The 144,179-nt window shown below is 40.1% G+C and overlaps 2 protein-coding genes across 14 annotated transcripts; both read left to right on the forward strand.

The window, feature by feature from the left end:
• Window positions 1-371: 371 nt before the first annotated feature.
• Window positions 372-113,448, forward strand: ABCC9 (ATP binding cassette subfamily C member 9). Of its 12 annotated transcripts, XR_009244318.1 has the most exons (41): window positions 3,129-3,196; window positions 4,440-4,601; window positions 7,748-7,889; window positions 14,942-15,063; window positions 16,105-16,271; window positions 16,974-17,216; window positions 20,156-20,350; window positions 22,897-23,049; window positions 23,512-23,667; window positions 25,458-25,592; window positions 27,405-27,567; window positions 30,970-31,010; window positions 31,893-32,035; window positions 38,636-38,744; window positions 43,095-43,202; window positions 47,306-47,378; window positions 49,890-49,995; window positions 58,369-58,407; window positions 59,934-60,035; window positions 63,757-63,841; window positions 65,427-65,507; window positions 71,303-71,440; window positions 71,805-71,930; window positions 75,321-75,417; window positions 77,553-77,773; window positions 78,289-78,437; window positions 78,619-78,688; window positions 80,609-80,766; window positions 84,477-84,569; window positions 92,286-92,388; window positions 99,768-99,869; window positions 100,593-100,713; window positions 101,772-101,902; window positions 102,575-102,653; window positions 104,905-105,013; window positions 106,121-106,224; window positions 107,447-107,580; window positions 110,040-110,102; window positions 110,747-110,922; window positions 111,752-111,804; window positions 113,215-113,295. XR_009244318.1 is itself a non-coding variant. In XM_058655949.1 (40 exons), exons 2-39 carry the CDS (start codon window positions 4,460-4,462, stop codon window positions 110,882-110,884), a joined length of 4,641 nt encoding a protein of 1,546 aa, XP_058511932.1. In that variant the 5' UTR covers window positions 3,129-3,196; window positions 4,440-4,459; the 3' UTR covers window positions 110,885-110,922; window positions 113,215-113,335. The 12 variants fall into 12 exon arrangements, 10 of the variants coding, with proteins under 10 accessions (XP_058511931.1, XP_058511930.1, XP_058511932.1 ...); XR_009244319.1 differs by lacking the exon at window positions 58,369-58,407; XM_058655949.1 differs by lacking the exon at window positions 111,752-111,804 and having other exon boundaries at window positions 113,215-113,335.
• A 15,380-nt stretch (window positions 113,449-128,828) lies between these two features.
• Window positions 128,829-135,038, forward strand: KCNJ8 (potassium inwardly rectifying channel subfamily J member 8). 2 transcript variants are annotated; one of them, XM_004592613.3, is made up of 3 exons: window positions 128,829-129,189; window positions 129,962-130,405; window positions 133,983-135,038. In XM_004592613.3, exons 2-3 carry the CDS (start codon window positions 130,032-130,034, stop codon window positions 134,881-134,883), a joined length of 1,275 nt encoding a protein of 424 aa, XP_004592670.1. In that variant the 5' UTR covers window positions 128,829-129,189; window positions 129,962-130,031; the 3' UTR covers window positions 134,884-135,038. The 2 variants fall into 2 exon arrangements, with proteins under 2 accessions (XP_004592670.1, XP_058511775.1); XM_058655792.1 differs by lacking the exon at window positions 128,829-129,189 and adding an exon at window positions 129,478-129,889.
• The last annotated feature ends 9,141 nt before the right edge of the window (window positions 135,039-144,179 follow it).

Genomic DNA, 144,179 nt, shown 5'->3' on the forward strand with positions numbered 1-144,179 from the left:
GCAGAGTGGGGGCCGTGGGGGGTGTTGCGAGAAAGGGGTTCTGCCTGTGCTGCCCCTGGAAGGGAGGAGCTGCTTTGGGGGAGCTGGGGCAAGGGTGGCGCTGCCCCGCTGGCCAAAAGTGACGGAGAGTTTTCTGAGTTTTCTGGCAAGAGCTGCCCTGCCACTCTCCAATTCGCGGCCAGCCCTGGGGGACAGCAGCGAACCCCCAAGTAGGCTTCCTTCTGTGGCCAATACAGGGGTGCTTATAGAACTTGGAGAAGGGAAAGAGAAAGAATCCTTGTGTGTTTTGATGTTTGCGGGGACCACTAACTTTGTGCCCTGCAGCTCTCAGGGCCTCAGCGAGTGCTGGGGTCCCTGCGGTCCTTAGGGTTTGTTGCATGTTGGAGGCTCTGGTGCAGGAAACCAGGAGGGTCCCGTGTCCCAGACGCAGAGCACGCAGGGCTCCAGCCTGGTTTCCTGCCTCAGGAGTCCTGGTGTCCGCCCCAACCCAGAGAGCAGTTTGTGCAATTTGGAAACTCGATAGGAGGCAGCAGCTGATCTCCCACCACCCTAAAAATAATCTGCTCCCGCGCCCTGCATGCTCCGGCAGCTAGCAGAGGAAAACGCTGTCATCCAAGTGCGTGAGTCCGCGTCTTTTACATAAATATCACTAAAAAGGTTGAAGGATAGCTGTAAACTGTGGGTTTTAGGCTTTGCTGAGCCGGGGCGCTGGCAGGCTGTCCTAGCGGCTCCTCTCCGGTGCTATTTCTAGGGTGTTAGCACCAGGGCTGGGAGGAGACAGGGGGGTGGAATCAGGTTTCCATTAAAAAAAAAAAAAAAAAAAAAAGCTTTCACAACTCAACCGGCTCCTGCTCTAAGACTTCTGGAGACTCACAGAGGTGTTCCGATGATTCCCCCCGCCCCCCCCCCCCTCGTGTGACATTTGTGTGTGTGTGTGTGTGTGTGGTGTCCACGAAGTGGGTTTCTGTGTGCTGAACTTGCATGACTCTTGGCTTTGGTAGGCGTCCTGCGTCCTGCTTTGAAACTGACAACTTGAGCCAAGGCAGGAGTTCTGTGTGTGGAAAGCCGCGCAAGTGCATCGTAGGGGCTGGAGGCGTCTTCGAGGTGTTGCCCCAGGTATTTATAAAGTTCTTGCTTTGGTTGGTCAGTTTAGGGGCTTCAACGGGAAGTTTCGTCGCAGCGTCTGTGGATGTTAAGGTTTCTCATCTGTTGAGTACTTAACACATTTGTTTCGCTCGGTATGCGTAGAGTTTTATAACCCGTGAAGAGACAATGGATGGATTTGTTTCAGGCTCTAGATCAAAAATCAGTGGGCATATTTGCTAGTGAATTTCCTACTAGGTTTTGTCCTGGCTAACCAGCTAGCTAGACATTGCCTTTTTTTTTTTTTTTAAGCCAACCAGAGGCTGAGTAACTTCAAAGTCTGACTTTGTGTGAAATGTGATGTCTCTCAGCCATAGCCTAATGGAGCGAGTCGCTCAATGTAAGAGGTGTGTGTGTGTGTGTGTGTGTGTGTGTGTGTGTGTATGCATGAACAATGTTGAGTGGATTCAGGTGTGGAAACTCGCCAAGTTCTCTGGGAATACTTTTCCATCGGAAATGATGTTTTCAGCGGAGTAAACAGGACCAGGGGCAGATTTCACTTAGCTCGAAGAGCAGGACTGGCACAACGGTGTACCTGCCATGCCTTTAGGCATTCCTGTCTTTCTAGAATTAAATCAGCCCATGATGATTTCTTACAGAGGAATCAGTAGGACTGCCTGGGCAATTACCACATTCAGGAGCCATTTCTGAAGTTCCTAAGTCCTAGGGCGTGTGGAGCCTTGTAGAATGCACCTGTAAGGAAACAGGTCCTCATGGTGTGCTCCTCATGAGACCACAGCTCAGACCAAGAAAGGTTTTCATTTTCTGCTTCCTGTTCTACGGACCATCGCTATAATCCGAGTTTCACTTTCTATCTTTGATATTTATTCAGTTTTATTTTCTGCTTCTGACTGTCATCTACACTGGAGCTTTTCTCAGTGGGGTTACACTGAGAGGGGTCAACAAGAGGACCCTCCTGGGGTCTGGGACCTGTTTCAGTGCTTGGTTGAACCTGGACAACTCCATAAGGGGCTGGGCTGAAGAAGGTCATGTGACAGAAATCATCCAATTACAGTAGTAGTTTATATAATTCCCAATCAGAGATTCTGAGTCTTCCAGTTGTTCAGGCTTGAGGAAAGGAACTGGAGAGCTGTAAACACAGATGAAGAAATGGAAAGACCAGTTATCTGGTTTGATTGGTTTACCCTGTGTAGAATTGATATATTGCATTGGTCCCCTTTAAAAGATACTGTGGGGTGTGTTAATGAAACAATTGTAAAATTCTTTTTTAAGAATGAGTGGGCTCAAAGTTGCCTTTTATTTTTCACAAATAAGGAAGTAGTCCTTAACATTCTGTTACTGTGTCTATGGTTTTATTAATGAGGGAGAGAGAAATAGACATGAAGTTCTTCACCTGCTAGTTCACTCTCCAGATGCCTGCAATGTCCAGGGGTTGGCCAGAGTCAGGAGTGGGGCACTGTAAGTGCCTGATGTGGCTTGCTGGAACCCAGTTACCTGAGCTACCACCCTGCGTTCTAGGGTCTGCACTAAGCTGCAGGTCAAGAGCCCAAGTCAGGGCTCACGTTCCAGTGCCCCAGTGTGGGATGTGAGTGAAGCACACACCTCAAGTTGGTGCTTGATTTATTCAGTTTTTTAAGAAATACATCTTACATACAATTTGGAGACTCCCATTGGACTGTAATTCTGAAATCGCAAGTTATTTTAAATGACTTCACCTAACTCAGAATCTTTAGAATAGTTGAGAAAGGATATACCAAGAATATAATTTTGAGTCTTTCGAAAGATGTAACTTTTATTTTTGAAAATGATAATATTTCAACCAGAGATAAGATACCTTACCTAAAAAGGATTTACCAGAAGTGATGCCTAGGGTGGATTGCTGATAATCACTTCAGCATTTCAGACCATAGATTGTCTAGCTTGCTGTTCATATAATGATCTGTAACACCTTTGCTTGAAATTTTATTCTGCAATAATTTAGCCAAGTATAGTCAATGGTTTCTAATACTCCTTTTTTTTTTGTTTCCTAGGAAAAATTTGCTTGTGTCCATTGCTTAATTATCAATGAAAAGAAAAAGACAGAAGGTACTATGTGAGTTGATCAAATTTTTGCCACCTTTTAAATAAGCTAACTCTGAATTCAAGGTGAACATAACTATGGGAAAAAAGTCTATTGAGGTTGAATTCTAACCCTGCTGGTCACTTGAATAGAAAAGATATTTCTTTAAAAAGCATCTTGGAAGTTGCCTGATACGATGGGATACAGTGGGATACGGTGGTTCAGTTTGAGACACACGAGCATGGCTGCCACCTTCTCTATTGGTTTGCAGATTACTGCCTTGCTCTGAGTCCCTGCATTCTCTGCTTTGAAATGCAGATAACACTACTGCTTCTGTGGATTTTCTGAGGACAAAAGATAATGTATACAGTATGCTAAGCATTTAGTTGGGGCTACATAAATAGTAGGCACTATTATGGTTTCCTGAAGGCTAAAGCTCTTGCTGCCATTTCCGGGTAGTACTTGGTGGACGGACCTTGCTGCTCCACCGTATGTTTCTGCATAGCAATGAGAGGGATCCTTTCCCAATGTAAGTCAAACCTCATAACCCCGTGCTCACCTCACCACTGGAACTGCATTCCACTCAAACTGGGGTCCCAATTCTGATTTACAAAGCAAGGTGTAATCTTGTCTGTTGTTTCCTCTCTAATCTCCTCTGCTGCTATTCTAACATAATACAGATGCCCAGTGCAAAGACAATGTCCTTCAACACTCAAGTGACATCATTTAAAAAGATTTTTGTGAGACCTTGATAGTTTCCTTAACTTCTCTTGAGTTATGTTTGAGACAGCCTTCTTCAGAGGAAGTAAAATCGTGTTGGTCCCTGTGTTATTGCTTTTCTTTTGCAATTAATGGAACATTTCAGTAAACTGTGTTCATCTAAAACTACTTGGTATTGGTTTCTCAGCAAGGGAACACAGGAAAAATTTATTATTGTTTACTGTCATTGTTTTTTCAGCCATTGTTTTTATGCCATCTTTGTATGTCTCTGTTTCTGTTCTTTGATATCATTGAAGTCAGACTTTGATTTGAAGTACCATTCTAGAGAGATAATAGTTTACATATATTTTCCCAATTGAAATAATTTCCTTAAAAAATAATTTCCTTAAGAAATTTTCCTTAAAAAAGGAAACCAAGTTGCTTGGGCAGTTTTCTGTGTTTTCATGACAACCTTCACGGTTATTGATTTCATTCCATAACTCCCTATTTAAGGTACTATGAAAGAGGTTTTAATAACATGGTGATCTCTTGCTTTTCTTTTTTCTCTCCCTTCTAGAATAAGCCATATAAGAAGAAATGAGCCTTTCATTTTGTGGTAATAACATTTCTTCATATGATATCTACGATGGTGTCTTACAAAATCCCTGCTTTGTGGATGCACTCAACTTGGTCCCACATGTCTTCCTGTTGTTCATCACTTTTCCAATATTGTTTATTGGTAAGGTGTTGTGTTTTATTACCTAATCCTTATGCACCTTGTTAGTGATGGAATTGCAGAACAGCGCAGCTCCTCCAGTAAGAAAGCTAATGTGTAAGAAAACAGCAAACAAGCATTCTACATTTTCCGATGGTATGTTTTTGGCATCTGATCTTTCACAAAGAGGGTTCACATACCTGCCTTCTTAGGAATGGCCCTCAGTGGCTTTGTTTTAAAGAGGAAATGAAACAGTTCTGTGAAATAGACCTAAAGCATTTGTTGAGTTTCTGTGCTCATTAGAGGGTGTAGAATTTGGATAAAATGGAGCATTTGTTTTCAGGGACTAGTGCAGTGGAACAGCTGTGTCAAGGTCAAAAGGAATGACAGTGTCACCTGGTTAGCTCATTTGCAGGGATAGGGACAAATTACTTTGATTCTTCATCCCATAGGAAAATAAATTTCAGAGCTGGTGTGGAAGATTGCAGCAGGAGTGGCATGATTGGGAACTTGAAAGTTGTAGGATGTAGATACAGAAGCACAAGGCTATGCGTTTGATAGAATCTATGTGCAAACCTAAAAAGGAGCTCACCATCTAATCATCCCTGTTATTTTACAGTTTATCTGGGGGCAAATGTATAAAAATCTCTTGTAAGAAATAACATGTAAATGTCTGAGAGTTCTAGAATTTTTGATAAGTTAAATTTTAGAGGTTAACATATTAAACATATTGAAGCTTCTATGCATCTGAAAGATTGTAACAGTAAGAATAAAAGTGATCGTTTGTGTAATTCCCTAGTTCCATTACTGTGTCTACATTCATCTTTCCAAGAGGGAACAACTATTTTGAATTATTTGTTGTTTAATTAATTTGTTGATTTTGCCTATAAAAAGAAGACTAGTATAATTTACCAACCTGTTTGCCAAAAGGATTGAGAGTAATTTGTCTGCTTTTATTTATCCATTTAACAAATTAGGGAGCGAGGACACCACCATATGTTTACTATTAATCTGACAGAGATCAAAGGGTTTTGTAGGGTATCTGCAGAGGCTGACATAATGCTTGATATATAATAATTTATGTTAAACAAATGTGTAGACACTGAAGATAAGGACCAGGGTGACTGTTTGCAGAAACACTATCCTGTATTTTATTTCTAAGGCTTTATTTTGGTACTACTAGACCAATATTAGAAAATAATTTGTTAAAAATTCTAGTTCTACAATTACTCACTTTTAACTGAAATTCTCAATGGATCATTCATTTTTGACATCTGATGAACTTCTTGAGGTTAAGGCTTGTGGCATTCCTTTTTGGGTTCCTGTCATCAAATACAGAGCTTGGCAACCAGGGCAATTGAAAAGAGTGGTGTTGGAGTGAACAGTGATGTAGGGAAGTGGAGAAACTGATGAAAACTTTCATGGGAAATATTGCCTCATTGAGTTACACAGATCATAAGTAAATATCAAGGAAATATCACGTACTAGGAAAATTGCAAGTTGGCAAAAAAGACCGCATCTTTGGCATAAATTCTGGTACTATACTGAATGTAGTAAACCTTCCAGTGTTAGAAGTACGTTTGGAAACAACTAAAACCTGAATCAATTTTCTTCTCAGGGAATACTTCAGGGTTCTCTACAGTCCATATGGAAATTCTTTTTTGCAATATTTCAAAAACTAACTACCATTTATTCTTGAGCCATGTGAGTCTTTCTTATAGTGGGAGAAAGGAGAGAAGAATCAAGAGACAAAAATGGGGTTCTTTCTTAACATACTATATACAAGCTAATGTAGTTTTGAAAAGAAACCATCAAAACAGCACTAAAAATAATCCTCCGTTGTTTCTACAATGATGAGCTAAAAGTGAGCTCATACCACTCTATAAAAAATATTTATTTGAAAGGCAGACTTGCAGAGGAAGAGGGAGAGACATTCTGTTGGATGGGTCACTCCATCAATAATCACAATGGCTGAAGCTAGGAGCCTGGAACTCCATACAGGTCTCCTGCGTCGGTGCCAGGTGTGTAAGCGCTGGCTCATCTGCTTCCCTCGCAGATGCAGGAGCTGGATTGGAAGCAGAACAGCCAGGACTAGAAGTGGTGCTCCTATAGGATGCCAGTGCTAACTCTGGCAGTTTAGTCCACTGAGCTACGCTGCTAACTTCTATGATTTTGAGCAAGTTCAGTACTTTAATCATGGAAGAGAATGTTAGCTTGCTTTGGGAATGATGTCAGCACCTCTGACTGTAGGTAAGCATTTTTCTCCCATGATACACAGATGAGTCAGATTTCATTCAACTGATGACTCTCGTGTTTTCGAATCGCAAAAAAATTCAGACATCAGATTTCTTCTATTATAATTACGAACTTATTTCATTTTGAGTGAATCGACTATCAGCATCAAGTTCTGATTAGCATGGGGTAAAGCCATGTGGTTCACAGAGGCATGATACATGTGTAAGTGGTGACAAATGCTAATCATCTTGATTTCATCATTGTTCATTGTATACACTTACCAATTTATCACACAGTATTCCTAAAATATGCACAAATATTATGTCAAAGAAATAAGGCCCAGTACAATGGCCCAATGGCTAAATGCTTGTCTTCAACATGTTAGGACCCCATATAGTCACTGGTTTGTGTACTGGCTTCTGCACTTCCCATCCAGCTTCCTGCTTATGGCCTGGGAAAGCAGCCAAGAATGGCCCAAAGCTCTGGGACCCTCCACCTGCGTGGGAGACCCGCATGAAGCTCCTGACTCCTGGCTTCGGATTGGCTAAGCATTGACGATTGGAGTCAACCAGTGGGTGGAAGATCCTTCTCTCTGTCTCTCCTTATCTCTGTAAATCTTTCTGCTTTTACAATTAAAAAAAAAATAAAACTTTTTAAAAGAGAGTAAAGTTAACACCATGTTGAGAAACAAAACAAACACAGAGTTGATGTTTCTGAACAATACAACAAATACTGATGTGTTAGCTTGGGGAGTCTTGTAAAAATTAAGTTTAATTAAAAAAATAATAATAATGTACCAGAGTCTCTGTTGCTACCACAGAAAATGTGAAAGTTTCCAAAACTCCAGGAAAGCTCATCAGTCATTAAAATTATTTCCAGTATGAGGATCGACCCTTTGTTTAGCTCCTTTTAATTTCTCTGTTTTGTTTTTCCAGGCTGGGGAAGCCAAAGTTCCAAAGTGCAAATCCATCACAACACGTGGCTGCACTTCCCTGGCCATAACCTGAGATGGATCCTCACATTTGCTCTCCTGTTTGTACACGTATGTGAGATAGCGGAAGGCATCGTTTCAGACTCGTAAGTGACGTGGCCTGCCTGATGGATGATAGCAAAGATACAAAGTTAGAGCTAGGAGCATAACGCAGAAATCAGAGCTAGCAGTCGTTGTGTCTGGTTATCATGTGATGTGTCTCTATTTTTGTGTTGCTACATAATTGCCCTGATAACTCTGAACTCTTTTGTGTAACATGTGTTTAATTCCTGTTCCATGGAGCCCTCTTAAGAAGTTCTTCCTCTTTTCTTAAATAGCTGAACCTTTATTTGTGAAAACAATTACCTATATCAGTATATAGTTCTAATACTAGTAGCTGTTTATCAGTGTGCTAATTCTGATTTCATTTGTTTTATTTATGTATGCTTCCATTTATTAAGTGGACAAAATGAGGTAGACATTAGGAAAGATTGAAAATTAAGGTAATAAGAATGTAGCCACAAACTGAAGATGAAATTACTTTAACATCAGGATTTGATGTAAACCCTGATTTCTAAAATGATTTATTTATTTACTTTAAAAGCAGATTTACAACGAGGAGGACAGACAGAGAGGTAGCGAGATTTTCCATATGCTGTTTCTCTCCCCAGTGGTTACTGGACAGAGCTGAGCTAATCTGAAAGCAGAAGCTTCTTTTTGGTCTCCCATATGGATGCAGGGGCCAAAGGACTGGAGCAGTTATCTGCTGCTACCCCCTGCAATAAACAGAGAGCTGGATGGGAAGTGGAGCAGCCAGGACTCGAACAGTGCCCATATGAGATGCCAGAGCCTCAGAGGGTGAGCCTGATGTGCCACCGGGACAACTCCTCCCCCCACCCCACCAAATCCATGTTTTTTAAAGGAATCTTGACATTGTTTTAAATGAACACAATTTGTATTAGCAGATTATATTGAATTCTTAAACATTACCTGGGGAAAATTCTTTATTGAAGATTTAGAGAAAATTGAGTCAAGTAGTGGGGAAATTCTTATTACCAGATTATGTTAAATAGTACACCTTTCATTGCAGAATTAATAGGAGAAAGCCTGTAACATGTTTAAAGGGAAAGATCCAAAATAATATTCCTCTTATCTAATAGAACCTCCCCAACATCTCTTTATGTTTTTCTGTTGCAATTAACAAGGAATGAAACTTGTAAGCTATTGTCATGGAGCCAACTTTTTGTCATGTTTTCCAGCAGCTCTTTGCTGATATGGACATGTCTTAATTTCTAGTAAAAAGAGCTGCTACATTTTTTTTTTATCCCTCCAAGCATTTAGAAACTTAATTGGCTGTTTTCTTACTGATAATTTTTGAAAACCTCATGGTGTGTTTGTGTTAATCTAAGCCAATTGTAGTGTCCATTATTTTACAATCCTTCTAGGATGGCTCTATATCTAATTGTTTTTCTGTGTGTGGGCCAAGTGGAAGATAGATTGGCATGGTGATTTCTACCAACCTGACGTGACATGAGCAGGAGGATTCTTCCAACCTCGTGGTTGATGGATAGATCCAGAGACGGCGCTTAGGACCTGAGCTAATGATGATAGAGTAACTTGCTAATGGCAGACTTGTTTGTAGTGGTGGTTACACGAGAGCCCTCCCCCAGCCCCAGAAGATAATCCTGAACCTGTGCCATTCCTCTCACTTTCTAGCTGTAGAATTCTTCCTCTTTTTTTACCCGGGCTTCTCAAAAATTCATCTTTGAACTGCTTCTAAACCCAAACATACAGTATTCCTTTGTCTGTCTGTGGAAACCCAATGAATATTAATAGGATCTGATGAATATTAATGACACCTTTGAGGATACCTTTTTACACTTGATCTTAGCCAAAAGGCCGAGAAGCGATGAGGATACCTTTTTGACTTTAGCGTTGTGACCCTGGAGACCATCCTTCCATCTTTTAGAACAGGTCTTTTATGAGTTATTCTTTTCTGAAAACACAACAAATGTGCATTATAATTGGTGTAATAACACAGAAGTGTTTCTACTTCACCATTTGTGCTTTTTAACAGCACAGTGTTTAAACCTATTGTGTTTTTGTTTTGCACTGATCTGTGTCCCCTGGGTGCTTCTGCTCCAGACCCTTGTGTTTGCAGACGCATTTTCACTATATGCTTTCATCAGTCTGTGAGAGAACCTAGCTCGCAAACTTACTGCTTTTGATAATTTCACTTAGTATGCACTGGAAAATTATAGATAAGTCTATCAATAATATATACATTGTGACAAATTTTAGTGAGTTCATTGGTCAGATTACCAAAGTCCTATGTGTTGATTTTTCGAATACCCTTTAATATATTACATTGAAAAGCATGTGTTAAGATCTTCACTATTGCTGCATTTTATTTAGGTTATTTTTATTTTCTCTTTAGTAAAATACTCTTTTGTCCTTTGAGGCTCTTAGCATTTTCTTTCTGACTTTTTGGCTAAAGATATCTATTGTGATAGGATTTGCAAGGGTTCTTTAAAAAAATGCATGAAGCAGAAGGTATTTGGTATAGTAGTTCAGATGCCTCACCTTCTTTATTTTAAAAGGTTTGTTTTACTTTTATTTGAAAGACAATGTTAGAGAAAGAGTGACACAAAGATCTTCCATCTGCTGGTTCACTCCCCACTTGACCACAATGGCCGAGTTGGGCTGTTCCGAAGCCAGGAGTTTCTTCAGGTCTCTGCCATTTGTACTGGAGCTCAAGGACTTGAGTCGTGCTCCACTATTTTCTCAGGTCTAAGCAGAGACCTGGATCAGAAATGGAGCAGCTGGGACTCAGTCTAGTGCCCATAGGGGCTCCTGGTGCCATAGATGGGGGCTTAGCCTGTTACATGGGTTCCCCATCTTTATTGAGTACCGCAGTTCAACTGCCAGCTCTCATTCCAGAATCCAGCATCGGTTGATGCAAACTCTGGGAGGCAACAGTAATAGTTCAAGTAATTGTGTTCCTGCTACCCACTGGGGACTTGGATTGGATTTGTGGCTTCCAGCTTCAACCTGGCCCCATTCTAAACATTGTGAACAACATATGTTGCCTTTGTATCCCAAATAAACATGGAGATAGGTTATTTTAAAGTTTGTGGGAAATATAACTTAAAAGATATGCTTGTTTTTGTACAAAAAAATTGAAGATCCTGCCATAATTTTTCCATAATGTGCTTTCTCCATGACCCTTTTCAAGATCCCTTGTATGTGTTTCTCCCAAACCACTGAGGCCTGCGAATCCTACTCCAGAAATAACATGGCGTAAGGAAACATGGAATATTGCAAAGTACTAACCAGTAAAATAGTAATAGCCTCAATGGTATGATTGTGATCACATTTTATAAACTTGGATAGGTAATCATTTTTAAATCTCCGGTTTAGCAAGTGACTTAAATTCTTTTTCATTCACTCATTGGAAAGTGTTAGAACCATGTCCTAATTTCCTCTTTAAACATGAGCTGTTTTCATTGTATTTGAAAGGCAGGAGGAGGAAGCAAGTTTAGAGGTGTAGGGAGAAACAGATTTCCCATCCGCTGGGTCTCTCTCCAAACACCCAGAATAGCGTGAGTTTGGCCAGCTCAAAGTCAGGAAGTGAGACATCTTAGTCGACCTCTGAGCACTGGAACCACCGCCTGCCTCCCAGGGTGCCTGTTCACAGGAAGCTCATTTGGCAGTGATGAGGTCAGAGCTTGAATCAGGTACTCTGGGATTCCAGCATCCCACATGCCCAGATGTGTGCCTGTGCATGCCTCCTGTTTCCTAATAGGAGCAATCCTGATTTGTGCTTTCTTTTTGACTTTTCTGATCTGTTTCTGGTGAGTTGTGGGTGACTTTCAGGCACTATTGCAGTAGGTTCCCATTTTCGTGGCTGTTGATGTGTTTGAAGAATTTCAAATGACACTAATGATCCTATGACAAATGTCTTCCTCAGTTTATCTGTTAGTCCTGTCTGCATGATTATTAGTCACCTTCACAAATCACATACAGCAGGTGAAACTTACTAGCTTTCCATCTTCTCCAGCCTTCTGGTACCCTTACATACATTGTTTGTTCATGTAACTGTTGACGAAGATACCCAAGGAATTACTTTATTTCCTACCTCTCCTTTGCTGTCACTTTCACACCCTTACAGAATTAAAGTCCTGCCAATTTAAACAACAAAAATGTATCACTTCCTCCATATTATTCCTGTCAAAACTTAGTCACACTTTAATTATCTGTCACATGACTTATAGCCACAGTTTCCTAATTTCTTTTTCTGCTTGCATTTCCCCTCTATTACAAATCCCTACATTAAAAAAAAACTCGATTATCCACTTGGGTACCAGAATATGTATTCTCTTGAATACATAGATCAACTCTATCCTTTACTTGTTATAAAGTATTGTAATGCTTTGCAATGTGAGATGCCAACCCCTTACTTGGGCAAACCAATCCTTTTATGATATGAATCCATTTTCGATTATTTTAACAAAATACCTGAGGTTAGCTAACTTAGGAAAGAGGTATATTTAGCTCACAGTTTTGCTTTGCATGCATAGTGCTGGCATTGATGAACCAGTAGCGAATGGGTCATAATGATGGAAGTGTAGATCACAGGGAGTTTGGATGACAAGAGGAAGGGCCAGGATCACAACTTCCCGCCAGGTTGCACCTTTTTTTTTTTTTTTTTAATTTACTTATTTTCATTGGAAAGGCAGTTTACAGGGAGAAGGGGAAAAGGAGAGACATAAATAAATCCCATTTGCTGGTTCAGTGCCCAAATGGCCAGAGCTGAGCTGATCCAAAGCCAGGAGCCTTGTCCCTCTTCCAGGTCTCCCACGCAGGTGCGCAGCTCTGGGCCATCCACCGCTGCTTTCCCAGGCCACAAGCAGAGAGCTGGATGAGAAGTGCAGCACTTAAAACTCGCTGGGTGGGACACAAAGATCAGTTGCTCCTCTCTGGGGTAATAAAGATTTCTCTGCACACCCCTCCCAAAAACGTTCACCTAAACTGTTGACATATGTCCTGTTAAAGTTATAGAGTTAGACTACCCGAAAAACAACCAGGTTCAGCAAAATCATGCTTCAATGCTGTAAAATGCTAAATACTAACATTAAAATAGACAAGAGACAGCTGAATAGCAATCTATAGCCATTTTAAGGTATATAGAACATGGTTGAATATAAACCAAAATTGAAATGTCTATGAGGAAGTCACAGGTTGTGGTTGAGAACCTGCATTTCCCTAGTAACATATTGGTTAATCAATACCATGTCAATTAATGCCATAATGTTGTAAATGGTTGTAAATATTATGTTGGGGTTTTTACTTGATTGGAATGATACTCTGCTGGTTCCACCTTCAGACCAGAGATGGTCTCACCAAGAAGCCATTGAACTTACCAGGACAATAAGATGCTGGACTTTATGCTTGTTCAAAACCTCCAATGAAAAAATCTCAACTGAATTTGAACTATGGAAATGCAACAAGGTGGAGCAATCCACCGTGGTGGGGGGAGTGTTTGGGTAGGGGCGGGGGGAATCCCAGTGCATAAAAAAATGTGTCAATAATGCAATGAAATTAATAAAAAATAATATTCAAACCATAAAAAAACAAAACAAAAAAAACCAAAAAAACAAAAGAGAAGTGCAGCAGCTGGGACATGAACCAGCATCCACATGGGATCCCAGTGCCCACAGCTTAAGGAGTTAGCCACTGAGCCACTGTGCCAGGCCCCAGGCATCTTTTAAATGCCACCTTTTAATGCTCTCCTAGCTCTTAGGGTTGCCACACATGGGACCAAGCTTTTAATATTTGAGCCTACAACCCATCCCGAGGATAGCATTTCCTACTTTGAACTTTCTTCAAGAATACTGAAGTACTTGGAATGTTGAGCGTATTAAACTATTTCATGCTTCTCTGTGGTTTTACACTCTTTTTTTTACAAAGTGCTTGTCTTAGCTAAATGGATTCCTTTTTATTTCTCACCCCCCACTATCAACCATGTCCTTTCTGAAATGACTTTTAAAGATGTTTACTTTCCCCCTGTTACTCTTTGATTAGTCATCCTGTTCTCTGTATATGTATTGATGTTTAAGTAATTTGATAAAATTTGGATGTTTTACTCTGTGATATTCATGCAGATGGAATTTGGGGCTGTCTATGCTAAGTGTCTGATCCCACTGCAGGTCTAATGTGCATAGAAGGGTCTCCTGCCCCAGCATGAAGCCGGCTCTTCTTGTACTTGTACTGAAGGAAGTGCCTTTGATAACCTCGAATGGGTCTGGAAACCCCAGCCTGAACCATCTTCCTCCCTTGCTCTGTGCAGTATTTGTCATTCTTAAGGTCTTGGGTTTAAAAGTGACTTCATTCCCAACATTTTCTCTCACACACATAAGTGCTGTTTCTCTCACTGTCCCCTCGCTGGTTCTATGTCCCTTTTCTACCTGTCCTTTTCTACCCAAAGACTGTGTGTCCACATATACTGTGTCTTCTTTTGTCCACCGTTACATGCAGAACATAATAAGGTGTCTAAGCCCAGTAGATGAAATAATTGCTTTGGGTGTTCAGCTTAGTAGTTAAGATGTCCACCTCCCACATTGGGTTCCATTTCCAACTCCAGCTCCTGATTCCAGGGAGGCAGCCATGATGGCTAAAGTCATTTACTTATTGTCTGGCCTTCAGGGGCCACTGTAGTCCAGCCCAGCCATTGTAGGCCTTTGGAGACTAAACCAGTGAATGGCAGTTTTCTCCCTGCCTCTCTGTCATCACCAAGGACCACAAAATTTAGGAAAGTGGAATAGACATACTTTTTAATGCACTGAAGTATACATTCACTTATTTTCACTTGATTTAATTATGAATCATTCAGCATTTTGCCCTGCTAAAATAATTGATACTGTGTTGATATGACAGTTGTGTATTTGTTGTGAGCATTTTAAGATATTACTTAGCAATGTTTATCCATACCTCTAAGTTGGGATAAATTGTTTGAAGCAAAATAATTGTCCAACACATTTTCCCTTTATGTATTGTTTTAGCAAAGTGTTGCCTTCTGTGTTGTACATATCTTCCTGCTAAGGGAGAGAAAAGTCTGAAACCTCTGGCTTTCCGCACTAACCTTGTCTTACTTTTCCAGCCGGCGTGAGTCTAGGCATCTCCACCTCTTCATGCCAGCTGTGATGGGATTTGTTGCCACGACAACCTCAATTGTATACTATCATAATATTGAAACGTCAAATTTTCCTAAATTACTTTTAGGTGAGTATGATTTATTCAGTCCCTTCTCCCCGCTAAAAAAAGCTGTTGGATTTTTAGCTGTGGAGTCATCCTTCTGGAGAGTGTTGGTAGCAGGAAGCACAGAAGAACTGGAGTGACTTTTCTGCTGTTGCCCAGCTCACGTGGAGCCAGGGGTATGGTGAGTTGCTCCAATCTGCTGCCTGAGGACATCAGCCTCAGAGACGCTCCTTGTGAGGTGTCCATGTGTGGCAGAAAGCAGGTGAAAGGAATGGCCTGGCTTGGGGCTTACAGACATGCAGTCCTCAGAAATTGGAGTTCTTCTGGGGAGCTGCTGCACCATCTGTCTTGGGGAGCAGCTCACTGCAGTTATAACCCCTCTTGCCCACTTCAGGCTAGCATTCTTTCGGGACCTTTTCTTGCCTTCCCGTCCAGTACATTCAAAGACTGCCTAGGATGCTTCCAGTCTTACTTTCGTCTTAGGCTAAAACAGCATCCCTCATCACAATCAGTTATAGCGTGACCCATCCTTGGATCCCATGGTATAAACATTTTTATCAAGAGAGCTGCAATTTAAGTCTTAGATATGGCTCATGGCTGGCCTTCAAAGGCCTGTGGACATGCTGATGGTGTAGGCAGAATCATGTGTTTGCGTGAATGCCTACGTAAAACATTCTAAAGTTAAAATTTGATTTGGTTGTTCTAAATTTTTTTATATTCACGTATCTGAAAGGCTGAGAGTAGATGACAGTCAGGCAGACAAAGATCTTCCATCTGCTGGTTCACTCTCCAAATGCCCACTCGAGTGAGGCTGGGCCAGGCTAAAGCTGGAATACCAGAAGGCGATCCTTCTCACCCGAGTGTCAGGGACCCACATATTAGAACTATGACCTGCTGCCTTCCAGCATGTGTGTTGAGGAAATGAGTTGCCAGAGAAGCCAGGACTGAAACTGAGGCACTCTGACATGAGATGCAGGCAATCTAAGAAGCATGATTTACTTAGTAAAGTTTTGAAGATAACAAGTAGTGATTGATCGTTTCTCTTATTTTTTTTTCTTTTATCAGCTTTATTTCTGTATTGGGTGATGGCATTTATTACTAAGACAATAAAGTTGGTCAAGTACTGGCAGTCTGGTTTGTGGATGTCGGACTTGCGTTTCTGCATCACGGGCATGATGGTCATCTTGAATGGGCTCCTGATGGCTGTGGAGGTCAATGTCATCCGCGTCAGGGTAGGTATCTAAGGTGCTTGGGTTGAATTGCTTGGATTCAGGAGCCCAAGGTTGGATCACAGTCAGCCAAAAGTCATTGGCATTTTTGAGAGTGAGTAAATATGTAGAATCTATTTGTGGAAAAATATATATAAAGTTGAACTAATTCAGTTTCAGGACACAAATCTCAAAAGTCTCCATACCCTAAAATCATAACTGTAGTTGTATGCAGTAGTTGTAAAATAGCCACTGCAGTGAATGGTGAATGCAGAGAACAGATGACATCAATGAACACCGCACACGAGTAACTCAGCAATGAACGTGAAATATTAAATTCTAGTTTTTTAAATTCAAAATCTGATTTTTTATTAATTATTTTGCATTATGTGACAGTTTCATAGGCTCTGGGAATCCAAAATCTGATATTTTAAAATTGAATTTATGTATGTCTTCGTTCTCGGTAATAACCAGTTTTGAAGAGTCAGTTGATTTTTTTTTGTTGTTAGCTTTTGGCCTCATATATCTTAAATGAGAATCTAGCATCCAACTAGTTTAGTCAACTAGTCATAAAAAATGGGGCTCTTAAATTTATTCAGAAAGGGTTGGAAAGAGGCATGAAAAATTATATTTTAATTGTCTGGGTTGAAATTAGCAAAGGTTGAAGCTTTGTGTTTAACATGTGAGGCGAGAGTTGGACTGACTGAGCGACCTTTTCTGCCATAGAGGTACGTGTTCTTCATGAACCCCCAGAAAGTGAAGCCACCTGAAGACCTGCAGGATCTGGGCGTGAGATTTCTTCAGCCATTCGTGAATTTACTGTCCAAAGCCACATACTGGTGGATGAACACACTCATTATATCTGCTCATAAAAAGCCCATTGATCTGAAGGCAATTGGGAAATTGCCAATAGCCATGAGGGCAGTCACGAATTACGTTTGCCTGAAAGATGCCTATGAAGAACAAAAGGTAATTTAGTGTATGTCTTCCTTTGGAGACGTGTAACAGAACAAAGCATAAATATATTTTATCATGAAACAGCAGCCAGTTTTGCCTGTCTTACTAGTATTTGAGACTACCATTCACAGGGCCCCTGGGGAACAAGTTGAAGAGCCCATGAAGTAGTTATGGTATTAAAATAGTCATGTTAAGCATTGCTATGTCTAAAATAGTCATCCATCAATACAGGAAGGAAATACAATGCTTTTGTGTAAATAATCCATGTTGACATGTGATATCACTAATACACGAAACCCTTAACTATTTTCTGATGCATTATATGAGTAGTCATATGTAGGTTAAAAAAGAAATGCTCACTTAAAAAAAAAACTTTCCTCTGTGAGGAGGGTGGAAGGGGGAACCCCTGAGTGTGTGGAACTGTATCATGAGAAATAAAAGTTTTATTAAAAATTCAAATAAGCAAATACTATGTAAGCTAATATTGCTAATTACTGTATAAAATTATACATGAAAAAAGAAAGTTTTCAACCTGAAATGTAGGAAAGAGGGAGAGAGAGAGAGGACAGGATGGACGGAGTGAGAAAGTTAAGCATGGATGAATGGAGACAGCGTTTACATCTGTCCACTCCGCAAAGGTGAGGACTGAGTTGAGCCAAAGTCTGGATCATGAAACTCCCTTCAGGTCCTCCATGTGGATGACAGGGCCCCAGACTTGGACCATCTTGTGCTGCCTTCCCTTAGCAAGGATTTGAATCAGATGTGAAGTAACTGGAACTTGAATCAGTGCTTATAGAGGATTCTGGTGTCACAGACCATGGCTTAACCCACTACACCATCACACTGGACCCTGATATCACCTTTAAAAAATTCTTCCTTACTGACAAAAAAAAAATGGATATTAGAGTTGAAATATGGAGTCTAAATTTAAAACATGACACCTGCCAGCTCCATGTAGAATCAACATCTGTGTCTCCTCTAAAATTGGTTTCCTATGGATTCTTCTTTGAGTATTAATAACTGCCTTAGAAGTTTTAAAGGTAAAAATTTTGAAATTTTCAGCTTGTTATTATTCTAAGAAGTTATTTATGTTATTCACAGCATTAAATGTGTTAGATATTGCAATTATCTTCAAATCCCAGGCTATTTAAAAACTTTAGTATTCACTACCACACTGGGAAAAAAAAATAGGATATGGCAAATCAGTGAAATGTTTCTGGCTGTTTTAAGTCAAGAACAACAGGCATTTTCTTGTAAATGATGACACGGACTTGTGTTTCTGGGCCAGAAATTAATATTATGAAATGAAACTTGCAGGAAATGGTTACTGCAGATGAACCTGAGTCCTTTCTGTGGCTTAACCTCTGGGAATAGCATTGCATAATGTTTGAAAAACTTCTCTGCTGAAGTAAAGACTTGCAGAAGAGTGTCAACATAGCTTACATTTGTCTAAGTGCTCTTTTCAACATAGAACAGGTTGAACTTGGTACATAAGTGTCTTAAATCAGTACACTTGAGAAAAGAAGTCCAATAGGGAATTAAGTGTGAAATACAACTGAGTTCCATTACACACACACACACACACACACACACACAATTTATCCACCTCCTTCACAAGTTTTAATGATGATAATTCAGCAGGTATTCTGATCTTTATAATGCATATATGTACAGATAGAAAGCCATGAGCTGGCTGAAGCATTCTAGGTATTCTTTTTATATTCCTTGAAAGAATACCTAGAAGACACGAACTGTGGTTTTCAAAAGAGGTGACTGCCATTCGCCTGGATGGAGTAACTTGTACATGTATTTGGAGGTTTGGATGATTCAATTTGTGTCACTTACAATAATTAGGTAGATAAATCTCTTGGAATATAATAACGATAGAAATCAGAAATCCTGACCAGTCCCTCCGTTGCTTACAAAACTTTACTGTTCTGTATTCCACATATTCTTATTTGATGTTTATGACAGATACAAATTTTCCAAATCAAAAGAAACTAAAACTGTATATATCGAATAAGAATTTCACATCATCCTTTGATAACTAAAAATAATAGAATCTCAAACACTGAATGCTTTTGTTCTGTTGAGTTCAGTAAAACATTTAAACACCATAGTTTACTTACAGTGAAAGAATATATAATTGTGCATATCATACTGGAAAGGACTAACTTACAATTTATCTTTAATCTTTTTTTAGGTTCTCATTTTACTTGTGTATATAAGTGTTCATTTATTGGAAAGCCAAGAGAGGGAGCCAGGAAGAGAGATTCTCTACCCACGGGTGTATTCCTCAGACCTCAAATGCCAGTAACAGAGTTAGGCCAGGCGAAAGTGGAGTCAAGAACTTGTAGGTCTCTCAGAGGGTGGCAGTAACCGTGATCCAGGACAGACTTCTTCCTAGGATGTGTACTGTCAGGAAACTAGATAGGAAGTGGGGCAGGGATGCAAACTCAAAATGCTGGAGTCTTCACCACTGACTGAAACACCTGCCTCTCTAAATTTTTAAAATATTTTCAAAGATGGGCCCGGCAGCGTGGTCTAGCGGCTAAAGTCCTCGCCTTGAAAGCCCTGGGATCCCATATGGGCGCCGGTTCTAATCCCGGCAGCTCCACTTCCCATCCAGCTCCCTGCTTGTGGCCTGGGAAAGCAGTTGAGGACGGCCCAATGCATTGGGACACTGCACCAGCGTGGGAGACCCGGAAGAGGTTCCTGGTTCCCGGCTTCAGATCGGCGCGCATCGGCCCGTTGCGGCTCACTTGGGGAGTGAAACATCGGATGGAAGATCTTCCTCTCTGTCTCTCCTCCTCTGTGTATATCTGGCTGTAATAAAAATGAATAAATCTTTAAAAAAAATATTTTCAAAGAGCATTATAAGGAATTTTTGTAGTTCTGAATTGCTGCCATACATTTTTTTTTAACTTTGGTTTATCTTGTTTTACTTTCAGAAAAAAGTAGCTGATCGTCCAAACCGGACTCCGTCTATATGGCTGGCCATGTACAGAGCCTTTGGGCGGCCGATTCTACTTAGCAGCACATTTCGTTATTTGGCTGATTTACTAGGTTTTGCCGGACCACTCTGTATTTCTGGAATAGTTCAGCGTGTGAATGAAACCCAGACTGGGACAAATAACACAACGGGAGTAAGTACATGCTACTTTCCAGGGAAAACATACCACTGGCAGATTTTGTTGTAATTCTTGCTTTTCATTAATGCTTTCTCTTTTTTGTTTGTTTTATTAATTACATTGCACTAAGTGACAGTTTCATAGGCTCTGGGATTCCCCCTGCCCCTCCCCTTGCCCTCCCCACCATAATGGATTCCTCCACCTTGTTGTAGTATTACAATTCAAATTAAGTCAAGATTCTTTCGTTGCAAACATATACCAAGCATAGAGTCCAGCATCTTATTGTCCAGATAAATTCAATGGTTTCTTGGGGAGACCATCTCTGGTCTGAAGGTAGAGCTGCATTCTTACATAGTTTAAATGGGTTACTGACACAATAGGACAAAAATAATTGTTTTCTTGTAGAAAGTCACCTGCGTATATTTTCATTGAAGCTACCTGGCCGACAAAATTATTTTGCAGATTCAAAGGCTATAAATACTTAATGAACACCTGTGTGCCAGAAAGTGTGTGTAGAAATTTTGAATTATTTCATTTGATTTTTATAGTAATCCTTTAAAGAATGACATACATACAGGATGGTTGAGGCACATATTTGCAAGTTCATGGCCAATGATGTTAATGTGATTTCTATCATTGTACATTTAGTTTTTCATATAATATCCATCAATCTGTCTCAATGAATACAGATAATATTCTATCATGCATATATTATTTTGAGGATATATATGTATATAGCTCCGTATATTCATAGATTTAGAAAATATTTGTAATAATTCAAACAAATTTTATAAATATGGAATCTCTTGTTTTCTGTTCTTAAGGTCTTTGTTATGAATTGTGTAGATTCTTTAAGATAAAAATTAGTTTTCTGGGCCCAGCGCAATAGCCTAGTGGCTAAAGTCCTCGCCTTGAATGCCCTGGGATCCCATATGGGCGCCGGTTCTAATCCCGGCAGCTCCACTTGCCATCCAGCTTCCCTGCTTTTGGCCTGGGAAAGCAGTTGAGGACGGCCCAATGCTTTGGGTCCCTGCACCTGTGTGGGAGACCTGGAGGAAGTTCCTGGCTCCGGGCTTTGGATCAAAACAGTACTGGCCATTGCGGCTCATCTGGGGAGTGACTCATCGGACGAAGATCTTCCTCTCTGTATCTCCTCTCTGTATATCTGACTTTGTAATAAAAAATAAATAAATCTTTAAAAAAATTAGTTTCCTTAGTTTTACAGACAAACTATAGTTCAGGTAGGCTGTCACTTTTGTATTCCTTCAATCTGATTTCCCTTCTCACCTCTGCGTCTGTTTAAATTCTGTGCATTAGCAAAACCTATGTTAAATGCTGCCTCATCAGTGGAATTTTACTCTCCTTGATACTTCCATAATGTTTCATTTACTTCATGTTGGCAGTTTCAAACTATTCTGCAAAATAAAGTGTGATGCTTACTGATCGCTTTATCTTTTGGGGTTTGGAGTACTTTCAACAGAATATTTGAGCTGTTCATATTTGTACCCACCTTAGTTTGGAATTGCCATTGAAGTGAACCAGTTTGTTTCACCACTGAATACACTTGTTCAGCGTTTTGACCCTGCCATCCTAACTAACTAGATAAATTCTGCAGAATGCTTTTACCACCCTTGGTGCTTACACCTATTAGCTGTGTTTTTTTCTCAGAATAGGACTTATGTCTTTTTAAACCCCAGTGGCAGAAGAGGAAACATGACTACCAGCCAATTTTATGGGATTTTCTTTGTGGAAAATGAGGAATATCCGGATGGCATGAAGCGTTTAGTTGATTGCTATCTTTTCTGTTCTTCTAAGAGGCACACTTCCATATCACTGTCGTAAAGCAAAAATCAGTGGATTTTGCATATCCTAGTGGTTAATTTGTGATATTCCTACTAAGGAAACTTTTTAAATTTGTGTTAGGTTACTGGAAGAGTTGCATGTACACAGATTTTTACTTTATAATTTATTTTATTAATATACATTAAGATATGGAAGAATTAGAAAAGGTCAACTTGTAGAATTATTCTAAGCTAGTGAGGTTCTAGAATTTGTATTGAATGTCCATCAGATCGAATGAAGAGATATCCATTTTGTGATTCCAATTTCTACATTACAGTTCAGTTTGTTTTATTACTTCCTATTTAGCATAGGTAGAGTATGAAGATTGTTCAAAAACCTGATGGAAAATGTACTATTAAAATCCATGCCCAGATTTCAAAGTGTTGCAGAAAAATGGACATTTTTTTGAATTCTGTTTCCATGAATTTTTCAATTACCTTTCTTTGTGGGAAATTCATTCAAAATTTTTAAGTATAAATTTATCATTTTTAAGGCATTATAGCCAATGTTAAGCAGTTGAGCACTGTGTTCATGTATTCTGTGGGTTTGTGTACGTTATGAAGTGAAGCCAAAATTGCCTGTTGTGACCCTTTCCACTGACATTTTGAAGACAGAGTATCCATACGTCAGTGTCACTTATCCTTAATGACATGAACTGTTGACTTCGTGTGTGAAAAGACTTGTTCAATTTTGTCTATTTTTTTTCTTTTGGGGACAAGATTTCAGAAACGCTCTCATCCAAGGAATTTCTTGAAAATGCGTATGTTCTCGCAGTTCTTCTCTTCTTGGCTCTTATTCTACAGAGGACATTCCTGCAGGCGTCCTACTATGTAACCATAGAGACGGGCATTAACCTCCGTGGAGCACTGCTGGTAGGGGCTGACTTTGATGGGTCGTTGTTTCTCAAAAAATCCATATCCATCCAGGAATAGGAATAATAGTAGCTTCAGTTGTGTGATTCCATTTCACTTGGTGCTTTGATGTTACAGCAACACCTTTCCAGGATCTACATAAAGAAAGAAATATAGTGCTAACTAGTAAGCCTATTAGAAATGACTTCAGAAATCCTAAAGTCAGAAAAATTCTTTTAATTCATGCATTGCCTAATCCCTAATTCTATTTGTTAGTGAGCTTATGTTTGAGGTTTAATAATCTATTTTGCTCGTAGTACTAGAAAATGGTTAAGGGCTAACAGGATACTCAAATGAATAATAGTGACAGACTGAAGATGGGTGTACAGCACTTTTTTCAAAAAGCCTAAAATGTTATATTTTCAATGAAAATGGGTGTTGATGCAAAGTTTTAAAGTGTACCTTTTTTTTTTTTTCTTACAGGCCATGATATACAATAAGATATTGAGGCTGTCCACTTCTAACTTATCTATGGGGGAGATGACCCTGGGACAGATCAACAACTTGGTTGCCATTGAAACCAACCAACTCATGTGGTTCTTGTTCCTGTGTCCCAATCTATGGGCTATGCCTGTTCAGGTAGATCATCATAAGTAAAATTCTGATTGCAGAGGGGATAAAAGGAACATCACGATATTTAGCTCATTACTGGTATACACTGTCCATGTGCTTGTGTTGCTATTTTTGGTTTACAGATAAATAAGCTAACAAGCAGGGTTTGGAATTACACTGTGTTCAAATATCTGCTCTACTGTTCTTTGGTCAAGTACTTAGCCACCCAAACATTTATTTCCCTAAGTATAAAACAATTGTAGTATCTACTTTGTGGAGTTGTAGACATGGTCGAGATATAATACTTTGACCACACAAAAGGCATTTACCAACAGTACCTAATATTTGGTGCAGTTATTAGTAGTTAATATGATTTTGTAAGTCCTTGCAAGTTAGCCATGATTTGTCCCCTTTCATTTTGGTAAACTCTTACCACTTTCATGAATTGCTTTAATTTGTTTCATAGTATTAATAGCTGGTACGCCACAAAATATCAAACTCTATCAGATGTTAGGAACTTGTCAAACTAGGAGACCACTTAGCTTTGTCCTGTGTAGAACAGTATTTTAGTAAAGGCATGTGGTTATCCTCTCCCCTGCCCACAAGCACTGCTGGTAAGTGCAGACTTTGGGAATAAGTGATTTCCATTTCTTCTGCCTATCTGAAGTTTTGTATCCTGCAGATAGCACTTACATTGTAGGTGTCTGACATAATCTGTCACTTATATCCCGGAGTGCTTATTTTATTAACAATGAATAAAATAATAAAGGAGATGTGCTAGCTTCTAAATTTCTCGTTTCATGTGTTAATAGAAAGCAGAGCCAAGTAAAAGTGTAGATAGTGTGTACAGGGTAGATGAAGATACAGTTTCTTGTCTGGAATATACTGACGTAGACCAATTAGAGAGCTGCTTATCTTGTATAAATTAAAGTGCACCAAGAAACACACACTACACTGAATGATTACTTTTGTGGGTACTTTGTCAAATCGCTGGTCTGATCAGAATTCCCAGTGAACCTAAGTGACTTGATTGACTAGTTGGTGTATCAGCCACACCATATGGATGGTACTCTCATTCTGTAGGCACAGAATGCGTGGTTAAAATGTATGGCCACATCTCTTGAATTGGTTTTGAGCCATAGTAATTCTGAGGTCCTAGGGAAAATATTTTCAAGGTCACAGAATTAAATCTTAAAATTTTTAATGGAATAAGGAAGTGGGAATCTGAAGGAGGCCATCATATATGGCTCAGATATGGGTTTTAATAAATACATTTAAAAAGGAAAATGAAGTAATGAAATATGCCAACTTTATGTTCCCAAAAGTTTCAGTTAGGCCTTGCCTTCTTGGCATGACATGATGAATAGGGCCCTTCAAATTTCATCAATGAACAAACAGCCACACCGGACTCTCCTATGATGCCACCTTCCATAATTCCACCCTGTAAAAGTTAGGACAATTCTAAGAGAATATGGAATGTGAAGTTTATGATAGTTGACACCATTTTCAGGAAACAAAAAACTTTGTCTTTTAAAAGATTGTAAGTCAGCTTTAGAAAGCAGGAGCACTGTGGACCCACTCTGCAACTTTACAGGAATTGATGAGACACCAGTTGCGCAGCTCACCTTACTAAAAATAAGTTACTAACACTTATCATTCCACAAATAAATCATGGGTAGAACACACCTGTTGCAGTGCAGTTGACATCCAAATAAATTTAATGCAACAAGCAAGAAATCCTGCATTTCCATTTTAAATATGTCCTTTCATATAGTGGCTTCACAGTCTCATCCATCCCCATGTGATTTCCTTCATAGATCATAATGGGAGTGATTCTGCTCTATAACTTACTTGGCTCCAGCGCCTTGGTTGGCGCAGCTGTCATTGTGCTCCTTGCGCCCATGCAGTACTTCATTGCCACAAAGTTGGCAGAAGCTCAGAAGAGCACTCTGGTAAGTAGCATCTCTTGGAAACCTTATTAGGAAAACCCATTAATGCTGGTTGACATGTATCGTATAGGAGGTTCACGCATACCATTATGGATGATTTCATGTTGAGCCTTAGGCAGCATATGCGTGCTTTCTGTGTTATGAAAACAAGTTTTAGAAGTGGATTGAAGACTTGCCAGTGTAAGGATTAAGATGCCAGAGTCGCAGTGCCTAATGTTTTTGAATACAGTTAAGTGGTGAGATGGCTGATCTTCCATTGCTGGTGGACAGAACACTGTGAAGCATACTTGGAGGCCTTGGGATGTCAGTTAGTGACATGGAAAAAAGGATCCAGAGACAAATGAAGGGGCAGAGATGGTGCTTCTGCAATGGAATTTCCCCATGACTGACTTAAACCATGTGATGATCTGTGGAATTACATGGAAATGTGTCCGCGTCAGTTGTTCTGATTCAGTGCATTCATGGTCAGCTTGGCAAGCCAGGAATAGCCAAGGTATTGACCCTTTCTGGCTTCCATTTGCCATGAAATCATTTTATCTGAACAAGAATTGCAGATAACAAATTATCGACAGCATGTTGAGAAATAAAGTTTGATGAAATATGAAAACGGATGTATATAAATTGGGCGTAAAATGTAGAAATGTTGCTACTAAAATAGCTGTCTCTCTAGCTGGGACTTTCACTGTGACAGTGACTTGTTTGTCACATGGGGGATCTTTGTCGCTTTTTCCCCTGCTGCTTCTAATGAGGTTACTCGTTGTTTCTGACTGAGGCAGCTGTGCTTTTTGTTGCACCAACACCAGAAGGTGTGGTGGATAAACGAAGATGCCAAGGTCCTTAGGCATCTGTCTTTTATTTAGCACTATCCATTCACTCATCCTGCAGGACTCGATAGATGCTTAAGACCTTGGAAGACAAAAAAAGGAAGTAAAAAAAGATAAACAAGGCATTTGCTACTTCTTTTCCACATATACTTTTGGCCCCTCTGCTGTCCCTGTGATAGTAAATAGGTAATAAGGTTATATTGTACCTTGCTAGTAATTGTAATATGTCACTTGTTAGTGAAAAAAAAAACCTAGCTGATTAAATCGAGGCATTTATCTGTTACAAATCTCTAATTTTAGTCCAAGTTGTTACTGTTACTTGCTGTTGTGTCTAATTTACAACTTAACAACTTACACAGGAACTTGCGAATAAATACATAAAGTCTCTTAATGTCCCAAGTAATAGTCTTAATTTCATTAACTGTATCGTCAAGCAACAATGTGACTGTACTCAAAACTTGACCCTCATGTTCCCAATTCAGAAGTGAAAGAACAATTTTGTTTTTGTTCTCCTAAGTAGGATGAATAGTGCTGAGGAGATAGTAAAAGGATTTAGATTTTGGGAGCCATTATAAGTTCTAAATCATTTCCATGTTTCTCTATATTACCTGTAAATATTATTCAAAGAAATCATGTGAAACTAAAGAATTTTCATATAAACCAAAGCAACAGGTATACTTAAGCTGTGAGGTGAAAATAAACTTTGAGACCATCTCATCAAAGTCTTAATTTTAATTTACTTGTTTTTATTTTAACTGTAGAGAGAGGGATGATTTAAGTAGGTGGAGGAGAGAGGAGGTAGAGAGGAGGAGGTGAACAGGAAGGAAGGGAGGGAAGGAGGGAGGGAGGGAGGGGTGGAGAAAGGGAGGGAATTTTGCTGTCATTGTTAATTGAGCTGATCAGCAGTCAAGATCTGAATTGAGTCCATGAAATACTTCTGCCTTTCTGATTGTCTTGGGTGCTGTTTGTACTTTTTTCCCTCGTTGTATAGGATTACTCCACAGAAAGACTCAAGAAAACCAATGAAATACTGAAAGGCATCAAGCTTCTCAAGTTGTATGCCTGGGAGCACATTTTCTGCAAAAGTGTGGAAGAAACAAGAGTGAAAGAACTGTCCAGTCTCAAAGCGTTTGCCCTGTATACCTCACTGTCCAGTAAGTTCTGCTGCTCTCAGGAAAGGAAATGGGAACAGTATCCAGCAAATGCACTGTTTACTCTGTTTCAGTTGTGATGTGTGAGATGCTGTAGCTACCAAAGGGAGAATGTATTTTCTATCCATGCATAATCCAATAGTCATTAACCACATGAGGTAAGAGTCTAATGAGCAGGAAAAGCACCGGTTCAAAATCAAGTAGACAGTAATTCGGTTCCTTTCAAAGTATATGTCCTTGGTCATGTGACTTTGAAAACAGAAGTCCTTGGTTTCTTCATATATAAGATATTAATGGTGATAATTTTAATATCTGTAATTGAAACATCAGTCACAATTAGATTAGGTAGCTGGTTTCACTAACATTTTCTGTTTTAAAATTGGATATAATTTTTTTAATTGAATGTAATTTTTTATACTTTGTTAATATGAAGGGAACAGATTTCATGTATTTCATATGTGTATAGTTCTAATACACATACTTTCCTCTCTTCCCTCTCCTTCCCTGAGTCCCTCTCTATCCCTCCTTTCTTCTCATTAATTTTTGCAAAGATCATTTTAACGACTCTATTATCACAGGCCCAACTCACCACTAAGCATAGTATTGAATAGGTAAGAATAAGAAGACCACATTTCCACAGGATCATAACCCAGGACTAAAAGAGTCAACCATATTACAGGATATTCATATCATTTGCATATATTGTTTTTTATTCCATAGTAACTACCACATATAACACAAAACATATTTGTCTTTTGGAACTGGCTTATTTTACCAAGCATAGTGGTCTCCAGTTTCATGCGTTTTATTGCCAAAGATGGAGAGTCATTCTTTTCTATGACTGAGTACTATTCCTCCATGTAGATGCTCCACATTTCCTTTATCCAGTCACCAGTCAATGGGTTGATTCCATATCTCAGATGCTGTGAATTTAGCTGCTGTAAGTATGGGGACAAAATTTACACTTTCATATGTTAATTTCATTTTGTTTAGGAAAGGTCACAGGAATTGGAAGGCTGAATGCTACAGTAGACACATTTTCACATTTCTGAGGAATCTGAATACTGTCTTCCATAATGGTTGTCCCGGTTTATATTCCCACCAATGGTATATTATGGTATCGTTTCCCCTACATCCTCACCATCATTGATTGTTTTTTCATCTTTGTATGATGGCTATTCTGATTCAAGTGAAGTGGAACATTGTGATTTTTATTTGCATATCCATGAGGGTTAGTGAACCTAAATATTAAATGTATCTGTTGGTCATTTAAAATTCATCTTTTTAAAAATAGCTGTATCTTTTGCCCATTAGTTAAATGGATATAGATAAAGATTGTTGATCCATTTGGGGTTGATTTTGTAGGGATGTAAGGTGGATCTAGTCTCCTTCCTACTTAAGCATTTCAGATCCGGTTTTTCCAGTACCACTTGTTGAAGAGACTGTACTTTCTCCAGCGACTGATATGAACTCTTTTGTCAAAGATTTATTCCTTTGGCTGCATGAGTTAAATTTGGGGTTTCTATTCTGTTTTACTGGTACACATCTCTCTCTCTGTAACAGTACCAGGGTGTTTTGATTATAACTACCTTGTAGAGTCTTAAGCTTTTTGTTGCTTTTGTTTTAAGATTGTTTTGGCTATTTGTGGTCTCTTGTATTTCCCTATGCTTCTTGGCATTACTTTTCTAGATCTGAGAAGAATATCCATGGTATTTTGATTGAGATCATGCTGAATCTAAAGATTCCTTTGGTTGTATGGATGCTTTGATGATACTAATTCTCACAATCCACAAACACAGAAGATTCTTTTCCTTTTTTTCGTCTTCTGTTTTCATTACTTTTTTCTCATGATACAGTTCCTGAGGCTTAGAGATTTCCCCTCCCACCCTTTCCTCCACTTCACTGTTTTCCCTGGATTATAACAATAGTACAGCCCTTCAGTAACAATCCAAAGTCCATAATTTTATTTAATTGTATCATGACATTGTAGGTACAGACAATGGTAGAAGGTCCAGTATTCTGTGGTCAAGATATATTTAACAGTTTCATTGGGAGTCCATCTGTCATTCAGAGCTAGAGATCCATTCTGCAACTTATCACTCCATGGTATTATACTTGAGTCTTTGGCATAAAATTTCAATTGGATCACTTCAAGTATGACAATGTATACTTGTATTAAATACAGTGTTCCATACAGTGTTCTTGGTGGTTGAGCACATCAACCATGGGAATTGAATAGAACTGGCTGCAAACCCCACTTTGATAACGGAATTGTGTTTGGACCTACAGGGTCTCATTTTGTTCTGTTTGCTGAGGTAAGGGCAATGTAAGAGGCAGAATGAGTTTTAAATGTTGGCCTTATGGTGTCCAGAAACCAAATGCTCACCCTGCCACAGCTGGACTAGGCTACCTACAATCCATTTGATCTGTAGAACGCTTGAGTCCAAAACCTATTTGATTTGTGAGTAACAGAGCAAGGCATTGTTTTAATTTTTACTATAACTCCCAAATGTTAGTAGTTTAGCCTAAAACATGAATTTATCCTTTTTCCAACTTCATACATGATCATCAAATGAATAAAAATATTTTCTTAAAACAATATTTAAGCAGGAAGTTGTAGGGTATTATGTTCTAAACTGAAAGGTTTATAAGTGAAAATGTCATTGCTGGCAAGAGCACTTGAGGTGATGTCAAATTCCTTAGTTACTGAATTTATTTGTATTGGAAAGGTAGGTTTATAGCGAGAAGGAAAGACAGAAGAAAATCTTCCTTCTACTGGTTCACTCTCTAAATGTCTGCAATGGCTAGAGCTGTATGGATCTGAAGACGGGAGCCAGGAACCCTCTTTGGGTCTCCCATATGGTTGTAGGGTTCCAGGACTTTGGGATTTCCTCTGCTGCTTCTCAGGCAACAAGCAAGGAGCTGGATGGAAAGTAGGGTAGCTGAGACACAAACCGGTGCCCATTTGGGATCCCAGCACTTGCAAGGAGTAGATCAGACAGTAAAGCTATTGTGTCTGGTCCAGTGATGTCAAATTCTTATTCTTCTGTATGTAATAACCCACTTTTCGTATATTTTACAACAAAACGATAGACATTCATTCTAATAATATTACATCATAAAAGGATTATTTTATCTGCATATTATAATTCATAACATTCAACAAGGAAAGCTGATTTTTCAGTAAAAATAATTTTTTAGGTAAGATTAATCTGTACATGAACCTGTTTATACAACTGCAGAAGAGATGGAAGTGGAAAACATTGGTAGACTCCAGACAAAATATAATTTAATCCACTATATACTTTTGTCCTCAGGGAAAGTTAAGGCAATATTAGATGATTAAAGTTTCTGAAAATGTTTCCATGATTCCATGATATTAATGTGTTTGATTTCTTTCCACAGTCTTCATGAATGCAGCCATCCCCATAGCAGCTGTTCTTGCTGTAAGAGACCTTTTCTTGATTTTCATAACAGAACCAAGTCACTGTCTGTAAATGACTTTGTATCTCCTCATGGCTTCCACCTCCCTCTGTGGTCACCATGAGGATAGATCTAATCCAGGTTCCTTTGTGGGGAAATTCTGCAGGTTGTCATTCAGATTTTTAAACTATAGATGGCTGTTTTCAGTTTTAGAATGTGTAGCAGTTTCCTTGCCTTCCCCCTATCAAAGTCAGCAGCACCTCTAGTCCGTGTCAAAACATTCCCAGATACTGCCGGATAGTCTGTGTGTGAATGGGGTGCAGAGAGGAGGGCGAAGAGAAGAATTCAAAGTGTCCTAACGTCAATGACCTTGTTCCTAGACATTTTGCTAACAGGAGAGTGCTGGATCAGACTAAACATGCTAAGTAGTTACACAGCATTTCACACTAAAGTGACAAGCCTGTCAGTTTATACTTAGAAATATGATTATGTCTTTCCTGGACACCAATGCATGCAGTTACAGTAATGATCCATGTCAGATACAATGGTGCCTGTTCTCAGAGAACGGTAAATATTGGGCAGCAAGAGTCTGGCTGGTTGTTAAGAACTTGGGTTTCCCTATAGTTATTATTCCATCTATGCAGTAATTCAACCAAAGTCTATTTCCTAGCTTGTTCATGAAATCTGTCCTGACTCGGGGATCTCATGGTGACCTGGTGTGAAAGCCATTAAGTGCTCACCAAGAACAAATATTGTTTGATTTAGGATGTCTTGGATGCAATAACTATTTTTGTGGTTGCAGTGGATGTACTGGCATAGAGAAATATGACAGGTGTATAAAGTTGAATATAAGGCTGCATGTCACTTTCTCCAGCTTTCTCTAAAGAGATTGCTTCTTTGTCCAGACGTTTGTGACCCACGCCTATGCCAGCGGGAACAACCTGAAGCCAGCAGAAGCCTTTGCTTCGCTGTCTCTCTTCCACATCTTGATCACCCCACTCTTCCTGCTGTCCACCGTGGTGAGGTTTGCAGTCAAAGCCATCATCAGGTAAGCACCGAACCGTCTGGAGCTGCCAGGGGTTAGTTATAGAAAGAATGCCTTGGCATGCTAATAAACGGAATCAACTATAGAAAACAGCATTAAAATCACTTTCCAGAGGTAACTATTACTCAGATTTTGGTATACAACCTCTTTTACATATTCCACTTAAAAATAAGAAGTTTGAAATCACGTAGCTTTTGACACCTTAAAATCTTCCAAAGAGATGATGTATACTGGCTACTGTGATAGACCATTTTTATCAGTATCCTAATGTTCCATGGACTATCTTTCTGTACATTCAGAATATTTCTGTTTTATCCCTAACAGAATTAGCATTCAAGTAATAAACCACTTTGTTTATCTTCAGACTTTTCTCTGATTTTTTTTAGATTTTGTTTCAAGAACTGAGGGTACTTGTTTCAGCAGTATGATGCACATCTTTAAGGTCCTTTATGGGTATGGTTATGCTGCCCTCCCCAATAGAGTGGCCAGTCAAGCAATATAGATATTTTAAAGATTTTTTTTCTGAGCATAGCCGTAATGTTTCCCACTGAAATAGTACCCATTTAAGTTTTCACCAACCATGAAAGAAACATTCACATCAATGTACACTTAATGCTTTTAGTTTTAGTATGGCCAAAAAAAAAAAAAAATCCAGCTTCATAGTCTCTGTAAATGGAAACTTTTGCAAGAAGAAATAATATTTTGTTTATTTAAATATATATGCTTCTATAGTTTTTCCAACCAGTTTAGATTTTATCTCAAGTTTCCCATAACAAATAACTATTAAAAATAGAAACAAATTCATTATTTGGCACAGTAGTTAAGATGTCAGTTAGGGCCTGTGTTTGACTCCTGGCTCCAGTCCCAGCTCCAGCTTCCTGCTAATGCAGATCCTGGGAGGCAGCAGTGAGGGGTCATTGGATTCCTGACCTCCCCCTGCTGAGAAACATGGATTGCCCTGTCCATAGCTGGCTGGCCTCTGTGCTTTGAAAGACCATTTGAGAACTCTCCTCCCTCCCTCCCTTCCCTTCTCTTTCCGTCTCTGTCTCTCAAGCAAGTGGATATGAATATTGAAAAATAGATAATACGTCATCATAATAATAACCATCTTCTTGCACATTTAGTTATACCATGGTACTTTAAACAGTTTGTGGGGAAAATAGAACTAAAAAAGTTTATTTATTCAACTAACTCCAAATATCAAATATTTTAAAATCCATGCACATGTGTGCATGTTATGAGAAAATGTCATGGACTTCAAAATATTTTTGCGCCCAAATAAACTTACCTCTTAATTCATAAACTTTTTATGAACTTTTTGAAGTGCCCTTGTATCATAAAACAAGTGTTTTAACAAACCACATTATGTTACACGGTGTGTACCATAGTCTGCCATGTCCTAGACTGTCTTATAAACAAGCCTGTCTTAATTAGTACTTTTTACTATACAATCTGTATAAACTTTATAAAATCTGAGTGTTGTTTCATAGACCCCCATCATCACACTCATATCTGACCTTTGCAGGAAATGAGGAAACATTAAGACAAAAAATATATTAGGTGTTGAGATTACAGCAACATAAGGTCTGTTACAACAAGGTAGTTTCCTCAATGTCTAGATATTAGAGAGAACTAGTATTTCATATTTCAGTTTTAGGGAACAGTTCACATTGGCTTACTAATGGATTAAAAGATTACATTAAAATGTATGTAAATTATTTTACGTTATAATCTATCCTCTCAGAACTTGCTAACAGAATTTCAATCCTATTCCTTTAACATATGTCCTTACTGACCAATCCATGATCTATTAGAGGTCCAAGCTGAGCCCATGGTCTCATGGTCACTCTCTTTCTTTTCTTATTGTCCTGCCTTCTGCAACTGTTCAAATCACTGCCTTTGGAAGCCCAACTTCCAAATTAGGCAGCAGCCTGGAAGGGAAGTGACTTTAAACAGTAAAGTTGATGAATGACTGGAGTCTGCTATTTTGGTCTTATTTTCATTTTCTCCACTTAACAACTGCCCCTTTTGTGGTAGCATTTTTCATTGGAATCTGACTTTGTGCTCTCAGTAGAGACAAAACTTAATTGATAAGTTAGAACAGATAACTTCTCTGGAAGCGTAAGGTGAGCAAACATCAAAAAGACATTAAGTGTGAATTTGAGACAAGCAATCAAGCATCTAAGAGTGGTCCCCAAATCTACAGTGTATAGTTGTGCTATGACAGACCCTTGTACAGGTGAGTATATAAAATATGCCCTCCACATGTCTTCACACGACTCTTGAAAATGTATTTGCTAGTTTAACAACCTGTCTGACTTCAAGCTCAGTTCCAGATTTCCCAAGCTGCAGACCAAATAGAAACCGCTTAACAAAACTGTTGTCTGTAAAAATGAGTTTTAGAAGTGGATTTCAGGTTTCTATTGAGATGGCTGGTCAACAGAGGAAGCCAGTGCCTTTTTCATTGTTCTGGTTCTGGGAACCCACGTGAGTGTTTTCCTCTGTGTCTGGGGAGCCATGACCAGGCTGTGATGGCAGTTGGCCCACAGTGAGTTGAACAGGCTGTTTATGACCAGAGACTTTGGTTGGCTGATATTTTTCCCCTTCTCTTCAACACTGTGCAAATTATAAATCTTCCCAGTACTCTTTATTTTTCCTTTCTTTTAACCATACCTCTTTTTTACTCAAAAAGTGGAGAGACAAATAGAGATCTGTGGTCTATGTGTTCATTTTTGTAACAGTCAGGGCTGGGCTAGGCCAAAGCTCCACCCAGGTTTACCATGTGGGTGACTGGGATTCAAGTAACCTGAAATTTAACCTGCTGCCTCCTGGATTGCACATTGACAAGAAGTTTGATTGGAAGCAGAGAAGCCAGGATTCAAACAAGGCCATAAAAATGGGCTGTAGGTGCCCCATATAACATCTTAACTGCTGTACCAAATACTTACTCTTCCCTGCACTCTTCAATACATTGATTCATTTAGAGGATTAAAATGGACTAGCACACACTCTTGAACTTTTATCTCACATGCACGTGAGAGCCTTGAATACTTCTTTACTGGAGGAAATTTTCATGTCATGTAAAAATCTGTCAGGACAAAGGCTCTTCATAAGGCTTGACTTATTATCTGATGTTGCCTTCTTGACATTCAAAGAGTTGGACCACTTGGATTCATTTAGTGAAATGTAAGGGAGACAGATTGTCTCCTCTTAACACAGGGCAAAATAGAGAAACTGAAGAAAGGTCATTATTACTGAAAATTGCTTGAATAGGAGGAATTTTTTTCTGGTATTTTATCTCACATCTCCACTTTGGTTTATTCATAAGGAAATAATTTATGTGTTTTTCTTTTCTGGAAGAGTATGTTGAATTCTTTATGAGGAATTTAAATTTACATTGTTGATGCTTGATGTATAATGTGGTATCTATGTCCAGGGAATTTACTTGCCAAGAAAAAAAGTGTGTGCAACAAATCCCTCATGCTGTCAGGAAACCTCTCTGTGTCCTCTCTTAGTTCTCCCAGGGGAAGGTGTGCTTGGCTAGAGTTACTGCATTAGCTTCAGGAAAATAAAATGTCCCTGATATCTATTACCATGCATGCTCATTCTTGGGCGTGGTCTCTGTATTTCAGTTCACAAAATGTCAGCATGCTTACCAAACACACATGTCATTTCCAGCAACACAATCCATTATTTCCAATTAATACACACCTGTCCAAGTTATCCAGCTTTCTTGCCAAAGTGACATTTGGGAGTGAAAAAAAATAACATGTGAAACAAAAACTTTAAAACTTTAATGAGCAATTGAAATAAATGGGATACTTGCAAGATACTGATCTAACAGAAAATGGATGGTTATCAAAAGTATCTTTTAACCCCAGCCATGGAATATTTATTGTTCAACTTTCAATGTATTATTTCAAGTCAGTTTAGCTCAGCTTCTGTATTAAATGAACACAAATAATAGCATCTGGTTATGGGTAAGACAACTGAAGGAGACGATTCATAAAACTGGATAGTGTATTGCCTAAATCTGCCATTTCCAATTGTTCATTTTATTTATTTATCTTGATTTTGTTCCTCTTTGCTCCATGTCTTATAGTACCTCCTGTGGAACTGTATTATTTGTTTTTGAGAACAAAATTCTCATGTGAATGAATAGGCATTTAAAATAACATGGCAGCCTAGTGGAAATTATTGAACTGTTGGTCAGAATTTTCACTTTTTCTGTAGTTATTTGGGTTGTATGATATCTGAAAGGACTTTGCATTGGTTTGTATTACCCATTCATTCATTCATTCACCAAACCTTTTTTGAAGAACTACATTTTGGACATTGGGCTAGATTCTGAAGCCGAAAATCTGTGCATTTAAAGAGTGCACAGTCTAATGGGAGAAATATACCTGTGTTGAACAATAACAAAACAAGCTCAGGGCAGTTTAGGAGACCTGAGCCAGAAAGCTGAGGGAAGGACTGGGGGTATGGAAAGGGAAAGACAGGAGGGCTCAGAGGAAGCTCAGTCCTGGATTAATGATTGTTTATTGCAAATTGAGTTCCAGTGTTGGATTTCATGAAGAAAGTTCTGCCTTCCCCTGAGATGAACTTGAGGATCCTTGTTTTCTGATGTTCCACAGCAGAGAGCTGATTTTTTTTTTCTATAAAAGCTTGGATATGACTTACACCAGAAAAGTGAAATGGAGAACTGAATCAGTGTACTCTGTGTAAATGTCTGGAGCACTGGAGTATTAGTTCTTTGATTCATTCAACAGCTCTTCATTGAGTAACAGGTGCCTTGGGCTGCTGGACTTGAGACTCCAAAGGCAAATGGCCTCGTCTCACCCTTTGCTTTATGTGAATACAGTAAGTTTAGATTGTTTAGGAAATGTTCATTGAATTGACAAAACTGTACTCCCTAAAATCAAATCTTTTCAAAACATAACAGCCACAGTCTATAAAAGAAAACAGGGAATAACTGTCCTTAGAGATGAATAAAATGCCATTTTATAAGTTATTTCTGCTGCAATGTCTTTTAAGTCTGAGTGATCAGACTTGGCTAGCAAAGCTTTAAAGAGTATGAAAGCCAAAACTTTTAAGTGCCTCTCTTCATTGTTAGTCCAATTTGGAGGCTAATAGAAGAACCTAACAGATACTATCTACTGTTATGTTTGTCTCGCATGCAAAGGAAGGCCTTGAAGATTATGGGCAACAGAATTAAATTTGCTTTTCTTTATTACATTAGCATATCACCAAAACAAACTTGTCAGACCTGTCTGGAGGTACTGAACTTGACTACAAGCTCAAATAAAATGAGGAAAGAAAATTTCATGATAAGTAGGTGTTGCCTGGTTTCCCATCAGGAGTGACACTTCCTGTCACAGATGGTGCCTGTATTCAAGTGTGTTTCCTTCCATACCCTTAGTGTCAAAAAGGAGCATTTCTTGGCCTTTGCAGCATGGTGGGATTGTCTTTAATGGACTAATGGACTAATCATGTGGCTTTGTATGTTTTTATTTACTTACTTCTCCTAATCTTACGGTATCGATTTGAGATGACTAGAATGTGAAAGACGGGAGAGCCTCTGGCAGCCACAAATGTGGACAATCCATATGCTGAGGAAAAACCTTTGCATATGCTGAGGAAAAACCTTGGCGTACTATTAAAACACATATTTTGATTCATATTTTAGTGTAGGACCCGAGACAGTTCCCTGGAAGTCCCCAGGTGACTGTGTGCAATTGGATCTTGAGCAACTCTTTGAATACCAAGTGTCTAGATTTGTCCTCTAATTGATTCAGATCATATTTGTAGAGTCAGATGGCACAGTGGTTCCAGATGAGTAGTCTGGCTGAGTTATTTTAGGCAGGTTCCTTAATTTCTGCAAACTTCCTTTCTCTTAATGTGTGAAGTTAGAATAATCAGTTACTTTCCTCTTTGGGATAGTTCTGAGCAACCCAATTCCAGGTTCTTATCCAAATCCACTGTCTCTGACTAGGAATGTACTTTGAGAAAACATGCAAACAAAATGCTGTGGAGTCTAGAATGACACAGTCTGGTTCTCTTGAGCTTTTCTGATTAGCACTGGAAGTCTCAAGTTCCAAGAAACCCTCAGTCTTGGGAAATGAACTTCCCAGCTCGTCTCCAAAGAGGACTCAAGGGGACTGGCTTTCGGTGTAATGCATCAAGGTGTCACCTGTAATGCTTGCGTCCCATACCAGAGCATTGGTTTTAGTTCTAGCTGCTCCTCTTTCTATCCGGTTCCCTCTAATGCATCTGGGAAAGCAGTGAAGTGCTTGGGAGACTCAGAAGGAGTTCCAGGCTCTTGAATTTGGCTTGGTCTAACCCTTGCAGCTGCTGCAGCCATTCGGAAAGTGAGCCAGCAGATAGAACGTTCATTTTTCACTCATTCATATTCATTCATTCATTCTCTGTGTGTGTGTCTGTGAGTAACTGCATTCCCAATAAATAAGCCTTAAAGAAAAAAAAATTACTCTTGGAAGCAAATACTTACCATGTTAATGAAGTGGGGGATGTTTATTCCTTTAGGTAGTTCTTTGTTGATGGAGATTTTGCTACTAAACCTTACTCTGCATTTGCATTTTGCAGTGTTCAAAAACTCAATGAGTTTCTCTTAAGTGATGAAATTGGTGATGATAGCTGGCGAACCAGTGAAACTTCTCTCCCTTTCGAGTCCTGTAAGAAACACACTGGAGTGGTAAGTGTTCTTGCTTTACATGGGAGCTGTGAATAGGGGACCGTCTCCATAGATTGGATGCTTTAATGGGGTGCAGGGAGAAGTCAGTGAGGACAGAGCGTAACAGGTAGATCAGTAAAAAGGTCATTATCATATAGTCAGAAGACCATGGTGGTGAATGTTGTAGGTACATACACATTGTGAACACATGATCACATTCAACATATATTTTTGAGGTTATGCTAATAAATACTTAAGATAGTTTATGTGGAGATGAAAGAGCAGAAGGATTCGAGGATTAATTCTAGGTTGGTTGTTGGTTTGACTGTTGGATAAGTGGTTTAGCCACTAACTGAAATAGGAAGGCTGAGAAATGAGTATATGAGTGATTAGGGCATCTCAGCAGGAGTATTTTGCACATGATAAACTTGAGATACTTAGTGACACCAAAGAAGAGACATCAACAGTGGAAATGTAAAGTTTATAGTCTTTAGTCATTAGGTAATATTTTCATGAATGGAACTATGACTTTCTAAAAGCATTATTTGAAAACTCCTGAAGAAATACTTTTTTAAAGAAAGATGTACTTATTTTTATTTGAAAAGCAGATTTACAGAGAGGAGAGACAGAGACATAATTCCATCTGTTGGTTTACCCCCCAAATGGCTGGAACAGCCAGAGCTGGTCCAGTCTGAACCCAGGAGCCAAGAGCTTCTTCCATGTGGGTGCAGGGGCCCAAGGACATGCTCCACATTTTTGCTGCTTTCTCAGGCACGTTAACAGGGTGCTGGATTGGCAGTGTAGCAGCTGAGACTTGAAGCAGCATTCATATGGGATCATATAATCATCATGGAAGACTAAACATACTTCTTCTCATGGTGCCAGAACCCTAAGGAAATTCCTTAAATGTAACATGTATTTTTCTAAATAGAAAGATGCATTCTTACGACATTCCAAAATGAGCCATGTATTAAGTTAATGTTACTCATGTTACTGTTAGAGAATGGTATGTGATCCAGAGAAAAGTGTTCACACAACCTTTGAATTTGAATTTATGGGAACTTGGAAAGCCTCACGAGGAAGACAATCTATATTAAATTTTTCATCACATTAAGTTTTAAAATTACAGAAAATAAACACCTAGATGTATTTAAACTCATTTTTTCTTTGGATTTTCTGGAGTTTTGTTTTTTACTTTCTGTTATTTTTTTTAGCATGGGTGATTGTGTGTGAGAAAGGACTTTCATATACTGGAAGAACCATGTCTTAAGATGCTGGATTGCTGTTGTGTGGATAGGGACCTGAAAGCAAGAAGAATATATTAAAGAGTGTCTATTTTTAGGCAGCTGGAAAGTCAGATTATGTGTTAGAGCCACACCTTGGAATATTCTAGGCTCCCAAAGAGCACGTGAACTCCTCTTTAGAAAATGTGAGAATGAACACCATGAAATGACCTCAGGAAATGAGATGTAGGGGGTCAAGTTCATAGATTAAGGAAGTATGAAGAATTTTTCATATGAAATGAGCAATAGCAGAAAAATTGAACTGAAGAAAGTTTTTTTGGAAAGAAAAATGAATCTCCTTCAAATAAATCCAATATCTTCAGGTTTATTGAAACCAGACTGGACTTCTGATGTCTTTTAGGGTCATTCATCACTGCTGATAGGCCTAACCACAAATGACAGACTTTTTTAGATGGAGAGGAAAAAGCTGTGTGTTTGAAAATAACACAAATGGAAACTCGTTCTTGAGAGCGCTTGCGATACTATGTATTTTGTAAAAGCTTAGAGTTAAGTGGCTTGGCTGTAGTGTCTCCATGGAGAATTAGTGACATTCTAGAGCCAACGTCTCTTCAAATTACATCTGTGGAACTCTAGCTCAAACCTCTGTCAACACATCTCTCTTCCCACCCTTTCCTCCGTTTTGGAAAGAGCATGAAGTCATTTCTTTGGATCTCTGGTGAATACTTCTATACAATTAAAATCTAGAATGCAGTGAAGTTTATGTGTAGGTGTAGACCTGTTCTTGGAAAATATACTTTCCACGAACAGGAAAGAACAGTAGCTGTTCATAGTGTATTATGTAGGGCACTGCCAAGGTTATTTGAGGGCTATGAGGGCTGCAAACAGAACAAGACAACCTCGTGAACACATACTTTCTCTTTTTAAAAGGACAATGTGTTTAGTATTTTCTGAGAACCACTGCTAACACTTTACTTTCCATTGCTCAGTGCCTTTCTGAGCTGTACATTTTGTTGTATGTAGCCTTGGAATATGCTATGCAATAACTCAATTTCCTGTTGATATACCAATTGATGGAAATTAGATAAGCAATATCCTATTTGGATCAAATTACTGGTTATTCAAAAACATTGCTAATCATCAGAGTAGATCTCAGAGGATTAAAAAAAAAATTCCTAAATCTCCAATTACAGAATTCCCTTTCTCCAAAAGAAGTTTTGCAAATCTAGGAATTTTATTGCCTTTCTAGGCTATTTAATTAACTGTTTAAAATGCATTAGTGTTTAGCCTTCAGAATCTCTAATATATTTAATAAAGTCAAAAACTATGAGATACTCTTTTCCTGGGTTCCTGAACAAATTCTGATTGTCAGTTTGTTTCAAGTTAGAGTTGTAGAGAGATAAGTTTGCTTTTCTTTTAAAAGCCTGATTGATTTTTTAATTAATTACATTGCATCATGTGACACAGTTTCATAGGCTCTGGGATTCCCCCAACCCCTCCCCGTGCCTTTCCCCCATGGTGGATTCCTCCACCTTGTTGCAGTGTTACAGTTCAAATTCAGTCAAGATTCTGTCTTTGCAAACATATACCAAGCATAGAGTCCAGCATCTTATTGTCCAGATAAATTCAATGGTTTCTTGGGGAGACCATCTCTGGTCTGAAGGTAGAGCTGGCAGAATATCATCCCAATCAATTTAAAACCCCAACATAACATCAACAATTTACAACATTAGGGAATTAATTGACATGGTATTGAGTAACCAATATGTTAAAAATGCAAGTTCTTAACCACATGCTGTGACTACTTCATTGACATTTCAATTTTAGTTTATATACAGCCAGCTTCTATACACCTTAAAATGGCTATGGGGTACTATTCAATTGTCTCGTGTCTATTTTCATTTTAGTATTTAGCAGTTTATAGTGTTGCAGCATAATTTTGCTGAACTTGGCAGATTTTAGGATAGTCTAAACTGGCTCTTAACTCTACCAAGGCATTTGTCAACAGTTGAGGTACAGAACAGTTTTAGGAGGGGTGAGCAGAGAAATCTTCAATACCTTAGTGAAGAACAACTAATCTTTGTGTCCTACGTAGTAAGGTATCTGTGAGTCCAAGCTGACCATTTCCTGTCTGGTTCTAAGCCTTCCTTGTTGTTCTCTGTCTATCCTAATTTGTTTGTTTGTTTTGGGGGGGGCTCCAGAGCGACCCTGATGGTCATTGCAAGAGAGAGTGGGGATCCAAAGTTGGAACTAAGTAAGGACCAGAGAAAGCTCCTCTCCCTAGTCCCAAAGGAAGTTTACTGTTCTGCTTCTGCGGACTGCTCAGGGCTCCTGGCTGTTGTTCCAATGACCTTGGATCCTGCGAGGAAGGAATTGGGCTTCTTCCTTCCCATGTGATAGATCCAAATGGGGAGTGGATGACCTCAGAGTTCTTGGCCTCCAAAGGCACTCCAATTCCCCGTGGTCTCCTTGGCAGTTGGGATGTAGTCATTGGTGCCCGTACTGATAGTCCTTGGTTAGGATCCGGGAGTCTCCAGGAAAACCTGATTGATTTTAAAAGGACAGAGAAGCAGAAAGAGTACTTCCATTTGCTGGCTCACTCCCCAGAGGGCACCAATGGCCAGGGCCATGGCAGGCTGAGGTTGGGAGCCACCGAGTTGGTCCCAGTCTCCCAAATGAGAGAGGAGAGATGGGCTAACTGGGCAGACTCTGCTTCCTCCCATGCGTATCAGTGGGATGCCACATGGGAAGAGGAGTGGTTGGGATTTAGGAAGCGATGCCAATATCATAAGGGGCTTCTTCATGTGCACCACCACCAGAGACCTTGAGAGAATTCACTAATTTTACAAGTAAAACAATTTTTTAAAAAGCTATTAGAGAAGTGTGAGGTTTCTATTCATTTGTAAACTTACGTTTTTACAAAATTGTAAACTTGTTTAAAACTAACAGTATCTTTTTCATTATGGGCTTTTTGGGGGGTAGAAGCCCTGGAGATCATTAAAATACTGCATTAGTTTTACTTTTTTTTGGAATTTAAGCAAAGAAATAGGCATGTGAGTTACTGTGCTGTAAAACCTAATTTTTTCCCCCATAAAGTTTCAACTTGTGTTCTTTTCTGTTTGGAATACAGCAGTCAAAAACCATTAACAGGAAGCAGCCTGGGAGATACCACCTGGACAGCTACGAGCAGTCGACGCGGCGGCTGCGTTCCATGGAGACAGAAGACATTGCAATAAAGGTGATCCTTCGGGATTAAACGTGGACGCCATTCGCTCAGGCTGAAGCTCCGAGTCCTAAGCTGTGTCCTCAATGTCAGTGTTCAGTGGTGCTTCATTCTCATGACATTGCAAAATATTTTCATGGGTTTAGCATTTTTAATTCTTACACATCTCCAAAGTACAGGGATTTTTTTGTTTTTGCCCAGCAGTATTTTTTTTTAATACTGAAGAAGCTTGCTTTTTAATGTTCTTGTTTTGATTTACTGTCCCTTAGCAGTCTTATATTTACCACGTCACAATTGTGTAAAAATTGTATTGGTGGAATCTGTTAGTGCAAGTCCTACTACTGCTGGTAATTCCCCTCTCTGCATTGTAGTTGGCGGAGGTGTCATTTTTTTAGTATGGCTGATTGGAGGATAAAATGCTATAGCCCATGAAAATTTAAAGAACGCTCCTGGGATCCTTAACTTTGGCAATATTAGAATAATCTAGGACGCTTTTAATAAAGGCTTGAGACTTAGGGACCAGTATTAAAATAGGTCTAAGAGAGGGCATTTAAATTAATAAGTAGTATACCCACATCCCACATTGGAGTACCTAGGTTGGGTTCATTGCTACAGTTTCTAACTCCAGTGTCCTGCTGTGCAGGCGGGGATTCCTGCCACCCATATGGGTGAGCAGGACTGAATTTCAGGCTCCTGGCTTTGGCCCCATCCCAGTCCTTGCCGTAGCCAGCTTTTGGGGAATAAACTATTTTATGGACCACCTCACTGTGCCTGCACAAGTGAGTGTGCATGCCTCTCTAATAAAAGCAGTTCAATGGTTCTGATAGTTCCCCAGGCATACCTCTAACTCAGATAATGACTAATGTAGTAACTATAAAGCTAGGGATGTAGTTTGTTAAAATTGATTTTTTCCCGTGTTGATTATAGTCAAAATTTAAAATGTCTTCTCCATGTGCCTTTTACAATTTGTTTCTATTTTGAAGTTAAAAAAAATTATGACTCTTCCCCCAAGTAGACCCTTGGATACAAAACAAAAACAAGATCTGTTTGTAAGTGATTTCCAGCTTGCTTTACCTCTAAATGGACCCGACATTTTCAGGCTTAACCTCAAGCCCAATTAATTCTGTTTTCATAACGGTAAGTCCGAAATTGTTAGTGACATTTATGTTTTTGAAATTGAGATAAACCTGCTCCATTGCTGACTCCCTAAGAAAATAGCCCCAACCTACATACTCTCTGCTGTCTTCTACCCTTCCCTTGGGATGTAATTGCCCCCTGATTTAAAATTTTTATTTGCAAATGCAGGGAGGGGAAAGTGAGACACACAGAAGGAGATGGATGGATCCATTTCTTAAGTTCCTGAAATTCCTGAGGCTGGGCTAGGCTGAAGCAAGCAGCTGGGAACACGGTCCAGGTCTCCCATGTCTATGGCAGGGACCCAGAGAGCTGAGTTCTAATGGTGTACAACCTGTTTAATATCTGAGCTGGAAAACCCTTAAATCTGCCATCACTGCACTTGCACAACCTCCACAGGTGTTCACACTTGGTCACTGTCGCGAACTGCTCCCTCTATCCCCCCCCCCCGACCCCGCTGCCGGAGAGCTTATTTTAGTACAACAGCTGGCCGCTGGTGACAAAATCCGGATCCCCCAGCTTTTTCAGGCATTGGCCTTCAAGCTCATTGGTATTTCTTTGAACCTTGCTGAAACTTCAAAACCACGAGCCCCTGCTGTTTTTGCTATCCTTCATTCTTTCTGGAGCACATCCGTCTTGTGCCTGCTTCTACCAGGTTGTGGAGTGATGTGCAGAAAACCACCCAAGGGTACAAGTTGGCATAGCCACACATTTAGTATCTCCTGCCTTAGCTGACCCTCTGTAGTTCTTGGGAACATTTCTACCTGCTTCTCCTTGTCATTATTTTCCATCCCCCACACGGTAGTTACTCAGCTGTCACCACCCTCTTCCTGCCTTGTTCCATGCCCCCTTTAACCTTCTGTTTCTGCAGATAACCATACGTGCTAGTCACTGAAGACATTAAGGCACCATGGAGAGCTTTTCTCAATTCCCTGCTTACTCTTTTACACATTCCACCATGTTTCACTCCTTTAGGCTTTCGGGATTCTTAGCTTCTAGCACTATATGATTTCTGTGAATGACAGTTGTCCTTTAGCCACCATATCTTTAACCTGTGCCCTAGCAGCTGTGTCCATTGTTTCCTGCAACATGTTTCATGATTTCCTGTTCTTCGGTGTAGATTGCAGTTCTTTTTTTTTTTAAGATTTATTTATTTTATTACAAAGTCAGATATACACAGAGGAGGAGAGACAGAGAGGAAGATCTTCCGTCCAATGATTTACTCCCCAAGTGAGCCGCAATGGCCGGTGCGCACCAATCCGAAGCCGGGAACCTGGAACCTCTTCCGGGTCTCCCACACGGGTGCAGGGTCCCAAAGCATTGGGCCGTCCTCGACTGCCTTCCCAGGCCACAAGCAGGGAGCTGGATGGGAAGTGGAGCTGCTGGGATTAGAACTGGCGCCCATATGGGATCCCGGGGCTTTCAAGGTGAAGACTTTAGCCGCTAGGCCATGCCGCCGGGCCTAATTGTAGTTCTTTATGCAAAAACACCTTTGCTGATAATGTTTTCCAAAATTAGATAAAAGGCATTTGCTTCCAAAAAGCTTTTAACTCAAGGTAGTCATTCATGATGTGTCTTCTGAGCTGTTGATCTATTGCTTCTCCCTCCATTTTGGTCCTTAGCTAATATTATCTTGTATTATACCCAGCAGTCATGTATCACTTAATAGTAGGATGCATTCCAGAAATGGCAGTACAATTTAGTCATTGCAGTGACATCCAAAGCATGTTTATACACATTCAGAGGCTAGGATGTCACTAGGCAGTGTGATCTTAAGAGACCACTATTGGGTATGTCATCTGTTATTGACCAAATATTGCCATGCAGCACATGGCTGTCCTTCCTGGCACATTCTGCTCACTTAAGTGATTGCAAACTCCAGTGACATGGGGATCAGTAAGTGACTCATACCTTCTGTGTAGGCAACACAAATTCTAGCATCTCACCTTACATGGAATGGGCTCTTGGCAAATAATGTATACAGCATTCAGCAATGCTGTCCATCCATGCTGTCCCCTATCCATGACTATCTTCATGCATAACCATGAGGTGGAAATTATCCCATGCCTTTTACAAGCTAGAGAATGTCTAATGTAAGAGCATTCTTGCATTCTAAGACTTTTTCAAGTAGGGGATTTTTTTTTTTCTAAGTTGTTAATTCAATGAACAGCTTTTTAGGATTATTTTTAGACATATAATATAGATGTCATCAATTCATCCTATAACATTTCTGGGCAGTAATGTGCTTAGTTTGTCATTTGTGGCTTTGAAATGCTAATTTATGAGGAAAATGTGTATCTTTAGCTTCTCCTGATGTTTCCAGATCCTTCCCTTCCCTTCTCAATATCTAGTCCATCTTCCTGATTGCTGGCTTCGTCTTTACCTTCTTTTGTTCCTCCTTGTACATTTTAAAATTCCCATGGAATAGGTGTTGGGTGTAGGGGTTAAGATGCTGCTGTGGACACCTGAGTCCCAGTTTGAATCTTAACTCCGTTCCCAGCTCAGCTTCCTGATAATGTGCAGCCTGAGAGCTAACAAATGTTGGCTCCAAGTGCCCGGGTCCTTGCCATCTCAGGGGAAGACTGGATGGACTTGCAAGCTCTGGTTTCAGTTTGGTCCCTTGCTAGCTGGCATGGGCATTTCAGCAGTGACCCCGCAGCTGGAAGTGCTTCTGTCCTCTCCTTCTCCCTTTAGCTCTTTCTTTCTCTCTCACTTTGTCTCTCTGTCTTTAAAATAATGAAAGTTTTAAAAAGCTGTCGTGTGCGCCTGATGCCCATTGAAGAATAGATTGGGATAAGTATGATTGCTGACATGAATGCCACTTCAAGTGTTGTTGCACCTGTTTTATTATACTACCATTTCTCTCTTAACTTCAGTGAACAGTGATGAATATACCCACTTAGGGAACTTGGCATTACAGAACCAAAGCCTGGCTGCATCTGTTTTATTACCCTGGTTTCTTGTAATGTTATTTTCTTCACTAGGTCACAAATGGATGCTTTTCTTGGGGCAGTGGTGCAGCTACTTTATCCAATATAGATATCCGGATTCCAACAGGTCAGTCATTTGTTACACAGCCTCCTACTGATTCATTGTCATAAGATAATAGAATGTATCACAAAATTGTTTTTAAAGACATAAATCTTAGTTTGGGTTATTTATTGGCTCTTGCACCAACGTGTCACTGCAGGGGTTGCTGGACATTTTAAAAATTTATTTATTTTATTACAAAGTCAGATATACAGAGAGGAGGAAAGACAGAGAGGAAGATCTTCCGTCCAATGACTTACTCCCCAAGTGAGCCGCAATGACCGGTGCGCACCAATCAGAAGCCAGGAACCTGGAACCTCTTCCGGGTCTCCCACGCGGGTGCAGTGTCCCAAAGCATTGGGCCGTCCTTGACTGCCTTCCCAGGCCACAAGCAGGGAGCTGGATGGGAAGTGGAGCTGCCGGGACTAGAACCGGCGCCCATATGGGATCCCAGGGACGTTCAAGGCGAGGACTTTAGCTGCTAGGCCACGCTGCTGGGCCCGATTGCTGGACATTTTAAGACTGCTGTTCTTGCACCTTTGCTCAAGCTACTTCCTTTCCACCTGCTGATCTGTGCCATTAAGGTAACAGGGTAGTTGATTTCTCAGTTTAAGAAAGGCTTTTCAAAAAGAGTATGTGATGAAATTATTTTCTGTTCCTGAGTACGGATGAGATTTTTAGTATGCCTGTGTAGCAGGGAGCTGGATGGAAAGTAGAGCAGCCAGCATGAGTCGCTGCTCTGCTGCATTGTATAACACAGAAATGCAGTTGAACTATTCTGTTTTTAAAAAAATCCAGTTCGGGCCCGGCGGCCTGGCCTAGCGGCTAAAAGTCCTCGCCTTGAAAGCCCCGGGATCCCATATGGGCGCCGGTTCTAATCCCGGCAGCTCCACTTTCCGTCCACCTCCCTGCTGTGGCCTGGGAAAGCAGTCGAGGACGGCCCAATGCATTGGGACCCTGCACCCGCGTGGGAGACCCGGAAGAGGTTCCTGGTTCCCAGCATCGGATCGGCGTGTACCGGCCCGTTGCGGCTCACTTGGGGAGTGAAACATCGGATGGAAGATCTTCCTCTCTGTCTCTCCTCCTCTCTGTATATCCGGCTTTCCAATAACAATAAAATCTTTAAAAAAAAAAAAAATCCAGTTCTCCTAACACTAATTCTTGAAGAAACTGTGCTTTTCGTAGTATGTGAGCTTGACACCCTTGTCAAAGATCAGTCAGCTATAGATGCAGTTTTATTTCTGAGCTCGCCATTCTGCCATTGAGATGTTAACTCTGTTCCAATGCTAAGTTTTGTACCATACTGTCCTAATGTTAATGTAGCTTTAATATACTTTGAAATCAAGCTGTGTGATAACTCCATGTTTATTCTGAAGATTCCTTTGACTATTTTTGTTCTATTGTGGTTCCACATAAATTTTAGCATCATGCTTCCTACCCCTGTAAAATTTGCCTTTGGGATTTCAATAGATATTAATCTACATGTTAAATATGCAGATGACATAGAATAATAAGGCTGTTTTAACAATGTTCTGAAAATCCATAAGCGCAAGCTCCCTTTCTATCTATTTGTGCATGCTTTTTTAAAAAAATCTTAGTTTTTAGTATTCAAGTTTTTAGCCTAATAAATATTCATAAATATTTCTATTTTAGCAATAAAATATTCAAAATGGAAATGAAGAAAATCATAATTCTGGAATTTTATGAAAATGAATACAATTTTTAGCATAAATATTTTTATTTAACATTTCTGGATAATTGGATGAAAATGTAATTTCAGTCCAGCGTGTTGCTCAATAGATTGAAATAGATGTGAAAATTGGAGAAATTAAAAGCAATGTCTTAATAGCTTGTCTCACATCACTTTTTTTTTTTAAAGATTTATTATTTTTATTACAAAGTCAGATATACAGAGAGGAGGAGAGACAGAGAGGAAGATCCTCCGTCCGATGATTCACTCCCCAAGTGAGCCGCAACGGGCCGGTGCGCGCCGATCCGATGCCAGGAACCAGGAACCCCCTCCAGGTCCCCGATGTGGATGCAGGGTCCCAATGCATTGGGCCGTCCTCGACTGCTTTCCCAGGCCACAAGCAGGGAGCTGGATGGGAAGTGGAGCTGCCGGGATTAGAACCAGCGCCCATATGGGATCCCGGGGCTTTCAAGGCGAGGACTTTAGCCGCTAGGCCACGCCTCCGGGCCCGTCTCACATCACTTTTATGTCAGTAAACTATTCTAAGTAAAACTGCCCATTTCTCTTGAATAAATTAAATAACAAAGTTAAAAATGTCAGCTGTACAATGTTTATATTACCCTACTAACGCTTGATATTCTCATAATGAATTCCTGTGTTTTTATTTTTCTTTCCAGTTTCAGAAAAACCTAAGTATCAATGACAGGAGCTGTTTAGAATATTTTATTGCTGTAGACCCCAAACCGGGCCATTGACATGTAACTTCAGGCTCTTCTAAGTAGCTTTTGCTTTGTCTTATCAGAGAATCCCATCTCATCCTGTTCCTGTCTTTGGTTTCATTTGTCTAGGTCAGTTGACCATGATTGTGGGCCAGGTGGGATGTGGAAAGTCCTCCCTTCTTCTCGCCATCCTTGGTGAGATGCAGACACTGGATGGCAAAGTTCACTGGAGCAAGTAGGTAGAGTTTCAATGAAGTCTTGATGTAAATGATCTTCTAGTCTTCCAAGGAAACGTGGAGCAATGGATTCCATTGTGATGAGTCTGAGAACTCCTTAGAAATGAGGGTAGCTTTTTTTTTTTACTTTTAATTAGAATATGCCTTACGTGTCATAACTTAAAAAACCATAAAATTTTCCCAATCGCTTATTTTATCTCAGCAACATACTTATTTGTACTATTATAAAGTTGTAACTGTTAAGATAGATTTTAAAGTGGCTATGCTCAAGTGGCTAGCACTCAAACAGAAAACTTAAAAGTTCACTGTACATACATATTTTTGTTTTCAAGAGTAATGGACTTTTGCAAGATAAAGATAGAGGCAGAGATGTATCTAATGATCCATCTGCCTAAGTGCCCAAAAGAGCCAGGCCTGGCCAGGAGCTGAGAATGCCATATAAAGTCTCCCATGTGCCATATACAGTCTCCCACGTGGCCCAAGGATTTGAGCTGTCACCCTACTTCCTCCAGGACTGTGCGTTAGCAGACAACTGGAGTTGGGAAGGGAGCTGGAAGTCTGAAACAGGCACTCCGTGAGGCAGGCAGACTCCTAAGTAGAATTGTAAGCACTCTGCCAAATAGTTTCCCCCTTAAAAATTATGGAGAAGAACTTGCAGTGTGTATAAAGTTTATATACAAATAATGGTTCAAGCCTCATGATAAGAAATATCAGAAGATCTTTTGTAAACTCTCAAGAGGCTGAAAAAAATCTCTCGTTATATCGGATGTAAACTGTGCTACAAGTGTCTCATTGGAAATGGTCGAGTCAGCCTAGTGTGTGTGTTGTGCAACTCTAAACACGTGGTCAAGGGAGACTAGCATGCTGCTGCTAGCTGCTGGAATGGTTGCTTTGGGATGTTCAAGGCATATTGCCATAATAAAGTGATTCTGAGGTACAATAACACGCAATTGAGAAATAAAGAGGAAGTTGCATATTTTAGTTCTGCCAGCCTAATAGCCCCATGAGCCATTTCATGAAAACAACTTGTTATAGCTTGCCTAAACATTTTAACTATAGGTGAGCCATTCTCAAGTAGGTGTGATTTTACCCATGGGCAACATACAGCAGTGCCTAGACTCAGTCTTGGTTGTTAAGCAGGGAAAAGGCTGACCTGGTTGGTAGATGCCAGGTATACTGCCTCCAACGTGCAGCACAGCTCCCACCGCAAGGCACTTTTTTCCCTATGTGTCAAAAACTATAGATATGTTTTCATTTTATTTTAAATGCCTCTCCAAATGCCTGCAAGAGCCAGAGCACCATCAGGTACTCTAATCACATCTCCCAGTTGTGTGCTAGGGACCCAACTACTTCAGTTATCCCAGGGTGCTCATTAGCAGGAAGCTGGAAGTGTGTGTGGAGTTAGGACTTGACTCTGGGCCTTCTCATAGGGGGTGTGAACAGGCCAAGCGGCATCTTCATTACTTTACCAAATGCTTCCCCTTAAAGATATTCCTTTTTAAAAGATTTATTTTTTTACTTATTTAAGACAGAATTAAATAGGGAGAGATGGCTAGAAATATCTTCCATCTGCTGGTTCACTTCTCAAATAGTTGTGATGGCTAGTGCTGTCCTAGGCTGTAGCCAGGATCTTGGAACTCTTACAGGGTCTCCCATAGGGATACCGAGGCTCAAGCATTTGGGCCATCTTCTGCTAACTGCCCAGGCACAAAAGCCAGGAGTTGAATGGGAAGTGGGACATGAACTGGTGCTCATAGGGACACTGGCATCTTCGATGACCACCCTACCTGCCATGGCACAATGCTTGCCCCCAGGATATTCTTTAATATCATCTTATACTTTGTATTGTGAATACATAGGATTCAAATGTATGGGTAAATCATTTATCCAATGGATAAATTCTAATTATTGTGAATGTCAATATGATTCAGTCTCCTATTGATGTATACAGACATCAAGAATGATAGACTATTTATGGGACTTTTAAAGTAGATTCTATTTTAAACTCCAATTAAATGAAGTAAATGTTGGATGTGAAATTTGAGCTGGATCAGTAGAGCTGTGAATCCTGTTTTCAGTGTCGTTGGCAGAAGAAGGAGGCTGAGAGAAGTTGAGTGTACTTTGCCCATTGGAAAAAAATCTAACAAGTAGTCATGACTCTGTAATGCAGTTCCAGCAGCATGTCAGCAGAGCCTGCCATCTGATTTTGCTTCATGGCATGTGTCTGTCACCGCTGGCAAGCATTAGACATTGTCTGCCCTGCCATTTTCACCTTCCATCCTGGATAAAGAACTAGATTCGGCAGAATTTATAGTGTGTTTTATATAACCAGAATTAAGTCATTTGCATTTTGCGTAACAGGAGAAACTTCACATTTTATTTTCATATCTCTTGAAAGTCCATGTCCCTTCCATCGTTAAAGTGTCTAGAAGCTCCAGCAGGGCCAGATTAACTCTCAGTATTGTAAATAATCATCATAATTTTGGATATAATTTGAATAAATTATCATGATCATAGTGGATAAATAACAGATTTGTAAAAGGATTTTACCAAAAAATTATTTTCTATGTATATGTCATTTATACCCTATGTTATTTATTAAAGGTTGCAACTTAAAAAATACAGTAAAACTTTAAGAGTAGTCAAGAAGGAAAAGAATGTATGAGTAATGCAAGAAGCTAAAAGAAATCCATGCCCAGGAGATAAAATATGGGCCACAAATTCCACTGTGAGCTTCATGAAAACTAGGCAAAGAGTGAAACCAGATAAAAGCATATTTTACTCATTAAAGCTTTTTTTTGGAAAGAATAGGAAAGAAACCCCTCCCATGTGCTGTAACTTTTTAAAAAGCCAATAAAAGATTATATAATTCCCAGTGTTCCCAATATTTCTAAAATGTATTTAAAGGCAAATTCCATGTGACAATTATTATGAACAAAAATGACAGAATCATAATACTTAGTAAGTGTACTTTGAATATTTAGAGGGCCAGTGGGAGGGAGTAAAGGGTGGAGTAGGTACTATTAAAATGACATAGTCTAATTCATATTGTAAATGCAAGAATGAAATTAACTACATTTGAAGGAATGGGGGTGATTTCTACATCATTCAAATGATCTTATATGTTGAAATGAAGAAAGACTAAGTCCCTGAGCAAGTCTACTATGTGATCCACAAACAATAGAAAAATAAATGTTCATCTGTGATCAATGCTGTATATGATACAAAATGTAGGACAGAGAACACTTTGCGTGTAGTTTAAGGAAAAGATGGAGGAGTTAGCATTTCAGCTGAGACATGAGTGATTCTGTGGTGTCACCCTGGGATGTGTGCAGAGGAGCTAGCAAGTCCCAGTATCTCAGGTAGGAATGAACTCACGGCAGGATGAGAAAAGGGAGGAGAATGTTGAGCCCTGACTGAGGCAGGCGGGTTAACACCAGGCTACCCGGAGAGGGAAGCAAGCCTGATGGATATGATGAGGACTGAAGGCTCTGACTGAGTGGGAAGCCTTTGAAGAAGTTTAAGTATAGTGAATTATGTCTAGAGATTTGATTTACAATTTGAAAAGCTTATCCTGATTGTTTTGTGAATAATGAATTACAGAGTCAAGAGGAGAAGTTAGGTCATGTGGAAGTTCTGAAATCTGCCTGAGAACTTAAAGTAGCTTTACTTAAAATGAGAGCTGTGGAAAGGGAGCAAAGTGAACAGAATGGGCCTAATCTTGGAGCCAAACCCAAGAAGATGGAGATGTGATTAAGGAATTACTATAATTTGGAATAATTGTAAAACCCTTATAATTAAAAAATCATCTTTTATGACCATTTCTCTAGTTGACAATAACTGTAGCTCTTCAACATGTGGGGTGAGCATTTGGCATAAAGATTAAGGCAGCCCTTGGAACAGCCATATCCCACAGAGGGCAGAAGGCTCAATTGTCTGAACTACTTTATTTCAGTACACACCCTGGGAGGTAGCAGCAAATATCTCAACTACCTGGATGGCTAGCCCACATGCAGGAGATCGGGGGAAGCTCTTGCCTCCTGGCTCCACCTGGCTCAGCCCTGCTCACTGCAGGTCTTTGACCAGAAAATCAGAATGAAGATCTCTCTGTGTCTTATTTCTGCCTTTCACTGAATTCATTTTTCAAAAATCACAATTTTAGGAATGTTTGTATTGGCTTCAGCCCACAAACAAGTGAAAATTAAGCTAAGACATTGAATAAGTTGATGTAAGATCTAATTTTTACAATTAAAAGAATAAGATGATTTTCTTGATCAGATGTTTTCAGATCAAGACTGTTCAAAGAATACTGACCCGTTAAAGCTATTTGTAATTTTTTTTATGCCATAGTAAAACTTGTGTACCCAGTTCAATAAAGCCATGAAATATCACTTTAAGTTATTTTAGCAGTTACCAATATTTATGAGTTGATGATGTTCCAATACTGTGAAGTTCTTCACTTCAGCATATTGAACTGTTGGCTACTTTTTGATGGCTCAAAGTAAGATCCAGAGTTACGGGAAGTTCTTGCTGTCCTCCTTTCTCCACTGCATGCAGTTGCATCTGTTTACATAAACTTTATTTTTACATGTGTCTTCATACACTGGAATGAGCAAGCTCCACAGAAGTCCTCTGGCCTTTTCCAGGGAGAAATATTTGCTTTGGGCAGGACAGAGAACATCGTTGTTGATTCAGAACACATCTAGGTGGGTAGAAGCTGGTGTGCAAGGACACCGATGGAGACTTCCTTTGGGATCACTAACATAGTCTAGCAGGCCCCACAGTTACAGAGCACGGAGGAACAAAACATTCCCCAGCATGGCCAGAATGCCAATTTTCACTTCAAGCTTAGACCTAAAAAACCAGAGTTTCATTTGGCAGAACATTTCTAACACATTTACACTTCAAGGAGAATATGCAGAAAGCCTTAAAGGTGAGGTCCTCAGAATGAAGTTCCCTCTATGTACTGTCCTTCTTCAAAACCAAACTGTATTGACCCGCCTCTTGTATAAATGTCTTTATTATACCTTATTCTCCATTATCTGCCACTTAAAGGAAGATTAATTTTATTTGAAAGGAAGATTTACAGAGAAAGAAAAAAATGCTTGAAAAAAAAAAAAGCTCTTCCATTTGCTGGTTAACTCCCCGAATGGCCACAATGGCTGGAGCTGAGCCAATCTGAAGACAGGGCCAGTAGCCTCTTGGTGGGTCTCCTGCACAGGGTCCCAAGGACTTGATCCATCCTCCACTGCTTTCCCAGGTCATAAACAAAGATCTGAATCATAAGTAGAGTAGCTGGGATAGGAATCTGTGCCCATATGAGATGCCAGTGTCCCAGGTGAAAGATTAACCTGTTAGGCCACCATGCCAAAACACATCCCCATTTTTTTAAGTGGCCATTCTGTTAAACTACAGGAAGATTTCTCTTGAATAGTTTGTCCATACACACCCTTCTCCTATCTCTTCCACTCTGTGATTGGATTCTGGATGAAAGTTTGATTCATAGCTTTCTTAAGTACTAAATCTTAGTTCTTCATCCTACTTAACCTCTGCATAGCTGAGGATGTCCTAAAGTTAATTCAGTTCTGTTTCCATGACACTTTCATTTATTGAAGAGCTTTAATGAATACCTTTTATGTACAACTCATTGCATTAGTTTATGAGAAATATGTCAGTGAACAAGGAAATTCTGCCCTATATTTTCAAGAAGTTCACTATTTAGCAGGGGAGACAATGAGGAATCCAATTTTTAAAATCAATAGTAAGGAAAAGAAGTATATGGTTTCATAAAAACAAGAAATAGGTGACATGACTGAATTGAGTCTGGGGGCTTAAGAGACTTCAGGGTACTGGTAATTGAACATTGATCTTAAGGATGAACTAAAATCAGTGAGTCAAAAGTCTGAAGCTGCATGAGGCAACCTCACACCAGGACTTCTATTTCTAGTGTCGTCATCTTTTTCTTTTATGAGGTAGCTACAATTATTGAGGCTTTGTAGTGAGTTTTCACTGAGAAAGTGGAATACAAGGTTTTTAGTATTTCAGATCCACATCAAGAAGAAAAATCAGCCCTGAAGTCTTGGTTTCCTGGATTTCTCTTTGGGCTTTAAATATTGGTTCCTGACCATGGTCACATTGATATTCCTTGGGCAGCTCCCACAGAATGTATCTGATGTCAAGATCCTTCTACCAAATGTGTGCGTTGGTTCATGTCTTTAACTCTCTTCCTAATTCCCATCCCTCTGCCCAGTCGCACAGTTCTGGCTCTCTTTGAATCTACCTACCTCTTTGCTCTGTTTCTCAGTTTCCCTAATTCAAGGCATTGCCTTTTGATCTCTGACTCTCTCAGCCTCCAGTGATCTCTGTATCACTTCTAGTCTTGCTGTCCAATTCTTTGTTACATTCTGTCATCACAGTAATGTTTCTAACATGGTCAAAATTAAGACTATCCCAAATAGGCATCGCCAGGAAATGGCTCATGACCTTGTTGCCTGGCTGCGCCTATATTGGATATTCTTTATGTTGTTTTCTTCATTCCCTATCGATCCCCACACTTCAGCCCTGTTGACTTTATATCAGGTCCTTTGTGACAAGAATAGCCCATCACAAACAATTTGCATCTTCTCTGGTATACAGTGCTCTTGGGCTTTTCTTCATTTAGCTCTTTTTTTTTAAGACAAAAGATTAAAGGCAGAGTTAGAGATAGTAAGAGAGACATTAGAGGTCGTCCATCCTCTGGTTCACTTCTCAGATGAGCTTAATAGTCAGGGATAGGCCAGTCCAAAATTGAAAGACTAGAATCCCATCTGAGTCTCCTGTCTATATTCCTGGAGCCAAACACTGGGACCATGTTCTGCTATTTCCCAGGCACATCAGCAGGGAGCTGGACTGGCAGTGAGACAGCTGGCGCTCATATGAGATCCCAGTGTCGCAGGTGACAGCTCACAACCAACTCTTACACAACACGAGCCTCCTTTCTTAATTGTGCCATTAGTATTAACTTCATTGCTGTCCTTGATTTACTGAAAGTGGCATGGGTTTTTTGTATATTTTATCATTTATGTCACCTAGCTTATTGTTTATTCCTTTGTCAGGCTTGACAAGGGTGAAAGGGAGCATGAAAAATAATGGATGATCCTCTACTCGCAGCATCTGTAATATTCTTTGCTCTAGGGGGTGATTAGTGAATATTCTTTAATCAGTACCACATTGATCTTGTTATCTAAATCAGTTTTTAGTGAATAGCTGACTTCCTAATCTCTATCTCCAAGTTAGTGAGACTGATATTTTCAGATGTGTATTTAACTGTCCCCTTGCATGGCCAATATACAAATTAAGCCATTAATTTCTGTCGGTACACACCCATTCTTCCTCATCTTGGCTCTCTTCTCCAGAGTGACTAAAACTCAGGAGTTCATTCTTGTCTCTCTGCCACTAAGAAAGTATGTCCATATTTCTTCGTATCTTAAATAAGCATGGTCTATAAAGAGTACCACTTGGGATATTGAGTCATTTTTATGAGTAACTTAAAATCAGGGAATAATCATCATTAAGAGAGATTTTAGCCTGAGATGGTCATTTACTGCTTCGGTCAACCATCCCAAGATATCACTAGCATTAGCGAAAACTGTCCTGAGTAACTTGAAGTCATATATTTCTATGTAATACAGTTAGTAAATTTTCTCCATGAAAGCACATTTCGAAGTTTGTGTCAGCTTCAATTATGTGTATGATGATTGAATTTGTGTCCTTTAAAATGAAATTCTGAATTTAAATTGTTTAAAAATGAAAAATCTGAATTTTTGGATTTTTCCCCCCATAATATGGGGGAAAGTAATTATAACTAGTCAATCTCTGCTTCTTTTCTAAACAGCAGTGAGCAGATCATCATATTCAGTTTCCATCCAGTTGGGCTCTGCACCTTTTACTTTACATCTCAAAAAAATATTTCTTCTGCTAGTGCCTTATGATGGTTAATTAGAAATCCATATAGAATAAAGTAAAATATTAAAGGTAGAGAGGTCTTAACCTTGTGAAAAGTCCATATTTCTAAGAAACCGTATTCCAGTGAAATGACCTAGAGTTTTGCAGTCAGAGCTGAACTTGGACTAGAATTCAGGTGGTTGTATAAATGAAAAGTATGTATGAAAGATAATAGTCCCATTTTCTGGGAACTATTAAGTCATTATTTCTTAGCACATGAAGACACAGATGAAGAGTATTATTTATCTGCTTTGTCTTTTAATATCAAAAGCCATTTGGAAAAAAATGTAGCTTTTATGTCCAATGTTTATTTTATCTCTTAATATGTTTGCACACTCATTCCATATTTATTATTCATAATTAATGAGCATTGTTTGCCATACTTGCAGTGTAAATGAATCTGAGCCTTCTTTTGAAGCAACCAGAAGGTATTATTTCTATTTTAACCAGAGCTTAATCAGAATAACTTCTTTACCTCCAGACTTTAATCTTACTCTTGGTCATTTTGTTCATACTCGTGATGTTCGCTTTTTAATTAAACTGTGTTAGCATATTCCCCATAGCAGTGGTTCACAACCTTTGCAGGCTGCTGGAAAAATGATTTGCCAAACAAAGTTGCTCAGTGGGGTCAACTACCATGAGTCACACATATCTCAAGTTGGCCCAATTTAGGAATCAAAGTTGGTGATTCCTTAATATAAAAATTAAAAGTGATATATTATACTTATAGGGTTCTTTTAAAAAGATAGTGCAAATTTTTTATTATGAAAAAAAAACATTGCATGGATTCTAAGTTTTTATTGTACCAAAATAAATTTATGTTTGAGTTCTATATTTTTCCACAAACTTTTTGAGGAATTCTTCTCTGTTCAATGTAAGCTTGATAATGACGGGGAAATAGGGATGGAGAACTAAGTACTTTACTAAGAAAGAAAAGCAAAATGAATCCACAAAACCACACACATGAAGCAGCACTGCCAGGAGGCTGGGAGCCACTGGTGTACTGCAGTCTGATGACCCAACAAATGACTTGCATTGCTCTGTTACCGTGTCTCATAAACTCCCGGGACATAACGTTTCAAGATCATCATTGCGCGTTTTTAACAGCTCCCTTTCATAACCTACATCTTTAACCTTAGTTCTTAATGAGTACTTACCAATCATGAACTAACTGCGGAAATTTGACTTCTACGCTGACCTTACCACTCCCTGGCCCATGACTCCATAATATTCTGTGTCTTTAGCTTACATATATTTTCCTAATCGTTGCAAGTAGTGGTATGATGTGTAGATATCTGGGAAAAATTTCAAGCCCAAAGAATTGAGAAGGGTAATCTAAATGTGTAGTTTCATTATTGGTATAGACTTTTCTGTTTCAATATATTTGTAGATTATATATGAATATAAACACATTATCTAGAAATATATTTCTATAGATGTTACTATATAGTCATCTATGTTATCTAAAGATATCAGCAATATCTAAATTTTAAAATATTAATTATGCCACAAATGCATAATGTAATTATTTTATCAACATCCTTAAGATATGTGTATAAAAATCAGAGTTTCATAAAGTGACTATACAGGTATAAAATATCTGAGGCTATGAAGAGGAAGTTGTTATTCATATTTAACATGTTTTTAAGGTTACAATAACTTTTAAGGGGAAATTTTTATCAGCAGTTCAGCATTTAAAACATTTTTTTGGCCTAACAAAATTGAATTTTATACATTGTATGACAGTTTGATGAAATTCTAATCCCTCCCATTCAAGTGACATACATAACCATTTCAGAATTGGATTAGCTGTTTTTAATCTTTTCCCTTTTAGAAGTTTTCTATTTCTCTATTTGAGATACTTCAGCAACTGTGATTTTCCATAGTCACATTAAAGCACCTGCCTAGCACAGTAATTTTGCCTAACTCCAGTGTATTTTTTTTCTTTCTACAGTAGGAGCAGGTATTCGGTGGCCTATGCTGCCCAAAAACCCTGGTTACTAAATGCCACAGTAGAAGAAAATATCACCTTTGGAAGTCCTTTCAACAAGCAGAGGTAATTCTAGGCATATAAGATCTGAAATTGAAATGTCAACTGTTTTTGATTCCTGGTTCTGATCCGTTGTTTCTGGAATCGACATTCACAGCCTTCTTCCCTGATCACCCCCACTCTTTGCTGTATGACCAAGGGGCTTTTGTTGTTTTTGTTTTATGATGTTGTGAGAAACAGGAAAAGAAAGCCAAATGGAACACCTGTTCTCTGGATCAGTACCCAAGTGTCTGCAATGTGGCTCTCCCATGCTCAGAGCCAGAACTCAAGCCAGGTCTCCCACATGAGTGGCAGGAACTCCATATACCATCATTTTTACCTCTCCTGGTCTGATTCAGGAGCTACATCTGGGTATTGAACCCAGGCATTTCTTTTTTTGTAAGATTTATTTACTTTATTACAAAGTAAGATATACAGAGAGGAGGAGAGACAGAGAGGAAGATCTTCCATCCGAAGATTCACTCCCCAGGTGAGCCGCAACGGCCAGTGCTGCGCCGATCCGAAGCCAGGAACCAGGAACCTCGCCAGGTCTCCCACATGGGTGCAGGGTCCCAAAGCTTTGGGCCGTCCTCAACTGCTCTCCCAGGCCACAAGCAGGGAGCTGGATGGGAAGTGGAGCTGCCGGGAATAGAACCGGCGCCCATATGGGATCCCGGCGCGTTCAAGGCGAGGATTTAACCGCTAGGCCATGCCACCGGGCCCAAACCCAGGCATTTCTTATATGATCTTTTAAACCCTGTGTTAGGTGCTGGCCCCCACTGAGGGTTTTTGAGAAACTAAAAAGAAGTTTCATTAAAAAGAAGTTTCATTAAACTTTAATGAAACTGTATCCGATACAGTTACTGGGAACAATTTGAACACGAGGAATAAATAGCAGCAACTTCAGTGTGAATGGAAGGTACTTTAGAAGTTCATGGAAAAATGAAGTTAAAAGATAGGTTTACTTTGGTACCAAAAAGAAGAAATCTATGAATATTTTTCAAACATTCCTGTTTTCCATGTGTCAGTTTTTAAAAGACTCATCACATATGTGTTTGGAATATATGTGGAAGGGGGAAACTCTGGTCAGGTTGTTGGTATGCAGATAAACAAGGAAAAACTAGAGGAGTTATAGAAGAATCTGAAGGTTCCAGTGGTGAGGAGTCACATTCTCCCCCTCAACCATCTTCACCATCCTGGAACTCCGAAGGTGATACCATTCCGTGAGCCATTCTTGTCAGAATGTTTCTGAAGACCCTCTGCTGGATCCTGAGAGGTCAGGAGCGTTTGGCAAATGGGAGCAGCTTGGGAAGGCAGAGAAAGGATGAAATACGTAATAGGGGATAAAGAACCCAGATCGTATGGGATTTTCTGGCACTGGGCACAGGCAGACAGGGGAATTGGAAGGGTGAGATCAGGGTTGGGAGTGGGGCTCAAAGTCAGTAGGATGTAACTGAGTGCATTTTAGGACAGCACAGCCAGGTGAATGCAGTGCCTGATCTGGAAGTGACATCTGACAGTTTATTCTGAGTTGGAACCAGGAAGACCTTTAGGAGTGTCCTGGAGTAATCCAGGCATGTGGAGTTTGCTGCTGGCACTTGGGGATGATGGTAGAAACGTGAAAGAACACTGAGAAAGGAAATGGTCCAGAATAGAAATGGACAAACATGGGCAGAGGTGGAGAAGAGGGAAGAGTCAAGAATACCTGGAGTATTTTGAGATGACGTGGCAAAGAAAGCAGAACCATTTGGCATTTCTTCCCATTCTCTCCAATCCCTGTGCTTCCCTCGCTGGTCCTTCAGTGTTCCCACGGTCCATGCCAGCCTTGATTAACGAGCACTGTCCATCTACATCACCCTCTCTCCTTCCTCCCTACGGCCACCCTGCGTGGTGGGGAGCAAGGATAGCTATCGAATTCCTGAACCGTAATGAACCTACTGTGGCCCTTCATATACATTGGGAAGTTGTTTGACCTCTTAGGGTTTCATACGCTCCCTTTCCTCATTTTTGTCCCTGCAGAATTACCCTTTACCTTTCTGGATGCTTCTCTGCATAGTCACACTTTGTTTCCTCTGTATTTTACGAGAACTCTCAACATCCAGTGAGAGTGCCTACAAAGGCATTCTTTTTTTTTTTTTTTTTATTGTTAATTATTTTGCATTATGTAACAGTTTCATAGGCTCTGGGAATCCCCCCCTCCCTCCCCCTCCCCTCCCCCCGGTGGATTCCTCCACCTTGATGCAGTATTACAGTTCAAATTCAATCAAGATTCTTTCATTGCAAACATATACCAAGCATAGAGTCCAGCTACTTATTGTCCAGATTGGTTGAACAGTTTCTTGGGGAGACCTTTTCTGGTCTGAAGTTTGAGCTGGCAGAATATCATCACAGTCAATTAAGAGTCCCAATATAACATCAACAGCAATTTGCAATGTTATGGAGTTGACATGGTTTTGAGTAACCAGTGTATTAAAAAGAAAAAAAATAAATAAAAAAAAAAAAAAAAAAAAAAGGAAAACAAGTCCTAGCCACAATCTATGATTAGCTCATTGACATTTCAATTTTAGTTCATATACAGGACCGGCTGCTCTATACCTTAAAATGGCCATAAGGCACCATTCAGCTGTTTCGTGTCCATTTCATCTTAGTATTTAGCCAGTTGTTGTGTTGAAGTAAAATTTTGCTGATCTTGACAGATTTTAGGATAATCCAGACTGGCTTGTAACTCTAACAAGATATATGTCAACATTTTAGGTGCAGAACATTTTTTTTTGGGGGGGGGGTGTGCAGGAAAATCCCCAACACCATGGTGAGGAGTAAAACTAATCTTTGTGACCCACCCAGCGAGGCATGAGCCAATCCATGCCAGCTCTTTCCTGTCAGATTTCAAGTTCTACTTTCTGTTGTTTATTTATTTTAGGTTTTTTTTTTTTTTTAGTTTGTATGATTGTTTGTTTGCTGTGAGGGGTTTTCGAAGCGATCCCGATGGTCATTGCGAGGGAGGAGGGGTCCAGAGGTGGAGCCAGGCTCGGACCAGAGAAAGCTCTCCTCCCTGGTCCCAAAGGACGTTTATTGTTCTTCTGTTTCTGCAGACCACTCAGGGCTTCTGGTTGTCTTTCCGATGATGTTGGTTTCTGCACGGTAGTGTTTGGACTTCTTCCATCCCCTGTGGAAGCTCCGGTTGGGGGTGGGTGACCTCAGAGTACTCGGCCTCCGAGGGCATCCAATTCCCTGTGGCCTCCTTGGCAGTTGGGATATAGTCCTTGTTGCTCGTATTAATAGTTTGTGGTGAAGGTCTGGGAGTCTTCATGGTTGGGATCCAAGCTTCCTCCTTACCACCTGCTCCACTCTGGAGTGCTCCCCTGCTCCACGCACATGACCTCCTGTTAAGAGGTTGTCAGGTACAAAGGCATTCTTGATGATGTATTTGTATCAGTGCTCTGTCCCACATATGAGCATTTTTCATAACATAAACTCAAAGATAAAATTGTACACATTTATATGTATAACATACTGTCTCAAACAGTACACACAGTAGAATGTCTAAATTAACATCCCCTCATATCATTATTATTCTTATCGTGAGACGATTGGGAACTAATACCTATGTATCTTTGTATCTGTATTTGTAGCATTGTATTTTAAAGATGCCAGACAACATATTTTGGCTTCCAAAATGCTGAGTCTGCTCTGTTTATAGATAGTGTCTTAATAGCTATCTAAACATTCAAAATCATTTCTCCCAAAGGTACAAAGCTGTCACGGATGCCTGTTCTTTGCAACCAGACATTGATTTATTACCATTTGGAGACCAAACTGAAATTGGAGAGCGGGTAAGCTGTATTTACTTTTAATTGAACAGTGCACACAGATTAAGAAAGTCTGTGGTCGGTGGTCTTAGAAAATCCTTGATCTTCATGGCTGCAGACTGTGGATAGGGTCAAGTTCCAGAAGCATTTAGACTAGAGACCTTTGCTGCCACTCTTACTTAAACATTTATTGAATAACCCCTGTCTATTTAACAATGTCTTGTCATTCAGGAGTTCTCAGGAAAAGTCAAGTACAGTCCCTGACTTTGTTGTCATGTGACTGTGCTTACTGTAATTGCGTTGGAAATGGACATCGCTTCTGACAGCTTCTGCCACTCCTGTCAGCACCTACGTGTTATTCCTGAGGGATTCTTTTTTTCTTTATGTAGGCAAGTTTTATACTGATGCCACACTACTCTGCCCAGCTTGAATATATGTATTTATAGATATATGGATATCCCTGTGATCTTTGTTAAAATGTTGGCTATAATTTTTAACCCTAATAGGTGGTAAGAGCAACATATGCATTATCTCCTTGCACAATAAACTATTATAAGCATCATTATAAGTGTTATTATTATGGGTGTTACTGCAAATGAATTTTTGTTGCTCTTACTATCTGTATATTACAACCAAGGGAACTAGGACTGCAACAAGCTAACAAACATGAGAAACTGCAGAGTCAGTGGTGCAACCAGGAAGAGACACTCCATAGCTTCTATTTTTTTTCTAAAACTGTTTTTATTTTATTCTAAAGGCAGAGAAAGAAGGAGGGAAAGAGGGAAGAAAAAAAGGAAGGGAGGAATCTTCCATCTATTGGTTCACTTCCCAAATAACCCAATAGCCAGAGCTGTGCTGGGACCAACCCAGGATCGTGGAACACTGTCATTGTCCCATGTAGGTGGCAGGGACCCACACATTTGACCTCTGCTTGCGGGCACAGTACAGCCAGGACTTGAACCAGGCACCCCAGTGTGGAATGTGGGACTCTCAAACAGTGACTCAATCACTGCACCACACATGGGCTCCATGTAGACCTTGTTCTTAATTCCTATTTTTTTGTTGCAGTGTAGTAGAGTTTAAGAGGATGAGCTTAACTCCTCTGAGCCCCAGTGTGCACATATGTAAAATAAGAATAGCTGGATGTTGAAGCTGCTGCAAAGAATAAAGGAGAGGAGAAACTTAAAGCCATTGAATAAAGTTAGACATACTCAATACTCAAGAAATGCTAGTGTCTATAAAATTAGTAAGTCATGAGAATGCTGTGCACAGTTCTGTACCACATACCTTCAAACGCAAGATCTCCGAGGTTTGGATTAAGTAAACTGCACACAGTTCAGGAAGCTGGGATTCTTGCCGGTGCTCTCAGCTGTACAGCACTCACCAAGTGTTTTTCTGAATGCTTTGGCACAGCAGAGCTCTGTATCACTGAAGTGTTATCAGCCAAAGCTCTCTTGGTATAATTAGAATACTGACCAATTAATCGCTCTATTCTCTGCTATCACAATTAATAAATCACTATCCCACTTTTAAGGAGGTGTAGGTATTCACAGCTAATTTTTATGAACAGATCATTTACTGATGGAAAACATGTTGTCTTCTCCCTTAGGGCATCAATCTGAGTGGGGGACAGAGACAGAGGATCTGTGTGGCACGAGCTCTCTATCAAAACACCAATATTGTCTTCTTGGTGAGAAAATTACCTTCTATTTCATTTCATTTTACTTTTACTTTTGAACAAATGAGTCCCTAGAAAGTCGACAGATTCAAGAACATATTTTAATGTGGTATACTAGACCATTGGTGGGGTGGACAAATGCTTATTGTTCATAACAGTAGTAGATCGACGTATGAAGTTGAGAGTCAGGACTCCAGACTAGTGTCCAAGAGGCTGAGGTGCACTAAGTGCTTGCTTAGTTGAGTTTGCTCGTTTTTTCCTTCCTCCCTCCCTCCCTCCCTCCCTCCCTCCAGGGAATGCCCCCTTGAAGGTGATGGCTTTACCCTCAATGCTACTGTTTCCTACTTTTTGCGTTTCCTTTCTTCCTTCCTCCAACCTTCCACCCGTTTAATGTCTCCAGTGTCTGTCTTTTACACTTGGTGTAGAAGAAATAAAGGAAGATGGTGCTATTGTGATGGATTTTTTTAATTGTAAAGTGAGATGTACAGAGAGGAGGAGAGACAGAGAGGAAGATCTTCCTTGAATGATTCACTCCCCAAGTGAGCCGCAACGGCCGGAAATGTGCCGATCTGAAGCCAGGAGCCAGGAGTTCTTCCGGGTCTCCCACACTGGTGCAGGGTCCCAAGGCTCTGGACCATCCTCGACTGCTTTCCCAGGCCACAAGCAGGGAGCTGGATGGGAAACGGGGCCACCGGGATTAGAACCGGCGCCCATATGGGATCCCGGCACATTCAAGGCGAGGACTTCAGCTGCTAGGCCACTGTGCCACCCTGTGATGGATTTTTAAGGCTTTTGCTTGGGTACATTATTACTTGTATGGCTTTACATTTCACTCTAAATTTACTTTATTTTTCTAGCCTTAACCCACTATTAAAACCATACAAAAATATCTTAATGATGTATCAAGAATATTTATTAATTTGGAAACATCATAGCATCTGTAAGATTGCACCATGTATATAGTTTATATATTAATAAGCAGTTATTTCCAAAAACACATGTAGCTGAGTCTGAAACAATGCCCAGGGGAACGGAATGGATATGGCTGCAATTTATGTCCCTCAGTTTACAGAGTAATAAATTTTTTATTGTGCCTTACTATCTTATAATACAGTCAGGGTTTTATGGAGCCCTAGCTAAACCATGTATTTCATATACACAATTGGAGTCCATGATACTTCCCACATTCCCCCACTCTTCACTCATTTTGTTCCTTTGTTCATTTAACTCTCTTGATATTTACAAGGACATACTGTGAATTTACTCCATGACCACAGGTCTAAAACTCTATTAAATAAGGAATTCAACAACTATAAAAGAGAAAGCCCGCCGCTGTTCAACCAGAGTATAGATGAGGATTTTAAATCATAATAGTATCTCAGGATACCAATTTGAGTCGTAAATGTTACATTTCTAGTAATCAGAGGAAACATGACAGTTGTTCCTTTGGGTCTATAAATAAACTAAAGTAAAATAAACTAAGCATAATAGTCTCTGGATGTATCCATTTTGATGCAGAAGACAGGATTTCATTTTTTTATGGCTAGGTATCATCCTCATATTTCTTTCTTTCTCTCTCTCTGTTTATATAACACATTTTCTTTATCCAACTATTAGTTGATAGACATGTAGGTTCATTCCATATCTTGGTTGTTGTAAATTGAATTGTTATAAACATGGAGGTACAGATACCCCACTTATGTGCTGATTTCATTCCCTACGGGTAAAACCCTGAGTGCGGGATGGCTGGGTCATATGGTAGATCTATTTTAGAACTCCGTTTTATTTTAGAGTCTCCATGTTGTCTTCCGTAATGGTTTAGTAGTTTACATTCCCACCAACAGTGGAGAAGGACACCTTTTCCCCCACCATCCTCACTAGCACCTTTCTTTATTCAGTTGATAGCTGTTGTAACTGGAATAAGGTGGAAGCTCACTGTGGTAGATATTTGCACTTCTCTGATGGCTAGTGATCCCAAGCCTTTTTTCATGTGTCTGTTGGTCGTTTGCTTTGCATCCTGTGAAGCTGTCCATTTCCTCTGCAGATTTCCTAGCTGAATTCGTTGTTGTTGAGCTCTAGATTTACTTTTGGATAGTCATCCTTTATCAGATGTATAGTTTGCAAGTGTGTTCTCTTCTGTTGATTGCCTCTTTGTTGTGTGTTTCCTTTGTAGCGCAGAAACTTCTGAGCTTGAGTTGATCCCTTTTGTCTGTTTTCTCTTTATTTGCCTTTTCTCCTGGAGTCTTATCCAAGAAGTCTTTCCAGTGTATTTTCCTGTAGTAATTTGATGGCTCCAGGTCTTAGGTTTCAGTTCCTTGATCCACTGTGAGTTAATTTTCATGGAAGGTATAATGTAGGGGTTTTGTTTGTTTCTTCTGCGGGTGGAGATTCAATGTTCTCAATACTGTTTATACAAGAGGGTTTGCCTTCTCCAGGGTGTGAATTTATCCGGTTTGGCAAAGATTAATTCGTTGTTGATATAGAGATTGATTTCTGGAGTCTCTAATCTCTTCTGTCATTCCACAGGTCTTTTTCTGTGTAGTGCCTGGTTCGTTTGTTTGCCCTGTAGTAATCTGGAAATCTGGAATTGTTACGATTTAAGTTTGATTTTGTTGTGTAAGATAGCTCTACCTATGTGGGTTCTCTTGTGTTTCCATATGGATTTTAGCATCATTCAGTAGTTACAGAGTGGTTCTCTCTCCAAACAGCTGCAATATTGAAGGCTAGGCCAGGCTGAAACCAGAACCAGGAGTTTCTTCTGGGTCTCCTAGTTGGTACAGGGACCTAAGCCATTGGGCCATCTTCCATTGCTGGGCATATTGCCAGGGAATTGGATTGGAAATTTGTACAAGGACTCGAACTGGTGCCCATATAGAAGCACCACAGGCAGTGGTTTAGCCCACATGCCAGAGCAACAGCCCCTTTGCAAGTTTTTTTTTTAAATCTGTGTGTCTTCTTTTAATATATTCTTACTATTTTTATGATTTACATTGTTATACATTTCATGGATTGGTTAAATGTATCCCAAGGTATTTAAACTTTTGTAGCTATTAAAAATGGCACTGATATTACAAGTTTTTTCTCAACTATGGTATTGTGCATAAAAAGGCTACTGATTTTTATGTGTTGTTTTTACTTCCAGGGACTTTGCTAAATTCACGTTTTCTGGTAACATCTTAATGGAACTTTTGGGGTTCCACTATGATTCACTAGGATCATGTCATTTGCAAACATCTGTGATTCCTATCTCTTCCCTAGCTGAAACTTCCAGAAGTATATCAAATAGTGATTGAATGGACATTCTTCTCTAGTTCTGTATTTAGTGGAAATGCTTGTAATTTTTTCTATTCAGCATGATTATGGCTGTGTTTTGTCATATAGTATCTGGATACTCCAATATCTCTGGTAAATACAGATGCAGAGATCAAATGTTAGCTAAGTGCATATACAACATGTGAAAAAAAAAAAAAACTACCTGGAACAAATGGGATTCATCCCAGGGATGTAGGGAAGGGTTAATATATGCAAAACATAGGATACATCACATCAGTAAATTGAAAAGTAAAAACTATTTCAGTGTCTCAATAGATGGAGAAAAAGCATTTGATAAACAACATCCTTTAATGGTTAAAATAAAAACTAAAGCAAATTAAGTATAGAAGAATTGTTTTCAAAGGGTTTCCAAAGTAACCAGGCTACGCTTGCGATACTGGCCTGATTTTACAAAGCCGGTGGTTTACTGTAAGCTGAATCTGGCTAATTGCTTTGCTGTTGCATTATCGCAAGTGAAAGTACAGGCAGCATTGCTAGTTTAATCCTTATCATTGATTTTTTTTCACTTCTATGGAAATGTTACTTTATATTCCACATCACTGTATGTTGATACTTTGTCTTAGATTTTTAAGTTATTCCAGATTTCCATCATAACTTGAGTGTGAAAAGAAATTCTACATTTTAGAAGAATTTACTAACATTTGTCTACAATTAAAGGTTCAACTTTATGATAATTTGTTATTGTTATTAAAACAATGATTGACTAGTAAGGAACCAGTGGCTGTGACTCTGTGACTATCCAAGAAAAGCAGCCTACCGTCCAGCGGATAGCCAGCTGCGTGCCTTACACTTCCCACTGCTTGGAACATTTCAGAGCTATTTGATGCTTACTAACATGACCCGGGGGTTTGAATGATTCTGAAATACCTCCTATGCCGCTGATAGAAAATTCAAGATAATCAGAATAAGTATAGCTTAAGCCTCTTTTGCTTCATTATATTTTCAATTCACACACACGAGTATGTATGTGCATGTGTTGGTGTATATATAGTGGAAATCACTTTGTAAACTATTATCCCAAATAACTCATTTAAATAGTTTGAATAAATGAGATAACTGTAAGTATGTCTTTGTTTTTAAAAGCATTTTGGTAAAAGTCAGTAGCACAAATTATACCAATCATGTGTTCCTTTTTGAAAAAAAGATTTATTTTTATTGGAAAGGCAAATTTACAGAGAGAAGGAGAGGCAGAAAGATCCTCCATCCACTGGTTCACTCCCTAAGTGGCTCCAAATGCTGGAGCTGAGCTGATCTGAAGCCGGAACCAGGAGCTTCTTCCAGGTCCCGCAAGAGGGTACAGGGTCCCAAAGCTTTGTGCTGTCCTCCACTGCTTTCCCAGGCCACAACTAGGGAGCTGAAAGGGAAATGGGGCATCCAGGAGACAAACCAAAACCCATATGGGATCCTGGTGCATGCAAGGTGAGGACTTTAGCCACTAGACTACCGCATCAGGCCCCAACCATGTATTCCTAATATCCAACTTTGTCCCTTCAACAATCCCTTAGTTTCTCTCACTCCTTGCTTTTCCTGGTGTTTCTGGCAGGAAATTCGCTGCTGCCCCGTCTTCCACACAGATCGTTTGCTTTCTAATTATTTTGAGTAAACATTCCAGATTCACTTTTCTTGAATAGTTCCCGGTTTGTTTTTTTCTTTTCAGAATCCCCACATTTTATGTGATGCTTCTTAAGGGTACTTCGAACAGTTCATGGAAAATGGGATTCAAAGAGGTTTAATTCTGGTGCAAGAAAATGTTGAAATCTGTGCAGTTCTCTCACAATACACATTTCCAGTAACTTTTTGAAGGCCCCTCCCATGCATGCATTTCAAGATTTTTTGCAGCAAAATAAGCCTCTTCTAATTCCTTTTCTGTGTATGTCTTGAATTACTCTCAGATTTGACATTAGAGAAATAAAATATATAAAACGGAAATAAAAAATAGAATATAAAAACCTATAGATAATATCACTAAAAAGTCAATATAATTTCCTAGATCATCTTCTCAATTTATTAATCTCTTGGTACATAATATTTTATTTCTTCTCAACATATTTGGCATCAGTTTGATCTAAAGTATGTTATTTTAGAGGTAATAACATTGTTAACATTCATATAGTATCCATTATGTATCTGGTATTCTGCAGAAACACTCTGTATGTTTGCCTCACTCAGTCCTGAGAACACTTTCTGGGTCTGTTTTTGTTATCTGGGCTTCAACTACTCCAGTGAACTTTTCATTAGTCTGGTCTGTTGGTATGGCCTGCTGAGTAATGTTGGTGTGTGAGCTTAAAGATACTCCAAGAAATCAAACCAGCCAGAATAGTTATTGGATTATCAAATAATGTTTGAAGTAGAAGGAAGAATTCATTTGTGGGTCAGTGCCCTTTTCTAGGATATAAGTTGGGGGAGAGTTGTGCATCGCCCTGAGAGGAGTGCCGTGAGCCGTGGGAAACACCTCCTTTCTTCCCTGACTGCAGGACGATCCTTTCTCTGCTCTAGACATCCACCTGAGCGATCACCTCATGCAGGAGGGCATTCTGAAATTTCTCCAGGATGACAAGAGAACTCTTGTTCTAGTGACTCATAAGCTGCAGTATCTGACCCATGCTGACTGGGTGAGTTTAGAGAAGAGCTCCGGGCCTCCCTTTTGAAATATTGTTGCATAGGTGCTTCATAATATTTACTTATGCAATACATTAACAAACACGTAGTGATTCCTCCACTCTCAACATCAAGTCTAAATAGTTTTGGTTCTCATATTCATCTGTAGTCATACATTGACTTCTACTTACGTTATTGTCCCTAATAATTTTGTTTCTTATGTTTAACAAAGTGATTTGTAGACCCATTCCTAAGAACATAATATTGCCTTCCTCCCTTCCTCCATATTTTTATTGTCCTCTGCTTTCTAAAATAAAGGTGATTCCTTTGGCTAATTAAGACTGTTTGCTCAGGTCTGCTAAAAGGTGCTTTTCCTAGATCATTGCCATGAAGGATGGAAGTGTACTCAGAGAAGGGACTTTGAAGGACATTCAGACCAAAGATGTCGAGCTGTACGAACACTGGAAAACACTTATGAACCGTCAGGATCAAGAACTGGAGAAGGTGAGTGTTCGTGGTCCAGCAGATCCAACATTGTGTAAATACCAAGAATGCTTTTAAAGTTTCACATTTAGTGCTTAGCAGTATGAGTCTCATCTGCAGTCAAGAACAATCGTGCTTTGCTGTGTCACCAAAGAACAAGCTTCTTGAAATCTAGAATTCCAATGCCATCTTTCAGATGAATATCTCAGGTTTTTACAGCATTCTTAATTGAATTTGACCATCTGGGCTATACTGTAATAATTTGTTCATTTAAAATTTGGACAAGCTATCAGCTGAAGCATGACATTTCTGTATCTTTGCTTATTTCTAACTTATTTTTCTCATTAGTAATATGAGAATATTATCACTCATCACCTACATAACACTAAGTCCTGAGCAAGACAAGTGTCAAATGAACTGTGAAAGGAAAAGCAGTGGTTGTGCAGTAGGAAGTCATGTGTCAAATTGTTAGAGGGAAGAAAGAAACCAGAAAGAACTAAAAATAAACTTTCATATTGTTTAGCTGTTTTCAAGCACATGGCCTTTTTTTTCCTCATTTGGTTTTCCCAAAGCTCTTGAGAAAGAAGTAAAAAAAGAAAAAAGAAATGCCGTGTTTACAGATGAGTACACTGAGCCTTGAGAAAAAGTTATTGAAGTCACCTCAGTTTTCACTGAAGGTGCCCAGCACCTATACTAAATGGTGCCACATGGGAGGTAAGCTCAGGTCTCTATCTAGTGTCATCCCACTGGAATGGAATTGAATGAGGTGATAACCGAGCTAGAGACTGGAGTGAGTATGACCTTTGGTTAAGAAATGAAATTCACACGTTTTCGAAATGTTTGCTCTTGAGTTCAGAGAAGGGAGAGACTAGCATTTGATATTCATGGCCAGGAAAAAAACAAAACATTATAAAATGAAACACTTGTGTCAGCAAATTTCTAAAAAATAAATCTAGGAGATTAAAATGTATTACTGTAGAAAGATAGTAAAGGATCTATGTTTCCATAGGGAGAGAAAGATCATGAAGCCAAGCAAATCCAGGAATGTCTGTCTCTTCTGTGGTTTGCTGCAGATCTTAAAAAGCTAGCCACGCAGAGAAGAAAAATGTATAAGTACATGTAATTCCATGAGTAGCATACAACAAATCATAGCAGTAACTATTACGATGACGCTATTTGTCAAGAAAAATATTACAAGGTATGTTCAGCAAGTACCCACTTAGGAATTGTGTTGTGGGAAGCTTGATTATAAACTTTATGGGGAGGGCTCCAAATGACATTTTTTTCAGTGATCTAAATGCCTGGGACAAAAGAATATGATGTAAGCTTAAGGAATGGGATAATTTATGGTTTACTTTGGAAAGAAAATCTGGAAAAAAATGAGAGCTGTTGGCCCGATATTATAGTAATAATGTTAAGCAAGCCAGGAAGAAAGTCCATTAAATTGTATTTAGAAATGAAGTGATCACTTGAGATAGCATAGTTCCATAATTAAAGACACATTTACAGGGTTATAAATCAGTGGAGGAAGATAGGGAGTAACTTGGGGTATGGACAGGGTAAGTCAGTTGTGAGGTGGCATGGAGCCAAAAGAAATCAGAATGAATCCAGCACCTGTGGTCACTCATTTCTGAAGATGAAAGGGGTTACTAACACCTAACACAAGGAAGGTACTCAAATGTACCTGCATCCAGGGAATTCATACCATGGGAGTGAGTCCACTGGAATACCGTACAAAAATTGTCTAAAAATTATAAATGACTTATTTTAGGGGCAAAGAACGAGGAAAGATTGACAGAAGGGTGGGGACAGGCAATGTGCTGCCACGGATGAGCCCGAGCTGGAGCTGGAGCCAAGAACACAATGCAAGTTTCTCTGTGGGTAGCAGGAGCCCAGTTACTTGAACGAAGATCTGTCTCCCAGGGTCTGCAGTAACGGGAAGCTGTAGTCAGAAGTTGGAACTAGGACTTTGCCATCAGCACTTGGGTGTAGACTGAGGGCATGATATCTTCACTGCTATGTCACATGCTCACTCCTGTTGTGGAAGTTTTTTGAAGACAGATTACTGTTTAGTGAATAATATGGCAGGACACAGTCTTTGCCTCTACCAAGGCTCATTTTGTCTCCTGGAGGAACAGCTGGCTTCATCTAGACACTGCTTCACAAATGTTTTCTTATCACTAGGCAGAATTAAAGACTAATATGAAATGCTCTTGTTAAACATCTGGTTCAGAAGCCATTTTTACTTAATAAAGGTGCATGAAGCAAAAAGCCACCAAAGCCACTGCCTAGGGTTGGATCACCCATGGTTTTTTTAGTGTATTGATGTAACAGTCAAACTGTGGTTTTCTGGAATTTCTTTGTGTTGGCAAATACAGGAAGCTACCAATTTACCATAGGTTCCAAGTTGGTGGGTCCAAACTGCTTGGAATGTGTTACATTTCCCTGTGGAGATGGAAGACGGTTAGCTTTCCAGACTGATCGATAGAACATGATTTCATCTGCACTATGATGGCAGTCCTCCTGTTACTGCAGTCCCGAGGTCAGCCCAGGGGTCGAGGATCTGAGAACCAGGGGCTGGTGAAAGCCACGTGCTTCTCCCATTCACAGACGGGACAAATCTGCAGCATCCATTTTGTCTTACAGAGCTGTTCTGGCCATCTGTCCCTTCTCTGCACCATTGTTCCTTCTAAAACTTCATGGAAATTAAAAGACAATGTGCATTTTAATGGAAAAAATTGAAATTCATGCATGAGGAGTGATAAAAAATATATGGAAGTGCCTATTATGAAAAAGATACGCACATTTTCCATAGCTGTTTTTGCAGGAAAATAGACTTATCTTCCAATTATATTTTTCCATGAACCTTTAGAGCCCCTTGTTTCCTGATTCTGGAGCTTTCTTCTGCACAGTAAGACACCCAAATACTGTTTCTGTCTGTTTTCTTTAAAATTACCCACCTGCCTTCAAATCTTACTGAAGTCCTTTTCCCTTTTCCCTTCTAGAGCTCTCTTAGATTTTGAAAGACTTCAGCCTGGTTTAGAAATTCATTATAGTGGATACCTCACAGAAGTTTAACCAATGTAGAACCACTCACATTTTTAAAATATTCATGTATTTATTTGACTAGAAAGCAAGATACACAGCCCTCGTCCTGCTTTAATCTCCAACATGCCCTTCTACCTCTGATGACTGAAGCATTTCCTACACACGTGCTTCTTGTACCTCTGATTACAGAAGTACTGTCCACACAACTGTCTTTGCAACAGGAATTGTCGGTCTCTGTAGCAGGCAGTGAGTCTGATAGCCTGAAAGAGAACTAACCCCTTGTACATGTGGCTCATCCAGTGGCAGCTCAGATGTCTTTTAGGGCTGTGAGGACCTTGAATGACAGCAGCCTGTTTCCTATAGGACATGGAAGCTGACCAAACCACTCTAGAGAGGAAAACTCTGCGAAGGGCCATGTATTCCAGAGAGGCCAAAGCCCAGATGGAGGATGAAGATGAAGGTACCTTTCTCTCTTGTATCTGAAACATGCCAGCGAAAGTCTTTCTTTGGTGGTTGAGGTAGGAGTTGCGCCATGGGGAATAACTAGGTGGTTTACAGGGAAACAAAAGTCACATCAAAGACATGATACTGACAATGAAGAAACTAGGAGTCAAGGAAAGTGTATGTAATTCATTAACAGGTGCCTTAAGGGACTGCACATGCTATGTGTTTGTGTATTTGTGCTGAATAAGAAAGAACTGAAGAGAAACCAGTGGTCTAGACACAGGCTTAGATGCTTGATCAGAAAAAGAAAGGTCTGGTAGAATGACTAAAACAAGTGCTGAATAACATTTCAGTCAATCAGAAATAAATGGCCAATGCATTTTGTGGAAAACATCTTGAAATATCTTTTTGAGTCATTCAGTAAGTCCTGTTAAGGCTTTTATGACACCATATCAAGAAATATTACATTTCAGTTTTTGCATCTAAAAAGTATAACTGGTGGCAAAGATTTGCTGGAAATTTGAACAATATGACAAGATTACATTGTATACAATGCATATTGTATACAATTGTATTGTATACTGCCAATAATACTGTAAGACAAATAACCTTATAAAGTAAATGAATTATACATTATGGAGTTTTAATATTGTATCTCGATAAAAAAATTAAATAAGATTAAAGTTTGAAACCACAGAATGATAAAATGTGCCACTTAGGTACTACTTGGTGTTTCATCAAATGTTAATGGTTGAGTTGTGATTTCAAGGTCTAAAAGATACTGATAAGGAGTTTTGAGCTTTGGATCCTCTTTCCACAATTTCAAGCTCGTTGTCTGGAATGCGCTATACCAGCAGGATTCTCCGAGTATTGTGCTGGCTCCACCCTGAGCCATGCTGGTTCCACCCTGAGCCATGCTGGTTCATTTTCTAGGTACAAAGTTTTGCTATCCTGACAGGTTAAAAGATGGTAGTGCATATTACAGAGTATATTATCATACATATTGCCTGTCAATATTTCTGCTCAAGCCAGCAAGATGGAGACAAAGGAAGCCAAGGATACCTCTTCCCATAAGGAACTTGGAGTTGCATCTTGCGAGTCTGTTTACCTAGTCTTGACTAGTTCACAGTGTGGACAGATTACAAACCTGGAAAAGAAAGAAATGTTGTCTTTAACTGAGAAGGCATAACTAACTTGAAATTTCAAGAATGTAGAAACTGAATCTCTGTTGGGCAGACAGCCAGTAGTCTTCAAGTTTTCATCTCTTTGTTCAAGGAAACATCTATCCCTGTCCTTCTCATACAGACTTTCCAAAGGGGAGACTCAATATCAGGACCCTTTATGATGCTCAGTATCCTTATTATATCCATGATACCTTGATGGTTTGGTCTGAAAACAGTTAAATGAAAGACAAGTAATCTGTCCTTCCAGACCACAGCTAGGTCAGTATAGATCAGTGGCATGGGGTGATCGGGAATAAAATGGTCTTTGGAAAAACAATGGATGGAAAACACATCAATAGTCATTTAAACCATCGAATTAATCTGATTTTGCAGGGCAGGAAGTACAAAAATTCACTGTTGTGGTGATGGAGTATGTTGTTACGATAACCTATCTTGGAGTGTCCAGATGCTTGAAGCATTTACAAAGACCTCCCCTGCCCATTGTTCTCTGTGGCTCTTGGCTTTGCCCACCAGAGCTTCCAACCTACTCACACCTAAAAGGGTCTGTGGAGAGCAAGGAGTGAGCCCCTCGGGCTGCCTACAGTTTCAGAGATGGTTTTCTCATTCTGCTTCATAAATCCAGAAACTTCCAGGTCAAAGACTTCTACAGGGCAGGGCAGGTTTTATTGGCGATATACTTTGAATAACTTATTAAGCTTTAGGTCTAAACTTCTAGTCAATTTGATGTGGAAATTAGCCAATTATCTCATCAAGACATAAATTTTACATTTATTTGGTCATTCATCCATTCACCTATTTAAAAAAAATACTTTGGAAGCTTTCCTTACTAAAAGCATTATCTTTTCACAGTAGTACTTAAAATTTCCAAGAGCTTGAAATGGGTGGTATTTCCTTTTTGGAGGATAATAACAATTCTTGCACCCTGGTGCCCACCTGTAGTTTTAAATAAGGGGTTTTCTGTATGTAGAGGAAGAGGAGGAAGAAGATGAAGATGATAACATGTCCACTGTAATGAGACTAAGAACCAAGATGCCCTGGAAAACCTGCTGGCGATACCTCACATCCGGTGGATTCTTCTTGCTCTTCCTGATGATTTTCTCGAAGCTCTTGAAGCATTCGGTCATTGTGGCAATAGATTATTGGCTGGCCACATGGACATCAGAGTATAACACTGAGAAAACTGACAAGGTAGGATGGAGTCAGTCCTGTTTTTAAATCATCAAGGAAATGTTGAGCTAAACGGTGGTATTCTGTTACTTAGGGCAATGCCAATAGCCCAGTTTCCGAGAACTTTGATAATTCAATGACCAATTAGAACAGGACCTGAAATAGAATAAAGTGTTAAAAATGGTATCTCTTATTGTTTTATTTTTAAAAGTTTATCTTAAAAAACTTTGAAAGATGACATTTGGATTGGAATTAAAAGATTTAAGTACACATGTTTTGTATAGGCTATAGAAATGTTGTATGCAAATGTATATACATAATGCAACTCTTCTTGTTCTGATGGTATTTGATATTTAATTACATGTTTTTCAATGTAGAAAGACAAAGTTAAATTTCCAAGCATGAGAGGAGGCTGCACCCCTTCACCTACACTCTTTCCATTGTGTGCAAGATCAGGAAGCTAAGCTTTTGTGTGACTTTGAGGTTTGGTTTTCAATGGCTAATCCTCTATGTGCTTCTTTTTGATGACTTTGTAGACCTACTATGTGGCTGGATTTAGCATACTTTGTGGCGCAGGCATTTTTCTTTGCCTTGTGACATCTCTCACCGTGGAATGGATGGGTCTCACAGCTGCCAAAAACCTTCACCACAATCTCCTCAATAAGATCATTCTTGGACCAATAAGGTAAAAATACGCAATTATTTCTTAATGCCATACACAGCAGCATAGGATTTATAAAATTTAAGCAAAATATGAAAGTCTGAAGAATGTGTTTCTTGAAGATGAGTAGTAACATCCCATTTTTGTGACTGTACTCAGGGTCCAGAGTCTAGGGTGATCACACATGTCACTCTGTATTGTCTAGGTTCTTTGACACCACTCCCCTGGGATTGATCCTCAATCGCTTTTCAGCTGACACTAACATCATTGATCAGGTGAGTATGTGAGGGACTTCCAAATTAAAAGAACTTCTCGGTGTGAACTAATCTAAATGTTATAAATAGAACATGGTCCCTATTAATAATAGCAGATTGTTGAAATTTACGTGAAAGCATGCATATATTCATGTCTATATTACTCAAGACAATGATGACTTAATGGAAGAACCTAAATTGAAACTAATTTGTGTATGTAGAAGAGGACACTTAAGAGAATCCTCATGAAATAAAGAGAAACAGCAAAAAATGAACTAACATTTGAAGTTTTTGATTATAAAAAGGAATTGTTTTTACTAGTGTGTATCTCCATGCACAGTAGGAAGTTCTTCAAAGTTTAGCAACATTCTGTTAGAGTGTCTTGCTCTATAACAAGTTGACACTCAAGGCTTTACAGTGTGATGTCTGTGGAATACCCCAAGGATGCTCTATTTAATCTAAGATCCTCAGGACTCCAGAGGTTTCTGCTAAAAGTGGAAGACATCAGACTCTGAAATTGAATCCACACCACAGCAGAACTTCTGGAATGATAGAGAAATGAGCCTGTTGAGTCCAGCCTTGGCCCCTTCCAGCTTGCCAGAGTGGTATTGGGGACACCTAAATTATTTCCAATTTAGAAAATGAATGTTGGAGGCTTGTAGCTAAGGAGCATGAAGACAAATTTAGGTGTTTTCACGGGATTGAAGTTAGGTCACACTGCCCTCTAAAATAATTCTAAAATAATATTTATTAGAAGAGATAACACACTTATTTATCAGGCAGACTGCTACTTAGAGCATTCAAAACAATCAGCAAAATAAAAAACCAGTTAGAAAGTACAGGGGAATGTCTACATAAGACACTTCATATGAAAATCTGAAACTTAAGTCAGCAAGTAAAAAAATTTAGTGAAACATAAATTTCATTATTAGCAAGAGTAACCATGGTAAGAACAACATAAAGAAACCCTAATACGGCAAAAATATATCAAGCAATCTCAGAAGTCATAAGAATGCTACATAAAGAGAATTTCCCTAGGATTAAAAATAATATGAATAGACTGTATTGCTCAGACATAAGTAGATAAAAAATGAGAACGGACAATTCAAAATCGCGAGATGCAGACAGCTGACATCGGCTAAAAGCAGCATCTTGAATGATTTAAAAAGGAGAATTTTTCAAGCAAACATATTGGGGTAATGAATTATCCATAATGTAAATAGAATAAAGATGACTACATAAATACAAAAATATATAAAATAAAATGCAGACAATAGATTTAGAAAAATCTTTTCCACCTTAAGATTTGAAGTAAGGCACAGACCTTTAGAAACAGAGGAAAGGCTAACAGAAATAACCATAAAATGTAAATATTGAAAATATTCTACATTGTAAGGTTTAACTGGGCTGAAAGCACCAAAGATGAGTTTAAAATGTAAAACAAGGACCATAGACAAAAAATATAAACAGCTTCTCAAAATCAATGAGGAAAAGATAAATGATTAGAAATTCTGCAAAGAATATGAACAAGCAATTGCAGAAAATTCAGATGCCTTACAGTATAGCTGTGTAGGTTTTTTTTTTAACATGTTAATGCTACTATCAAAAAGACGTAGGCTTGTATTTTCTGTATTCTGTTGCTCAATAAAGTCGAAGAAGCACGTGGAATAAGACTTGCAGTATAACAACATCCTCACTATTTATAGCATAGTAACATAAAATATCTAAGCTAGGTAAGTAATAAGCGCTATGTACATTTATAAATAGACATGTATACTAACCTAAGGACAATGAATGAAGAATTACATGGAATGGAACTATTTGTATGTTACTTTTATGGATAACTATATAGCTTAACATTAAAATGAAAAGGGTTTTTTATCTTAGCAATATTTCATTTGCGCTAAAATGTGCTTCTCTTTCAAACTACATTTCCCATAGCATATCCCGCCAACTCTGGAATCTCTAACTCGCTCCACACTGCTCTGCCTGTCTGCCATCGGAATGATCTCCTACGCTACTCCTGTGTTCCTCGTCGCTCTCGTGCCCCTTGGAGTTGCCTTTTATTTTATCCAGAAATACTTCCGAGTTGCCTCTAAGTATGTAAAGCTGTATGCTCTGCCTTTTCAAAAGCCTAGATGCTGATTTTCTGTGAACTGCATTTGCTATAGTGTTGTCTCATGGTCAAGTGTTTAGAAATGCATCCTACTTTTAACATGAAAAGCCTTTATATGAATGGTTGGTGTGCTTAATTATCTGGGCTTTACATAGTTCAAGACAGGTATTAACATGTGAAACCACCTATTTGAGTTTGAAGTTCAATAACCCTGCCAAGTTCTTCATTTCATGGTCCCTTTGCTGAATGTGACATTGGCAGACAATTTACAAAATCAAACATACTCCCAAAGAGTAAGCGAGTAAATACCGGTGTGTTCCAAAGATAGAGAAAAGATGAAAGTTTTTAGTTCCTTAAAATACACTGCATGAAATATTAATAGAAATGAAAATTATCAAATGCATAAATTACAGCAGCAGTGAAACAGTTAGATAACCCTGGATGTCTGACAGTAGTGCTATAATTTCAGCTCAAGAAATAAGATATCCACAAATTTTAGATTCTTCTGTTCATATTGGAATGTGTCATTGAAGAGTTACTTCATTTAATTCCTTTTGACATTTTAAATTTACCTTTGAAGCTCTCCTATAAATACATTGACTTGCATGTTATCACAAGAATCACGTTACGTCAATGAATGGTTATTAAGTAAGCATTTGCTGTTTTAGAAGGTCATGTGCTAAGCCATGCCAGGTGAAAAGATCAATGTTACAAGAGCCTGTTCTCAGGACACCGATAGTCTCTTGGGATGTTAAAACACTTACAGAGCAAATATGTGCATTAAATGCTAAAATTAGAAGACATACTGAGTTGACTCAGGAAGTTGAAAATATGAATATGAATTGCATGTAGAGAAGATGAAAGAACAGGGAGAGCTTGCAAGTGGAAATCTCTGAGCCAATTATGTAACATTTTACAGTTTTTTTTAAAGATAGCAGTTTTTCCCTCAGGGTTGTGGATTAGTCTTTCCAATGTTGAGGACCCGCATTTGAGCTTAACCATTAGGTCAGGAAGCATTCAATGTGAGGGATCCATATTAAATCTAGGATGTTTCTTCATCCTTATCCTTTTCTTGTTGCAGATTCCAAGCAAAAAGCAGCAGCTACTCATCAAATTAATTTCATTTTTTCCTGTTATTTTTACTTACATTGCTGCTGGCTGACAGGGCTGAGACTTTCAGTTACCTCATTACTGCTGGTTCTTTCCAAATCTGTCCTTGCCTTCTCATCGCTAATACCAAACAGTTGCATCTTAAATCAGTCTTGCACTCATTTGCACTTGAGTGATAAGAGCTTGGATAAATATTCCTGGTCCATTTACAATTTAGAAATGGTGAATTCTGTTCTTTAGTGGAGAATAAGCTGTGAGCATTGGTGGTGTGCACAATATACCTGGGGAGAATTATTTTTATAAAAGTTCATGTTGATATTGGATTGTACACCATGCTTGGTTGAAGTCCTCTGAGAGCAAATATGACCCTGTAATATTAAATATCACAGATAAGAGGATCCTTTTATATGTTGGGGCTCCTCAGGGCTCGCCATGTGGTGAAGCCTTGACTGCTTAGAATACTGTTTTTGTACACTAAGACTTTGAGAAGGGAAATATGACTGCAAGAAATTCATCAAAGTTTGATTATCCATCAATAAATGTTTTTTTGGGGGCGGATACAAGGTCATGCTGTGCTCTCTCTTTTCAGTTTCACAAAACACTGTTCTGCAAACAAAGGTTTCTCTTTTCTAAATGTTTTTCTTTACCACAAACTTTAATACAGTCACTACCTGCTGCCTATGTCAAATTTGCAGATCACTGATTGATTTTAGGTTTGAAAGCAAGAGTCATGTCCTTTTTAGTCCTTCTCACGTCCTTGCCTCCAATCTCCAACACTTGCAGTTTCTCCAATAAGTAAGCCTGTTTTGGAAACTCCAGGTTGAAAGCACCTTGCACCCTGGACTACAGCAGGCGTGTCAGAATGGTCCAAATTACTGAAAATGATGGAACAAAGTTTTTCAGTTGCATTTAGTCTGGTGTCTGGCAGGTGGATGTCAGTTCTGCTTCTCTGATTCCCTTAATGCTGAAGACCTAGAAAAGTGTAGGAGAGAACAAAAAATGAAAAGAAGATGCTTTAAAACATGTAATACAGATTTCTACTTGTTTTCTATAACTGCTCGCTTACAAAGAAAAGCTGTCAAGAATATGTTTACCAAAAGATTCAGATATTTCCTTTCATTTAATATCACATATGCACTACTTGTACTTCAGTAGGAGCTACATGAAGACAGGTATTAATATTCAAAGAGGTTAAAGTCATTTTTTAATAATTCATTTGGTCTATTCACATCCTGAAAAATAGCACTGTCACCTTTCAAATCTGCTAAACCAGTAAGAGCCACATCACATCTGGTACTTAGCTGTCACAATGACTTAATCCTTACAGTGTATAAAACTGATTAATGTATTATTTTGAAGCTTCATTCTTATTTTAAATCTCAACAATATAACACTGGAATTAGAAAAGAAAACTTTTTATATAGACAATTCTAACTGGTCCTTGCCTACTCTCAAGTTACGGTGACTAAGCACAGCTCTGATAATTTTATTTTTAGTCTTCAGTAGTTTTCCCCTGAGCCCATTAAAAATTCTCTGCACTTCAGCCCAACCAGAACAAGGCTATATTGTTTATACAGTCTTTTCTCACTCCCACCCTCCCCTAGGATCATAGGCACCGGCTACCTTCCACTTACTGAATTATCTGGTTGGTTGGAATGCATGTTTTTGTGCTACATCTTACTGGAGCCTTCACTGTGTGTGAAGTTTGAGCTAAATTCTTTTTGCTCAGAGAAAATGCTACCAATTTCCTATGCACAAATGTATAGATCATTTCTCTATGTTCCCACAGACACATACTTTAGCTGACAGGGGTAGCCAATGTCCAACAAGTGGGGCGTGTAAATCCTATGAAAACATTTGGTCTGGCCCTGCCAAAATAAGTGTAGGTGGAACTCAGAATTTAACAAATATACAGCAAGTCAATTTTTAAGTTTCTAATCTTGTGCTGCCTGCAAATAATGTTATAAGTAACAAAATGGCCCTTGGCTAAATAATAATACAGCCCAAGGCTTAGCACTTACACAAAGTTCATAGTTACATGTTAGAGTCAACCTGACCCTGGATTCCTTACATGCCCACCATCCTCCTCCGTTTTAGATTGTAAAACCATGAATGATTTTTTTAAGATGTATTTTATTGAAAAGGCAGATTTACAGAGGGAAGAAAAGACAGAGAAACATCTTCTGTCTGCTGGTTCACTCCCTAAGTGGATGCAAAGGCCAGAGCTGAGCCAATGAAGCCAGGAACCAGGAGTCTCCTCCAGGTCTCCCATGTGGGTACAGAGTCCCAAGGCTTTGGACCATCCTCTACTGCTTCCCCAGGCCACAAACAGGGACATGAAAGGGAAGTGGAGCAGCCGGGATATGAGCCAGTGCCTGTATGGGATCCTGGCATATGCAAGGTGAGGACTTTAGCCACTAGGCTACTGCACTGGTCCCACCATGAACAATTGTGTTGAGTGCTAGGGGGACGTAGTCACAAAGTCAATCAGTAATGTGATGGCCAGATAACCCTCATTTAGGATGAGTATGATGGTTTGGGGGCCCTGGCATCCTGAAGGTTATTTTTGCTCTTCTCTTCCAGGGACCTCCAGGAATTGGATGACAGCACCCAACTTCCGCTGCTTTGTCACTTCTCAGAGACAGCTGAAGGACTCACCACCATCCGGGCCTTTCGGTGAGTAAACATGCTTTCATTTTGCTGGTTAGGCCATTACATCATCAACAAATCTGTACCTACAAACAGCTGGGAATCGCTCCCATATTTTGGGCCCCTTCCGTCCTTGACAGCCTTGTAAACTAATAAGAAAACTTGGCAATGAAGGCTCAACATTTTGAATGGTTATTCCGATATGTCAACGAGAATTGAAAGAAAAGAAGCAACTTTTTTTTTTTTTTTTTGGAGAAGCACTGGCTGTATGACTTAGATAAAATCCCGTAACTTGAGTTTCCTCCTGAGTCAGTTTGTCACATTAAATAGTAGGACAGATTGAGCTACTGCAGAAGGATTAACCACAGTGACTATGGGGGCAACACTCTATAAACAAGGTAGAACAATTGTACACATAATACAAACAAAATAAATACAGCAGCAAAGTTATTTTAAATTTTGTTCTGTTTTTTTAATATTTGTAAACCAACATAACCCAAGCTTTAGCTCAGGAATGTTTTCTTAGCCTTCCAAAAATGATGTAACCCTGTTTTCCTGGTCAAGTCAGATTAGAAAAAGGGTGCTGTTACTGAAAATTTCACTTTTTCTAGACAAATGACATTGTAAAGTATTACATATTTCTGTAATCTGATTTGCAAATAATGCATTGCTTTCAAGCACAAATTTCTTTAAGAACATTGTTTTTAAAATGTAAAATGGAGTTAGAAAATGATGTACAAAAAGTTTTAATTCATCATGAAGCATTCACACTTGTACCTGGATTTTCCCCATCCGTGTGCAATGCCTCCTAATGGGAATGTCAAAGCTGTCTGCTTGGCATGTGACATATATATTAAGATAAAATTCATACTCTAGTAGTAGCCATAATGACCTAGGATATTAATATACCATATTATGGATGATTGGCTTTCAGCCATTTTAATCCTTTCATGCTAATTTGCTTGAGAGATTGACTTGTGTATTGAATATATGTTAGGAACTGTTTCTGCTGTGGCTGCTCACACACACTCATTCCCACTCCAGCTGAAGGTGCCACCATTTGCCTTCTTGTGCCTGCCACGTTATCAGTTTGTTTCTTTGGGGGCATTTGTATATCAGTATTTTTATCTGTGTTTTGTTACTTATACAATTGCAGTTTGTCCTTACAATGAGAATATAGGCCCTGTAGGAACAGATTTTTGTTTCAAAAACTGAGAAAATGCCTGGAACTAAGTAATTGTGTGTGCTCTGGCTCACACACACACACACACACACACACACACACACACACACACACGTATAGAACCTCAGCTACCTAGCCAGCCTGGACTCTGGTCTATGGTGCCACAGTCTAATGGGAAAAAAAATCTTAATATGAAAAAAAATACAGTGAACTATTATGAGTCACAAGGAACAAGTGTATCAGAAAGCAGTACAGCATCGAGCCTCCAAGGAATCAAGACATAATGAAGGAAAAATCTTGAATGAAGAGTTGAAAGATAAAATAGATATGCAGAAACATGAAGATTTCCATTTTGCAGTGCAATCAAAAGAACACAGTATAGTTGGGACGCAAGGTAGGTACAAAAGGGGTGGTTATTAGGACAAAGCTTAAACATTTACCAAACAGAAGAACAAAAAGGGAATGGGTAAGGACCTTTGAGGAAACTGAAATTTCTTCTATGCTGAGAAGCCATTGAAGGTTTTTTTGTTGTTGTGTTAACAATCTTTACATAGTTAATTACGGTGTAAAGGTTCAGGGGGTATAGGGATGTGGGTAAGCTTTTTATGTCCATATTGTTTCCTTCATGTATCTGAGGCAAAGGGGGATATTGAGAGAGAAGCCCCACCCAGTTTCCCACCCGCCCAAAGTCCCGGATTTGGGACATGCTCTGAGATACCTGCTCAAGTGGTTGTAATAGTTCTCCAGTTGTGAATCGCTGCCACTCTCGCAACTTCCAGCTCGATGATGTCATTTAAGAATCCACTGATTGTCATAGTCCACCATAGAGTCTTTATCCGCCCAGTATTTCGCTGCCCAACGTACAGCTGAAGTGGTTGATTGACTTGTTCTGTCCTCTGTCTTTTCTTGGCTAGGGTTCTGAGTCCAGCAGTTCGGTTGGGGAGATCTGCAAAGAAACTTTGAGGTGTTCCCAGACCAGATTCCCATATGTTCTAGTAAGCTCAGGGCTCAGCACAGTCCATCTCCACGATCAGCTGGTGGTTGCAATTGCTGGGTTGGTTCTGCTCTCAGTCCCGACTTGCACTGGAACCAATGGGTGTTGTAGTCCAGCCTGGTTCTGCCCAGCATGTACTCGACTCTTTTATCAACTAGTGGGAGCTGTAGCCCAGTGGGGGCGACCCACAATAACCCCCTCCAGCCCCGCCTCCCACCCTGGCCTGCCAATGTGCATAGCTGACTAGTCATTGAAGGTTTTAAAGAGGAAGATGACATGCTTGGAGTTGTATCAGGAGAGTTCAGTGCACTGTGGATGTTGAAGCAGGAGTGGTTGAGGTTAAAGGTAGGAAGGTATTAGCAGATTAGTGGATTGGTTCAGGTGAGAAAATGAAGGCCTGCGGAGGCAGGCACTAAAGACGTGCAGATTTTAAAATCAATTAGGAAGTAAGCTAATGAAATTTAAGTACCAATGGAGTGCGAGGAGTAAGTTTGAGGGAGAAGTTAAAGATGACTCTGTCTGGGTTTCTGATGTTCATCAGTAAGTAGTTTTCTGGGTTACAAGTTTTAAGATTTTATAGATTATTGCGAAGGGATATGTGATTCTTAATGAACAAATAAAAGTTGTGTTGAAGTATGGTGGACACTTGGAGTGGTTGACGCTGGGTATACAATTGTGCTAACACATCTCCCAATGCAGGAGGTAAGTTTGGATATCATTCTCTTATTTATTAGTTTTGGGAACATGGATATACTAAAAATAGGTTGGACAAAATTTTTAGATGACCAGCACCTTAAGATCAAGCAGGCAGAAAATATCTCATGGAAAGAAGAATCTTCCAGGTGCTCACAATTTAAAGATAGTTTGTCCACTTGAGTTTATGCTCCAGAATAAGCCAGAATGTACCACCTGTCCTCCAAACTTCCCTTTAGGTCAGGCTTATCAGTGCTTCTCTTACTGCTACAATATCAGTTCATGCTTATCATCCACCATGGGGAGTCTCCTCTGGATGTCAGGGTGGAGATATACTTCTTAATATCTTTGTCTTCGCTTGTATCCTAGAATTCATGGTGTCAGAATGACTTACTTGTGTGTTTGCATTCCTTCACATGATTGAGCTCCTGAAAAGCTGATGGTGTATCTTTGATCCTCATCTCCAGAATATGAGTTGAGACAGGCATACAGCAGCTATTCAGATGTTTTGTGAATGAATCCGACACTCCACCTTTGAACCTGTTGGTCCCTACTGATGTTTCCCAGACTGTTGGACCTCGTCTCCTGCAGCATGCTTCCAGGGCTTCCCATTTGGGAAGAGCCTGTTGGAAGTCTGTTCATCAGCCAGCATCACCAGAAGAGGAGGACCGATGTGGACTTTTGTGTTGGCTTTTGTTTTCCAATTCAAAATCTTCTTGACCTTCTCCAGATCCGAGCCAACCCCAGCATGGGTCAGGTTGACACAATCAGCTCCAAACCAATGCCTTATAAAGAAGGCTGATTTAAGCCTGAGCAACTTTAATCTTTGGGCTATTTTAGCATGTTAGTTGCCTCAAAGCCCAACTATCCTGTGAATGACAAGTTAGTCATGGTAATGATAGTTCACTGAGGTCTCGCCTCATGCTGTGCTTATACTATAGAGGATGCAAACCCAGCTTCTAAGGACTTTAAGCCACCCTAGTGGCTATCAGATGACCTTAAGTGGTCATCTGGTGTTTTTGATGACCCTTCATATTAATTATGCCTTCTAATAAGCAAACATTTACATATAGCTCTACCTAGATCAAACATAGAAGGCTTTAGGATCAGCTGTGCTTATGTCTGCTCCATGTGTACTATAGACAACATCATTAGTTTCATATCCCTCCTCCCAAAATGAGATTTCAATGATGTGACAGTGATAAATGTTACCACATAACAGGACAGAACTGAGTTCCCACCAGAAAGAATTCTAGTCGGTTGAGAAAATAAACCATCTAAGCACTAGGCAGGGAATCGATGTTGAAATTAAACAAGCATTTAATGGAGAAATTGAATGGTCAATGGTAGTGAAGACATAAAGAGGATGAAGGGGAATGAGAAGTGTCCATTGGAATTGGCAGTCAGTTCTGGTGGATTTAGCAAGAGCACTATTGGTAAAGTGCAGAGGATTGAGGTCAGAATTCAGAGCACTGAAAAATTAACTGGAAATTGGAACATGGAAATGGCAAGGAAAGGCCCCAGGAGAATCCACTGACCACAGAAGGAGTCAAGAGAGTGGCAAAGAGGCTTTTGCTATCTGCTTATTCTTTTTTTTTTAAGATTTATTTTATTTTTATTACAAAGTCAGATATACTGAGAGGAGAGACAGGAAGTGGAGCTGCCGGGATTAGAACCAGCAGCCATATGGGATCAAGGTGAGGACCTTAGCCACTAGGCCGCGCTGCCGAGCCCTATCTGCTTATTCTTAAGAGGACAATGATAGGGACATCTGTGAAGACTGAGGGAAGAAGGGGAAATAGAGGCAGAATGGCACAGCTCATGGTGCCGATTTTCATGTCAGATGAGCAGGGTGGCATTTAAGAGCCCAAGTAGAAAGAGCAGTTGAGCTAGAACAGGAGGAACTGACGCATAGTTCTCCAGAGGGATGGGAACGCACTAAATGCAGTCAGGAAAGCAGGTAGGGAGTTCACGGATTCAACAGCTAGTAGCCTCTGTCTTCTCCCCGAAAGGCCAGGTGAGGCATTGTTAACGTGACAAGGGCAAGAATCGTGTAAAGTACCTTCAAGAGAAATGGGGATTTGGACTGAAAGTAGAAATTAAACCAGGGTCAAGGTTCACATTATCTGTTTGCCTTCTTCACTGGACCCATGGGCAGAATTTGGCATTACTGTCCCTAATTTTGTATTAGAATAATTCTTGGTATTACACGTGAAACTTCAATATTTGACTTAAAAGAGGCAAAGATAGCTCAATTTGTATCCAAAACTACCTACATCCAGAAGTAGATTGTCCGAAGTTCATAATTAAAGCAAATACCAAATACTGTGAATATTGGCATTTTCTATAAAGAAAACAAAGTCTTGGAACTGATGGAATGGCTCTGCCATCATGGATAAAATCTAGACTCTTTACATTTTGGACTTGTGCTTGGCAATCGCCCATGTTCTTTTCCATCCATCTGTTCTTTCTTTCAAGCTGCAGAGTCCCTAGAGCCTTGAGCCTTTTGGAAAGTTAGTATTTACTGATTGGGCTGTGTTTGCTCCTCTGCGTTCAGGGTTCGTGTTGTACTCACATGAAGCAGTGAACTCCCTCAAGTAGTTGACCATGAAAGTAGTATCATAGAGATTTCAGTGACCTTTCCTGTTTTTTTTGTCTGACAGAATAAAGGTCTAAGAATATTCAGAAGATGAGCTGGATGTGGATGAAAAGATACAGACTGAGTGTGTCAAAGTTTCCACTAGGAAAACAGAAGGTTTCTTGCCAAATAGAAACACACAGAAAGAATGTTCGCTGCATGTCACCCCTCCCCTCTTAGTGCTGCTTCCCATCCTTGCCAGCTCCATTTACAAACCCTTTAAGAGCATTTCTGAAGCACCATTGCAAAGTAAAGGGAGTGTAGGGGCAGTCCAGATGAAACACTTGGTCAGAACCAAGGCTGTGGGAGACCACTGGCTTTGATCCAGCTGGTCTCCTCACCTTTTCCCAAACTTGAGTGCTAAGGAGAGTAACTACTGTGAGCCCTGGAACGTAATGGGTTTTCTCCTTTGTACGCATTTGCTCAAGCTGTTTTCACTACTTGAAATAACTAGTTCATCTGAAAAATCCAGTTCCTTCCTCATAAAACTCACTTAGACCATCCTCCCTCTCCTCACTCCACCTTCCAGTCCTTTCCCAGCAGTACTGATTCCCTGGTTACTACAAGCCACCCCCCTCCTCCATGTGCAGGTAACACTGTAAGCGTAGGATCACTGATTCCTGCATGGTGCCATCCTTCTTTGGTGGTGCAGTGTCTGCTTCCTAATCTGGAGAGAGGAGTCCTGAAATGAGGAGGTCACATCTTACTCCTGTGTGTATTCCTAGTGTCTAGTTTGATATCTCACTTAGAGCAGATACCCAGCCACCTTGGGAATCCTTCTGCCTTTCAGTAACCCTGTTAGTCCCTTTAAGGGGCATCTGGGGAGAAGCATTCTTCTTGGACAACTCTCACCCCAAAGCACTGCCACTTAGCACAGGCGCTACGATGCATGGCATTTGGGCCAAGGCTACAGAATTCCAACTGACATCATTATTTGGATCTGACTGTTGATCCTTTGATCATTGTTGATCAGATGTTGCTGTCTGACTAAATTATTTTTCTGACTTGGCATACTGGAATGATCAGATTGATTGGATAAATATCAAGTATCTGCTTTATATTGGCTGATATAGATTGCTTCGGTGGCCAAGTGTACACCCCACCTAGCTAGGAATTTTTCATTCTTGGACAACATGGATGCTTTATCCTGAAGTTTTGCAGTTTTACTTGAAGACTGAGACAGTCTTATCATGTAAGAATCACTTCTAGGCTTTCCACTGAAACTTATCTATACCTTGTAAGTATAAGTGACACATGCTAGAGTCCAGACGAGATGAACTGTGGCCACCACAAGGGAATAATCCACATTTCGATATGCCATTTCCCCAGTCTTCAGACTAGCTGTTTTGATTAAACTTGCCAGCTTTCCATTGTTTCTGTTTACTGAGGTTGGATAAAGTTAAAGCAGGTAAGAGCAAGCAAGACACAAAACCAGACTGCTTTGGGGGATTTAGAAAAAAAATTGTGCTATTCAGCATGGCTTGCTATGAGACGGTGTCTTACATATTCAAATACAGAGGCTTTTTTCAGTTTCACTTCTAAGATGGGTTATGCAGAATTTGGTGTGATGTTTAGCATCAAGAATGAGCTAACTTTGTCAGGGATTAATGTTCAAATTGCAAGGTGTCATAGAATCTTGTGAGTTTGTTTTGTGCAATGATCTTCCTTACAAAAAGCTATGAATCTTTTGACGACAGTGATGCTAAAAGAACATTTGGCATTTCCAAAGCTTTCTATGCTCTATTTCTTGCCACCCTGGTTTCCATGGTGTGCTGCCATAAACAGGTAAAAAGAGAATTTAAAAGAAACATCTGTGTCCCTGACATAGGCAAAGCCTCCTGTTTTTCCTGTTTCTCCTCCAGCACCAACAGTTAACTACGTCATTTGGAAAAGTCAAATAAACCACCCCAAAAAGCAGGTAGAATCTATTATACTCTGTGTGGTTACTGTGGGGCTAGTGCTAATGACAATAACTACATGAAAATGTGTGAAATAATATTTAGCTGTATCATCAAAAGGAACTCTTGGCCTAGCAGGGATGACCCCACCATCTCGGCTAAAAATGCAGCCCAGCAGTAACAGCTGGTCTTTGTTTTTAAGTAGGAGTCTATGTACCAGTCGTTTCTCCCCATCACTTTGTCACTCTGTTGAGTAAATAGTGTAGTAGCAAGTGTGACTGCTTTTATTACTTCTCCTGTTGTGTGGCTAACATCACAATATTTTTGTTTTCTGCAGGCATGAGACCAGATTTAAGCAACGTATGCTGGAACTGACAGACACAAACAACATTGCCTATTTATTTCTCTCAGCTGCCAACAGATGGCTGGAGGTCAGGACGGTACGTTCATTTCATGATTTCAAAATGGAATCCAAACAGACTAGAGGCATGCCACAAAGAGGCTCAGAGTTGTAAAAATTAGCCCTGCACCAAGATTCCTTGTCGGCCTCACATTTTCTGGGCTTTAAAATAGATCAGGTTTGTTTATGTTATGGATGAAATTTGTCATAATGTTTTAGCTAATGGCAAGACAAATAACCCAAAGAAGCAAAAAAAATCATTTGTGTTCATTAGTCTCTAGACCATGTAAGTTAATGGAATGGCAAATATTTGTACAGCTTCACTTTTTTAAGAGCAAATGTGAGCAGTGAACAGATGTACTCATTTCCTTCACTGAGCAGGATGGGCCTGATGTACATGTTGTGTGTTAAGCCGGTGGAGGATCCTATCAGCACAAACTGCGATTGATCATTGATTGCTTCTTCTGCCCCATGTGATGTGGAAAACCAAGCAAACTTTGGCATTGTGAGGACTTGGCTTCCCATATGGATTTATTTGATTCTCAGTTCCTCAGCTAAAGATAAGGGTGAATAAATATATGTACCTTTTGATAGTATTAGGTAATGTATTTTCAAAGATTTATTAATTTGTATTGGATAGGCAGATCATATTTACAGAGAAAAGGAGAGAAAGAATGATCTTCCATCTGCTGGTTAACTCCCCATATCATCCCAACAGCCAGAGCTGAGTCAATCCAAAGCGAGGAGCCAGGAGCCTTCTCTAGTTCTGCCATGCAGGTGGCAGGGTCCCAAGGCTTTGGGCCATCCTTTGCTGCTTTCCCAGACCATAGGCAGGGAGCTGGATGGGAAGTGTAGCAGCTGGGACATGAACTGGATATGGAATCCTGGTGCATGTAAGGTGAGCTTTTAGTTACTGAGCCATTGCACTGGACCCCTTAGGTTTAAAATGATATTAATCCCCTAGTACTGTGATAGACAAATGCTCTCAAAAATGTCTTTTGAATGGTTGAATGAAAAAATGGAAATGTTAACTATTTTTATTGAGCAGTTCTTAAGCTAAGCAGCTAGAGAGAAGTTGAAGGGAAGGGCGGAGAGAGATATTCTCCCCGGAAAGGAATAGTTTACAGACTGCTCTATGAAATCATGAATAAGCTGTGTTGTTGCAGATAATGACTTCATGGTAATTTTTGAAATTAGTTATCTATTGGTTTGAAAAATAGGTGTTTCTATACTACTGGAATAATCCTATTCTCAACGTTTCTGGACTGTATGCAGACTTCGTTTCAAAACTCAAGCAGATCAGACAAAAGGCAGATGGTATAGCAGATGTGATGGTGCTGAAATGAAACAGGCTGGAACAGGTATTTGATGCAGTGGGTTAGTACTCTGCTTTTAATGCCAGCATCTCCTTTCAGGGAGCTGGCTGGAGTCCCGGCTGCTCCACTGTCAATGCTCCTGTGAAAGCAGTGGAAGATGGTCTCTATTGCCACTTCCATGGGAGACTGTGATAGAATTCCAGTCCCCGAGTTTTGACCAGGCCCAATCTTGGTCTTGCTGGCATTGAGAGGAGTGACCCAGAAAATGGAAGCCCCCAAAACATAAGGGGAAAATAATAGTTACCTTTTGTTCTGGCTTGTGTGAGTCTGAAACTGAAGGGTGTGCATAGGGGGCACGTGTGTGCTTTGCACTTGAGGTGTGAGTCTAGTTCCTGCCCCCACAGCCCTTACATCAGCAGGTGGAGGCCAACCATACAACACCAGTCTTGAAGAAATCCAAGCTCTGTCTACCCAGTCAGATGAGATTTTAGAACCTTAAAATTTCCAAGTGTGAGGTCAAACATTAGATAGGGATAGCAGCCCAATGGAGAATTATTTCCTTTCGTTTGGCCCAAAGTGTACTACACATGTGAGAGCAGCTGACAGCCTTCAGAGAAGAGAATTCTAGTTCCACCTACTGAAAACAAAACATGCTGATACTCAAAAAAGGGTAAAATCTGCCATTCCTGCTGCTACTTTACAACGCCTTTCTTATTATGACTCTTCGCTTTCTGCGTATCTTAATCCTTTCAAGATTTGATTTATATAGTCTTGTTTTTAAAGGACCCCCTCAATGAACTGTAAAAACTAATACCACCAAAAAATTGTTTCTATTTTGGAGGGTAAAGGCAAGCTTTGATAGGAAATTGTTGGTTTATACAAAAAAAATTCAGACGTGTCTGCTGAGCAAGTGTGAAGTCCTTTGTGAACGATGTCTCTATCTGGTGTGTATATGTGGCAGTAAGTTCCCGGGGATAAACATGGATGCACACACATTCCTCTCAACAGTCCTAGAGAGCCAACATAGGAACCTTGATTGACTCTCATTGTATTCTGAGTTCACTCCGTTTTCATTAAGATAGTTACATTTAACTATCAATGCTGTAATTCAAGAGCATACGCCATGGCAACAGTGCAGGTTTAGTTGAATAGAAGATTCCTTCGGGAAGCATTCTTGCCTCGCAGTGGTACATCAGTGACCTCCTCACCATTGCGCTTCTGGGGACACCTCCATACCATGAAAGCCACGCGTTCTGCTTGAAATAACTGCTTCTGGTGTCAAAAATACTTTTTTCAGATATAGGGCCTTGGAGACTAGGGTGTAAATTGTTCTTTGAATCCCATTACTGCACATGTTCTGCCTTATAAGTCACTGTAAAAATAAGCAATGAAATGTCTGCTGGGCCAGTAAATCTGTGTTGATGTTATCTGAAGCTCTAACACAACCCACTCCATTCTCTGTCCTTTGTCATATTTCTTGGTGAGTTAACACCACATATTTGCTAAGAGCAGAAACACAACTGAAGTGTTATAAAGGGGGGCATTTAGCAGGATTCCCTAACGCAGATTCAGAAGTTCCACAAACTCCAATTTCAGGCTTTGTACCCCAGTTCTCTGTGGCTACTCTTCTTTCCCTGTTCTGGCTTTGAGAAACGATGTCTTGTTAGTGATATAAAAATCCTCCTGTGAGGGAAAATGGGACAAGAATGCCTTATGTTGTTTCTGAGGGTCCCGGAGCCCTGCCTCTTGCTTATTGATTTGTTTATTTGGATGACTGGCTTCTCCTTCTTTCCCATCCTTGGTAACAGTTAAGACATTCACAATTTAGTCTTTCTCTGGATAAAGTGGGTTTTTTCCCTATCAAAGTTGTAGCCTTGTGCACCCTATATCCTTTTGAATTTGCAAAAAATCAAAGGTCATGACGCACGGCTCAAAAGGATGAGTGGATAAGATAATAAGAAAGCTTTGGCTGGTAGGGACGCCGGGAGACAGCGGCCACCCGGATTGTTCTGGCAGCCAAAGGACTGTCCTCTGGGGGCCGGGGGAGCGGGCCACGACCTTCTGCGATGTGTCACCGCAGCCTGCCCTCGGCTGCTGCTTACGTTTTTTGCTTCAGCATGATGTTCCCTGCTCATCCCTCTGCACTAAACAGTTCCAGTTCTTTGGCATTGATGTTGCCATGTGCGGAAAATTGTGTAACTTTATCTAAAGGCTGTCGTTCCAAGGCTTCGTCTTGCTGTGGTGAAAGGGTAAGAGAAAATTCATATCGGGAAGCAGAGAGAGAGAGAGAGAGAGAGAGAGAGAGAGAGATCCCACAAAGAGGCTTTGGAGTCAGCAGGCCACAGTGAAAGTGAGCGGCACTGCTTCCTGTGTGTGTTCAGCACCTCCCAATAGCCAGGGGTGCAGCAATGTGTTGTTGATCTCTCTAGCCCTGTCCAGATCTGCTCCTCATCTAGGAGAAGGCAGAAATTGTATGAGTTTCCCCCACATAACTAAACTGTTTTTTTTTTTAAATCATCATTTGGAACTGAACAGTGAAGTTCACAGCTTAGGTGAGAGTGCTACTCACTTCAAAAAAAAAAAAAAGAGTGACATTTATACACAGCAAAGCTTTGAGAGTCATATTACAGTTCTGGATGGGAGATTAATAGGTTATTAAATTGGTGCTGGACTTCCCACTTTATCAAATATGCATCCTTGCACTCTGTTGCCAGGTTCAACTCTTAAAATATGGAAAAGATATTGGTGAGGAGCTAAATGACTCATAGGAATCCTAAAAGCAAAGTCAGGAGAAGTCCTAATTTGGAAGGCACTTGGCTCATAGGAAAACTCTGTAAATGTTTTATGACAGGGTGACTCTGTCCAGTTAGTTACTCTGTAAAGCATCCCTAAACCCTTATAGTGTACATGGTTAGCACTCTTGCTGAGGCTGGAGAGAGTAGTGGTCAAACTTCAAAGACTCTGTCCTGTGGGAGGAGCTTGGCAACAAACACACAAACATGCAGTTCAGGTAAGTAGAAGTCCGTGGGAGACAGTAAAGCTTCAGGGCTGGGATTAGAACCTGAGGGAGGCCTCTGTAAGGGGGTGATTTTGAGTTGCCTTTCAGTGAGAAGATGGAGCTGAAGTTGGGCATCAGAGACTGGGGGAACTTGCCCTTGAAGATGTCATTGGCAGAAATGAAGCTTATGTGTAACAGGTTGGTGTGCCTGGAGCAGAATGAAGGACCAGAAACTGCATCTCAAATAAGGTCAGAGGTGGCAGGGTCTAAATTCCATGCTATGGTTCTAATTTACTTTCTGCAACTTATCACAAAAAAGCTTTTTTTCCTATTTTTTAAAATTGAAAAGAGAGAGAGATCTCATCCACAAGTTGACTCCTCAGATCCTGGCAACAGCTAAGGCTGAGCCAGGCAGAATCTAGAAGTCAGGAACTCAGAATGGATCTCCCATGTAGATAGCTGGAACCACAGGCATTACCTGTCACTTCCCAGGGTGCACATTAGCAGAAAGCAGAAACTGGGAATGGAGCCAGGACTCAAAGCCAGGCACTAAAACCCAGCAATGCCGCTGTTAACCTCCGCGCCAAATGCCTGAGCCTATATAGCAACTACTATGTGAGACGCCAAGGAAATAAATCACATAACTTTAGCCTTTTGGTACAAAGAAAAAAACTTCATAATGGTGTAAATTGTTTAGAATTGGGGAATGAGGGCTTAGCCTAGTGGATAACATACTGCATCCCACACTGGAGAGAGTACCTGAGCTTGGCTCCCCATCTGGCCCCTGCTTCTGGCTTCTTGCTAATGCAGACCCCAGGAGGTGGCATGGTGGCCCCTTTAGTTCCTACCAGCACTGTGGGCGACAAGAATGGAGTTGTGGGCTCTTGGCTTCAGCCTGACCCCATCTTGGCCCATTGCACCAGGAGGGGAGAGCTCTCTCCCTGCAGGATATTCTGTGTCCATCTCCGTCCCGATTGAGCATTGGCATTTGTAAACCATAAAACACACTCCAGACTGGTTGGATTCTACATTCATGTCCAAGTTCAGAGCAAAAGAGGGGGAATGATTTGAGTGGGATGTGAAAAGCTGTTAAAAAAAATGAATACAACAGGAAAAGCCATCCAAGAGGTACTTACTACCTCCCAGTGGAATTGACTGCCTCAAGGGGTTAACAGATTTCTTTCTTTTTTGTAAAGATTATGGGAATCAGTATGGAATTAAATGTGATTTTTGACCTTTGACGTTTTAGGATGTGCACACATTGTAAAGCTTACTTTAAATGCTTGAAAATCACCCAAGGGGATAAAAGACATGTGGTATGGCAAGAAGTGGAAATCTAACTGGTATTTTACATTCTTACTGCTTTCAAAATCGCTGTGAATTAGGTATCACTTCTGTTTTTCTAAAGCAGAAATTGAGTCTCTGGGGGGTTTCAATGACTTGTGTAATCTTACTAGCTGGTAATTGGTAAAGCAACATTCAAGTCCAGAGTGTGATTCCAAGGCTGTACTCCCCGAGTCCTCTCCAACAGTTTGATCTTTGGGACTATTTTCAAAAAGAAGCAGAAATATGCACATGTGAGCCGATTTGAGAAACTGTTTTGGTTGATTTCAGCACGTTCAATTCTAGTGCTGTCGTTAAAGTCTTAAAGTCTAGTTGCTAGGGTTTTGGATTTGTTTTGTGCTTGTTGTTGTTTGAAAGACCAGTGACGATGTAGCTGGAGAGGGTGTTCCCCAGTACGACAGAACAAGCTAATTCCAGGAGCGCCCGTGCCTGCACTTCCGCCTGCTTCAGGGACGGGGGTACAGCAGCATGGGAAGTTGTTGGGGTGTCATCTTCACCGTCTGTGTTTTGCCTTATTGTCATAGAAACTTGGGAGGTGGGGTGCTCAAGAGCCCCATCTGGCACTGGTCTTCCAGATAGCAGTCTTGGGGTGGCCTAGGCATCACATGGCATGAGTCAAAAAGCACAGGTCTAGCTTCTGGTCTCCATCCTGATAACAGCTGATCCTGTTAATCTCCAAAATCCTTACCTCTAAACACCATAGTTGAATTTGGTTTTGACCCTCCTAGTGCTTCAACAATTTAGTTAAATGCCAACAGTTAGGGCCTGGTACAATAGCCTAGTGGCTAAATCCTTGCCTTGCACACATTGAGAGCCCATGTGGGTGCTGGTTCATGTCCCGGCTGCTCCACTTCCCATCCAGCTCCATTTTTGTGGCTGGGAGGAGGATTGCCCAAGACCTTATGACCCTCACGCCTGTGGGAGATCTGGAGGAGGCTGCAGGCTTCAGATCGTCTCTCCTCTCTGTATATCTTTTCAATGAAAAGGAATAAATCTTTTTTTTTTAAGTCAACAAATATACACTTAGGAGACACACTGAAACCTCACCATTGCCCCATACAAGAACGGCACTTGTGAATGTTAGGAAATTGAAAAGCAGTGGGGGTGTTTAAAAATGACCAGATATCACCTGTCTTTGAGTCTAACGTTGATAATAATGAATTTCTAAAAGTTTGCAAAAAGTTTACAATGAGTAATTGAAAATGCAGAAATACTGACTTGACCATACTTTTAATCGCTGAGCAAATTTAATCCATATTTACATGAAGTCAATAGTTTTCATGTCTCCAACCCTGGGCCCGAATAATTAATGAAGTTCAGATATAAATCCTAACACATTAATCACGGGCAAATTTCGGCAAGGATCTCACTATAGTCCACAGGGGAGCTACCGCAATCCCAAGATGAGCACTCATGAAACTGAGGCTAGAGATTAGGTCCAAAAGCAACTGCTTGACTGGCCAGCACTATGCCGTAGGAGCTAAAAACAAAAACTCCTTCATCTGCTCCTGGCTATGCATGCATTATAGCCTTTTTGGACAAGGCACTTCTGTCCTCTGGGCACAGAGCATCACGCATGTATTGAGAGCCATGTGTCACTCTCCGTTCTCGTCTGTGTTGCAAGTGATAATTCTTCCTTTCTGAAATGTCCTCCTCTGCGATGTACCAGGACACAGAATGAAATGGCCTGTCTCTTCTTAGTGGTCACTTTTCCAATAATACTCTAATAATACTGTAACATTTTTTCCTACTCCTGTTTAGGATTACCTGGGAGCTTGTATTGTCCTGACTGCCTCAATTGCATCTATCAGTGGGTCTTCCAATTCCGGATTGGTCGGCTTGGGTCTGCTGTATGCACTCACGGTAGGAATGGGTGGAAAATATTCTTCTGCATGCAGTGTTGGAGGTACCTTCTATAGTTACCTTAGTTACTCTCAACACTTGGCGTGACACATTAGAGAAGTTTGAAATTCACAGAAGGCAGGCATCTTACAAATAATAGGGTTAGGTCCCAAATCAGCATTTTAGGACAGCTTGGGTTCACTGCTGACATTGTCAAACAGTACTTAGAGACTCCATCTGCTTTTCAAATGCCCACAACAGCCAGGGCAGGCCAAGCCAAAGCCAAGGGTCTGGAACTGAATTCATATAACCCATATAGGTGACAGCATGTGAGTTGTTATCTGCTGCCTCCAGGATATGAGTTTACTGAAAGTTGGATTGGATACAGAGGAGCCAGGATGAAAACAAGGCATTTGAATACGGGGTGCACATGTCCCATGTGGCATTGTGACTGTTGTGCAAAACACCTGCCCAAAGAAATATGAATGTAAGGTTGCTAAATGCCAACACAAGCGCACATAGCTTCTTATTGCTCATGAACATTGATGACAATCTGAAGATGATGATTCCACTGAAAGAGATCTTTACCACTGTGTCTCTCCGCTTTGTCTTGGTCTCTGATCATAGTACTTGTGTGTGAACTGTGTCCCATGCTAACCATTTCAGTCATCCTATCCCCACAATATGCAATGATTATGAAGCTGCTAATAGTTTTAAAACAGGTATTTTTGTCACCTGACACAGATAACCAACTATCTGAACTGGGTTGTGAGGAACTTGGCTGATCTGGAGGTCCAGATGGGTGCAGTGAAGAAAGTGAACAGTTTCTTGACTATGGAGTCCGAGAACTACGAAGGCACCATGGGTATTTCTGAGTCTTGTTTTATTTACCTGAAATGTTCATTTAATTATCAGATGCACGGAAGGCATATTGTGGCTCTTGATTTCCATTCCAGTAGTGTTCTCACTCAGCTTGACTGCGCTTGACCATCTACACATGAAAAAAATAAGTATTTATACCTAAAACATCTTAGATAGAACCAAAGTCCAAATAGGCACTAATAATATTTAAACTTACTTATACAAATATTTATGCTTTATTACATTAATTGCCAGCCTACGCTATGAACTATGATTTTCTCTCTTAAGATCTTGTAAATTTAGATGCCACAATATTTGCATTTTGGAATATGGACTGGGATTTTCAGCTATGTCATTACTTAAGGACAAAAATCCAGGTAACTTAGTTAAGTCCACTAGGCCATTCATGGTCAACCCTGGCCTACACATCTGGTTTTCTTATCATGCATCCACACTTTTCACTCTGGCCCCAACAGTATGTTGTGCTTTTTCATATTGTTCATATATTTAAAACAATTTTCCTTGACTGTTACCCTCTAAGATTCATCTCAGGCAATGTGAGACCATCTGGAACTCTTGTGTTACCACAGAGTCAAGCCACACCTGATGGTTCTCCAAGTCCTACAGTCACTACCGACCTAGCTTATCTGCTGCTGCAAGAACACAGCAAACAGCTCCAGTTATTGCTTTTACCTCCATATTCCCAGAACCTTACAAGGCACCTTACATTTTAACCAGTCAAATGTTTTTAAAAACCTAACTGGTAAATAAAAATCAATTCCCAGATGAATTCTATGTATTCACCTTGAATATAAGTGAGCATTGGAATATGCTCCAAACACACATACAAACTGTTTTAAAAGTTCTAAACGAAGAACTTTTAGTTGGTAATTTCCATTTTTAAAATACACAGAATTATGTTCTGGATTTAATTTTTTTAGAAAAGATATATTTATTTACAAAGTTAAGTGTGTATGTCTCTTGCTAAGTCTCTGCCCATTACCTGGCATCTATCAATCTACCTTCTTACTAGTCTATCTTTTTCACCTGGCCCATCCTTAGATCCTTCTCAAGTCCCAGAACATTGGCCACAGGAAGGGGAGATCAAGATTCATGATTTGTGTGTCAGATATGAGAATAATCTGAAACCTGTTCTTAAACATGTCAAGGCTTACATCAAGCCTGGGCAGAAGGTATGGAATTCACAACCATTTGTCTTGTTATATGCATAAAATTTTGGTTGGATCCCACTCCATTATCACCTTCAAACATAGTAAGTTCTTCAGACAAAGCAATTGTATCCTCCCTTAGTTCATCTAATATCCCCTGAGTGATAGAAGTCAGACTGTCTACATAAAAGGGAATCAACAGATGAATCACACTCGTTCTCTGTCATATTGTCATCTGTTATTTTGAGGAACCTTTTGTCGATTTTTCTGATCCTCCTAAAATTGTCTGGCTTCAGCTTTATTGCCATACCAGACATCCCCATGAATGTATTCATGCCGTCTCCGGCCCCAAAATGTCATTTTAGTTATTGTAAAAATAACAATTATGTATACATATTTGCACACTGATCTATTTGTTATAAACCAATGCTTTGACGACACAATGGAATTGTGTATTAGTCCAAAAAATATACTCAATGCAAGAATTGGGCCATGCAGGGAAAACAGCACAACCACATAGAAAATGAGTAAGAATGAAATCAAGGAAAATTGGATGTAGAGTCACATGGTATCACCTTAATGATCATAATTTATAAAGGAAACCCAAGAACAAAATGACAATCGAAATGTAACTTTTGAAGTGTAGCGTGGTTTTACCTGAGTCCCAGTCCTTCTGAGTTACTGTCGCCTTCCTAGGTGGGCATATGCGGTCGCACTGGCAGCGGCAAGTCATCCTTATCCCTGGCTTTCTTCAGAATGGTTGACATATTTGACGGTAAGATGTGAGCTATAACATTTTTAAAAAATTTTTTTTAAAAAATGTTCAAACACATCAACTTACCTAATTCCAAAGCAATGGAAAGTAAATATTTATGGGGACTTTGCCTCTACATGTTGTTCAGAGCAGTTATCCCAAGTAAACAGCCCAGAGTTCAAGAAGGAATATCAAATTGCGGAAATGAAATTCTTAGCCCTAACTTCAGGTCTAGAGAATATGACTAAAGACTTACACTAACTGGAGATTTGAAAACCAAGCCACTTGCTCTGAAGAGCAGTGGATGGAGGCTGGCATTTTAAGAGGAAAAGATTGCCTTTGCTTTCCTCATACTCAAAAATATCTTTTTCCAAGAAAGGAAAAAAGTGACAAGGAGGTAAGTAATCTTCATTTTAAATGTTCATGCGTCGCTTAGACCATCAGCTGGCCCGAATGTTTAACAGTCTTCAGGTTTTCTTCTGAGAGGACAGCTTTCACTGTAATGGGCCAAGCTCGTGTTAACAGTGTCCCCAAATATTTATTCATTCACAAGATCATAAATATGATGTGTAAAACCACAGAACTTACTGAATCTGTCTTAGTGGGGAAAAAATCACATTATTTAGTCTATCAGCTGTCCTATAAATAGGCCAGAAGATAAGCATCCTGACAGTGGACTCAGCAATAAACTAAAAAGCTAGCTCAAGAAAGTACTTGAAATTAGTATCTGTGATGCTAATCATAGTTTATATTATTTGATGTAAATGACAGCTTTGTGAAATAAAGGGGTCAGTTTTTGAACAACCAAGTGGAACTATAGTAAGTGCACTACTTCGTTATTAGATAGGATTAGGAGAAGCAGTTTATGCTGGGTTTGCAGTCCCTTTTTCGGTAGCTAATAATAATAATAATATACACACTGTTAAAGGACAGTTTGTTGGATTCGCATTGTGAAATAATTGCACTTTCAAAAGACAACTGATACATTTTTAAATTAAAAGTAGATCACTGATTACATTTGGTTAGTTTGGTCCTCAGGTGTGTACAAAAAGGATGTTAGGCACTGCGTTGACTACCAAGGGCTCATTCTCTTTTCAATAACACCTGGCTCTTAACATTTTAAATAAATAATATACATTCTGTGAGACAGTTTAAGCAAATTGTCCTCACCTACTCTTCACTCTGCATTTACCGGAAAGGACTGGGGGTGTGACTTTGAGCCAGGCCTGCTACCTCAGCGATAGTATAAATGAATGTATGGAGTGGAAGAGAGACCAGGAATGCACATGTCCCCATAAGGCTGCATATAGTGAAGGGAAATTTGTTAAAATGTGATATGTACCTCATAAGATTCACTTATTTGCAATGCATTGTACAATTAAGTCAATATAGAAGTGCATGACAAACAAAAAACCCTTGTAAAAGAGCTTAGAGCCTATATTCTTGACCAGGAAAGTATAATTACAAAAATAATTAAATGCACATAAAATGAGATTTTAATAGATCCTATGGAGAAAAAAACTAAGGATGATAAAGGGATTCTAGTGGGAACAATGTTTAAAATGGGGAAATGTAGACAAAAACCGAAAACTTACTTGACATGTAAATAAGACAAATTGTCACTAAAATGTATATTTTATTTTAAAATTTATTGTTGATTCATTTGAAAGGCAGAAAGACAGAAAAACGTTCCCTCTACTGGATCCCACCCCGCATGCCCGCATTACTAACCAGGGCTCTGCCAAGGCTCAGCCAGGTACTGGACTCAATCTGGGTTTCTAGCAGGCTGTCAAGTACTTGAGCCATCTGCTGCCTCCTTGGGTGCACACTGTCCAGAAACTGGATGGGAAGCTGAGTAGACTAAATGTTAAAAAAAAAGTTAATTTTATTTTTATTACAAAGTCAGATATACAGAGGAGGAGAGAGAGAGAGGAAGTGGAGCTGCCGGGATTAGAACCGGCGCCCATGTGGGATCCTGGCAAGTTCAAGGCAAGGACCTTAGCCACTAGGCCACGCCACCAGGCCCAGTAGACTTCACTTTAACAGAGCACTCTGACAGGGAGTATGGGTGGGTATCCCAAGTGACAGTGTAACAGCTCTACCAAATACTCGGACCTAGAATATACGTTTTCTTAAAGACATATCATGAAATGTCTGATACTGAAAGTGAAAACATAATTTCTACCTTAAGCCAAGAAAGAGCTTGCAATCTCTAGGCAAGTATGATTTTAGTATTTTCATACATACCTGTAATTTTGAATTCTCCCTCCAGGAAAGATCGTCATTGATGGGATAGACATTTCTAAACTACCCCTACACACACTGCGCTCCCGCCTTTCCATCATTCTGCAGGACCCAATACTCTTCAGTGGTTCCATTAGGTAGGTGACACGCTCAGCGTGAACCTGTTCACTTCAGAATTTACTTTCTGGCCTTTAAGCAGAATTTCTTGTAAACTTGCTTTGTAGTAAATGTGAAGTATCACTGTCAAGATAAGATGAAATACAAAGGGACTTTAAGTTTGTGGAAAATGGAATTAGAAGACAAGTTTGTTTTGTTCTACTCTTTTAAATCCATACATGCTTTCTCATGGCCACTTTATATTTTGACAACTTGGATTGGGCAACCCCTAGAGTTTCTTATTAAGCCTGGAGACAAATCCCTTAAATTTCAATCAGTTTCTGTCCTTCAATTTGATTCTACAAAGGCCCCCACTCCAAATCCAGGATCAGTGATGTCTGGCCTTTTCTGAAATATTACACATACCCTGCTGAACTACGTTTCTGGCTTAGCCTGAAGAATGTGGTTCAACCATTTTCCCTCACCCCTCAGTTTCACTTTCAACCCAGTTACTGCAGAGAAGCGGCTGCCATGGTTCCTATTGCTGATCCATGGTCTACCCTCACCCCCCCAAAAGAGGTATCCATTACTATTTGCTAAATGCTTTAAATATAGAAAATCTGTATATAGGGAACCCATATAGGGTTTTTTTTTTTTACCAAGCTGTATTTTCCATGTACCTCTTGAAGTACTCTTGCATTTTCTGTTTCTCAAAGCATGAAATCCTGTAGAAGTTCTGGATTTCCAAGCTCTTTACCAATACTAAAGTTTGTTCATAACTCCAACCACATGACTTGTGAGTACTGCTATTGTGTTTGGTGCCACACAGCTTACCTGAAATAACAGTTTTCATGGAGGTATATGCTTTTTGAAACATTGCCAAAGGAACATTTTACAAGACACCATTCACATTAAACTAAGAATAATATGGAGCAGTTGGATTCAAGTAATGAAACAGGCCATATCGTAGCCTATATAGAAACATACCTAATGATATCATCAAAACCATCTTTTGATAACAGTAGGGTCATTCATTCATGCAATGTGAAATCCTACTTGCTCTGTTGTAAGCACTGTGAAAACACATTTTAAACACAAGCACACAGGCATATCACTTCTGTTCACTAATGAAATGTTTTTCCTTTCAGATTTAATTTGGATCCAGAGTGCAAATGCACAGATGACAGGCTCTGGGAAGCTCTAGAAATCGCTCAGCTGAAGAATATGGTCAAGTCCCTGTCTGGAGGTCTAGGTAAATGCTGGAACAGAGACATTTATCACACATTTACTCAACGCTAAATATTGCTACATGCTTTTCTTTCTGGAATTATAAAATTCTAGTGCTAAATCCCTTTGCATTGAAAATGTTGTAATGCCCTTTAAGATACTATTCCAAAAATCAAGTGATTTTTTTTTTCATGAGGAGAGGATGAGCATTCCATTCCATTGTGAGCAATCTGGAATACTCCAGTTAATCCATCATCTACGTGTTGCTGTCCTCAGATGTTTCCTTGCATTCATTGCTGCTGGGGTGATGCTGCCCTCATGATTCCGGTGAGCTTGCACAGCAGTTAGGTTATCATGCCCACACACCATTTAGCAGACAGCTTCTCCACGGTGGGAGCTTCGGTGTGTATGGGGACTGTGATTGGACTGTGCTAGCTGCTGAACACTGTGCTCATCCTTAACAAAGACTGCACCAACTGCTGAAGCCCCAGCACCCTCCTCCTGTTATGTAAATTAAAAATTGGAAAAGAAATGCTTAGCCTGTAAGTGTGAGAAGATGCAATAGTTAGGTGCATACAAGCCGTAGGAATGCTTAGCCTGTAAGTGTGAGAAGATGCAATAGTTAGGTGCATACAAGCCATAGGAATTCCTCTTAGGAACTTAAGGTGTTTAAATTTTAATGAGATATTTTGAAAAGAAGTTCATCTTTCATTAGTAGCTTGTGAAATATAGATGGATGAACAAAAAGTGCAGATTTATTCATGTATCCATGCAACAATGTTGTCCGTAGTTACTGCGTCACATACTGTACTGGAGAAAGTGAGCAAAAAAATCAATTCCATTATCACCCAGGGAAGCTTATATCTAATGGCATCCAAATCTATTGGGCTTGGAATACAAAATATTGAATTTTGTAAAAAAAAAAAACTATACCATAAATTAGCTAAATGTGACATTGGTCAAGCCACTTCATCTAACTGGATGTAACACAAGGATATTACATGGTTCTCCTTTGCAGGTTTTTTCCCCCATTACATGAATCTCTAATGTCTTGCAAAAATGCTTAAAAAGTGTTTATGTCCTACTGCCAGGAGGCAGTTCACTGCCTGCTGTAAAAACAGAATGATCCAAGATCATCTTCATGTGTCACGTTCCTCCTTGCCTATGCCGGAGGAAGCCCTCGCACTGTTGCTGCACAATGTACTTGCCAGCTGCTGCTGACATCTTTGCTGCTTCCTCTGGTTTAGATGCAGTTGTCACGGAAGGTGGGGAGAATTTTAGTGTGGGACAGAGACAGCTGTTTTGTCTGGCAAGAGCCTTTGTTCGCAAGAGCAGCATCCTCATTATGGATGAAGCAACAGCCTCCATTGACATGGCTACAGTGAGTACACTGTGCTTTAAAAATGGGTGGGTTGGGAAACATGCATGTGAGTTCCATCTTATTTTCTCAGATTTGTTTCTGAATCCTCAATGTGATTGTTTTGAGTGACTTCTCAACCAGCTCCTTGATTAACCACTGAAAATTACAATAAATGAGCCATGATACATATTCTAAAAGAATTCCAATTGCTAATAACTGAGAACATTTCTGCAAGCCTGAACTTATTATCTAAGGAAAATGTAATTTCTTAATTGTGTTTAATTTGAAAATAATAATTGTATGTTTATATGTGTGTGGTGTTGCAGTGTGATTTTGAGCTGTGTGAACACTGTAGAAAGAGAAGTCAAAAACGTAAAAAACCTGTTTTAGCGATTTGTAAATATATAGCACATTACTGACTGTGGTCACCAGGCAATCCAATACATCACTAAAACTGAGGGCTATTACCAAAGGACAAATGGTAGGAAGCACTGGCAGAGATGTGTACAGGATATAGATTACTATAGCCATCTTGGGAAAGAGTGAAATTTCTAAAAAAAAAAAATGGGTATGTCAATGAATACCTACATGCGTAGGTTCATTTTGTTACAATTCACAATAGCCAAGGTACAAAATCAGGCTAAGTGCCAATAAATGAATGACTGGATAAAATATGGTATCTTTGAAAACAAACTCCTGTAATTTACAACAGCATGCATATAACTAGACATCTTATGATAAGTGCAATAAAGCACAGCAAGATATAGACTGGATAATCCCACTTGTATGGATACTCATCTGTAGAGGATGGCAAACAGTAAAAAGGTAAAAAAAAAAAAAAGTGGGTACCAGAAGCAAGGGGTATGGTGGGGAAAGATGAGGATCCATTTCTGGTAGACTGAAGGAATAAGCTTTAATCTATTGCAGTGTATCATGGCATACATTTTTGATACAATTTCAGAACTCAGTTGCTGAGAGTCCTGCACCATGTGCTGACAAAGTGGGAAAATACAGCATGTAAATGGTACCCAGTAGGCTTTCATGATGACCAAAACCAACCATTTACTCAGCAATTTGAAAAAGATTATTTGCTAGGGTTACCATCGAACTTGCTATGTTTAAGACAGAAAGCTAGAAGCTTTGCTTTTTGAAATAAATTATTTAGAAGGTTCAAATATGTCCAAGAAAGACCTGGCTGGAAGGCTGGGATTAAGTAGGGAAAATGTTATATAAAGACCAAAATTGTGTATAGGATAATAATGTTATTCTTTCAACTGTTAATTTAATAGCAAAAGTTTGGTATTACATAGGAAAAAAAGAAAAAGACCCACACCAAATACTTTACATAGTGTCAACCTATGTCCCAGAGTGAAACAATTTAAAAATAGTTAAATTACTGAAAATGGAGCTACCAATTTGACATCATTTTTCCATTAGGAATATTAATCAAAGTGTCTATGTAAAGTAATATAGCTTTCTCAAACTCAACATAATATAAAGCAATAAAGGCATTTTACCAAGTAAGTATAAATGCATCAAGTACATCAAGATTAACATTAATTCGTAAGATTTATCAATCCCTAGATTATCAGACGGATAATACAACTAGGCCAGAGAGAACAGACTATTAATTAAATGACACGAACACATTTGAATGGAAGAAAGAACCTCTTCATTTTAAGGGTTAACAAATCCAGTATTACTCTGGAGAAGAGGTGGAATATTTACCCATATCTTTTAAATTATAAAATAACATTGTACTGGAAATAAAAGTGGGTTTTGCCTGCACTATCCTTGTATGGATAAAAATCCATATTTTTGGCATGAATTTCAATTTTTCCTTTTCTTGATCCAGAGGTTAGTACCTTAGATTCTGTTGACTTCGAATGCTTGCTATTCTTAGTAAATTGCAAGTGAGAGTTTTAGACATACTTGAGTACTAAGAGGAGCGAGAGCTCCCATCATTCGCTTCACTCCTCAAACTTGAAGCAGCCCGATCTAGACGGGGGCTGAATTGAAGAGCTGGATCTTCCATCCAGGTCTCTCTCCTGGGCATTTGAGACCCAGGCATTTGAGCCATCATGGTTGCCTCCATGAGTCTGCACTGGCAGGTAGCTGGAGTCAGAATCCAGAAACTGAACCCCAAAACACTGCTGTGGGACATGGACATCTTAATATTGAGGCGATACGCACATTCTAGCAAGTAACCATTCTGATGCAATTAACTTCAGTTGCCTCTGAGTTCTCTGGCAAAATATATATTCTATCTGTTGGACTCATCTGCATGGTAAAGTCACCAGTAGTCCCCAACAGGAGCCTGCTACCGGGCACTTGCTCCCTTTTCATCTGCCATTGAAGACTCAGGAGTGAGAGTACTCAGAAGGCATTGGATATGGTAGGATATTGGCCTTAAGGACAAAATGTTGTGACAGGAGAAAGGTAGTCCAGAATAAAGTAATGCTTTGTCTTTTTTTTTCCAGGAAAATATTTTACAGAAAGTAGTGATGACAGCCTTTGCAGACCGCACCGTCGTTACCATAGCTGTAAGTATGGGAAACAGGGTTCGCTTACTCCACTGTCGTCATTATTCTAAGATCCTACCATTTTTATGACTGAGCAATTAGAATATACTTATGTTCAATTATAGATTTCTGATAATATTTCTGTATCAGTACCAAAAAAGGAAAATGTGTATTTTGAAAGCATCTTCTTCCCAACTCTCTGCTCTAACTCCCTTAAGTTGCAATGTTAAGACATCCTACATCTAAGGACTGCAGGAGGTCAGGACTCACCAGGTACAGAAGGTAGTTCATATGGAATAATTCTGTCTTCCATGTGCTGATCATCTAATGAACAGATTTAAAAGCAAAACTCAGATTTCATTACCAATTCCAATACTATCTACACTTCTCTTTCTGCTCATTTACCTTAAAAAAAAAAAACAAAACAGACACCCCATAACAGAAGCAGGTGTTTTGTATGGATGGTACCAACCAAATGGAAGAATTGCTCAAATCCATACAGTTTGTGTCACGGCTACTTATGATAGGCTGTAGTGTCTGTCCCTTCCTCTTCATCATGGGATGAGATCTTGTTCACAGTTGGGCTAACTACATGACTGTTTTTTAATGGTCCCTTAGGCATCCTTCGTTCTACTGACTTCTCTTCTCTCCATTTCTCCCTCCAGCACCGTGTCTCTTCTATTGTGGATGCAGGCCTTGTGTTAGTATTTTCTGAGGGTATTTTGGTGGAGTGTGATACTGGTCCAAACTTGCTCAGTCACAAGAATGGCCTCTTTTCCACTTTGGTGATGACCAACAAGTAGATCCCCATGATCTACTCTGCCAGCTGTCCTATTATCTGGTAGTTATCCCTGAGGAATCCCCTTCGTGAGGCAAGGCTAATGCTGGGATGGAAGGGAGAGGGTGGGAGGAACTGGGGTCTGGGAACCACTGAGTGATACTACACAATGACCTCAGTACTGAATAATGCACTTTCACATGTTTTCAAATGTCTGAGTGCATTAAGAGATTTATGAAAGCTTAAAATTGACTGACCTCCATCCTATAGGCCAATTTCATTGTTCCTTGGGGATGTTATGTAGGCATCCTTTAAAAAGCTACAGATGTTCCATACCTGCCCCGTGAATACACCTGTCTTTAACTGTTGAGTACCAGGAGTTGTTCATGGTGTGCTTGCTGGAGTTCCAGTGTGGGGGCAGGGCTGCACAGAAGGATGCCCTGTCTGCAGGACAGCAGGACATGAGTCCCTGTCAAGACACACTGTCTGCGAAGTGGCTCGCCTCAGACAAGCCCATTTCCTTCTCTGTGCTTCCTCTGCCCTGGAGGAGACTCCAAGTCAGTCATTCACAAATTGACAAAGTCAAAAAAGAGCTATCTAATATTTCTGAAAATTCTCACTGTAGAAGATAGGGAGATGTGTTGGAGAATAGAGTACTTTGTGTTGCCCCTAGGATAGTTGGGGGAGGGAGAGGAAGCAGATCCCAATCTACTGAGAAGACTGATTTTTTTTTTTACTCTGCATGAAGCATGGTGTGGTTTAGTGCATCTAAAAAAATGAGTACATTTTCCTTATTAAAAATGACCTATCATATGTTCTAATTCATTCTACATTTAGTGAGTACCTTTCCATAATCTTTCATATCTTTCTTACACTCATTCTTTATTTCAAGACTATCCGTGGCTACTAGGATACCTAGAATTCCTCTATTCACATCAAGTCATGGTAAGAGGAAGATTCTTTTGAATCCTCCAACTCAACCCTGACAGGCTCAAACCAAGAGAAGCCACTGCTCTTGGTCTCAAAGTTGTTTCTTTTGCTTTGACTAACTGCTGCTGAAAACTGGAATAGTGTTAAAAGATAGCTTTCTCCCGTGATAACACAGGCCTTTGCTTCTGAGGAGAACTGCTGCTTGTACTTCTGAATAGATTGGGTTAAAATATAGTACGGAAATGAGTTAACAAGGTGTTTTTTGTGCTTCAGGGATAGGGCTGCTTGAAAGTTTACAGTTACACATTGTAAGCCATGTGTAAATGTAAAATTTCTATTAGACACTACTAGTCTTAAGAGGAAAGAAAGGACCCAACACAGAGATTACAAAGGAAATTCTAAATTTTCTTTTCTAATTCTAAATTACAAAGGAAAAAGCAATAGTAGTTGATGTTTACCGCCTGGTTTTATGTGTCATACCATGGGCACAATTGTCTTTAACCTGGATCTGATCCTCACCCTGGGTCTCCCAGACAGGCACTCGTATTGCATTCCAAGCAGAGTTCAGTCTGTAGCTCTCAACTGTTCAAGTTGCAGGTAGGAAGCCACAGCCTGAGTCCTGTCTTGTTGGCAAGTCTCCACTGCTACCCACAATGTTAAGTGTGACAAGGCAACAGTCCCCCCAGGTGCCAGATATTCCCTCTGGGAGACCTCAGAGTTAGCTCACATTTTGAGGTTACTGAACCTTGTTACCTGTGTGAACCCTGGCTGTTGCTCCATTCTATAAATCCAGAGGACTTCCCTGTACTATGGAGAGGATACAGCATCCACAGTTTAGGAATGTTCTAATGATTGACAAGTATATAGGGAGTATATGCCATATACTCCATAAGTGACATATTTATTAGCTATTAACACCAAAGCATCTTTCCAAGAGTATTATGCGGAAGTAAAGGAAAGGTGAGTGGCTGAGATCTCAAAGGAGATAGGGTAGGTATGTTCTCCAGTGCTGGACAATCCATCTACCCCTGCACGTTGGGATCCACTGCTCCACACTGTGTTCCCAGAACTGAGCTACTTTACTGACTCACCCAATTCCACACTAAAATATTTGACACTAAAATGTAACCCAGCTGGTTCACAGTGACTCCTCTTAGCATTTGATTATTGGACCAATATTAACTTACTTAAACCTAAGCTTTGGTGAAGACGGTTAACACTGATATGTTAATTATACTCAAGACAGTGCAGATGGCTCATATAAAAATCTCACCATACTGGGCAGCATTTTAAAAAGTATATAAACATACAACACTTCAAATAAGAAAAAAAAGGAGGGATCTGGGTTTCAGTCTAGGAAATAACCCTGTGGCTTGCATTTGGGTTGTGACATTTCTAATAAGAACATCTTCTTTTTATTTGCAGCATCGCGTTCACACTATTCTGACAGCAGACCTGGTAATTGTGATGAAGCGTGGAAATATTCTAGAATATGACACACCAGAAAGCCTCCTGGCAAGGGAGGATGGCGTGTTTGCTTCTTTTGTTCGTGCAGATATGTGAATGGATCTTAATGCGATGCATGTATTTAAAATCATGCAGTAATAATGCACATCTTAGGTTTATATAAGCCTGACTTTTATAAAGTAGCATCTTAAATTTTTATAAATTTTGTATAAGAAACAAGTTCATATTTTCTTTTCCTAATTTTTTTCTAAATGGTATTTCCGATATTATTTCTGTGTTCAATAATATGTTTTTCTAAGAATCAAGTCACTTTAAGAAAATGATAAATAGCTAATGCTTTCTCATCACAATATCTGGTAAATATCTCAAGCAAAATTGAAAAGTCAGTATTACTATCCTCTTACCTGGAAAACTAGAATTTCCTTCTTTGGAATCTCGAGATGTGATTAGGAAATAATAGGAGGAGGTATTTTCTAACAAATACTAGAAGTATCTGCTTTATGAAAACACGAGCATTAGTAACACCAACTTTTTTAAATTCAGTGTCTACACACACACACACACACACACACACACCCCAGATTGTGTCCTGAGGTGAAGAAACTGTCAAATTTCAGGGAGTCCTAGAAAACTACAACCTTAACTAGAAAGATCATGAAGAGTTTGGATATTTGAAAAATCAAACTCAATATTGCAGTTTTCACTATCCTGTAAGAGAATTCTTAACACTAAGATAATGTGCCTAACAAACCTTATGTATCTATACAGGGAACCATGCATTAATAATTCTGGGTGAACGTTGCTCCAAGGTGCAGATACTGTCCTACAAGTAGCCCAATGTCAGGGTGAAACCTTTTCACACAAGTTAGAGATACCAGAGAGGCATCTAGACATTTGTGCCACCAGTATCATTTAAGAGTTATTTTTTATTGGAAAGTCAGATTTAGAGAGGGAGGGAGATACAGAAAGATCTGTCAAAAGTATTTCAAAATGTGATTTTAATTTCAATGCGTATGTAACATAATTTTTAAATGCCAGATTACTGTCATTCATGCTCACAAGTTTTGCAATTCTGAATGCATCCAGTACAAATACATGAGGATCCACATGTACTATAAGAGCTTGAAGATTTAACAGTCAATGGAAACAGAACATGTTGTATTCTTGCTGTATTCACTCTTGGAAAATATACTGTGCTGTGTGTCCAGAGATTTGACTGTCTAGTTTTTTACAAGAATAGAGAACCAGAATACTAACCACACATTTCCTCATGTCATTTAGCTTATATAAATACTTTGATTAGAAACACTGTTTTCTGACCAATAAACCCAGAACAGAATCACTACCCATTAACTGAACCCTAAAAATACTTTCTAAAAATTAATCTAATCTCTTAAATTATTGCTGGTATGTAAAGGTATGTAAGGCTGAATGGGCAAATAAATTGTTTTTTTCCCATTAAAAATATCCTCAGTGATTATTTTTAACTATATTTCTATATAGCCAATGTGAGCAGAAGTGTATGTTATACAGTGAACTGAAAATCACGTTTACCAAGTGTCTGCTACTGCACAAAGCTTTTGATTATTAAGTAATTAGTTGTTTATAAAACTAACTTTACTGCATAAAATCAAGGGCGATGTCTTTAACCACTGATTGTATTGTGCTTATGAAGCATTAAGATTCATCTTGAAATATGTAGACACCTATCTATAAAAGACTGGTGTAAACAAATCAAGATTTGCATTAACTGAATCAATTTTAGCATTTTACAGTCTTAATACTTAGGAAAACAAATTAATAAAGCCTTATAGTAACAGTTACATCATTGAGAAAAAGATGAAGAGTTTCAAACACTATTTTCATGATCCACTTAACAACTTGTTTAGTTCTAGATAAGTCTTGTAATTCTAATCTAAGTATCTTGTATTTGAGATCTGGGACCATGTCATCTTGGGCACTAAATACAGTGCCTAGCCCACAGTCACCCCTTTAGGCACAGCTGCTTGATTCATGGATTATTTTTACTGCTAACCAAGTACCCAGAACAGTTATCCTCTTCTCTGTGTTGCACAGATTCTACTATTTATTCTCTCCAATATATTAAATGTCTGTTCTCTTTAATAAATGTATTTATCCTCTACAATCTATGAAAACATATGGATTGCTATCACATAATAAATTACTTTGCATTGCACAGCTCAACAGGGTGATTATTCTTTCACTTACATCTCTATTGCCTATCAAACAAGACAGTACAAAAGTATAACTCTACACTGCTTGCGGGCAATGCCTGGTCTTGTTTGGGTAAATGTGAAACAAAATCACCAAAAGTCATACACTTTATGAAATTGTCCAGTAAGTGGAACAACTAGCTTAGTAATGTGAGGGCATTTCTAATTAAATAACTGAATGTCTGGATTTTACTCCCAGTGTTTACTGATCTGTTCTTACTGTTGTCTGCCATTGTAGTTTCATCACACATTTTTTCAAGTTACCTGATTTTTAGTGCTAATATCATTTCCTTATTGTCCCATTATCCAAATTTAAATGCGTTTTTCTAAGCTTAGCATGAACAACAGTAGCCAGGGAAACGTATCCTGCACCTTATGCTCCATTTTTCTTCAGTGACGATCAACTATTTACATCACTTTTTCTCAAGAGTTGTAAGTTTCTTCTAAAAAAAAAATCTCTACAATAAACATTTGTATTTCCAGTAGGCACCACCAGTGGAAAGTCACAAGCTGCTAAATCACTGATCCCCTTCAGTTCTGGCCGTTTCTCTTTTATACTTATCATGGAGCATAAGGTACTGATAGTGATTTGCACATGTGTCCCGAAATGTCCCTCATTTGCTGTTTCAGGATCAATGAATAAACTGCCTGAATCATCAAGGAAACCTTGCTTAGTTAAAAAAAACCTCAGTTAAAAAAAAAAATATCAATAGACTCAGAATAATGTCTTGTCCTGTGGTTTAATCAGCAAAAAGTGATCTAAGGATAAAATTTGTTCACAGGGATCAAAGACTTTTCCCACATCTGAATTCACTATTGAATCATTTGCACATTATTCTACTGAATTTGAGTTCCTATTTCCACACTTAGCCATATGCAAGTGTGATGGATGTGCTGATGCTTCTCTGCGGATGTTTCCTGTTATGGAGGGGAAGACAATTACCCATTATGGTTTTTCTCCTTCCCATTCTCACATTTTAGAATAGTTATTTTTCACTTATTGGATTCTTAGACCAGGAAAGGCTGATAGAAAGAGGTCTTCCATCCACTGACTCCCTCCCTATATTCCTAAAAAAGCTGGAACTGGGTAATGTGTAAGTGAGCCAGTGACCCCAACATAGATTATGATGTTAACATCAACCCCTCAGGCACACACTAATGTGTGCACTCACATTTCACCCTAACCTGAGGTCTGAATATTTATAACACATTCACACAACACATAAATGTAGAAGGGTTTAAAGAATTTTTTGCTGTCGGGCCTGGCAGCGTGGCCTAGAGGCTAAAGTCCTCGCCTTGAATGCCCCGGGATCCCATATGGGCGCCGGTTCTAATCCCGGCAGCTCCACTTCCCATCCACCTCCCTGCTTGTGGCCTGGGAAAGCAGTCGAGGACGGCCCAAAGCTTTGGGACCTGCGCCCATGTGGGAGACCCAGAAGAGGTTCCAGGTTCCCGGCTTTGGATTGGCGCGCACCGGCCCGTTGTGGCTCACTTGGGGAGTGAATCATCGGACGGAAGATTTTTGTCTCTCCTCCTGTCTGTATATCTAACTTTGCAATAAAAACAAGTAAATTAAAAAAAAAAAGAATTTTTTGCTGTCACAATGATCTGTGTTCTTTGCAGACCTAAAACATGTAAGGAAACATTTTACTTCTAGTTAGATCATAAGAAATGTTTCCAGTGATCTGATGTGCGATCTAGTCCAACTTAAACTACTCTGAAGGAACCTTAAGTGACTTTTAAAGGTAACAATGCCAGCACTATTGTGTGACAATCATTGTCCTGGAAGCTGGGGACTGACACATCTATAGATGATAACTCTCTACTAGAGGATGCTGCAGAAAAATAAACCTTGATTATATCATCATGACTGATAAGTATTTGTATTTGTATTACACCTTTGGGTAACAAGAAATTATTCAAAGACATGACTTGGCAGGCCAGTTCACAGGTCAATGTACTAAATGCAGTAGTCTTAAACGAGTATCTTTATAATACTAGTTTTGCAAATGGAAAACCTGAGGCTAGGACTTAAAAGATTTGCCCTGATTCACTCATTTGAAATCTGTCTAATGCAAAAGGCAGCATTTCAAAACAACAAGGCAGCTGATGGAAAGACCCAACTGTTTTGGAATCTAGGAAAAGCGGAATTATCAGCCCTGGGGAAAAGAGGAGACCAGGACAGGCCAAGGGACTTGCCTCAGTACAGCCCACTCCCTGGACCTCATTGCTCTATGTCTGGGCCCTCAGTTTCCTTCTTTCATTTGTATCTCTGCACACAGCCAGCACAAACCATCCCAATCCGAGACTGAATCTTCCCACTCTTCATCCTACAGCAATCTCCATTTCTCAGATTGTCCATTTCAATCTACGAAGCAAGGAATCTACCATACCCAGCTTATTTCATAGAGTATTTCATATTCTACATAATCAGAAAACTTTGGAACAAGAGTCTGGCAGGTGGCACATGCCAGTTAGAAGTCAAATGGTCAGGAGAATGTAATTGCAAGTGCCATGAAAGCAGAGCATCATTTTCAGTAGTTCCAGACAGAGGATGATGAGGTTGGCTAAGTACTGATAATTTTCTGTTAAAAAAAAATAATTCTGGGAATAGGGAAAATCATTGTCTATAACTGAAGCACTAAAGTGAGCTAGTTGAGTAAAACCCTTGGCCACTTTTCTCATGTTTCCCCACCTTCCTAACCATGAAATGACAAAGTCCAAAAAAGATGTAATTGAAAATAACAAAATCCCTTTGCCGTAAATAATCACCTCCAAATACTGGCTTGTTCAACCCAAGTTTTATTTCCCTGTGGAAATGACCACATAACACACAACCTACGAAACATTTTCTCACAACTGTCCCTTCAAAACAAGTGGTAACACCCTCCTACAACTGCACTAGGCTCTTTTAGATCCCAACTCATGCAGAATTTGCAAGCATATTTCATTTTTCCTAGTGATCTACTGATCTCTTAAAAGGACCAAGCACTTGACCCAGGAACTGCATTTCCCATAGCAAGAAAAGACAGTAGGCTGTAGTCATGGGTAGCAAGTTTCCACCTGAACGTAGGAGCTTTTCTTGTTTGTTCCCACTGAGTGAACTTCTAGCATATATGCAGTTCACTAAAATGCTATATTGGAAACACACGGCATCTAGGCTTTCGGCCAGAAAAATGCAGGGAAAAAATTAGCAAGCCTAATATTTCATGAGAAATTCTTGGCTTACATAATATTTTAATAAAGCTTAGTTACATGTGCCAATGAAGCATAGAGATGACATAATGATTTATGATTTAAATATCATAATCTCTGAAATGTCTAGCACTATTCCATATCAAAGAAGAGAAGAGAAGTAAAATCGCTGGGGAAGAGAGAAGTGATATGAAATCACCTCAGTAGTTAATAGAATGCATATTGGATAAACCACCGCATAAAAATTTTGCTATAAGGAAAATAGCTAACATTCTTGCCTCCTGAACAGATATGATAGAAACCTTGGACGTCTAATAGTGAAAAAATTCTATGAGGTATAGGATTATCTCCATTTACTAATTGAGAATCAGCGAGACTAACTTGCCAAGGTTTAAAGGAACCGAGGTACACATTCAAGCAATCTGACTTCAAGGCCTGCACTGTTCATCACAGACTCCTCTAGGCTCCAGAGTCAATCTGTGAGGTGTTTAATGCAGCTTGGGACTAGATGATTTCTATGGCCAATGAAATATAATTTAAAAATATACAAATCTATAGAGAAAAAAAACCACTGAGAAAGGAATTGACCTGGAATTAGAACAACTCACTTTACTCCTGGTTCTCTCACATATTGGACAATGACCTTTGCTTTCTTATTTAATGACTGCATCCTTATTTGAGAAAAAGGATAAAGGATAACTAAAATACATAGAAAATCCTGTTGCTCTCACTGAGTTTGTGTTCATAGTGAATGGAGTGATGGTGAAAGGACTTTATGACTTGGAAAGCATAATATACCAGGAAATATTACTAATCTACAACATATACCCCGTATTAGTGGGTTCTACAGAGAATTGTGTAAAATCCTAAAATACATGTGCATTTTTCCTCTTAAATAGGGTCACATGAAATTATATTAATTTTGGCAAAAGCTCATAAAAATAACCATAGAATGTTGATTCTTCCCTGAACACTTGGGAAGTCACTCTGTAAGACTACAACCTACATTTTCTTCGGGGGAAAAAAACCTCAACAGTAAAACCATATGAGAAAATGAACCACGAAGATGAGAATCACAAAACACAATGAATACTAGTGTAAGAACTAGAAATAATCATGAAACAATCTCAAAGAGGATTTACAGCCTTTATGTTTACCAAAAACCATGTGAAAATGTGCTCAAAGCTACTCGTAACCTAGAATGCAAATTAAAACAACTACCTAAATGGCTAGAGTAACACAGATAGACAATTCCAGTTCCAGTATGCACAGTTTGAAAATCTCACATGTTGCTAAAGAGAAGAGAATGCAAATAACAGGACCAGGATGGAAACCAGAATTTTCTACTGATGCTAAGTATGTGCCTACACTAGGACACAATAATTCCATGCCTGGGAGCACAGCCAAGATCTGAATTTATGTATCCAAGAAATGAGTGGCTAGGTCTACAAAGGACGTACATAGAAATGTTCACTGTTCGTAACAGTCAAAAAGAGTAACAACGCCTGTGCCCATCGGCAGAACAGGTAAAGGACATATCTGAACAATGCAAAACTATGGTGTATTTTAATAACATGGTCAATTTCATAGATACTATGTTTAGTGAAAGGCTGACACTAAAGAAAGAATGCCTGATGTTGTGATATATGAATACACACACACAATGAGGGGATATGAAGACAACGTGAGAAGGTGGGAAGGAGGGGACGGGAATGAGAAGTGTTCAGAAAGCCCAGAAGTTATTCCTAAAAATTTCAGACTCAGTTGATTTCAAAATTATTACAAACTTTTCAAGGAAAAAGTAATATTTATTCTACTCAAATGACTCCAGTTCTTGGAGAAAGAACACACATCCATTCTTTTTCACAAGGAGTCATAACATTTATCCAAAATGAGGCTGATATAACTAAAAAAAAAATACAGACCTATCTCACAAATATTTATGCAAAACAAATTGTTTAGCATACATAATGCAGCATTCATGAAAAATTACAATGTTCACCATAACCAAGTAGAGTTCACCTCAGGCATGTAGAAATAAACAATTTTTAAATGTGTTATTTCAACATATTCACTGACCAAAGAAGGGGAAAAGCCACTTTACTGAATGCTAAAAGGGCATTTTATATGATTCATCACCTAATACTAATTTTAAAACATTTAGAAAAGTAGAAAATAAATACAATGTTAAGATGACAAATAAGTCATATATTCAAGAAGCATTTTACTAAAATAAGCCAGTCCCCAAGGACAAATACCATACATTCTTTCTGAGAAAGACAACTTTCATGCAAAATACAAAACAAATTGATATATAGGTAAACGTGTATATACATATACTCTCTTAGAATGAACTGTATGATGGAGACTAGAATATCAGGACGTTAAGATGCATTGTGGCACGCATCTCTACTCCCGAATAAAAAAAGAACTCTCAAAGAATCAGTTAAACAGACCTTGACAGTGTGGTACTAGATTTTCCACCTTGGCCTTTTTCTACAATGTGGTAATATACCTAAGTAGGAGAATGTTAAACTTGCAACTGTTACTAAAGCACTATACTACTGCCAAAATATAGGGAAAGAGTGTGGGAGAGGAAAATGTACTGGAAGAGGGAGGAATCTCTACCCCTATAAAAATGCATCATGGAAAATAACAATACAAAAGTACGTTTTAAAAATTTCCAAGCAGAAAGCAAGGGTGATCTGTTGTCACCATTATTATTTGCCATGGATCTAGACATATGAACAAACACTAAGAAGAATGTAAATAAACTGAATGCTAAATATTGAAGAAATGGTATCTGAGTTACAATTATTTTCACTATCTGGGGCACATGCTGAATCTATTGCAAATGCAATTTCATTTACTCTACACACACCTCTGAAACACAGATGTTAGTGTCTCCATCTCACCAAAGAAATTGAAGCTCAGCAGGGTGTTTGAGGCTACTAATCAAGTAAAAAGTAGAGCTAATATTTGATGCCAAATATTTCTCATCATAAAGTTCTGTGAACTCACACAGGAAGTTCTGGTGTAACTCATGTATTTTCCACAATTCCTCGAGTTTGAAAAAAAAAGGATTATTCTCAGCAAATGCATAGTACATTTCTGTAGGTTTACAGAGAGGTAATTTACTTATCCCTTCTATTCTGCTTCTAAGTAAGATAAAGATGTTGCTAATTTAAAATATCAAGTTAATATTTAATGACAGTGTGCACCTGTTTAGAAAACCATGTCCCAGTGAGTTTTCCTGGCACAGATCATTTTAACTCAAGAAAATCTAGATATTTAACAGCTGTGAGAAAAAAAGGGGTGGAGCCTATCTTTTGGAATCCAACAGTGTAAATGTCCCTTTAAAACTTTTGGTTTTTTTTAATCCCTTCCACAGCTAGTATTTGTGAAGGGTGGCAGTGAGGAGCCACTCTACAGAGTTCTGGTCAATGTCAGGTCTGCATTTCCAAGCATCACATGAGTTACTGGCTTTGTAAAAGCTAATGACGTGCTAACCCAGCCAGGGATCAGGACATCCTTGCAAACTTCTCTTTTCCTGAGAGCTTCAGAAACAGTTGAGAGGAGCTCCTTGAAGGAAGACACGTTCCAGGCAGTGCACTCGTCTTTCTTTGGCACTAGAATCTGAAGCCATAATTTCAGACCCTGGAAAAGCCAGCAGTGACAGTGGCTAGTCCTTGTCTTCTCCCAGGAGAAACCCTACCAGCTTTAGTTATGACTGCACTGTGTAGCCTACCCATAGAAGACAATGACCATGGGTACTCAGTTCTACCACAGGACCTACTTGTTTCCTAAATACAACATGACGGGTCTTGATTATATTTGAGAGTTTAGGAGATGTCAGTACAATTCTGATCAGATGACACTGAAGATTGGCAAGATCTCAGAAACAGTGGGCTTTTTTTGTCTTTCTCAGATTAACAGAATAATTAAAGGGTAGGTATTTGATGCAGCTGTTAAGATGCCAACTAAGACATCTGTATCCCCTCTTAGCATGCCTCGTTTGAGTCACTGCTTGCCTTCTGATCCTACCTTCCTGTTAAGATGCATTCTGGGAAAACAGAAAAAGATGGCTTAAGTGCTCATGACCCTGATGGGCTCCTGGCTGTAGCCTAACCCAGCCCTAGCTACTGAAACAGACTGAGAATCAATGAGCAGAGATTTCTCTGTCCTTTTCATACTCTCGCTCTACCTTTCAAGTAAAATGGAAAAAAAAAAGTCTTGAAAGACAAAGTTATGTAACAGTTGAAGAAATCCATGGATTATACACTCTACCCTCATTCTCTATCATGAGAACTTTTGGATAATCACCAAATCACATATAATTTATTAATAGGAGCTGACATTTATCAAGTTCTTATCACATGGCAGGCAATATTCTCAAGTACTTTTCATCTGTGTGTTCTATTTGTTTTCTGTTGCTATAACAAAATGTCTGAGTTTGGATCCTCTATAAAGAAATGAGATTTCTGTAGCTCACAAATTTGGAGGCCGAGAGTGAAAGATCAGGAGCTTGGTCTCTGGTGAGGCCCTCATTTTGCATGAGGAAGACTCCATGGCAAGACACGAGAAAGGAGGAGACTTAGAGAATCAAGGTTGCCCCTTGATAAAAGCTCACTCTAATACCATCACTAATGCCCTCTAAGGATGATACTCCCACTCGCCTCCCCAACTTATGAGACGCCCACCCTCTAAGGGGTCTACCACTTGTCACATCACCACACTGGGGACCCAGCTTCCAACCTAGTTACTCTTGAAGAACACATTCAGCTCCTAATCCAATCAGAGCATCCTCATATTTATTCTGTGACTTTCTCAGACCTGGCTGGCCAGGAGACTTTCTAGGCAACATTTACCTGTGCTTTATCTTATTGGAAATATTTATACTTTCTCACTGGTGATAATGTAATTTCTTGGCCATAGATTTTATACTTTATCTTTGCTTAACCCAAGTCTGGAGAGGCAAAAATACTGTTACCAAATGTTTTCCACACAACTGCAGATACACACATTTCCTTTTGACATACTGTCCAATGGAGATATGGCAATTAGGACCAGCTGTTCTTAGCTTGTCATAGCTTCCTACCCACCAGGTAAGTGATGTCAGAGAAGTCATCTTGCTGCATTCTAATCAACACACACAAAACACAGAAAATGACTCAATTATTGGGTAGCTGCCTCGAGGATTGGAGTAATGATTTGCATAGCCTGAAACCTGGCTGGCTCTCAGTTCCTTAGGTCAAAGGGGAAACAGAGACAGGAGTGCATGGCCCAATTCCCCACCTCTTCTGACTTTGCGGTGCTGATGTTGTTACTGTTCTTCGAATACTCCAAGCTGTCTACCACCTGGAAGACCTTACACTTGACTTTGAGCTACCTGAAACACCTTTCCTTATTGAGAACTTGGCTAATTCTTTTAAAATTTATTTATTTTTATTGGACAGTCAGATAAACAGAGAGGAGAAGAGACAGAGAGGAAGATCTTCCGTCCACCAATTCACTCCCCAAGTGGCCGCAATGGCCAGAGCTGAGCTGATCTGAAGCCAGGAGCCAGCAGCCTTCTCTAGTTCTCACACACAGGTGCAGGGTCCCAAGGCTTTGGGCTGTCCTCGACTGCTTTCCCAGATCACAAGCAGAGAGCTGGATTCTTTATTCAAATTCTACCTTCTTAAAGAGACTACTTCTATACTTTTATCTAAAACTACCTACTTCTGACTTCAGCTCTTAATACTTATTTTCTTTATAAATCTTAACACTACTGATAATTTCATATTACTTGTCTGTCTGCTATTTCTCCCCAGGAATATCTGATAGCAGGGACTTTATTGTACTCTTACAGATACAGATGGAAGAGAGGGACTGCCAAAAATGCTCACTTTCTGGACTTTGATAATTCACCTGTGAGCTGAATTTAGTCCAGGTTGCATGTGCAAACTGAAAGGATATCTTTGAAGAAATATTATTTTAGTACATAAAGAACTGTCTCAAAAAAATGTTCTCTGAACTTATTGGATGAATAACAAGAGTTATGCTGCTATTCCTGTTTCATGGTAATTCCAAAAAAAGTGAGTTTCTAACATGCTGTTTTGATTACTAGTTTATGTAACAGTTTTATTAAGCTTATTCCAAAGCAGTATGTTCCAAAGTGGTTTATATGAGGACACTAATAAAGCAGCATACCAAGAAAGATATCAACCAATATTTGAGTTGCTAACATGATTCGTTGCCCTTGTCATTCTGAAGACTCTCCAAATTCTTAAGTTTGATGTGGCTCAGGAAATCCACATGTTCAGTATTCATTAGACATTCAAAAGCAAAGTCACCAAAGTCGAGGACTTCAGTCATTGATTTCAGGCATAGTTTAAAGGATTTCAGTTTCGGAGCAGCAATCAAAGCAACAGAAATTTGGTGCAGCATGAACCTGGTGCATATGCCACAACTGACGGAGCCTAACAGCTTGCTTTCTTAGGAGAGGAATTTCAGAAACTTCCTTATTCCCAAATCAAGTGCTTATCAGGCCTAAAGAGAAAATGGTGAACAGGGATCTCCAAATTGCTTCCCAACTATATGAATTTCTTTGGTTGAGAACATGAGCAGATTCCCACAGAGCTCCTGAATGGCACAGCCAGTACCTCCATACCATATATTCAGCTGCTGCTTGCATTGTCAGCATCCCCACATTGGCATGCTCTTTCAAGTCCTGGCTACTTTGCTGGTAACCCACATCTCTGAACAGCAGAAGGTAGCCTGAGCGTCTGGGCTGCTGCTGCCAAGCAGGAAATCAGAGTGGAGTTCCTGGCACCTGGTTTAAGGCTGCACCAGCCCTGGCCTTTGTGGTATTTGAGGATTGAACCAGCAAATACAAACCCTTACCTTCCCCACTCAGGTCATTCTGCCTGTCAAACACATTTTTTTTTTTCAAGAAAAGAGTTCCTGGATGATCAAGAAAATCATGATGTTTAAACAAAGTGAGCTCAGTCCCAAACTTATCTCCAGTGTCTTCTAGAACCACCACTTGCCTAAGTCTTCACTAAGCACAGGTCACTTTTATTCTGAACACCAGCAAAATAATGGTTAAATGGACTAATAAAATAAGCATTAAGTCAAAAATACACTCTTGAAAAATTGATTTATGTTGCCCGTTTCTGGACATCAATATAAATGTTAGCTGTTTGCATTATAATACAGAAAATGAAGGTCAAAAGAGGGAGTCAAAGATGACTCAGTAATAAGCACTTAGTGAACAGCTATGGTGTGTCCAGAAAAATGGGGCGGGGAGGCAAGAAGAGAAGTACTTCCCCATTAAGATCAAGAGCAAGATCAACAGCCAGCAAATGCCAATCAAGTTTTATTATTGTTCCCTTGGAGTTATTCTGTAAGTTTCTGAGGAAGGCAGGAATGGCTAATTTGAAGAGGGACTGTAGAGAGGGGAATCTGTGCAGACATGATAGCTTACACCCTCAGGTATTTGATACTTGACATTTCGTATGTCAGAAATAGCTATAAAACCATGAATGGAAGAGAGATGAGAGAGCAAATGCCAGAAAGAGAATAATTTCAGGTACTTTTCTGTCTTTCCTTCATCTACCAATTGTTAGTGAGCACCTGCTAACAGGAATGAGGAGCGGTTTGACTCTGGAAATGAGATACTACCAACGCTAATGCAGCCTCTGTGTAACATGGAAGAACTAATGAAAAAGGGGGTACACTGTATAAGGCAAATTGTCAGAAAGGAATGGAAAGGGAAAACATCTATGCAATTTTGGTAGATCGTTGCTTTTTTGAAGAATGATGTATTCATTTGAAAGGCAAAGTGATGAAGTGAGAATGATCTATTCTCTGGTACACTCCCCGAATATCCCCAACAGCCAACGCTGGGACAGACAAAGCCAGGAGCCAAGAATTCCATCCAGGTCTCCCATGTGTGTGTGCAGAGACTCAAATATTTTGGCCACACCCACCACCTTCCCAAGTGCATTAGCAGGCAGCTAGTCAGGAAGCAGAGGCTCCAAAGCTGCGATCGGTGCTCAGACAAGGGATGTGGGCATCCTACACAGCGCCTCAACCTGTTGTGCTATGACACACACTCTTGTAATATTTTTATAGCATACATTCTTCACCAGTTTTAAAGTAGAAACCCTCTATCCACTGATTAACTACCAAACGCAAGGGCTGAGCCACCCCCAAACCCGGAGACCCTAGGGAGCCTGGATTTCCATTAGGGTCTCTGGATTTCCATTAGGGTCTCCTATTTGAGCAGCTGAGATACAAGTAACTTCATCATCATCTGCTGCTACATCCCATTAACTGGGAGCTGCTTTGGAAGCTGAGACTAACCTTGAACCCAGGCAATCTGATATGCGATGTGGGCATCCAACCTGCTGAACCAAACACCTGGCCCCGCATCCAACCTTTCCACACCTCCCCACTGCCTTCTGAAACAGTCCAGCTGCCATATCAACTACCCATACATTTTACCAAAGCCCCAACAACCATTTTCAAACTTATGCGTTTCATTCACAGATTGCGAAATGCTTCTCATGTGTCTGTAATTTGAACAGTGCTCCCTGCCCTCCTGCAGCCTGGTGTTCTGTGGGGACAGAGCTGAGAGATCTGGGGGGACAGATATATGAGTAACTAAGTGTTGAGGTGCTGGTGACAGAAGCTGCCCAGGAAAGTACTGGACTCAGGGGCTCAACCCCATTTGGCTTCCAACAGCACTGAGTAAATTATGTCTTACTAAAGCACATTCCACAATCGTCCATATTCCATGACTTACTTGTGCTACTCCCTCTCTGTGGAATGCCTTTCTTGTATACCCCACGTATACCTAACCAGATGCTAACAATCTACGAATATTTCTTCAGTCTCTGAGTCTTAAATCTCTCTCCTCTGCAATCTCACAGCATCTCTTTATATTCCATCTCCTTTCTAATCATATCCTTGCTCGCTTTAAATTGTCAATGTGCTGTCTGTTCACACAGCTGCCTGACTTTTTAACATCAACAGTTATCATTTACATATTTAGGTTTCTATACCTACAAACATAAAACAACTGTACAAAATAGGCAACTAATCCCATAGATAAAATAATGTATAAGAGTGCATAGACTCAACTGCACAATTTAAAAATCAGGAATAAACTGTAGAAATAGATCTCTATATCCTTCTGGTAAAAGGATTACACACAGTACTGCAATTAATGACGGTGCAGGGGACAGCTCCCAGGGGCAGACCAGGTTCCCCGGGCTTGAAGAGGTTAACCCACAAGGGGAGGAAATCGCTCCTCTCCTGTTACCACTAAAGATGAACTGTAGGATTTTTTGTTAATTATATCAACTTTTTTTTTTTTGCTCCATACACTGTCAGCCCCGAATCTTGGAAAAATGCATGCCATTTCCAAGAACTAAAGTTTCCATTAACCCAAGCGCCAAAAGCATGCAGCTTGACCTGCAGGAGAAAGCCCATTTGTCTTCGCTGGCTGCTTTGCAAAAAGCTATGGAAAGATCTGTACTGTAGACTCATCGCTGCGTGCCCCAGCTCAGCTTCATCCTGCAGACAATCTGGACAAGAGCGAGAAGCCGCAACATGTCAGAGAGCAGCCGATTACTGAAGGCCGAAGGACTGTGTCTGTGCTGAAGTGTTGACAGCAGTCCCGTTTGCGGTAACATTTCTTCCTTGGACGAAACTGCCAGTTCTGTCTTGGGTTTTTCTCGGGGGTAAGGAGTGTGGGAAGGTCGTTTGTGTGCGTGTTTAACTCCCTGAGAATTGGCGTTAAGTTCCAAAACATTTTTTTACCTGCATCATGCTTCCTCCACAGAAATCTAATGCAAATTATAAATGCGTGTGCACTAGTTTGAATGCCTCATTAAGGTATCCGCTCATCTCTCCCTGGTTTAATTCACTTCGAAGTAACCCAGTTATCCACCCAGGTTACAAAGTAAAATGAAAATAAAGATTGCTTTGCGTCACTGAACTCGGACTCAAAAGTTCTCTCCACGGTGCACAGAGCCTTTTAAAGACGTGCATGTCGCCAGGGTGTAGGGGTCCTGGCTACCGCCCTGCGGTCCCGCCTTCCGCCGGGGTCGCCCCTCCCCAGGCCGGCGCCCTACCGCCCCCACCTCTGAGACAGCCTGGCCTGGCGCGTCACAGCCCTAACTCGGAGGCTGGTTTTGTGGAGCATCATCCGCTAGATCCAAGCCCCAAAACTTAAGCCGCCAGAGCCAGCAGGGGCCTGGGGCAAGAATCTGAGCTGGAACTGGGGGACGTCTCCATTCATCCCGCTTTCACCAGCCCTACCTGTGCACACGGATCCCAAGGCACTTTTAATTTTATAACTCTTCTGTTAGGGAGCTGCGGCGCCTGGATCCATCCCTCCTCCAGCGCCGGCGGGCCGGGCTCCCCGGTTCCGGAATGGGAGAGCAGGGGAGCTGCCCGCCGTGCACCCACGGGAGCCGGGAAGTGCAGCGGCCCCGCCAGGGGCCCCCAGTCTGTAAGTCTCGGCTGGCCTCCGGGGCAGGGGAGGGGGAGGCTATCCTGTCCCCGCTAAAGACTCCAAAAGCCAAACCCAGAGGAGGACTCCCGGAGCGAGCTCCCTCAATCACCAGCCTACTGTGTTCCGCGCTTCCACGCAGGTCGGGTTTGATTCCTTCGTTGTAAAGAAGTTTTCAAAGCCTAACGAATTCCATGGGAAACTTTTCTTGTTTTTGAAAACGCAGCTGATTCTTCCTACCCATTGCAAATAATTCTTGCTAATGTTCAAGTTGCACACCACATTGTTTTTGCGAGGTTGCATTTAACGTATTCTTCGGGTACAAGAAGCCACATCATTTTTTTTTCTACTTGTAAAAACGCAGGGTGATTTTCTTCTTTTTGAATATTGTTCCATCTCTAAACTTTTCAACGAGGAGCCCGTGTACTCAGCTGGTATCAGTGTTCACCCTCAATGCTGTGCGCAGATACCTTTGCAAATTTTTAGCACCTGCTGCCTGCAAGACTTAGTTTAAATGAATTAAGGCCCCTTATGTGTTTAAAATGGAAGATATCAGAACAATTGGCCTGATAAAACAGGCCAAATAATTTTTCTGGGATCCCAGACCACCACCAAGCACAGCGAGACATGTGTTTGGAGGAATATTCATTCTTCTTGTCCCCTTGCCTGTGAACACACGTCCCAGTGTACAGCTAAAAAGGTGAGCAAATGACGTTTGGGGTTTTTTTTTTCCTTTTTCTTTAAGTTTTTAATCCGCACTTCCCTCTTGCAGGAGAACGTTTTCCGGGCGCAGAAAAGACTGGCCAGAGGCAGGTGGATAGGCTGGCTATGGTTACAAGACCATGTTGGCCCGAAAGAGCATCATCCCGGAGGAGTATGTGCTGGCGCGCATCGCCGCGGAGAACCTGCGCAAGCCGCGCATCCGCGATCGCCTGCCCAAAGCGCGCTTCATTGCCAAGAGCGGCGCCTGCAACCTGGCGCACAAGAACATCCGCGAGCAGGGCCGCTTCCTGCAGGATATCTTCACCACCTTGGTGGACCTGAAATGGCGCCACACGCTGGTCATCTTCACCATGTCCTTCCTCTGCAGCTGGCTCCTTTTCGCTATCATGTGGTGGCTGGTGGCCTTTGCCCATGGGGACATCTACGCTTACATGGAAAAAAGTGCCATGGAGAAGGGAGGTTTGGAGTCCACCGTGTGTGTCACCAATGTCAGGTAGGAGTGCGGTTGGAAGGGAGGCAAGTAACTAGAGACTAGAAGGCCCTTTCTCTTATCATCTTGTTACTTCCTTGAAAATAAGATAGAGTTTCTTTCAGAGTCTTCAGAAACAAAGAATTAAGGGGAGGGAAACAACATTTTAAAGTCTTTCCAGGGGTTCAGCAGCGTGGTTGAACAGTCTCTTGCAAATGGTCAAACTTCCACCCTTTGCACTAGCCCTGAGCATGCTATACCTGGTACTTAAACTGTAGGAGAAAGAATTCAGCAGCTCCCCTTTCTCCAAGGAAGCAAGCTCTCTTTGGATTTCAGTGTGAGGAAACGGCCATCTACAATTTCAATGTCCATAAATATCTCAGATAACAACAAAAAACGCCATTGAGTGAACGCAATTTTTCCTATGACTTCTCTAATGCGTAGGAGGCTGTAGGGGTAACATTAAAAAATCTACTGAAAATGAAACAACAAATAGGTGCTTTATTAACAGAGCAGATTGCATTCACTGGATATAAAAGTCGAAGCTTTTGCTAAGATTTAAAATGATACCGTAGTGATTTTTATGGACATTGGTCCAGATTTTCATGGTAGAGGTTACGTGGATATGAATTAATGTTGTGGTCTTCTTCCGAAGTTTTAGCAGAACATAACAGCCTTAAACTAATTTTGGTTTCTTGCTCTTATCCAGTACTTCAAAAATAGGTCAAGTGACTTATTTCAGTGACTGCCCTCTCATTCTCACATGACCTGAGAAAGTTTAGCTGGTGTGTTTGTTTTTCTGGGAGACAGAGACCATTTATATCAATTGCAAAAAAAAAAAAAAAAAAACAAGCTTTTTCAGAAGAAAGAAAAAATTTCCAGGATGTGTCCCGAATAGTTTTTCAAATTCACAACATGCACAAAGGAACTTGAACAAGCATCACATTGCCAGGAAACGGTCAAGAATGAGACCTTTCATAACCCTGAAGTCTTATGAGCCCCTCTTGCCACTGCAAGAGTTTGTCGGCTCTTTGCTCTGCTCAGTAACGCCACCCCCGGACTCGGGGTTTGGGGGATAGCTGGTGTATGAACAGATGGCAACCAGAGGTGCCAACTTGAATTTTGGGGGCAGACAATTGCATGGAATTGATCCCCAACTTTCACCAGTAGTTGATCTTGTTTTCTGTCCTCAAATGTGTCCAAAGTTTTGGTCTGCAAGTAAATGTAGGGGATCATCAATCTACTAACCATAAGATAAGTAAGACCATGAGCTGTTTCATGATCCACACTATTGCATTTCTCTTTTGAAAACGTGTTGGCATTTCCATTTTCTTGACATTTTAAAAAATATAGTCGCTATTTAAAAAGATAAATGGAATCATAAAAACCTTGAAAATAATTAACAGATTTTATTCACAGGACAAAAACTTTGCCTTTTTCCATTAAAAAAAATTAGACAACTTCAAAACTATAGATCAAAAGTGAAAGCTTTCCCTGAGTTTTAGAAGAATTTCACAGTGACTGGTTATTAATAACTGTTTACTGCTGCTTCCTATTTTTCAAATAAGATGCCTCCCAAAGCATGTTCATTTCTCTGAAACATCTGTTGTTCTGAACATTAAGTCAACTAGGAGACACGTCAGAAATACAGTAGGACAAAGTTGATTCTCCCAGAGTACCAATTTGAGAATTTTAATGGCATTTTTTTTACTTTAGAATTTTAAGATTCTTTTTAAAGATTAAAATCATAGTGCTATTTAAATTTTAATCACAATGTATCTTAATTATAATAAACCCTAATTCTTTTCTAAAAATATAGGCAGGAAAATCTTTATCCCTTCCTAAATGGAATTCACAGGATATTTAATAATATGCTTATTCCTTGCCTTTCCTACATCTTCATAAGTTCAGTGTCCAACCATATTATGAAAATTGAAAGCAACGTTTTCCCTTAGTATTTCCTGACAGTGTTTGGCCATTCTTATTCTGGAATGACTTTCTGCTTTGTACAGACGACTCTCTTCTGTGAGTCAGAAAACTGAAGAGTATTTCCTCTTTCTCATTATTACTCAGACTGATTTCTCAAATGCAGAACATAGGAGCAGTTACTTTTATTATGATTGCTTAGCAGAAAGGGTGTACTTAAGTAGCTGGATTTTATAGGATACGTGAGGCTTAAACTAAATTCTTCAAGAAAACAAATGCTATGCAGAATATGGTCTCTCGAGCCATGAACAGTCAGATATGAGTGTTCTCTCAAACTATTAAAACAAGGCATTTGGGGATATTCATCAATAAGCTGCTCCCTGAGTGTTAGTAGAAATCAGTATTGATCCACATCCCGCATTTGTGGCCCATTACTGTTTGCCATGTTTTTGGAGCAAAGCATTTATCTTGTATGTATCTGGTACAAAAAAAATGTATTTTTTCATGGGTCCCTATTATAAAACAAAACAAACTGTTCCAATCCATTTAAAAACTAACAGAGCTGTTGGCAAGGATGGATCCTTGCTTGCCCTTCTAGGTCTCCCACTGAAGTGTACCATCTATGCCAAGTACTCCAGGGTTCCCACATGTTGGTCACCAATTGTGCCTGGCATTTAGACAAATAATATCTTGCCTGATGACAGATGCATGGTTTGTATTTCAAAAATCAGAAAAGTTTGAAATGGGGGTTAATGTCAAAGATGAGGTTATTATTTTTGCTATGGAGATGCCACAAGAATACTGGAGATATCATTAGTCAATTTGTAGCAACCAAATGTATTGGTTCTCAACCAGAGGCTTCAATCAGAATCATGTAAGAGCTCCTCCAAAGAGTCTTACCCAAGTCCAACCCGTGCCTTCTAAATCAGTGATTGACATTAAAATAGGATGTGTTTACAAACTGTCATTCCCTTACAAAATCTTGACCCCTTCCCTTTGTCCCTTTCTGAGCAGGTCAGGATGGACGGGATTCAGGTTTGTAGTGATTACAACAGTCATTTACTAAGCCGTGACTCGAATTCTTCCTTTAGAAACTGGTATTCTCTAGATCACTTAGAGAACAAAATAAGATGCTCCTTAAAACTTTTCTTTTGAAATAATGTATGTCTTAAACTAAAAATACTAGGTTTTTTTTTTTTTTGGACTAATATGTTTTATACCTCTTAGCACTGTGCTTTCTCTGTATCGTATAAGGTATACTACAAGTGTTGGCTAATGCCTGTGGATTTAAAAGTTATAAATAATTCACTCATTCCTTTTTTATGATTCAAGTCTCAGATAGATCATAAATCAAACACTTGGTACAAAGTTGTACAAAGTAAACTGTGCCTTGTGAAAGTATCTTGCGAAGTAAGTCTAAATATAGTATATTTATGATTTTAAACCTTTATGGAATTAGGCACATCCCTGAGGACCTAAAGACCTTGAACAGAATTATATTCAAGTGCAGAGATAGAGAACCACGCTTGTGTTTAGGAGTAGGAACTTCACTAATTGGATAGTCTTTCTGGAAACATTAAATAGCCCATAGGTGAAGAAAACAAGCCCAGGTTGGTGTGTTGTCTCATTACCAAAGGTGGGAGCTGACAGCACTGTTTTCTGCTCTCCTGCACAGGTCTTTCACCTCTGCCTTTCTGTTCTCCATCGAAGTTCAAGTGACAATTGGGTTTGGAGGGAGAATGATGACTGAGGAATGCCCTCTGGCCATCACAGTTTTGATTCTCCAGAACATTGTGGGTTTGATCATCAATGCAGTCATGCTAGGCTGCATCTTCATGAAGACGGCTCAGGCCCACAGAAGGGCCGAGACCTTGATTTTCAGCCGCCACGCTGTGATTGCCGTGCGCAATGGCAAGCTGTGCTTCATGTTCCGGGTGGGGGACCTGAGGAAAAGCATGATCATCAGTGCCTCCGTGCGCATCCAGGTGGTCAAGAAAACCACCACCCCTGAGGGGGAGGTGGTGCCCATTCACCAAATGGACATTCCTGTGGACAACCCGATTGACAGCAACAACATCTTTCTGGTCGCCCCATTGATCATCTGCCATGTGATTGACAAGCGCAGCCCCCTCTATGATATCTCAGCCACTGACCTCGTCAACCAAGACCTGGAGGTCATCGTGATTCTAGAAGGAGTGGTTGAAACGACTGGCATCACCACCCAAGCACGCACCTCCTACATTGCCGAGGAGATCCAGTGGGGCCACCGCTTTGTGTCCATTGTGACTGAGGAAGAAGGTGTGTACTCTGTGGACTACTCCAAGTTTGGCAACACCGTCAAAGTGGCTGCTCCACGGTGCAGCGCCCGGGAGTTGGATGAGAAACCTTCCATCCTGATCCAGACCCTCCAAAAAAGTGAACTGTCCCATCAGAATTCTCTGAGGAAGCGCAACTCCATGAGGCGAAACAACTCCATGAGGAGGAACAATTCCATCCGAAGGAACAACTCTTCTCTCATGGTGCCCAAAGTGCAGTTTATGACCCCAGAAGGAAACCAGAACACCTCCGAATCATGACAGCCACCCAAAGCAAACTCTAGATTTCTAGAGTTTACCCCAAGCACTATCAAACTGAATGGGAGCCACAGCACAATCATTTGTCTGACATTGTAATGCACCAAGTGACATTCATACTCAAGAAGCCTCACTTCCCACATTAATAAACACTAACATAACATCAGAAATACTCTTGGCTTGGGTTTCATATATTCAGAATTGACGGTGATGTAACACATATGTAAGAAGCGAACATGAGAATTAATAGAATAATTGATCTTGAATGTGGCCAAGGAATGAATCTGTCTGAAATGCTTAGTTGGTAGAACCACAGATCAGTTTCTATGTTTTACTCTGGAAATACAAACAGAACAGGAGGGAAGAAGCTAAAATTACACTCACCCCTTTTGTATATCAACTACCACCTCTGCATGAAACTACAGCTGCTCAGAATCCCATGGTCTGTTTCTAAACCAATTCCCCCATTTACTTAGTCCTGCCCTGCGATTTCTGGAGGTTTCCCAAGCTGATTCATTACCACCTGTTGGGCAGAACTGAGCAAGGAATCTTTGGAGGAAAGCTATATTCTGCCTTATTTAGAATTGAGGACTCAACCAGCACAACCACTTCCTTCAGCTACTCAATTAAGAGCCAGTCCCCACAAGGAAATACTGTTCTAAGTATCTGATTAAAATGTTTTCTTCATACTCATGTAGTTCTGTGGTTCTTTCTCTTTCATGGAGTCATCGAAATTTAATACTCAGAGCTTATCTAGAGGCATGTGGATAAGATAGCTATTGTTCGGCATTAATGTGCACCCGTAGCATTTCTTGCTCTGTTATCTGTTGTTCCAGCAGAAATACCTTTCTGTGTTCCTGTGTTTTATTTCATGTCAAGTTTTTAAATGTCCTCCTGATTTTTCCTTTATGGTTTTCTTTAACACAACATTCATTTTTTCACTTGAAATAACTATGAAGTATTACAGAGAGGGAGAGAGTAATCTTCCATACATTGATTCACTCTCTCCATATGGCCACAAGGGCTGAGGATGTATCAGGCCAAAGTCAAAACCCTAGAACTGAACTTGAGCTGGGGTTATGCAACAAGGTGGAGGAATCCACCATGGTGGGAGGGTTTGGGGAGGGGTGGGGAGAACCCAAGTATCTATGTAACTGTGTCACATAATACAATGTAATTACTGAAGTTAAATAATAAATAATTAAAAAAAAAGTCATCATTTTAACCAGGCGAATGCAAATTGCTTTTTGGGGTTATCAAGTTAATCACTGCACAACCAATTCTACACAGGCATTTGAACTTCACGCTCAAATAAGTACTACAAGTTTCAGTTGGATATCTAGCAAGCATTTAATGTGTCTCTAAATCAAATACTTGATTCTCACGCACAAAGCCGTTCATATTTTTTTCAGACTTGGTGTCTTTCAGGTCAAATCCTGCTACTCATATTGGTACTTCTTTCCTACCTACATCACATGCAATAGCAACATCTTTAGGTTTTGCCTTCCAAATGCCTCCAGAGCACGGCCAATTCTCTCCACCCCCAGAACTTTCTGCACACATCAGCAGAGAAGCTTATCTCCTAACCTAGTAGAGCTGCAGCTCTACCCACCATTAAAGTAGTCACATATTTCTGCACAGTTTGTTATGGAAAATCTTTCCTAACAAGACTTAGCCAACAGGGCCTGCGGAAGGGGAGGTTAGACATCCTAGCAGTTCTAGAACAGTTACAGATTCATAGCTCCCTGAGCCATGGCAAGTGAGCAGACCCAGGAGGAGGCTGCCACACCAACGGTCAGAGGTGCTGTTCAGTAGCAGCCAAGTATTCGTGGTAGGGACGAGCAGTGTAGTGCACAGTCCATGGGGCTAAGATGCAGGAGCTCTGGATCCAGCTGACAAGGACGGCCCTAGTGCCAGGGGAAAAATGCTAAGTATGGAGCATGCGCAGTTTCCCCAGCTGCCTTCCATCTGCAAACACTCATTGGGTGCCAAGAGCCATCAATTCTGTGGGGAAGTCAGTGGAAGAGGGTGATGGGGTTTCCCGTGGCCCGACAGGGCTCAGGCAGGAATCCTCTCAGCTAGTAACATCACATCAAAGGTCACAGCAACGATTTATGAAATCCACCAAAGTTTCAGAGAATACTAACTGATCTTACATTCTGTTTTTACTAAAACACATTTCACTAGGAAACTGGTTTTGAGAACCATACACTGAGTTTTAGAAAATAAGAATGACTGCATCCGTGTTTGTATTTGTATGGTTTTGACTGAAACATTCAAATTAAATATTTCATATTCATCTTTAGATGCTCTGCTTCAATATTAGTCTTCATACCACAGTCAGAATATTCCTTTAAATTGAAAAGCACATTACATCATGCTTCATTGGTAACCCTTCTGAACGCCTTCTGTTGCTTTCAATTTTTCTCCAAATGAAAAGCAAATTCCTTATCATGAACAGAAGGCATGTGGGTCTCCTACATGGTTGGTCAGAGCTCAGACATGTGGATCGTATTTTACTGCTTTCCCAGGCATCCTAGAGGGAGGGAGATTGGAAGCGGAGCAGCTGAGACTTGGATGAGCAACCACATGGGATGCTGGCACAGCAGGTGATGGCATAACCCACTTGAAAAAAGGCAGGCATTCCCCTATATCATGGATTGGCTTCTATCTAAAACATTTCTTCCCAGGAGGACACAAGTGTCTCCTTGTTACTATTTAGCTCTCGGCTTCAGCACTTTATTAGATGGTATAAAACAGTAGTTAAAAGAATATGCTTCTGGGCCCGGCGGCATGGCCTAGCGGCTAAAGTCCTCGCCTTGTAAGCCCCGGGATCCCATATGAGCACTGGTTCTAATCCTGGCTGCTCCACTTCCCATCCAGCTCCCTGCTTGTGGCCTGGGAAAGCAGTTGAGGACGGCCCAATGCATTGGGACCCTGCACCCGCGTGGGAGACCCGGAAGAGGTTCCAGGTTCCCAGCTTCGGATCGGCCCGTTGCAGCTCACTTGCGGAGTGAATCATCGGACGGAAGATCTTCCTCTCTGTCTCTCCTCCTCTGTATATATCTGGCTGTAATAAAATGAATAAATCTTTAAAAAAAGAATATGCTTCTAAGTCTGTAGTGTGAAACGCATGAAATGCATTCACTTTTTACATACAGCAAGTTTTAAAAATAGACGCTGGGATTGAAGTTGTAGTACAGAGGGTTAAGCTGTGACTTGGATACCAGCATCCCATAGGGGATGGCCTGGAAGAGCAGAAGCTCCACCTGGCAGACTCAGATGGGGACTCAGATGGGGTCGGAGCTGTTTGGGTCTGAACCGGAAGTGGAGCCTCACCTCAAACCAGGTGCTTCTGTTTGCGATTCAGGCATCCCAAACTGAAGCAAACACTTGTCCCCAGATACCTTTCTTATGCCTCAGTTTCCCCAGACATGAAATCAGAAAGATTATAGAATCACCATCACAAACTGATTGTAAAGATTGAATTCACATGAGTGAAAGGGTTAATAAACATGTTCACGTCATTCCTCAGGACAAACGCTTGAAATATAAGTCTACCTGAAACAGATTCAATACATTGTTTTGTTCTCTAAAACATAAAAGACCATTGCAAAACAAATCTCATCTTTTAAAAAAAATCTATTTTCATTGGAAAGACAGATTTACAGGGAGAAAGGAGAGACAAAGATCTTCCATCTACTGGTTCAGTCCCCAAATAGCCACAATGGCTGGAGCTGAGCCAATCTGAAACCAAGAACCTCTTCCAGGTCTCCCACGTTGAATGCAGGGTCACAAGGACCTTAGCAATCCCCTACTGCATTTTCCCGGGCCACAGGGTTGGATGGGGACATGGAGCAGCTGAAACATGAGCCGATGTCCATATGGGACTCTGGCACTTGCAGGGGAAGGATTAGCCAGCTTAGCCATTGTACTGGTCCCTATCTCTTAAAAACTCGTGGTAGTGTCCTAACATCTGCCCACTCCAGGCTTTTCTGGATCCTTTGAGACTTGCCACTTCCTTTCTTGAAATATCACATTTAAGATACAAAAATATATAAAGGGAGATACTTAGCATAGAAAAAAGATTTCTGGTTTCACATGCCAAGCTTTTATGTATTCACTTAGTAATACACAGGAATACTGCCACAGCTGACATTTACCAGTAGACAAAAATAATCAGCTATGGAAGAGACAGTGCCCTATTTAAGTTAAAATTGAGCCCAAGTCACTGAGCAGGCACAAAAAGTTGCGAAGGCCCAGAACTTTCGGCCCACATGGTTGAACAGTCTTAGCAATGTCATCTTTCCCCCACTACGCCATGTCCCAACACTGCAGTTCTTATCTGCACTTTCTCTCATTTGTCACACAGCTCAAGACTAAGTGCAATGACTCCTGGCTAAATCCTCACCTTGCAAGCACCAGGATTCCATATAGATGCTGGTTCATGTTCTACCTGTTCCAGTTCCCACCCAGCTCCCTGCTTGTGGCCTGGGAAAGCAGTCGAGGATGGCCCAATCCTTGGGACCAGCACCTGCATGGGAGACCTGGAAGAAGCAGTTAGCTTCTGGCTTCAGATCGTCTCAGCTCCAGCTGTTGTGGCCATTTGGGGAGAGAACCAGCAGATGGAAGATCTTTCTCTGTCTCTCCTTTGCCCTGTAAATCTGATCTGACATTTCAATTACAATAAATAAATTCTTCATTTAAAAAATAAGAATACTCTCACCCCTGCCCACAGACCAATTCAGTAATCTCTGGCCAAATGTTCTAATACAAAATTGTGTCTCAGAACCCACAGAGTCCCAGTGGCTTAAGGAAATGACCTTCATCCCTAAAGGAGGTCAAATCTTTCCCAGAAGTCAGTCATTAGTGAACACAGAGCAGCACTTTTCTGCTCCAGTGGTTGGAATTCCTTTGTTGTACTTGGTTAATAATTTTGCATTTATGAAACAAATGTTTCCTTTTTGATAATAAATCAATCCTAGATAACGAAGAAAGAAAATACAACTACATCTCCTGGGGCTCCCACCCCCAACTTATTTTCAGCGTCTCCAAGTAACACTGCATTAAAGTAACCACAACAAATCCTACAGGCTACGAGGAAACCCTGGGGCAAGCTCTTCCCATGATCTTTATGCACAATTTTCATCAATGTGATGGGAATTTCCACCACAGACCTGGGAGGAATGTGACTCTAATTAGACCCCTTGAAAATTGACTGTACAGATTCAAGTTCAAGTTTTTGAGAACCTTAGTCTTCTGACTTCAAATCAAATCTCTCTTCAGAGCCCAATTTCATTTTAGCTGACTTATGTCTTGATTAGTGCTCTTTAAGAAGTATCCCAGTTGTCAGGGAGATTCTCTGGCCTGCATCCTATGACACCCCATGCTCCAGCCCGATACTCTCTGGGGTAATGTAAGCTATTACATTACACAGCATTCACTTCAATTACTTTAAAAAGGCAAAGACACTAAGGCTAGACTTCAACATACTTCTGGATAATATCAGTGTGCACTGACAAGGTGGACAATAAAACAGTTGTCTCTAAATTGGGAGTTGAGCTACTTTCCACTGACGCTCTTGGGATGAACAGATTTCTTAAGAGGCTACAATTATTGCCTTTTGGCTATGATTGAAAAATCCTCCCCCTTTAAGTGAGATAGTCACACAGAGCTGTATTGCAACAGAGCTTCTCAGCCTAATTTTCTGACCCCATCCCCAATATCCTACATACTTCCACTGCACATAAGGCTTTATGTTGTAATTTTTCTATATACCAGACCAGAACCACTGACTTTTACAGAATCTTCTCAGTCTCCAGCTAAACTGCCTCTTCTTTACCCCCACAATGTGAGCATCTATTTATTATTTTAAAAAGTGATTTAATATAACTTTCTAATCTCAAAACCAATTTTCCCCATTCAACCACGACTCTTTTCCCTTTTTAGCCTAAAATAGGTGGCTACAGCAGCTGAACAATGACACTCTGCAGTTGCTATGACTTCTTTGCTTTATAGCACCAGAATTTTGCCTGGGCACATGCTCAGTCAGCAGGTGCACATCTCCCAGCTGCTGTTACACCTAGTTGTGGCCAACTGTGTAATCTTACATCAATGCCTCTCAACAGAGGCAAATGGAACACTTGCAATCTTTTATTTTAAAAACCCTGAGCCCACGTGTCTCTGCTTTATCCATTCCTATGGAATGGATACAGAGAGGAGCCAAATCCAGCTTTGACCAGGCTGATAAAGACAAACTGTGGAGTGAAAAAAAAAAAAAAAGATGGAAGGACCCTGACATACACCAAATAACTGTGCAGCATCCTGGAATGCCTTCCCAGACATTCACCCAAGAGAGAAATCAGCATCCATTTTAAGTTAATGGCTGTTTCTTCTTTGATGTGATTTTTTGTTCTTTCCCTCAAAGCAATAGATGAAACAATTGGCTTTCTTCTTTCGTTGCTGTTTCCATGTTTTGTTATAAACACTGCTTTGACATGATAGAAATATAATGCTAAATTAATCAAATATAAATATGTGCAATTTTAAAATTCTACAAAAAACTCATGCCTATAATTTAGAAACATTGACAAATCAATAAGCAATATGCTAAGGAAGCAGAAATAACGAAAAGGACACAAAAATGTACATCACAAAAACATAACCCCCCAAACCAAAGCGCATATTAAAGGTACTCAGAGTCACTGCTGATCTACAAATGCAAATGAGAACTGCGATGCAAGGTCGTCGTATTCCAGTATTCAAATATTGAAAAGCAAAGATCAACTGGAGCTCAGTTACGCTTCAAGTGGGAGCTACTACCATCCCAACCACTTGAAAAATATGGCACATTCTCAAAAAACAAAATTAGCGGAGACTCGCAAGATGGCCGACATAGGAGGAAGACTGTGAGAGAGCTCACAGACAGAGAGGGCTAGAACGCGACAAAAGAGTAAGTGGAGCAGCATAGAACTACAGGGAGAAGAACGTGAAGTTCCCTGGACAGTGTGGAACCAAAAAAATCCACACAACTCGGAAGAGCAACCAGGGAAAAAACAAAAGAAAGAGCAGGGGAGACGACTTTCCGCTCCTGACCTGCTGAGTCACCTCTGAGTGCAGACACTGAAAGCCGCCGACCCATCCGGAGACCGACCCGCAGACACAGTGGCCGTGAGGACCAGCGGTGATTGGGACCCGCTGGCATCTGCTCACCCTGGTCACCAGGACCCTGAATCACCGGGACCCGTCGGCATCCGCCCACCCTGGTCGCCAAGCCCCGCAGGGACCTGCCCCAGCCGCAGCCTCCAGGTTCCAGCCGCCTGCACCCGACGAGACCAGCAACGGACACAGCAGTCGCTGGGAGACGCACCTGCGGCGAGGATTCCGACCAGAGGAAGAGGCAGACTGCAAGAACCTGAGGTTTGAGAGAGTTGGGTGGGGACAGTGGTGGGTTGGAGGCTTCGGGAGTTGGCCCCCCAGGGGCATGCACAAAGCCTGAACACAATTGGTGCTCCTCTCCCCGCCCCTCCCCCACCCCCAGACTCCTGCGTCTAGAGACACAGGGCGAGTGCCTTGAAATTGCCAAAACTGTGTCTGGGAGAAAGGCAAAAGGCACATTGGATATTCCCCCGTGCCTTTGCGGTCTGGCACTCAGCTGGGCGGTGCTATACCACAGGAACCCAAGCACGCCATCTGGGCTGGGCAGTCCCGTGCTAGCGCTGGGGCGGTCGGTCCCCTGCAAGCGCTGGGGTGGGCGGGCCTGCACAGGAGGCGCTTCCAGAGAACACCTGGAACACCCCACGCCCTATAGTCCAGTGCTCCGAGCCCTGTGATCCCGCGCACAGGGGGTGCGCACAGAGAGTGCCTTCACTCCCCCACGCCCTGTGGTAGCATACCTGTAGGGGACGAGCTGAGAGTGCGCTTTGAATCCACTGGGCCCTGGAAGTGGCGCCCTGAGGTCCAGTGTTCTGGAGACGCACCAAAAGTGCCTTGAAAATTCCCACACCCTGCTACTCCACGCCTGCAGACTCCAATCTCTAGAGGATAGTGCTTGGAGACCCCTCAGCACACTGGTGCCTAGGTCTCTCAAAAAAGAAACACTAACACAATGGGAAGAAATACCAGAAAAGGTAATGATCCAGATGAGAGTGCCAACACCCTACCAATACAGGATCGAAAGCCAATGTCTATTTCGGAGATGCGAGATGAAGACGTAGAAGATCTACCAGACAAGGAATTCAAAAAAATAATGTTAAAATATGTCAGAGACAATGAGAAGAACTGGGAAGACTTCAAGGAATTCAAGAACCACATAGCCTCAGAAATACAACAAATGAAAAGTAAAATCCTTGACTTAGAGCACAAAATTGAGAGCCTAACCAACAGAACAAATACAGCAGAAGAAAGGATCTCTGAAACAGAAGACACACAAAACGAACATACCCAGTTCATGAAACAGCTGGAGACAAGTCTGAACAAAGCCAATAAGACCATACAAGAAATGAAAGACAACCTCAGAAAATCAAATATTAGGATTATTGGCCTTCCTGAAGGAGCAGAAAAAGAGTCAGGAATGCAAATGGTGCTCGACGAAATTATACAGGAAAACTTTCAAAACACTTGGAACATGAACCCAGCCCAAATCCAGGACGGTCAGAGGACTCCCAGCAGATATGACCCAAAGCGATCTTCACCCAGACATATGGTGCTCAAGTTCCACTCCAACGAAGACAAAGAAAGAATCCTAAGACAAGTACGAAGCAGAGAAAAGATCACATACCGGGGAAAACCAATCAGGATCACTGCTGACTTCTCTGAAGAGACTTTACAAGCAAGAAGAGAATGGACAAAGATCTTCCAAATCCTGAATCAGAACAACTGTCAACCAAGAATATTGTACCCAGCAAAGATCTCATTCGTATTTGAGAACGAAATCAAATACTTCCACAGCAAAGAGAAATTAGAAGAATATGCCAGCACAAAACCAGCTCTACAAAATCTTCTTAGAAATGCACTAAATCCAGAAAAAAAGGAGGTGAATCATAAGCAAAGATGGCAAACAGGAAGATCTCCCCACTAAAGTCCACACAAGGAAGGGCAATTACACAGATATCAACACCCACAAAAACAAGTATGGCAGGGCAAAATCACAACCTCTCAATTTTAACTCTCAACACAAATGGCCTGAACTCACCAATCAAAAGGCATAGATTAACAGAATGGATTATCAAACAGCACCCAACTATCTGTTGCCTACAAGAGACACATCTAACCAGAAGAGATTCGAAGAAGCTGAAAGT

Source organism: Ochotona princeps, chromosome 27 (assembly GCF_030435755.1).
Source record: "Ochotona princeps isolate mOchPri1 chromosome 27, mOchPri1.hap1, whole genome shotgun sequence".
Taxonomy (NCBI): Eukaryota; Metazoa; Chordata; class Mammalia; order Lagomorpha; family Ochotonidae; genus Ochotona; species Ochotona princeps.

Excerpts from the sequence above, each read along its gene's own strand:
- KCNJ8 (XM_004592613.3), top strand. The coding sequence starts at position 130,032 with ATGTTGGCCCGAAAGAGCATCATCCCGGAGGAGTATGTGCTGGCGCGC. Across the intron at positions 130,406-133,982 it reads GTGTGTGTCACCAATGTCAG|GTCTTTCACCTCTGCCTTTC; the intron begins GTAGGAGTGCGG and ends TCTCCTGCACAG.
- ABCC9 (XM_058655948.1), top strand. The coding sequence starts at position 4,460 with ATGAGCCTTTCATTTTGTGGTAATAACATTTCTTCATATGATATCTAC. Across the intron at positions 65,508-71,302 it reads ACACCAATATTGTCTTCTTG|GACGATCCTTTCTCTGCTCT; the intron begins GTGAGAAAATTA and ends CCCTGACTGCAG. Across the intron at positions 99,870-100,592 it reads GTCTGCTGTATGCACTCACG|ATAACCAACTATCTGAACTG; the intron begins GTAGGAATGGGT and ends CACCTGACACAG.